The sequence below is a fragment of the Scyliorhinus canicula genome, chromosome 11 (assembly GCF_902713615.1).
Source record: "Scyliorhinus canicula chromosome 11, sScyCan1.1, whole genome shotgun sequence".
Taxonomy (NCBI): domain Eukaryota; kingdom Metazoa; phylum Chordata; class Chondrichthyes; order Carcharhiniformes; family Scyliorhinidae; genus Scyliorhinus; species Scyliorhinus canicula.
In genome coordinates this window covers 80589349-80711244 of record NC_052156.1, presented here as the reverse complement: position 1 = coordinate 80711244, position 121896 = coordinate 80589349, and the positions used below count along the sequence as shown (strand labels likewise).

At 49.2% G+C, this 121896-nt stretch overlaps 1 protein-coding gene across 1 annotated transcript; it reads right to left on the bottom strand.

Annotated features, from left to right (window-relative positions):
- Nucleotides 1-1588: 1588 nt before the first annotated feature.
- LOC119973153 (protein SSUH2 homolog) lies at nucleotides 1589-72998 on the bottom strand. Its single transcript, XM_038810769.1, has 13 exons — nucleotides 72795-72998; nucleotides 63728-63795; nucleotides 45639-45737; nucleotides 44542-44620; nucleotides 38712-38841; nucleotides 33673-33733; nucleotides 29662-29786; nucleotides 28291-28353; nucleotides 20471-20553; nucleotides 16754-16846; nucleotides 10131-10236; nucleotides 6541-6648; nucleotides 1589-3543 (listed from the first exon to the last, which is right to left on the bottom strand). The coding sequence occupies exons 1-13, from the start codon at nucleotides 72815-72817 to the stop codon at nucleotides 3400-3402; spliced, it is 1182 nt and encodes a 393-aa protein (XP_038666697.1). The 5' UTR covers nucleotides 72818-72998; the 3' UTR covers nucleotides 1589-3399.
- Nucleotides 72999-121896: the final 48898 nt, after the last annotated feature.

The window sequence follows — 121896 nt, the reverse complement described above, 5'->3', positions numbered from 1 at the left end:
GGGGATGCCCTACAGCTGTACGAGCTGGAGCTGGTCAAGGAGGACGAAGCTACAGCAGTGGAGTGTGCAGCAGTGGAGTGTGCCACAGAGGAACAAGTGGCAGCCACCCAGGATAGAGGGCCAGCTGCCCAAAAGGCCGAGGAGGAGGAGGTCCCAAGGAGGCCCGCATGAGGCCTCGTGTTTAACAGCAGCGCCTGTCATTCGTGGACCTGCCGGACCAGGAAAACTGTCAAAGATTCCAGCTGAGCAGAGCGACAGTGCCACATATCTTCCAGATAATGGCACATCTGGCACCGCAAGCGTATGGGGGAGGGTACCCGCTTCCGGTGGCCATCAAGGTGACGGTCGCCCTGAACCTTTACGCCACGGGTTCCTTCCAGATGCCAAATGGGGACCTGTCCAGGGTCTCTCGGAACTTGGTGCATAGGTGCATCCACGCCGTCAAGGAGGCCCTTTATGCCCAGGCGGCTCAATGCGTCCACTTCAATGTGGACCAAGCCCACCAGGATTCCCGGGCAGGGGGTTTCGCCACCATCGATGGCATGCCCCGGGTATGCCATCTCACCAAGCTAAGGCAGGATCCTGATTTCACCGACGGAAGTGGGCCAGTTAGATTGCCAACTGCTGTGCACCCGGCGTCTTTCTCAATTTTGGCCTCTCCTGCGATCTAATGCCCGCATCGCGCTCTTGCTCAAGTGCAACGTGGCCATTAAATCGCTATAGTATTTTATTGAAACTGGAGGTATGAAAAAAATGAATGAGGAGATAGAGCAGCAACAACATCTGAAACTGTTTTAATAAAGTGAAATTGATCCCTTTTCCCAAATATTTCAATATATAAAATTTGACAATCACACAATCAGGATTCATTGCAATTAAAATGTGACAGACATTAAATAAAGATTCATTCTCAGCACGGTATTTGAAGTATGTTTATAAAAAGCTCAGTGTACAGTTTAGAAAATGTGTAACCAATTCACCCCATTCACACTGCCTTTCCTCAGCTTTATAGTTACAGCAATTACAATTTGCAGTGTTAGTATTAGGCTTATTGTGGTATTGGTCTCAAATAGCTATTTGGAAAAGTGGGCTTTAGCTAATGCTTCCAAACACCTTCATGCCTAAAGTCACTGCAGTGCAGCACAACCCAGATCATTCTTTCCCGAGAACAACAGTTGTTTGGAAAGGCTCAACTCCAAATATATTGTGCTAAAAGCAGAAAATGCTGTAAATACTCAGCAGGTCTGTGGAGAGAGAAACTGAGTCAATGGGCGGGATTCTCCGATTGCCAACACCAAAATCGCGTTCGGTGATCGGCCGGAGAATCAAATTTTACGGTGAAATTGGGGGGCAGCGCCGTTTTTACGATGCTCCGCCCCCTCAAAACCGGCATACGCGAGGAGTACGCCACACGCCGTTAGGACGGCCTCAGGACGTCACCTGAGGCCCTCCCCCGATGTTCCGCCCCTGATGGGCCGACTTCCCGACGGCATCGGCCGTGTGTCCTCTCAACTTACGTAAATTTGGAGTGGCGGCTGTGGACGATGTCCAATGCTGCCACAGTCTGGTGAGGGGGGGGGGGGGGGGGGCTCCGCTGCAAGGTGGGGGTGCGGGGGGTTACAGGGGGCAGTGTTTAGCAAGCCGGGTCCGCACGTGGCCGGTGCCATGTTGCACCGAAAACGAAACCCAAAGAAAACAAAAAAACTAAATGGGGGTAAAGATTATTATCTGAAATTGTTGAACTCAGTGTTGAATCCAGAAGGCTGTAAAGTGTCTCAATGAAAGATGAGGTCCTGTTCCTCAAGCTTCTTTGGTACAGTGCAGGAGGCTGAGGATAGAGGTCAGAGTGGGAATGGAGTGGAGAATTGATCTGGCTGTCACTGTCTTCTTCCCATGGTGTATGTGTGTGTGTGTGTTCGTCTCTCGGCCTGAGAATATCTCTCTTTGTCTTGTGTGTCCGTCTTCCTCTTGGTATGTCTGTGTGTGTCTCTCTATCTTCCTCTTGGTGTCTCTGTGTGTGTCACTCTGTCTTTCCCTCGGTTTGTGTGTGTTTCTCTGTCTTGGTCTGTGTCTCTTTCTCCCTCTCTTGGTCTGTATGTCTCTCTCTACCCATCAGTCTGTGTGCCATCATCATGGAATAGGCAAATTGCAGCAACAAAAATGAGAAAAGTTGCACAAAAATATATTCATACTGTTATCATCTTCCTTTAATAACATTCCAATGCCCAATTTGTGGTGGGTTGCTAGCACAATCCCCCCCTCCCCCCCATATCACAGAATTAATGCCACAGAATTCCCTTTCATCTGATTTGTGATGTTCTGTGGCCTATTTCCTTTCCCTCATGATGTGAGCACAAATACATGGAGTCTCCATGCCACACATTCATGAGGCACCATCAACAATGCAGAGGCTTAATCACATCTCACTGCTCTGCTTGTAGGACCAGTCCATGGCAGTATTATCAGGCCTCATAATCATGATTCAGGGTGTAGAACCTCCTGTGAATCGGTTGTAATTCACGCCAGCGGGATTGGGCAAAAATGGGCGGCCGCTCGGCCCATCGGGGCCCGGAGAATCGCCAGGGGGGTCATTGACCGGTGTGGCAGGAATCCCACCCCCGCCCGAAAAAGGGCGCCGGAACATAGGGCAGCTGGCGTCCAGGTGGGATTCGCGCCTCCCCCTCGGGATTCTCTGACCTGGCGCAGTCGGAGAATCCCGGCCAAGGCTTCTGTTGCATAGTCTCAATAGTTTGGAATTAGTGTTTAAGCATGGCAGAGATTCCACATGAGAGTGGATTTGGAGCTTTATCCAAATAGTCTTCTTCTGTAAGTGAATAGTTATCAGAGCGATTCATCCAGAAACAGTGTCCGGGTTTTTCCAGTCCCTCAAGTCAATGGACTTTTGTCTGCTCCATCAAATTTTCCACCTGGAAAATCCCGGACAGTGATTCACAAAGGGGCACAGATCCATAGATGCTTCCAGTCTTTTACCATCTTAATTAAGTGGGATTGATGCAGCCAAGCCTGGCTCCACCTCACCAAACAGCCACACACTCCCAGCAGAAGTCACTGAACCATTGCAGGAGCCTGAACTAATTTTTTAATCGTCCTTCAGCAGCTGCATTGCCCATTCCATGACTGATTAAACCAGGAGTCATCCCAGACTACAACTCACCGGCCGGGGCATTCAACCACTCAAATACTGACAAGACGTAGAGATTGATCCACGGTCTTGATTGATTATTGATGGGAATAACCAACGTGCTTTTGGCAGAATTAACTCACCCACAAAATGCTGAGCTTGATCTGGGGTTTAGGCATGTAGGTAGGAAGATTATGCATTTTAGCTGTTGTGTGGACAGCACTTCAGGGAGGAGCAGCAATTTCTGATTGGTATGATTACAGGATGCTGCAGCAGCAGCACTTTGCAGGGTAATCTGGGGCATACACTCTATTCTCAGTACCACATGTAAAGTAAGTGTACTCCTTTTCCTTCCACTCATACTGCACTTGAGTGATGGGAATGAACTCGATCGTCTGACGCTGCCAAGAAGAAAGAAAGGTGCAATTTAGTCAAATTTCCTGAGTTTCCCGATTGCAGCCTGAGATTAGTTATTCCAGATATGACCAGAGGTTGAATTTCCTGCGTTACAATGATTTCAATATTTACATAGAAAATCAATGTGGGTGCAAGTTAACAGTTTACACTTATCCGTGCTTTTAGCAAAGTACAACATCCAAAGTGCTTCAGAGAGGTGTTATCAAACAAAATTTAACATATATGAGGAGATTTTAGGGCAAATGACCAAAAGCTCGGTCAAATAGTTTGGTTTAAAGGGACGTTTTATGAGGAGCGAAAAGAGGTAGAGAGGTTTAGGAAAGGAATGCTAGAGCTTCGGGCTTAGCCACTAATTGTGGAGTGCTTCAAATCAAGATGCTCAGAAATGTGATGAATACAGATATTTCAAAGGGGGGGGGGCATGTGCCTGGAGGAGACGATAGAGATAGGGAGGAGTGGTGCCATGGAGGGATTTGAAAACAAGGATGAGAATTTTAATATTAAGGCTCAGCTGGGGGCTGATGTGGGTCAGTGAGCACAGGGATGAGGCAGGGAGGGATAAGACTTAGAACATAGAACATAGAACAGTACAGCACAGAACAGGCCCTTCGGCCCTCGATGTTGTGCCGAGCAATGATCACCCTACTTAAACCTACGTAACCCGTATACCCGTAACCCAACAATCCCCCCATTAACCTTACACTACGGGCAATTTAGCATGGCCAATCCACCTAACCCGCACATCTTTGGACTGTGGGAGGAAACCGGAGCACCCGGAGGAAACCCACGCACACACGGGGAGGACGTGCAGACTCCACACAGTGACCCAGCCGGGAATCGAACCCGGGACCCTGGAGCTGTGAAGCATTGATGCTAACCACCATGCTACCGTGAGGCCCCTACTTGATGTGAGATTTGTGCAGCGGAGCTTTTTCAATAGGTTTAATTTTAGTGAGGATAGCATGTGAAGATGAGAGGCCATCCAGGTGTGCGTTGGAATAGTCAAGTCTAGAGGTGACAAAGGGTGGACGAGGGTTTCAGCCGCAGATGCAGGGCAAAGTCACGTAGCTGGCAGTAGCGATGGTGCAGAAAAGTGGTCAGAATCTCCCCTCGGGGTCAAACAGGACACCAAGGTTGTGAACAGTCTGGTTCAGTCTCAGTTACAAGGGAGACAGGAATGGAGCTGGTGTCCAGGTAACAGAGTGTGTGGTGGGGACTGAGTGGCTTTGGTCTTTCTAATATTTAGCTGCAGGCAATTTCTGCTCAACCAGTACTGGATGTCAGTCAAGCAGTCTGGCAGTTTAGGGACAGTGGAAGGGATTAGGGTAATAGTAATAGGGGAGAGCTAGGTGCAGTCAGCATACATAAGGAAACTAATGCTGTGTTTTCAGATGATGTTGTTGAGCGGCAGCCTGTATCGTGAGAAACAGGTTAGCACTGTTGCTTCATAGCGGCAGGGTCCGATTCCCGGCTTGGGTCACTGTTTGTGCGGAGTCTGCATGCTCTCCCCCCTGTCTGCGTGGGTTTCCTCCGGGTGCTCCGGTTTCCTCCCACAAGTTCTGAAAGACGTGCTGTTAGGTGAATTGGACATTCTGAATTCTCCCTCTGTGTGTACCCGAACAGGTGCTGGAATGTGGCGACTAGGGGCTTTTCACAGTAACTTCATTGCAGTCTTAATGTAAGCCTACTTGTGACAATAAAGATTATTATTATTATCAAGTGCCAAGGCCAGATTCTTGGGGAGCTCACGGGGCAGTGTTGCGGGAATGGGATGATTAGTTTCAGATCAGTCTATACAAATTGGGTGATACTATTTACTAGTCAACTCTTCCGGTGGTGTTAGAAACAGGACATAAAAGGAGCATGTGCAGCCTGTGGGTGAAGTGAGGTTAGAAGGCAGTTGATAATTGTACCAGTATGCACAGATGTTATCCATTCCATTTGCAAAGTCATATTATCTTTTTTTTTAGTCCAATAGTTTGATATTATTACTGCGGGAAAGGTGGGGAGCACAAAGCCGGGCAGGTTACAGCTTATATATTTCTATGTCGACAGACTGAGAATTTGGAAAGTGCAAAACTGTAGGCGCTAGAGTGCCACCATTGCCCAGTGGGTATAGTCACTTAGACAATTCCCATTATCCATGTGAGCATGAGGAGTTCCTGCACGGAAAAGGTTCACATGAAACCTGACAAAAATGGGAGGCTTTACCAACAGGAAATGAATCCTGACACAAAGGCCTCAATTTGCAATTACACGTGGGCCCATGCTCAGAAAATAACGCCATTGGATGACGTGCAAACCCTCCGGGGCCTTCGTGATGCGCTAGAATCAGGGGTGTGGGGGAGGGATGTGGGTAAGCCGGCAACCCACATGTCTCCTTCAACTCGCTGTTCGGCTCATTGAGGAGTTTGTTAACAGGCTGGGAAGGGTCAGAATCACATTGTCAAATAACGGCTTGAGCAGAGCGGCTTAAGTACCTGATTAACGAGCATTTGGGAACTTCAGTGGACTGGTAGACTGTTGGCCCTCAGCCGTCCTGCTTGCTCCATCTCCCCAGGCATCAGCACGCCCAGCAATGGCTGCACTTTGCCTTTTAGAATTTCCCTCCAGGACTACTTGCAACCTCCTCCATGCGGCTAGCATTCCTAATTGGGTGCCAACAATCACTTCCAGGACCTTTAAAGGCCTTCCCTTTAACAGTCATTGACGTGGTGCACACTCAGGACCCGAAAATGATCCGGCTGTCAGGTTCCCGACACCACGTTGATATACAGCCAAAGAGTTTTAGTCTAAAGTATCAAAATACAGTGATTTCTGCCGTCAGTTATTGAGCTACTATTTGGTCAGATTACACATGACCGCACACAAAATGCCTGAATATTGCGTGAGAATTCCACCAAACACAAACATCTTCATACCTGCAAGCGGAGGGATTCACAATGGATTACTGCAGGTTCTGTGCACAGTTTGTAACTCACCTGTTGGATTATGGGGGAGGTTCTAGCCAACTGGGTCGCATGCTCTTGGATGGCTGTCTGGGAGGCCTGATTGATCTGATTGTCTGGAAATGAAACTATCGGATTGACCTAGGGTGATAAACGCAAAGACCACTTTAATCCAGAGCGCCGGGCCAATTGTTCAAAACCAGAACGCACAATTCACTACCTGTATTAGTTAATTGATTTTCTTGTAAATCCTGACCCAATGCCTTAAAATAACTGATGTTAGCAGTTATTTGCGGGATGTTTGACAATGCTGTTTATTAAACCATATTTATTTGCCCAGCAGGGGATGTTGGTGAAAGGATGGTAAAGAACAAAGGCAGGAATAAACTTGCATTTGTATAGCACCTTTTTCTTCGTTAAGGACATTCCAAGCTTCACCCCACAATCAATGAAGTATCACCACTTTTGTAATTGAGGGAAATGCAACAGCCAATCTATGCACACATATCAAAGTCCCACAACCAGCAGTGAGGTAAATGACCAGATAATCTGTTGAGTGACATAAATGCTGGCCAGCAGGACACCAGGTGAGATACCCTTCTCTTCATGAAACTTCATGGAATAGTACAGAAGGAGCCTCTGTTTGAAGTCTCCCCTTCAGTGAGCGATTGTGGTATAGCGGTGAGCATAGCTGCCTTCCGAGCAGTTGACTCGATTTTGATTCCCGGCCATTGCAATAATTATTTGATTGGAAATTTGTGCGCCACTTTGTGAGTTTCAAACTGAGGAAGAGAAACAGCTTGCAACTCAGAATTTACGTGCAATTAGGGCGGGGAGTGCAATAAGTAACGTTCTCATCATTCTTTTGGGCAGCACGGTAGCACAGTGGTTAGCACAGTTGCTTCACAGCTCCAGAGTCCCAGGTTCGATTCCCGACTTGGGTCACTGTCTGTGTGCGGAGTCTGCACGTTCTCCCCGTGTGTGCGTGGGTTTCCTCCGGGTGTTCCGGTTTCCTCCCACAGTCCAAAGATGTGTAGGTTAGGTGGATTGGCCATGATAAATTGCCCTTAGTGTCCAAAACTGTTAAGTGGGGTTACTGGGTTACGGTAATAGGGTGGAGGCATGGGCTTAGGTAGGGTGCTCTTTCCAAGGGCCGGTGCAGACTCGATGGGCTGAATGGCCTCCTTCTGCTCTGTAAATTCTATGATCTATGATCGATGTACAGCAAATGCTGTTGGCATATCATTAGCGGGCCTGACCCGGTATTGTCTAGGGCCTCCGCCCCGGACAGGAAGGATTACCAATGGCGATGTTCATTTGTGGTTTCAAAAATCGGGAAACAGGTGCCGTGGCTGCTGAGGAGGAGAGAGGGGGCACGAAATGTGTACCAACATTGCCATGTGTGCTGACAGCTGTGCCGCTAGCCGGGGGGCTTCTGCCAGCTCCACGGGGAGCAGTGGGGGGCAGCCAGGAGGTGGCCATGGGGTTGGAGTTGACTGGCATGGTTCACCATTGCCTCAGCCTGCAAGGCAGCCATGCACCTGCACATGCCACTGACTGCCCACTGTGAATGCAGGACCACTGGTCGTATGGATGTCTCCAACCCCCCTCCCCCAAGGTACCCTCTGGCCCCAGCCGACCCATCATCAGGATGGGCCCGCTCCAGTGCAGCCAGTGTCACCTTGTTGGCGAGGATGAGTGTTTGTGTGGAGTGGAATGCTAATATGCAGCTGCAGCTTGCTAGCCCCTCGAATTACTCCAGGAGCGGCGGTAATCTCGCTGTCACAGAAGCCCACAGATTCTGTCCCGCCGTCGGCACTTAGTTTCTGAAACGGACAATCCCGCACCTTACCCCTCTTTGGCATGCACGCTACCCTTTCCTGACAGTCTTACAAAATTAAACTAAAATATTGGGGTTTCTTTTTTTTAATTTTAGAGTACCCAATTTATTTTTTCCAATTAAGGGGCAATTTAGCGTGGCCAATTAACCTCCCCTGCACATTTTTGGGTTCTGGGGGTGAAACCCACGCAGACACGGGGAGAATGTGCAAACTCCACACGGACAGTGACCCAGAGCCGGGATCGAACCTGGAACCTCGGCGCCGTGAGGCAGCAATGCTAACCACTGCGCCACCGTGCTGCCCCCAAATATTGGGGTTTCTGTCCCGTATCCTAGCTACTGTTGGGGTCTGGTCTGGGATCGCAATAGCTCTCAAGAGTAAAAGCCTCACCTGGGACACTATCAGTTGACCCATCCCTGAGGATCACGAGATGTCTCCAAGCCCTGCCTGTCCACGGCGCCCCAATCCCATCCATTGGTCCCTGGGACGAGAGGATTTCCCTATGATGAGGCCGACTAAATTGGGCCTACACTCTCTCGTGTTTAGAAGAGTTGTGATTCTAGTAATAGGGTGTGGTATATACAGGGTTAATGTGGGACTGAGTACAGTGCCACCCACACAGTGATGTAAGAAGGCACATGACCCAGAGCCAGCTTTAGTTTAGAGATGGACGAAATGTGTAAAAACCCAGGATGGAGTCATCTCCATCTTTGTACCCTCTACTGTAGGTATGTATAACGTTAGGAGCTGTTAATAAAGACTTATTGTTAATATATTCAAGACGATGATGCCTACTTCATGGCTTCTGTAGCAGGATTCTTCAGTGACCTCATTGTAGCACACAAGATTCAGAAGGAGTTTAGACATTAGACACGGAAAAGTTGTTTTCCTTAAACATTCACTCCCTCCACCACTGACACACAGTGGCAGCTGTGTGTGCTATATACAAGATGCACTGCAGCAACTCACCAATGCTCCTTCGATAGCACCTTTCAAACCCGCGACCCCTACTACCTGGAAAAATAAGGGTAGCCAACACATGGGGACAGCACCACTGGAGTTCTCTTCCACGCCACTCACCACCCTGATTTGGAAATATATCGCCGCCCCTTCACTGTCACTGGGACAAATCCTGGAACCCTTAACAGCGCAGTGGGTGTGCCTACACCACGTGGACTTCAGTGATTCAAGAAGGCAGCTGACCACCACCTTCTCAGGGGCGTTAAATGCACACATTGGGCTGGATTCTCCGCAGCCCCGCGCCGAAATCGCGTTTGGCGTGGGACCTGAGAATCAACTTTCCCGACGGAATCGGGCCTGGCGCCGCTCCGGCGATTCTTTTCGGGCCCCGAATATCCGAGCATCCGCAAATTATGCCGTGTGGCTGGGGGGCCATTGCCAGATTGCAATGCGACTGAGCCACAACATCAGGGGTGCCTCTAACCTCCCCATTCAGGCACAAAAATTGACGCATGTGAACCATCCCAAACATCAAAGCTCCTACATGGACTTTGTAGTTAACAAGGACCGGCAGCTCAGCGTTAGTCACCCAATTCCAGCATCAAGCACTCCCAGGTCAGGTTTAGCACAGTCGGATACAAGCTCAGAAGTACAGTTCCTACTCTAGCAGCGTCCCTTCTCCATCGCCCATACCAAACCATCTCTCTAAAGCTAATTTGGTAACTTCACTCAGCAACATTGGCCCAAAATCAGCAACCGGATTAAAATTGTGTGATGATCCTTTCATTATGTGGAGTTTTAAGACAAAATTCTATTTCATACCCTGGATTGTTGTTCAGTGAAGATGCTCTGGCCATTAATTTTGCCGTACAATTCCAAGGGAAGTCCACTTTGTCGATCAGCAATTCCTTCAAAAATGTTATTTTTCCTAATTGAGGAAGTAAAAATAAGTTAGATTTAGCTACCCCCCCTTGAAAAGGAGCTCACTTCACTCTGTTCTGTAACCCACCAGTAGAATATCCCTTCTTTAATTGAGCAATACTGTGAACATTGCTATTGCACACCATCGCCAACAGACACCGAGGTGTGCCAAGCTGTTTCTGGGCCTCCGTTAATGCAGCTTTGTCCTGATGTTTTACTCTTCCGTGTGTAACCAGATGGTATTCCATTGTGTATGGATACTGGTTTGGAACAAAATGAACACAAACTACTCCTTACACAAGATCACTCCATTTATCTTCATTCCTATTTAGTTCACTACCTTAACAACCATGGATTAAGTATTGATTTAATGAGGTCAAAGCATGACTGCTGTTGACCATTCGAAGCCAAAGGACTATCCATTTGCATTGAGCATATGGTATTAGGCGGTATTCTCAGCACTTCAAACTTATACGCATGGGCAACATTTTCCAGGGGAGGGGCTGGGCGGTGGACGGCTCGCCTCACACGCACCCCACCCCACACCACAGATCCAGAAGCAAAGCTTGCGTGGAACCGACTCACACTGCCCCAGTCCGTCCTGCACGCTGTGGGTGGGCTAAATAGGTTGCCAGTAAGACTCCACCCCTCACTGGGAGAAACTCCCGCCCTTGGGAGCTGCCAGCCAAACAGTGCATTAATGGCCACTGCGAATACTGCGAGCAGGCTCAAGGAGAAGACCCATAGACCCTGGGGCAGGGTAAGCGGGGTGTTGGGAGGGGAGGGGGTAGGGGTGGTGGGTTTTACAAAGCAAGCAGGTAGGAAAAAAGTGGAATAATATCTTATGGGGGAGGTGGTTGCATTCCCTGATCCGCACTCCTTGAAGATAGTACCCATCCTCCTCCTTCCTTCCTGACTTATTAAAATTATTATTATTTTTTTAAAACAGCCTGCCCACTCCTTCCCGACTCTCCATGCATACCACATTATGGCGCTGGGAAGCGCATTATTGGCTCAATTAGCTTGATCCTTGACTATTTATTTATATATGGTGGGCAGGTTGTTCATTTCAGCACCCACCCAACCTATGATGGGGTGGGCAAGAAGGTGGTGGTGATTATCCCTTTAAGGGCAGCACAGCAGAGTAAGGGTCACCTGCCTTGGGGTCCAATTCAGTCTCAGAGTGGGGGTGGAGCCCCCTCTTAGGCAGGAGACATGGAAGGAGTTAGGTGCAGCCATGAGGTTTCTATTTTCTTACTAATAAATCCTTTTGTGTTCACAAATGAAGTCTGCAAAGGTGCACCAATACATCTTGCGACAGGGATAAAATTATCATGACACAGCCTCTGGCCCAACACCTGTGAGTGTTCTGTTTTAATCAAAGTCTTAAAAAAAAGTACTCACCCGGATGCCTCTCTTTGGGCAAACTTGAGATATTGCCAGAGCCTGGGTAATGTAGAATTAGAAAAGATGGACAGCTTCCAGCTGCATGGGCAATGCAGAGGACACGGCAAGACCCCTGATCAGAATCCACAAGGAGGGTGAACGAAATGCTGCAACGTACCGCCATTTACATTGTAAACTAGGAGGTGGTCTAGGAGGTTCAGTGCAGTGGAGAGGCTGAGGGGCAGACGCAGAACAATCCTGAATTGACCGGCAGTGTCAAAAGTTTAGAAAGAAATATACAGAGAAAGAAACAAAAGAAATTAACCCTGCGAAGCAGGAGTTGTAGCTTTAAGTTTTTTTTAAAAGGAACTTGAAGCAAAAATAAGTTGCTGCAGAGCTTTTTTAATAAAGAGCGAACAAAAAGCAGTGCTTTAAGTAAAAAAAAAATGCCCCAAGTGAACTGCGAGGCATTATGTAGCGTGGAAAAGAAATCACAGAGCCGAACCTGACAAGCTGCAGGGACAGAGGGGAGCGAGCCTGAGGGGGGTCCTGAAAGCAACCGCTGCACTGATCACCTTCAATCAAGCAGAGAAGTTCTGAAGTAAAAAAAAAGTTAACGAGTTTTTAAGAATGGTGAGCCCTTGGACCCCGAGCTGCATGGGGTCTCCGAGTGAAATGGTCAAAAAACCGGCACTTCGAAAAGAAAATAACAAGAAGAAAGGAATGGACTCTCTGAACGGCCAGAAGAAAGTCCCATGAACAGTAAAAATCTCAAAGAAGAGGCAATGGAAGACCTTAGAGGAGGCAATGAAGAACTCGCGGAAGAGGCAATGGAAGACTTCAGAAAGGTGGCACTAGATTAGCCCAGAAAGAGGGCAATGAAAGATCCCAAAAGGAGTCCTATGAAAGGCCCCAGAAGGAGGGCAACCAAAGATCCCACAAGAAGGGCAACAAGAGAATTGCAGAATGGAAACAGGTTAACACTTCTTTGGAGGAAGACTTGACCAAAACTGAAGCCAGAGATGTTTGGCTGAAGTTAAGATAAGATGAAGGTTCGATTTATAAAGTGTATGTGTCCAGTAAGAATATGATGGATTCCTCTTAGAAGAAATGCAGAAATTAAAGACTTCAAAACAAACTAACTATTAAACATAAAGAGGAATCAGCAAAAAGAATTAAAGCTCCAGAGAAGACATTAAAATAACAAGGTGTAATTTATGAGACAATGTAGAATAAGCTGAACTCCATGAAAAAGCAACTAGAAAATAATAACAAGTCCAGGAAAGAATTGAATCAGGGAGAGTAAGAACTTGAAAAGGGAAACTCGGCAATGAGAAATTAACTTAAGTGGTAAAGACATTGAAATTGATACAGAATCAGCAACTCAGACAGAGAAAGAAACTGAGATTGCGCGCCAGAACAAGGGGCGAAATTCTCCCCTACCCGGCTGGGCGGGGGGTCCCGGCGTAGCGGAGTGGCGCCAACCACTCCGGCATCGGGCGTCCCCAAAGGTGCGGAATTCTCCACACCTTTAGGGGCTAGGCCCGTACCGGAGTGGCTCCCGCTGTGCCGACTGTCAGGGCGCGATTCCCGCCCCTGCCGATTCCCGGGTGGCGGAATTTACGCCGGCCCCGGGCAATTCCCCGACCCTGCGGGGGTTCGGAGAATTCCGCCCAAGTATGCTGAAATGGTCATTTGAATGAAAAAACACAAGAACCGATATGGCCGATGAAAAAGATGCTAAATTGAAATGCTGGAAAGAAAGGAAACTTTATCACACCACCAGAAACAGAGTACCATGGCCACTCCTTCACACCTGACAGACCGAGATTGTGAAAGAACTGTCAAAACGTCAGACTTTGTTGTATTGTGATGATGTGTCTTTATAACGTGTGACTGGCGATTGGCAACGCCCATAAAGTGATGCATGTAGTCACATGGTCAAAGAACAGTCTTGAACGAAACTCAGCAAGCTACAAGCTTGTATGGAATAGCTCCATGCAAGACCATATTTGGAACACACTGTTAAAGCCTACCAATAAAAGTGTTCATGATTAAACCCACAAGCTTCAAGAACTTATCAATGAGCCATCACTACTTCAAGAATAAAAAACTCATATTAGGTACATAATTTGGACCTTCAGTAGTGGATCAAGTTAGAGCCCCGGAATTATTGTCACTGAGACTGGGATCGTTTCATGTCAAGTGACATGGAGGGGCGGATTGTTTGTAAACACATGGACCACTTGAGGAGTAGAGAGATGCTTCAGGAGTCAGTGTTGCCATCAAGAAATGTTTTCGAGCTTATAAGCAGCGAATAACCTGTGGACCTGTCCTAGGCATAACAAGCAGCCCGGCTAACTCAGTCGGTAGGGTATAGGGACTGTTAATCCCAGCGTCATGGGTTTGAGTTCCACGTTGGCCGTTTTAGTTCCTATATTCTGTGAACATTGAGTTGAACTGTTTGGGCAGCGCGGTAGCACAGTGGTTAGCACAGTTGCTTCACAGCTCCAGGATCCCAGGTTCGATTCCCGGCTGTGACTGTGTCTTCACTTTCCTCCGGGTGCTCCGGCTTCCTCCCACAATCCAAAGATGTGCAGGTTAGGTGGATTGACCAGGCTAAATTGCCCCTAAATTAGGTGGGGTTACTGGTTTACGGGGAACAGGGTGGGGGTGTGGTCTTAAGTGGGGTGCTCTTTCAAAAAGCCAGTGCAGACTCGATAGCCGAATGGCCTCCTTCTGTACTGTAAAATTCTATGATCCTAGGAACTGATGTCTCCATGGAAGCAAGTAGCAATGTGCTAGTCCCTGTTAATTGCAGTCCCTGTTAATAGAACATAGAACATAGAACAGTACAGCACAGAACAGGCCCTTCGGCCCTCGATGTTGTGCCGAGCAATGATCACCCTACTCAAACTCACGTATCCACCCTATACCCGTAACCCAACAACTCCCCCCTTAACCTTACTTTTTTTTAGGACATTACGGGCAATTTATCATGACCAATCCACCTAACCCGCACATCTTTGGACTGTGGGAGGAAACCGGAGCATCCGGAGGAAACCCACGCACACACGGGGAGGACGTGCAGACTCCGCACAGACAGTGACCCAGCCGGGAATCGAACCTGGGACCCTGGAGCTGTGAAGCATTGATGCTAACCACTATGCTACCGTGCTGCCCCTAAATCTTGACCCCCCATTGGTATTCCAGCTCCGTCAACCTATTGAACAACTTCGTTGCTTCCACAGAGAGAGAACGCAGCTAATGTTTCGAGTCTGGATGACTCTTCGTCAGAACTGATAAAGAGTCATCCAGACTCAAAACATTAGCTCTGTTCTCTCCCGGCAGATGCTGTCAGACCTGCTGAGGTATTCCAGAATTTTCTGTTTTTGTTTCAAATTCCAGCATCCGCAGTAATTTGCTTTTATCCTTGCTTCTGCTTTCACTGGCCTTTACTCCCCATCTTTCATCAGAGCTTTGCACCAAGCAATTATTTCTGCAATGGCTTTCTACATGTTGCATACTTATGGTACAGGTCTGTCCACTGTTAAATTTGACTTGGCCGTCTCAAACAAAATCTCCTCTCCTGAAATGTTCTTTCCACTCCAGAAACTTTTTCTGTGAATGGGAAACTCACATGCCTTCTCCGTTAGAATATTCCCGTAACAGCCTCCCCGAACAGGCGCTGGAATGTGGCGACTTGGGGCTTTTCACAGTAACTTCATTTGAAGCCTACTTGCGACAATAAGCGATTTTCATTTTCATTTCATTTTCATATTCCTGCTGTAATGTTCCTCCTCCTGCCTTCCAATGATGAGTTCACGCAAGCTTATTGTTTTCTTAATCTCTGCTCAACTACCTTTTTACTATTACTAGCACCCTGTGTTTGGCATGGGGAATTGCCAGAAAAATAAAATAGCCTAAGTTCTGAGTATGGCAAAGCATTTCTGCACCAAATGGAGATTGGCTCCAATTTCAGGAGTGCTATGAGTGTAATTGTCTTATTTATTTCAACAGCCATCCTTGAGATTGATCAGAGTGAGATCTGCCAATTAAAGTTCAACGGTGTATATTATCATCGTAGAATTTACAGTGCAGAAGGAGGCCATTCGGCCCATCGAGTCTGCACCAGCTCTTGGAAAGAGCACCCTACCCAAGGTCAACACCTCCACCTTATCCCCATAACCCAGTAACCCCACCCAACACTAAGGGCAATTTTGGACACTGAGGGCAATTTATCATGGCCAATCCACCTAACCTGGATTATGGATACATTCTCATGGAAACTGCAATGAGGTTGCCATTTTACATAACGGGCAGAATAGACAGCATATTTCCAAAGTCTTGTGTCCTCCTTTTAACTGAATGGGATCTGAACAATGGGCAGGATTCTCCGCGAACCGGTGGGGTGGGCCACTCCGGTGCTGAGGAGTGGCGTGAACCACTCCGGCGTCGGGCCGCCCCAAGGATGCGGAATCCTCCGCACCTTCAGGGGTTAGGCCGGCACGTTTGGCACCATGCCAGATGACGCGGAAGGGGCTTGGCGCCACGCTAACAGGCGCCGAAGGGCCTCCGCTGGCCAGCGCGAGTTGGTGCATGCACGGGAGCGCCAGCGGGTGCTGGCGTCATCCCAGCGCATGAGCAGTGGGGGTTCTTCGTCGCACTGGCTATAGCGGAGTTTGACAGTGGCTGGTGCGGAGGGAAAGAGTGCCCCCACGGCACAGGCCCGCCCGTGGATCGGTGGGCCCCGATCACGGGCCAGGCCACCGTGTGGGCACCCCCGGGGACAGATTCCCCTGCGCCCTCCTGAGGACTCTGCAGGCCGTCTGTAGAGTCAGGTCCCACCGGTAACTACCTGGTCTAATTTACACCAGCGGGACCCGCCAAAAACGGGCGGGCGCTCGGCCCATCGCGGGCCAGAGAATCACTGGGGGGGCCGCTAGCAGCGGCCATCGTCTGCCGGGATTCACGCCCCCCCCGACGATTCTCCGACCCAACAGGGGGGACGGAGAATCCCGCCCCAGAACTCTGAGCGAATCCAGTGATCCAGGGCAGCATTCTTATATAAAATTCCCACACCCCTCAACATTGCTGTTTAATAGCACTCCAGCAGACTATAAATGCATTACACTTACCACTGGACTGTAAGCTGGATGAACAACATTAGTTGTCCGCTTCCTCTGCACGTTTGACAAGCTCTTGTGCCCTGGCCGGAACAGTTATCACAGCTGAGGACCAACAAGAAACCAAAGTCAGATATACATCATTATATTTTCTATCCAACCAACTCTACTCGTATGCTTGTTGCTCACCTCAGTATAGGTGCTGCATGTTGCACAATCTCAGTTTAAGATTCCAACCCATGGTAGCCTTGATTCTCTGAAGATAGTTAAAAAATTTAATCCAGGATATTTTGCATCCTAGATTTAGTGTTCTGTCAATCATATGACTGATTCCACTTTAGCACATTGCCCGAGTGACAAGACATACGACCATATGGTGCTGCTCCACAATACTCAGGAAACTCGTCCGTTCCAACCTGACACTCATTCTCTCTGGAGTAAGGTGCAAGCGGCCCACTGATATCGAATGCAGGTGGTTGTTATTGGCGTGTGAACCTAGACTGTTTGTGCAGGTAGTTTCCCTCATGGTGGTGGGCACCACGGTATAACTTCATTCTGTCCCTGTCCTGAATCAATAGGTCGTGCACTTTACAGCCAAATCACAGGATTATGATCTGGAGCTGGGGAATAGGCCAACATGCCCCTCCCCTGGCTGAATGCTGTCCATTGGAATCCCATCAGGCCTTTCCATCTTGCTTCCTGCCAGCGGGAATTTACGTCGGCGTCAAATCCGATTGCAAATAAGCGGCCTGCACAAGATGTCCTCAGTTAGTCAGAGACATTGGGGTGAGTGCAACAACTTTCTGCCATAGTTCTGTGCTGCTCTTGATGTGCTGTTCACTCCTCTGCCAGGGCAGATCGGTTCCTGCCCTTCATATCCATGCTGGGCTGGTCTTCACGGACAGCACGGTGCTGCTGGACCCATGGACTTTCCTGTGTCCCTGACTGGGATCAGTACCACTCCTGGCGTTAGGTAGTACAGGGTCTCCTTCCCCTTGGTGCCACTTGGCAGTGTCTGCCTGGGCAACACCATGCCCATGAAGCCACCAAAATCATACAGCACCCGCAACAAAGGCCCGAAGTCCGCCCGGGGGTGGAGTGCAAGGTGAGGCCGGGGGGTGGGGGAGGGGTGGGGGGGGGTTGAGGTGGGTGTGTCCCAATGAAGACCAGTGGGCAACGTGGAAGGAAGACTGTGTACGTTGGGGCGAAGAGTGAGGCCTCCCGATGGCAGGCAGAGAGGCAAGGAGGCGGCTAAAGAAGATGAACGATGGAAGGCGAAGGGAAGACAGAGGGGAGGGTAACTGGACTCTGACAAGGCTGAATGAAAAGCTCACAAAAAAGGGGATCAAAGGGATATCAGATTGTATACTGGAAGGGGATGCACAAACACTCCAGATGCGGTGAGTAGAGGTCCACTTGGGACATGGACGCCTCGCAGGTAATAGGCACAGGGAGGAAGGTGGTTGAAAGACGTCCCCTTGAGGATGTTAGCCTTTTCCCTCAGGGTTGCTGACATCCTGCACGGTCTGGTGAAGACAGGTGTGCTGAAGAGAAGATAAGAGTGTGCTGGACTGGTATTTAAATATGGCGGCGGGACCTTCAAACCTGTCAGCTGAGGCCAGGAGAGCCGGAGAGGAACTCCCTTGGGCACAATTAACGAGTTTCCAAGCGCCGAATCGGGCGTGGGATTTCATGAGGCAGGTGGCGTCGGAGCTACCCACCACTGCGCTTCGTCTCAAAATGGCAGAATTCCACCCGTGGTATTTAAAAGATCATCGCTGATGATCAAAAGTAGTTATGTTTGTTTCTTTTATGCTTTGGGAATTGGAAGAAAGGTCCAATTTGGCTTCTGAGGAGGTAAGCTGTGAGAGCTTGAAGCTGAATCAAAACCAGGAATCCCATTACAGTTTTATCAAAAACGTTGGGCTGGATTCTCCGCTGTCGGGATTCTCCATTGCACCGGCAGTGCACCCACGCCCGGGAATTTCCTGGCGGCCTGGGGCTGCCCACAATGGGAAACCCCATTGGCCAGCTGGCGTGATGGAGAATCCCGCCAGCGGCGGGGGCGCGCCACACCAGAAAACCGGGACGGACACTCCCTCCCATTATTTGTTTAGCTATAAAATCTTACCACTCAAGTGGAGGACAGTCTGCCCTCGAGTCCTGTGCTAGCCCTTTGAAAGAGCTTTAATTACTCTCGCTCCCCTGATCTTTCCCCGCTACCCTCACAAATTCCAATTTATCAATTATGAATTCAATTCTCCTTTGGGAGTTGCTGTTAAACCTCTTTCCATCACCCTTTGAGGCAGTACATTCCAGATCATAAATTTGATTTATTTTGCCGATTATCTTAAACCTGTGTCCACTGGTTACTGACACATCGACAGCTGGAAACAGTTTCTCCTTTTTAGGGTTTTGTAATGTATAAAATGGACTGTTTGTGTTAGGTCCACTGTTATTATAAATTAGAACATCCTGGGCTTGATTCCTGGCCTGTGTTCTGTTTGTTAACATCATCCAGGGAAACAGTTAGGATGCTACAACTGGCCTTGCCGCATTCATGAGATGCAAATGGCCTTTGGACCACCTATCAGATGGAAGAGCGGTGCGCCATTGACCCGCCATTGAGAGAATGATTTTAAACCAGCGGGTTTCCCACTACTTGATGCCTGCCAGATTCACCTTACCCACCACCAAACCCGCTGTGGGCTGTTTGGGAGAATCCAATCCTAAGACCTCAAATTAATTAGTGTACCGTACATCAGCCTCAATCTTCCACAAGCTGGCAGAATGAGATTTTGGGTAATTATAACCAAGCGAATACAGCCACTTTGATTAATTCTCAAATTCAGCCATTCATACTGGGCGGATTCTCCGAAATGGAGGCAGAGTGTTCGCGCCGTGGCGTTCACGACGGAGCGAAACGGGTGCGGGCACTACCGATTCTGGCCTCCTGTACGGCGCTGGAGCAGTTCACGCTGCTCCAGTCTCCCTACCCGGCGCCAACTGGGCGCCGCACTAACCCGCGCATGCGCAGTTGGGCCGTGCCAACCCACGAATGCGCGGGGGACTTCCTCAACGCACTGGTTCCGACGCAACATGGCGTGGGGGTTCAGGGGCCGGCCGCGTAATAAAATAGGGCCGGGGCTGGAGAGGCTGGCCTGCCAATCGGTGGGCCCCGATCGCGGGCCAGACCCCATCAGAGGCCCCCTCCCCGATGAAGGAGCGCTTTTCCCCGCCCCACAGGCCGCCACCCGACCCTATGCGCAGATTTCCCACCTGCTGAGAGCAGGTATGAGTTCACGCGTGGCTGCTCGGCCCATCAAGGCCGGAGAATCGGCGGCCCGGCCGCGGGCGTCGCGCCAAACGCGCCGGCACCGATTTTCCGCTCCTCGGCGAATCTCCTGCCGGTGTCGGACCGACGCCGCAGGAAAAAATGGCACGAGCGCCAATTCTCCCTTGTGGCGTGACATGGGAGAATCCCGCCCAATATTCCTTAAGCTCTTATTAGCAGCTTTCAGCATTTACCTGTTTATCACACTTCTTGCAGTAGAAGAAAGATACACCCCCATGACAGTGAACTCACTATTTGGTGTGCAATTGAATTAAAATAGGTCCTAGCATCCACGCACACAGCCCAGCTCCAAACACACATTCTACTCATACTGGGGTGCATGACCTTACTGGGGCTCATGGTTTTGACATAGTATCTTGAACACGTTTTCTTACCGCTGAAGCCCAGTGCCATTACAGTGGGTACATCTATCGTCGGAAAACTGGTATCCTCGACCTTTACACACCCAGCATTTCACCTGTGTTTACAAAACAGCAGTATTACTTTATATATAGCTATACATATACATCTCATGGGTGGCAATCCATTGGCTGGTGAAGGATAATCCAATGCTTGATATACAATGAATTGGAAGGCGCACAGAAGATATGTGATTCAGATCGTGAATCTTACAGGTAAAGAATAAGGGAACTTGCATTCATATTTAAGTAGCTTGAGGTCAAGCATTATGCTGCTGGTTAAAGGGTTTGCTCTATTTTAAATCCTCAAAATTGGGAACTCGGTTGACTTAATATGCCATATTCAGCAGTCAATCACACATTCTACAGCAGGCATTGTCAAACTCGGGGGCGCGACCTGCGGGTGGGCAGCGGGCGGGTGTTGGGTGGGTTGCGGTGCCATCCATCGCTGCGCTCCCAACTGAGCAAATCTGCGCACAACAGCCACAGCAGCCGGCTGTTAATAACACCGGCTGCAAGCGGCCTTCAAAATGGCCGCGAACTTGTAAAAAAAATGCGGCTGCACTGCGCATGCGTGCCAGATCATCGGTGCACATGCGCAAAACTGCGCATGCGTGCCGATGATCGGGCACGCATGCGCAGTGCGGCTTCTTTTTTTTTAAAAACGGTCACAGCTTTTTTTTTTACAAGTTCGAGGTTGTTTTATTCATTTTATTTTGTTCATTTACATTTTTTTTACAAGTTTGGGGGGGCTTTATTTGATAAAGTTTTACAGGAAAAAAATGCAGAACTTTGGACAGGTGGAGACTCCATACTTTCTGACATCGAAAGGCTTCACCTTCATCCAACAGGTTCCATTGGAGGAGCGTGTCCGAGGGCCAAAGGGACCCAAAACCATTTCCTCCATTTTTGTCAGCAGCAAACAAGGTAATAGAAAATGGTGGGTCACGAAGGTCAGCCGGCGTGGGTCGCGAAGGTCGGCCGGCGTTGGTCGCGAAGGTCGGCCGATTGGTAAAAATGGGTCCCCGGAAAATAGTTTGAAAAACACTGTTCTACAGCACTTTAAAAAAAAAATTAACCTAATCCAAGTGTATGGTCAATATTCCAGCTTGCTCCAAAGGGAACAATGCTGTTCAAACTGGCAAGTAGAGTGACCACTGTGAAGTAGTTACTGTCATGGATCTGCCTAGTAACAGCAGTAACAGATGTTTAACCAGACTTGATAGGATGCGATCTGCCCAGCAACACATACAAATCTGCCAAGAGTCTGCAGAAGCAGCATTCAAAAGACAGGATGAGATGCGACTTTCCCAGGAATGAGTTTAACAGACATCTAGATAGAATCAGATATAAATTGGCTATTAGTAGAATAGTTTATCTAGATGATGGAGAGATCAGTGGAGGTATACACATGCTAATTTCTAGAGTCAATGAATTGAGACAGTCAAAAGCACAGAATGCAGAAACAAAGGGTAGAAATTGAATAATTGCCAGCACCCTCAGAAGCAGATAGGTCTGTTTACATCTAACAGCCTGGACGGCAAGTTTAAATCTCACAACCTGTGAGGCAGTCCACAACTGTTGGAGCCAAGGCTATACAATAACCTTCGTAAAGGCAGTTTAAATATCTTTTGGTGGACCAGGAAACAATATTTCTCAGACTTTATTGTCAGCCCTGAATTGTGTGGTAACTACAAGCTGGATTTGATTTATAGATTGATTTACTTGGATATTGTTTGAGGAAAGGGGATTAAGGAATTCAGGAATTGCAGATATATTTTGGAACTAGGGGTATGTCCTATATAAACCAATGTGTGTTTAGTGATTCATATAGTTAATTGCCTTATCTCATGTATGTAGGAATTTTTAATGTAGATTGTATTATATATATATTTCTGTTGCAGTAATGTTATTAAAAGCCTGGGTTAAGGTATATATATATATTGCAGTAATATTATTTTAAAATCCTGGTTTAACATACTGGCAGGCAGTGTGTCTGCAACAGGTGCAATTATAATGCCATAAAAGTGAGATAATCATTCAGTCCAACCATGTTCTAATTTACAAAGAAATGCCCAATGGAACTTTGTTATGACTGTTGGAGATACCCTGGAGAGTAGATAATTTGAGACAATGTGTTTAGACTTAGGATTTGAGTGGGATAAATATGATGTCATTACTGGGAGGAGCCAGGTCTGTCTGTAGTTTTGCAGTTTCATATAGGATTGGCAGTCTGCTAGGAGTTAAGTTGAGCAGCAGTTTTGCAAAATACTGTCAGGCTAAACAGGAGTATGACAAAGACTGAAGGATATGCAGGCTGTCCCTGAAAGGCTCTCTCTCTCTCTTTATCCAAAATGTCTTGCCAATAAATCTCTATACAAGTGTGCAGCTGTGTTTTCTAACTTTATTTACTAGTGGCTTTTGGCCTGTAATGGGCTTTGCTTAATTGGAGATTGAGAAGGTATAAGGTAGTAGTTAACCTGTTTCCCTGTTTTTTTATGAACTGTTAAACTGTTAATTGTAGAGCTATGTTTCTGTGATATCAATGTGGTTAATCCTGTGTTAATAATAATGTTAACTTTCATATAAAAGATCCTTAATTGTCAGTGGAATCACTCCTGGGGTGAAGTATCATTTTCTAACAGTTTACAAGTAGAAAATTGTTGGGGGTTTCTCGTCTGGTTCCCTAATATAGATGGCCATCTGGCCCAGGTACCGGAACACCTAGGCTAGTGTAGTCCTGTTTGTGTGTACTTGCCTTTTCATTAATTTAATTAAATAGTCTTTAATAATTGTTACATGATGACTGGGCTGCTTATTCTCACTAGGATTCGAGGTGATTCCTTACACCATTGTAAAAACAAAACTACACCCGCTCCCCCATGAACCAGTGTCTCAAGTTGGGATACCCTCGCAAATACTATCTGCATGGTTCATGAGTCACCAAAATCCAATTTTCATGCATTATCCGGTTGAGGGATTGATAATTCATATCAGTTAGAGTCATCGTCTGCTCTATAAATGCGGAGTCATTAATTGATTGCCTCCACAGTCTTCAAACAAGAGTCAGAAAGGCGTGGAGCCGTCTCCAGAGAGTTACGCACAGAATCTCGGTTGGCACTCCAATGCAGTACTGAGAGGGTCAGAGGTACTGGGCGGGATTCTCAGTTTGCCAACACCAAAATCGTGAGACCCTATTGGGCAGAGAATAGGTTCCAACGCCGAAAACGCAGCGGTGCCGATTTGACGCCAAATGACGATTTTCGGTCACCTCGGCAGCAGTGCCAATGTGTACCGGAACGTACATATAGTAAACACTGTTTACATATCATTAGCAGGCCTGATCCGGTGCCTCCGCGATTCTCCTTCTCTGATGGGCTGAGTTCCCGACGGCGAGGTTCACTTGTGCTTTCAAAAATTGTGAAACCGGCGTGGTAGTTGCTGAGGGAATGAGAAAGGAGGTAGGTCATTGAGAGGAGCGACTACAGTTTGCCAGGCCGGACACTGGCCTGACTGGCTGGGGTGGAGGTGGGGCCCTGCCAGGGGCAAGGGAAGGGTGGGGAACAGGCTGAGTGCCGGGACGGCCAACCACGGGACTGGAGCGGTACCCAGGCACGGACCGCCATTACTGCGGCCATCTTGCTGCGCACCCACCTTGGCCCCTGTTTTGTACAGTGACACAACTCAACCCCCCTGCCAGACCCTCCCCACCTGGCCACCACCCAGGGTGACACTCACAGTAGCCCCTACAGGGACCACGGTGCTTACCCCTGGTGAGGGCAGTGCCAGCCAATGGTATTCGGGATGGACAGCAGGACCAGAGGCCCCCAATGGTGCTGGCCACTGATGGAGCCAGGAGTATGGAGATGGTGGGGGTGGGGGCAGAGTCTGGGGTGCCAACCGGGGCCACCATGTAGCACGTTGGACCTGATTGGGCACAGGGGTACGCACAATGCTAACATGTCGGCCTTTCACCCCCACAACCAGTAATGATGGCCTCTCTCTAGTCACCACAGCCCTGGAGATGCCCTGCGGCTGTACAGCTGGAGCTGCTCGAGGAGGAGGAAGAAGCAGCAGAGCAGCAGAGGGACAGGTGGCAGCCACCCAGGTTGGAGAACAGACTGGCTAACACACTGAGGAGGAGGTGCCACATGGGGCTTCGTGTGTACAGCCACCGCCTGTCATTCGAGGACCTGCCGGACTGGGCATACCATTGAAGACTCCAGCTGAGCAGAGAGACAGTGTAATGTATCTGCCAGACAATAGCACACCTGGCACCACAGGGTTATGGGGGAGGACACCTGCTTCCGGTGACTGTCAAGGTGATGGTCGCCCTGACCTTTTGCACCACGGGATTCTTCCTGGCGCCGAGTTGGGACCTGTCTGGGATCTCACAGACCTCGGTGCACAGGTGCATCCATGCAGTAACGGAGGCCCTTTATACCCAGGCAGCTCAATACATCCATTTCAATGTGGACCGAGCCCACCAGGCTGCCCAGACAGTGGGCCTCACCGCCATTGTCAGGATGCCCTGGGTGACTGATGGGATGCCTGTCCCCCTAAGAGCATCTGCAGATGACAGGCTGCTCAACGCCAACTGAAAGAGGTTCCACTCGATGAACGAGCAGCTAATACGTGACCATCAGCTGTGCATTATACATGTCTGCGCCCAATACCCGGGCAGTGTCCAAGACACCTTCTTCCTGGCACACGCGATGATTCCTGACATGTTAGAGACGTGCCCCCCCCCCCCCCCCCCCCCCCCCCCCCCCCCAGTCGGCTGGGGGTTGGTTCCTGGGCTATCCACTGCGGCCTTGGCTAATGTCACCTATCCTGAGGCCACGGACCGACGTGGAGACCCACTACAACGACGCCCATGCAGCGACCAGGAGCGTGATCGAGTGGTGCTTCGACCACCTGAAGTTGCATTTCAGGTGCCTGGACCGCTCCAGTATGAAGCTGAGAGGGTCGCCGCATCGTGGTGGCCTGCTGCGTCCTCAACAACATCGCACAGTAGAGAGACGATGTGCTGGAGGAGGAGGAGGAACGCCAGGCCTAGCCTGACGAGGAGGATGCGGAAGTGGGCGACGATAGGTAGGACATGGGGTCCAGGCAGGCACGGGAGGCTGAACGAAGCATTTCCACGCAGCATGAGTGGAAATAGTTTCCTGTATAGTGGGCGGAATTCTGATCAGTTGCTGAAGATAGAAAAAGTGAAACAGCATTTCTCAGTAATTCAGAGGAGTTTGAAGGCCTATCAGCAGAAAGTCTGCTTTCGGTCATGGGGGTTATAGTTATTCATCTTGAGGGTGGCAGACAGGGGGAAGTGGTGTGCAGAGGGAGGAATGGGTTCTCACTTGAAGATGTACCCATGAAGGGAGTGGTCACTGTACAATACCACCTCCTGCAAACTGACCGGCAGTCGTACAGCAGGGTGAGGCTGCTGCTGCCAGTAGCTGTGGATGTCGTTGTGACCCTCAACATCTACGTTAGCAGGTCCTAACATCCGAACATATGGCATATTTAACATCCACCTCCCAGAGTTTCATCCACCAGCCACTGGCACTCCTCTCTAGCCTTCCTATCAGCTTGCAACTCATATGCAATTATCACTCCTCGCATCACCACCTTCAACGCCTCCCATAGTACCGAGAGTGAGACATCCCCATTTTTGTTAAATCCTACATACTCATCAATTGCCCCCGCTATCCTCACACAAAGTCCCACATCTTCTAACAGCCCTACACCCTAAACTCCAGGCTGGCCGCTGGGTCTGCCCTCTATCCAACACCACTTCTACCAGATACGGGAATGATCTGAAATAACAATAGCAGAATATTCCGCTGGACCTCTCCAAAATAAAGAAATGAATGCGTGAATAAGCCTAATGCACCGGCGAGAAAAAGGAGAACTCCTTGCCCCACTGCGTGCAGAAACCACCATGGATTCTCCACCAGCCCACTCTATCTCTCTCATAAATGCCGCTGACACCTTCACCCTTCCCAAAGGGGACAAAGACTTTGGTTTGGAGCAGTCCACCTTCAGATCCAAAACTGCATTCCAATTACTCCTCCCAAGATCAATTCACGCGTATCCAAATCCGAGATAGTCGACACCACCCTCTTCAGAAACTCTACATCATCCCAATTTTGAGCATATACATTAACCAAAACTACCAATCTGCCCTCCATCACCCCTGATACCATCACACATCTGCCCCCCGATCCGCCAATACTGTACACAGTACTCCAGATATGGTCTCACTAATGCCCTGTACAACTGAAGTATAACCTCTGTAATTTTGTATTGAATCCCTCACAATAAATTATAACATTCTATTAGCTTTCCGAAATACTTGCTGCGCCCGTACGCTAGCCTTTTGTGATTCATGCACTAAAACACCCAGATCTCTCTGCACCTCAAGAGCTCTGCAATCTCTCAACATGTAGCTAATAAGCTTCTTTTTTATTCTTCCTGCCAAAATGGACAATTTCACATTTGCTCACATTATACTCCATATGCCAGATCTTTGCCCACTCATTTTACCTATCTATGGCCTCTTCACAATTTACTTTCCTACCTATCTTTAGGTCGTCAGCAAATTTAGCAACCATACCTTCAATCTCCTCATCAAAGTTATTTGTATAAATTGTAACAAGTTGAAGCCCCAGCACTGATCCCTGTGGAACACCACTTCACATCCTGCCAACCTATAACAGAAAACTCTCTGTTTCCTGTTAGCTAGCCATTCTTCAATCCATGCCAATATGTCACCCTCTACGCCAGGAGCTATTATTTACTGCAGTTTAATGTGGCACCTTATGAAATGTTTCCCAGAAATCTAAATACAGTACATCCACTGGTCCCCCTTTATTCACAGTACATATGACTCCTTCAAAGAACACCAATAAGTTAGTTGTACATGATATCCCTTTCACAAAATGTGGAGAGGGTGGAGAAGCTGGAGCTGTTCTTTTTAGAACTAAGCTGGCTAAGAGAAGAATTGGTTGGTGTGTTCAAAATTATGAAGAGTTTTATTGAAGGAAATACGGAGAAACTGTTTCCAGTGGTGGAAGATAGGGAACCAGAGGCAGAGATTTAACATGATTAGCAAAAGAACCAGAGGCAATATGAGAAAGCAATTTTTAAAAAGAAATTATAAATTTAGAGTACCCAGTTCATTTTTTCCAATTAAGGGTCAATTTAGTGTGGCCAATCCACCTACCCTGCACATCTTTGGGATGTGGGGGTGAAACCCACGCAAACACGGGGAGAATGTGCAAACTCCACATGGACAGTGACCAGAAAGCATTTTTAAAGAAACACAGCAAGTTAATATGATCTGGAATGTACAGCCTGAAAGGTTGGTGGAAGCAGATTCTGTAATTACCTTGAAAAGAGAATTAGATAAATACTTGTCGTGAAAACATTTGCATGGCTTTGGAGAAAGAGCAGGTGAATGAGATTAATTGAATAGTTTTATCAAAGAGCTGATCAAGCACAGTGGGTCTAATATGGTGCCATTTTAAAGGGCCCTATGATGTGAAAAACCCAGATGAAAGAGAGATGCATTTGTGCAAATTCAGCGAGGCTGTGATCCCAGCACAGAACATCGTTCAACGGGAGTTTGCGTCGCAGATAGGCTTTTAATACCTCGGGTCAATCTGCATTTCTACTGAATGAGGCTCCACACTTGGGAGAATAACCTTGCCAAATATATCCTTTGGTCTTCAGAAGTAACCTCCAGATAAAACTACTGCAAAACCAAATACGAAGCGGCCAATCCCACTACTTACCATTCCAGTTGCAGTGCATTTGTTACATGCTATTTTGCCCAATGACATGCATGAGTGACAACCCTGAGAGAGAAAAACAGAATTACACGAGAGTAAGATCTAGACAGAGCGATCAAAGGAAGCAATGCTGAAAGTTAACAATGGTTTTAATCATATTATAAACTACAATATAAATCTACAATACACATCTCCACTCCCGAAGGGTCATCCACCCCGACCCAAATCCGGCTTTATGCCCGGTGGACTTCCTTTGACAAGGGAAAATCCCGGCCCCTTAAAGGGGAAGTTCGTATTCTTCCAAGGTCAAGGGGAACCTGACAGTCCACAGCCCGTGATTCTTGTAAGGGTTACAAAACAAGGTTAACTTTGACCAGGAGAAGTGAATTCATTCAGAGAGCTGCACAGAAAACCTACAGGGCTGGATGCCAACTTCATGTTGCAATGCTTCTCAATCTAACTCAATAAACTCTTGTGGGGACACCCAGTGTGAAATTGTCATTATGCATGGTATAATTGTGAGAAAAACATCTCTCTGGCTAGGTAAAAATGAGCTGCAGAAAGCACTCTGTCGCACAGACAACGTTCTTTAAAGATACATAACAATACAAGGTTGGCAGTAAAGTAAATGCTGACCTCTTTCTTGTTCTGCATCCCAAAATTTGGGCAAGGTTTTTTTTTAAAACCAATAGGAAGACTGACCTTTAAAGAGGCTGTGTACTTTGAGCAGAATTTGGCAGATTTTAAAAATTGTAACCGTATGCAATTCCGTTCAAAGATCATGAACCTTCCAAAGTCAGGATGTAATCGTGATTTTGATTAACATGTTCAATGTAGACTGACAAAGAATCATCAGCCAAGTTTATTGTGGAGATGGTTTTATTCCTGCATCTTCAGAAACACTCATGCTGGAACATTTTAAAATACATTTGACACAAGCAGAGGCAAGTTCAGATAATTGTTCCAATTTCCCTTGATGAAAGCCATCAACAATTTACACAAAAGGAGAATGGGGCGTAATTATCATGTGGAGTTCAGTGTGTATATATATATAATATATATATAAAAAACATATATACACACACACACAGAGACACACATATATTCTGACAATCTCTACTTGGTGAAAATGATGGACAACTTCAATGACCATCGCTGTGGTAGGCTGGACCTTCTGGACACTATGAGGAATTTAATCCCATAAATTAAATTTTTAACTTTACTATTTGCCATTTACACATTTGATACTGCTTCCAAAATTATCTATATTTTGTCAGCAAGTGCAGCAACATCCGTAATGTATTCTTTACCAAGAGAGCATGTAGTTTCCCCACAAATGGCACAGAACATATGTTCCATCAGGTGAAGACTAACCTTTGTGGATGAGGTGTGTGGCACTGGGACTTTGCTGACATTGTCCTGAAACATTGGAGGCATCGGCACTATTATATTCCAGGGGAGGGGAGCCATTCCGTATGCACTGCTATCAACAAATTGACCTAAAAGAGCAAGAGACCATTACAAACTTCAGAAACCATTGACAGGAACTAAAATCAGAAAAAACAAAACCTTTCTCAGACAGGCAAAAAATGCTGGATACGACTGAGTTCTGGGGACAATATCACATTTGGTGCTATTATTATTGCTGTAATACTTGTCACTAAACTCAGATAAATGCATCATTAGATCTCCCAACCAAACTCAAACCAGCCGTGAGGGGCAAGAATGCCAAAGATGGATGTGAGTTAATCACAGAGAAGGGCTTCCGGTGGTGGCCATGGAGTGATCGACTGCACGGTGGTTCCTGCCTAAAGGCATTGGTTTTGGAACTTTTTATCCAATTTTTGGGGACTTTGGTGGAAATTAGTGAGGAGAGTGGAACGTGATCAGTTCTCTCCCAGACTGGGATGTCGATGGGATTTCAGACCCGGTTAAAGACGACGAGAGCTCTGTCCAAGTGTTGGAGGGGACATGTGGCGCAGCACAAGCCGAGAAGATGGCGAAGGGGGAAGGGTCGTTGTCGATGGCGTAACTGCCAATGGATCAGTTGACGAGTTTGATCAAGGGGGAGTTTCAGCAGCAAAGGAAGGAGATGAATGGGGACAGGATGAAGGTGATTGAGGGGGCAGTTCCACCCTTGGAGGCACAAGGGGCGACAATCCAAGAGGTGGAGAAGGTAGTGTCTGACCAGAGCGACTGAAATGTATCGCTGGAAGCTGAGATGGTGAACAGGAAAGGAATGAAGAGTTATGGTGAGCAGGCGGGTAAGTGAAGCTGAGTCCACCAAAAGATCAGCCATGATCTTATTGAATGGCGGAGCAAGCTAGAGGGACCAGATGGCCTACTCCTACTTCTTATGTGATCCTGGGGGACGTTTGAAGGCGTTGCGAGCAAGAGGGGAGCAGCAGAATCGAACCCGCCAGCACAACTTGCGAATTGTGGGCTTACGGGAGGGAGTTGACGGAATGTGCACCACGAGTTATGTCGCGAAGATGTTTGAAGTTGATGGAGAAGTAGGTTCCCGACAAGGCCCAGGGAGGAGGACTGGGCTCATAGGTCATTGAGGCAGAAGCTGAGAGCGGGGGAGCTGCCACAGGTGGTGATTGTGCGAATGCACAAGTTCCTGGAGAAAGATTCTGAGGTGGGGCGGGAGCCGGAAATGATCGTATCAATGGACGCGGAGAAGGCCTTTGACCGAGTAGAGTCGCAATACCTGTTCGAAATCCTTGAGAGAGGTTTAGTTTGGGCTGAAATTCTTGACATGGGTGCGGCTATTGCACACGTCCCCCATGGCTAGCATGAGGACAAATGAGATGAATTTGGGATATTTTGGGTTACATAGGGGGACGAGTCAGGGGTGCCCGCTTTTGTCAGTGCTGTTTGCGCTGCCGACTGAGCCACTGGCAATAGCTTTGCCTCCACTGAGTGGCAGGGCATTATGTGCGACGATAGGTAGCACAGGATATCATTGTATGTCGATGACTTATTGTTGTTGTGGCGAACCCATTGGAGAGTATGGAGAGGATCATGGGCCTGTTAGGGAAATTTGGGGCCTTTTACATAGAATTTACAGTGCAGAAGGAGGCCATTCGGCCCATCGAGTCTGCACCGGCTCCTGGAAAGAGCACCCTACCCAAGCCCACACCCCCACCCTATCCCCATAACCCAGTAGCCACACCCAACACTAAGGGCAATTTTGGACACTAAGGGCAATTTATCATGGCCAATCCACCTAACCTGCACATCTTTGGACTGTGGGAGGAAACCGGAGCACCCGGAGGAAACCCACGCACACACGGGGAGGATGTGCAGACTCCGCACAGACAATGACCCAAGCCGGAATCGAACCTGGGACCCTGGAGCTGTGAAGCGATTGTGCTATCCACAATGCTACCGTGCTGCCCCCTTTCAGGGTACAATTTGAACGTTGGTAAAAGTGAAGTCTATCCGATAAATGCTTTGTTGGCGAGGAGGGCGAACTTGGGGGCCTTGTCGTTTAAGGTGGTGGGGGTCAGATTCCAGTATTTGGGAATTCAGGTGGCGCATGACTGGGCCACAATGCACAAATGGAACCTGACAGGCTTGGTAGAGGAGGTTGGAAGGGACTTTAAAAGGTGGGATACGCTGCACTTAACACTCTGGCAGGGAAGGTGCAGGTGCTAAAACTGAATGTACTGCCAAGATTTTTGTTTATTTTCCAGTTCCTCTCAATATTTCTCCCGAAGGCCTTTATTCAGAGAGTGGACAAGTTGATATTGGAGATCGTTTGGCTGGGCAGGATGCCGAGGATTATTAGGACCCTGTTGCAAAGGCGATGACGGGATGGGGAGCTGGCGCTCCCGAATCAGTTGCATTATTATTGGGTGGCAAAGGGGGGTGGGAGGGGGGGGGGGGGGGTGGGGGGGGGGGGGGGTCAGACTGGGTCTGGTTTGAGGAGGACTCGTGCAAGGGGATGAGTCTGAGGGCCCTGGTCATAGCCCTGTTGCCATTCTTCCCGGTAGCCCAGTGGTGGCGACATCAATTTAGAATTTGGAACCAGCTGAGGAGGTACTTAAATGAGGGCACACGTCGGTGTTGGCCCCGTTCTGTGGGAATCATAGCTTTGTGCCGGGGGGCTGGATTGAAGTATAGAAAGTGGCAGGAGGAAGGGATAGTGTGGGTTAGGGAGAGATTTGTCGAGGGCAAGTTTACGATTTGGAGGAGTTGCGGGAGAGGTTTGAGCTACAAACGCGGAGTGAGTTTAGGTATTGGCAGGTGCGGGACTTTGCACGGAAGGAACTGCCCTAATTTCCCAGGCGCCGGAGTACATGCTGTTAAAGAAGTATTGCTCCCAGATGTGTGGGGAGGATGGAAGGATTGGGGATATATATGGGTGGTTGGGGGAGAAGGGAGTGACATTAATTAAAGGGATTAAGTGGAAGTGGGAGGAGGAGTTGGGGATGGAGATGGGGTGGGGGGTTTGGAGTGACACAACTTCCTCCTGTGCAAGGTAAGCCTTATACAGTTCATGGTGGTGCATAGGGCCCATATGACTCAGCCCCGAATGAGTGGCTTCTTCCCGGGAGTGCAAGAGGTGTGGGAGGGGGGTTGGCGAACCATTCCCACATGTTTTGGGCGTGTACAAAATTGGACAGCTTTTGGGAGGCGGTGTTGAAGAGTCTGTTGGGGATTGTGGGGGTGAAGCTGATGACGGACCCGATGGTGGCGGATTTTGGGTTGTGGGGGGGGGGGGGGGGGGGGAATTAAACAAACTGTATGTACTATGTTTGGTTCGTGCGATGTGGATTTTCTTTAAGGATGTTTGGAATAAATATATATTATTGAAAATCAGAGTTCATTTTAAGAGAGTTATGGATGGTGCTAGACAGTAAGGAAGCAGCAGATTTTCCAAGTGCTTCCCCTCTTCCACACCAGGAGCTGGATCTACTGGTTGCATTGTGCCCAAAAAGCAGCACGGCATGGCACAACCTGATCGGTAGATGCTGTGCGATCCCACCCGGGATCTACCTGGCTAGCCAATCCTCGGGAGATCTAATGTGATCTCGCGAGATGTCGCGATGTGAATCCCGCCCATTATGGGCAGGATCACTTTCTGGCAAATCTTCATACTAGAGTGAGATAGCTAGTCTCGCCCTAATATGCGTTCCCAAGATCTAACCACAGCTTGGGATCTAACTTCCTGGTCTCCACAAATGGGACCAGAAGGAACGGCATTCATGGGGGTTTCCTAGGGGATTGGATGCAAAGATACTACTGTGGGGACACCAAGGGTTAAATGGTAAAAATATCGGCAATAGTGTGCCTTCAAAGTGTATCTGTTACCCAATGCCTGTGATCCCTGTGAAGTACTTCAGATTTAGGTTGTTCTGCGTGTTTCATGCTCACCTTTAAAAGGTATCATCTTCCACTCGGTTGATCTGGATTCAGTGAAGCTTTCTAGGCGATACTGAAGTGAAATGAATCTTGTTTAGCAATGCTGCAGGATCCATAAATGCATTACATTCACAACATTTTATTAGAAGTTACATTTCCAGCATAAGACTCCGCAATATAGGGCAGAGTTCATGCCCCCACTCATCGGAAACTAGCTGGGTGGCAGCGGGGCCATTTAATTGAGAGGGAACGTATTGGTTGGATAACCTTCCCAACTTGTCCCCGATTAAGTCAGAGGCAGGGAAGGTTCAGGTTACACTCCTTTCTCCTGGGTCAATTGAAGCACTTAAATGGCCCTGGAGCGTCTCAACCTAATACTGCTGATAATCTATCAGCGGCAGAGAGGCGCATGCCATGCCAACAGGCCACTGAGTAAAAGTTGGTGGCTCAGTTACGGGTTGCATGGGGGGGGGGGGGGGGGGGGGGGGGTGCCTGCCAATAGCAACAGCCATCCCTGGAAGAATACCTAAGCCCCCACCCCTCCGCTTTGCACAAGGAACCCTCTTTCCCTCCCTCTCTCCCCATAACCTGCCTAGCTTCGACCCAGCGAAGCTGCCCCATTTAGCTCTCCTCCACGGCTTGGATTGTTTCTCCTGCCTCCAGGTCTACAGCAATCCCAACAATGCCCATCACCCCTGGTTGGCGTTGCTGGGTCTAAAGAACCCTGATGGCAGGCAGGCAAGTGCATGATTGGGATTTAATCCCATTGGAGCTCCCAACAATAGCCAGAGTGGGTGGTGGTGGCCATTTGCACAGCCATTAAATCTAGCCCGTAGAACTTAGTTTGGTTTCACCAGCACCGGGTTATTGGCTCAATGGAGGCACAGATCTGATTTGGTGCCCCATCCACACCAACCCCCAGTCTATTCATTTTGAGCTGCTGCTTTTGAAACTCTTGCAAGATCTCACTCCAGTCTATCTGGTTCCCCTTTCTACCATACATTGCACTGAAGCTGACTTACCGTACCTGCTTCACTCCCTCCACCACGCAGACAAGTGCGCAGTTACTGTATTTGCTATTTATAGCGAAAGTATTCACTTTGCTACCCTTTCTGTCTCCCCTCCCTCAAAGCACTCTTTAAAAAAAAAGCTGCATTGTAAACTTTATTCTAAAACCTCCCTCTGCTCCACTTCAGAAGGGTCCTGTGTTCAAGTAGCAATGCAACACACCGCAGTCAATTGAGTGACCCGAGGATTTCTTTGATTTGGGAACCATTCTTTGATGCCACATTCAAAAGCGAAGCATCAAAAACAGTGATGCTCTTCTGCCTTGACTGTACCACAGAAAGTGGTGATGGTAATATAAAATCCAGCATTAAAATCCCATTTCTCAATTGAAAAGGAGTTGCATTTGGCAGAGGATACTTGCCTTTATGAAAATTGGACTCAAGTTCGCACATTGTTATATTTATATATTTGACAGAAGACCGATATGTAGTACTGTATAAGGGTCTGACACACATAGGGCTAATGTGGGACTGATTGCCGCCCACACACTGATGTGGAGAATTCATCACCATACCGAGGGGTCAGTGTAATGCTGGACAGGTCCATGTGCACAAGCCAGCATGGAGACAGCTCCTAGCTTGAACCCTTGACTGTATATATGCACAAGGAGACAGCTCACCACCAATCTCTGAAGAGCAATTGGAAATTGGCAAGAAATGCTGGTCCAGCCAGTGATGCCCCTATCCCTTGAATGAATTTTTTAAAATTGCAGTTAGTAAATGCATCCATTTAATCTACTTAAGACTGCAAAGATTTAATTCTGACCTACCAGAGGATATTCAACATCCTACATTATGCAACGTAAATCCCATAGAGAACATCCCAACCAGTCAATTATGGCCAAAGTTCAAATTGGGACTATTGAATGCAACGGTTTAAATCCAACCACATCCCTACAAGAAAGTGGAGTATTCTTTGCACAACAGGCAGATGGTCCTCTTTAAATCGATTCCCACAATCATTTCATAGAATCCCTACAGTGCAGAAGGAGACCATTTGGCTCATCGAATCTGAACTGACCCTTTGACAATCACCCTACCTAGGCCCAAACCCCCACCCTTTTCCTGCAACCCCACGCTATGGGGCAATTTAGCATGGCCAAATTACCTAACCTGAACATCTTTGGACTGTGGGAGGAAACCGGAGCACCCGGAGGAAACCAACTCAGACATAGGGAGAATGTGCAAACTCCAGTCACCCGAGGTCGGAATTGAACCTGGGTCCCTGGTGCCGTGAGCCAACAGTGCTAACCACTGTGCCACCGTGCCATCCCATTTGTAAACTTTTTTAAGATTGATAAACACTCGCGGAGAGATTTTGTAGCCCCTCCTGCTGGCGGAATCTTCCAGACCCGCCAAAGTGAGTGGACCTTTGAATGTGAAGTAAACGGCATAGGGGAAGTTCAAAGAGTTCATAAGAAAGACGTTTATTCGGCATAACAGCAGTATTTACACAGGACCCAGTTACACATCTCAGGGTCCTCACTCCTTTCTGTCAGCTGTTATACTAGTGCTGGTTAACTCAGCCCAATCATCCCCAGGGAACAAAGATCCCCATCTGGATGAGTCCAAGGCAGGGTAATAATAGAATGGTTCACTACATTTTCCAGTCCCACCCCCGCCACAACGGGGCCGGAAAACTCCACCTTTGGTCAGTGGAATTGAAGTTAGAGAGCAAGGCCTTGGTTGTCCAGTCATGATGCAGGCGTGGATTCTCCATCAGCCGACGTGGGTTTCGGGATTCCTGGTCTGGAATGGAGTGTCGATGGAAAAATAGGTTTGGGGCCGCGTTGCTCCGTGCCTCGCCAGTGGCCTCAGCACACTATCCATGCCATGCCAGTTGAAGGATTCAAATTGGTGATATACATCCATTTCCATTTTATTCACGGGTTGGAAGCCTGATTCAAGGGGCACCCCACCCCCCCAACCCCACCTTGTCATTCTGCACTGACCCCCATAACAGGAAATCCACCAGGTGGGCTTTGGTGCAGGTTTTCCCAAGCGTTGCCCTGACATGCCGGATCCCGGGGTGCCTCAGAATGCCCCCCCCCCCAGAATGCAAATCCTGTCTCCCCCCCCCCCCCCCCCCCCCCACCCCCACACCCTCATTGACCAGTAGGGGCATCCTCTCCTCTCACCACAGGAATAACCAGTCCCACTTCACAGCATGCACGTATGAGGGTGACCCGACTCCCCACCGACCTCCCCCATCAGAAACCCCTACCTTAAAGCTGAAGAGTAGTCCAGGCAATACAGTGAAAAATCACTGCATTTTCACTTACTCCTCCCCAACATCTGCTGCCTCAGCCAGAAGTGTTTAAAGCAGCAGCTGTAACAAGTGGCAGTTCACTTCCTCTTTTTCACAGCAGGACGTACTTAGCTACTTTTGATGTGATGGGGAGCTATCAATAATAGCAAGAGTGGGGCAGCACGGTGGCCTAGTGGTTAGCACAGCTGCCTCACGGCGCTGAGGTCCCAGGTTCGATCCCGGCTCTGGTTCACTGTCCATGTGGAGTTTGCACATTCTCTCCGTGCCTGCGTGGGTTTCGCCCCCACAACCCAAAAATGTGCAGGGTAGGTGGATTTGTCATGCTAAATTGCCCCTTAATTGGAAGAAATAATTGGGTAATCTAAATTTAAAAAATAAAAGAGTGTTTATAAACATAGTGGTTAGCATCAAAGTTGGGTAATTGAGATATATTCAAGCGTGAAGGGAAAGATAGATAAACAATCCACCATGTACCTGTCATTGGAATAATAAAATTGTCAATCACTGGCTAATGCAATGTATTGCAGTGTGAAATTGATTGGAATGTTTGCTTTCCAAAAGCTATCAAGAAATTTGAAGTCCTTTGAATTGTTCTTAGCTTTTGAGGAAGCCTGCGACACTTGTACCAGCGGCTGCTTTGAACACTTTTGGCTGAGGCAGCATATGTTAGACAAGGGTAATTGAAAATGCAGTGATTTTTCACTCTGCTGCCTGGACTGCTCTTCTGTTTTCAGGCAGGAGTGAGCAATGGGGCTCTCTGTTGGGGGTTCTGATGGGATCTCTGATGAAGGCTCTGATGGGGGGGGAGGGGAGTTAGTGGAAGAGGTGGGTCGTGTCACTCTCATGTGTACATGCTGTGGAGGCTGACCTGCTATTCCTGTGGTGGGGTAAGGATGCCCCTACTTGTTAACGTGGGGTCGGGGCAGGATTTGCGATGTGGGGGAAGAGGGACTCGCTGCCAGGCCTCCCTATCGGGCTGCCATTCCGATGGAATCAGACGAGCTATCCCCATGCATAAATTAGCATGGTCTAGGAGAGTGGGCCCCACTCCCAGCACCAGTAGGGACTAGTAGCTTGGTCTCCCTTGGTGCGAGCAATTTAGGCACCAGAACAGAGAAGCCAGGCCAGATTTGAATGCATTTATTTTAATTGAGTTGATTACAATCAGCAAAGCAAAGGCCTATGTCATAAGCGATGAATTATGCACCATTTTTCAACAGCACAAAGAACAAGGTGAGATTGAATGAAAAATGTGTATTTATATTCATAGCACCTTTCCCAATTCCAATTGGATGAGAGTCATATGATCCATCAAAACATTGCCCCTTAAAGGGGCCAGCCACTATATCCACCATGCCAAAGTATCCCTTAAATCTTAAATTCCCCCCCCCCCCCCCCCTCCACCACCATCCCTTGAGAGTTGCTCATCCTGAATAGGGCTTCATTTTTAACATCTCATGCAAAAACTGGCACCTTTGACAGTGCAGCATTCCTTCAGTACTGTATTGGAGTAGGAGCTTTGATTCTAGCACTCAAGTCCTGGAGAGGAACTTGAACCTAGAGACACAAAAAGGTAAGAATGGTACCAGCTGAACCACAGCCGATGCAGAACGGCTACAGGAAAACTTCAAAAATGATTTGTGGCACTGAGATGTTTCTTGTGATGTGACAAGATGAGAAAGTTTTTCCTTTCTTTTAAAAAGGGTGCTACTTACTCTATAGGTGTTAAACGCTCGTAAATCACGAAAGACCATCTCTTTAGCAGGCCTACTGCTGTAGCAACATTTGCTGGATGCAAACTGAATGAATGCTTCTCTAGCCATATCTTCAGTGATGGTCGGAATACTGGGAGGAGGGAACAAGAAAGGGGAGGCAAGAAAAGCACAAAGATGTTACCATTGTTCCACAAGTTTCATAAAATATATTCTCAGCATTTCTTTCATTAACTTTCTTCACCTTATTAGTTTTGTCAGTCTTTACATACATTTCAAGAGCAACGGGGCCTAGTTCAAGTCACTCCAATGTGCACACACTGATCCAAGCATGGTGATATCAGTGTAATGGTGATGGCACTCGACTAACTCAAAGGTTAAGAGTTCAAATCCCACCATGGAACCTTTGTGAAATAGAATTCGATCAGCTTTTTAATTTGTGTGTTTGCACAGGAAGTTCTGTCAGATTGATATTCAAACCCAACGGCCTCACCAAATGCCCTTAACACAAAGGAACTTACCACGACAACACACGACTGTAGAACATACGAGATGGCTGACTCTTAATGCCAACAGATGTGATTCTGCAAGCCACTCAGTTATAAGATAAAATGGTTGTTAATGTTCACCAACTTCAGGCAATAAATACAGCTTTGGTCACATCCTAAATGCAGACTAAAAGATAAGGGTTGAAATTTTCCGGTTCCGCCCTGGGGGACACGGCGGGCTCGCCATTTGATTTTGGAGGGAATTTTCCAGCCGTTCATGCCAGTGGGATCGTCCAGTCCTGGTCATGGCAAACCTTCACCGTGGGTTTCCCGGTGCGGGGGGTTCCATACAACGGGAAAACCTGTTGACAACGGCAGGGTCAGATGATCCCGCCAATGGTGGGCTGTCACTGCAAAACACGCTCTGGGGAGCATGGAAAGGACCGCCCTTTGGATGGGTACGGAAAATCCCAGCCAGGTTTTTCTTTCAATGTGCCCCAATCTGTTGTTCTCAGTTCTCTGCTGAAACCATTGAGGTACTTTTAAAAATATATATATCTTATGGGATGTGGCCATCAGTGGCACTTGTTGTCCATTTCTAATTACCCTTGAACCAGATGGCTTAATAGGCCATTTCAGAGAGCAGTTAGGAGTCAACCACAATGCTTTGAGTCACATGTAGGCCAGACTGGGTTACGATGGCAAGTTTCCTTCCCTAAAGGCAGGAAAAAGATGACTTTTTGCAACAATTGATGATCGTTGTTTTGGTCGCCATTAGTGGGACTAACTTTCAATTCCAGATTTGTTAATTGAATTCAAATTCCACCAGCTGCTGTGGTGAAATTTGAACCCATGTCCCCAGAGAATCAGTCAAGGCTTCTGGATTACTATTCCAGTGACTTTACCCCCATACCATCCTTGTGCAGGACTAAACCCATATTTGGAAAGAGAAAATACATGGAACCGATGACTCGTTTCTTAAGGAACCCAGACTAAAATTCCCCTGTGGAAAGGTTACCTCACAGCTCTACAACTGCCCAAGTAGCTGTTCCATCTGTGCAAGATTAGACACTGAATGCAATCTGATGTGCATCTTAGCTCTGCCCAATCCTGTCAGAGGCACACAGACACATGATTAGAAGTGGAAATCTGAGGGGCGGCACGGTGGCACACTAGTTAGCACTGCTGCCTCACGGCACCGAAGTCCCAGGTTCGATCCCGGCCCCGAATCACTGTCCGTGTGGAGTTTGCACATTCTCCCAGTGTTTGCGTGTGTCTTACCCCCACAGCCCAAAGATGTGCAGAGTAGGTGGATTGGCCACGCCAAATTAATTGGAAAAATTGGGAAAAAAAATTGGGCACATTAAATTTACAAAAAAAAAAGAAGTGGAAATCATGGCCTAGCTCCTGTGCAGAGGTCAAGTATTGCCTCCCAGCTACTGCTAACTTAGCCGGGGGTAACTAACTCAAAACAGACTGGACTCCTGCTTTGGATGTGTTGTCCTTAACAATACAGACAATGGTGCCTTCATATGTTGCAAGTCACACCATTAACTATGCGAGTAGGTCGATCAAATCCAAGTACGTGCAGAACGTACAAAAAGATAATGAGAAAACCCTATCACTCCAGGACTCAATTTTGTCCATTATTGTATCTAAAAACAGAGTTGACAATGTAGATAAGGTAAAACATTTTCCATCTTGCCTGGGAACTGAGCACCAATTTGGTACAGCAAAATTTAAAGCGAACCCATTCAAAGGCGATGTCAGAAAGTACTTCTACATCAAAAAAAGCTCATGGAAATTTGCACTTCTTCCCAGCCCAAAAAAGCTGCTGAGGCTGTAGGGAGATGGGCCAAGTGAAAATCTCAAACAAAAAACAGAGATTGATAGATTTTTGGTCGAAGAAAATATGAAGCAGATCAGCCATGATCTAATTGAATGACAGATTGGGTTTGAGGGGCTGAATGGCCTCCTCCTGTTTCTAATGCTGCCATTACCTCCTTGGTTGGTTATTTCAGACATTTCTTATTCCTTCAATAAAGAACTCCACCCTATCCCCATAACCCAGTAACCCCACCGAACACTAAGGGCAATTTTGGACACTAAGGGCAATTTATCATGGCCAATCCACCTAACCTGCACATCTTTGGACTGTGGGAGGAAACCGGAGCACCCGGAGGAAACCCACGCACACACGGGGAGAATGTGCAGACTCCACACAGACAGTGACCCAAGCCGGAATCGAACCTGGGACCCTGGAGCTGTGAAGCAAATGTGCTATCCACAATGCTACCGTGCAGCCCTAAGGAATATTAACTTGTGCAGTCTAAAAACTTTAAGAAACACAGTGACTTTAAGAGTCACTGCGGCAGTGCTGAATGATATTGCAATGCTGAAACATCTGCACAAACCTACTGCCCAAAAAGCACTGATTGGTAGGAAAGTCCCCACTTGCTCCCCAATGTACGACATAACCTCTCAGCAGACAAACCAGAAGAGTTGGTCTGGTCACAGTTCTCTTTATTTTGAAATGCTGAATTGTCACTTTGTACTCTTCCCACTCCTTCCCATCAGAACCTACAGCTCATTGTAGAGTTGGCGCTGAGCCCAGTCACGGCATTTTGGACCAAGCCCAAAAGCCAATGTTGCATCAAAAAGATTGAGGTGAATTACTGGGAAAGGAAAGCATGTCGCCAATTTCAAAGTCAGCAAGTTTGATCATGTGCCTCAGTATTTCTGCTTTGGAATGAGGGTGTTGTGGATTCAAACTCTGTTCCAGAAGCATGTAATCTAGGTTGGCAGTCTAGAGCAGTACTTGAGGGAGTGCTGCATTGTCCGAGGTTTTGTATTTCAAATGCTTGTTAAACCAAGGTCTGTCTGTCCTCTGAAGTGCAAATGGAAGATCCCACATTGCTGCTCTCCCGGGTGTTCTGACTCTCAATCAACACCAAAAATCAGGTGATCTGGTCACTTCTTTCCTTACTGATGGGGGACCTTGATGTGCACAGATTGGATGTTGCGTTTCTCTATATTACAACTGTGCTTATATTTCAAAGTTGCTTCCACTGACTATAAAGTTTTTGGAGCATCCTGAATTCATCAAAGGTGCTATATAAATATAGGGGGCTGGATTCTCCGTAGCCCTGCCCCAAAATCGTATTTGGTGCGGGGGTAGAGAATCAAAGTTCCCGACCGAATCGGGCCCTGCACCGCTCCGGATATTATCCGGAGACACCGCTCCGGAGATTCTCCCGGCCCCGAAGAATCGTGCGTCCGCGAATTATGCCACGTGGCTGGGAGGCCATTGCCAGAGGCCCACCCAGCGATACTTCACTCCCGACTGGCCGAGTTCCCGACGGCGTGGAACTAATGTGGTATGGCCGGCCGGGACTCTTGCATGGTGGCTGTGGACTCAGTCCATGGCCGCCCTAGCGGGGGGGCGGGGGAAATCGAGCACCGGGGTGGGTGGGGGGGGTTATATGGGCGGCCGGGGCAGTGATCGGGCCGGTCCAATGCAGTGGCGTGCGGCCTATCAGTGGCCTAGATTGTGAGTGTTGGTTCGCGGTCAGAGTCCGCCATGGCGCTCGGCGCAATCACTGGAGGCCGTCGCCGTGGGCATGTGCGGACTCGGAACCGGAAGTGCGGGGGCCCGTATCCGCAGCCATAGCCCGTATCCGCAGCCATAGCCCGTATCCGCAGCCATAGCCCGTATCCGCAGCCATAGCTGCGTGAAGCTCCTCGGGTCCCTGCTAGTCCCAGAACGTAAGGGAATCGCCTTTTGTTTCTTGCAGGAAACTGGGGAGTGCAACGCCATTGTTTTTACGCCAGAATGGGGACATAGCCCCATTTTGGGATAATCCAGTCCAGGTTCTTCCTTTCCAATTCAGAGGCGTGCTGGGTTCAGTTCTTTAATGCTCCTGAAAGCGCATGCTTAAGAGCTCAATCCTGAGTATTCTTGAAATATGGAAACTCCGAGCTCAGTGAAGGCCAATTGCTATAGCTCATGGAGGTTCGTCTGTCTCTGGTTCTTCCAGGAGGAAAGACCAGTAAGGAAACGTAACTGTTTTTCCCTTTCCTCTGCTTATTCGGGTGGTTTAATTGCAATTCGTTTCTGTTTTATGACTGGGACATTTGTGCCAATCGGATGCAAGTGTGACACACACTTGTACATTTGGTCCTTCCAAGGGCGATTGACGTGTTCAACATATATTCTATATTTGAATGGAGACAGCTTGCAAAATATAAATAATCATGATACAAACATAGCCATATAAAAATTCCAAATCTTCTGGGCCTGCCAATGGTTAGCCCCCCCCCCCCCACACACACAAGTGGTTTCTCCCTGATGGTGTGACCGGCAAACAATTCAAATTGCCATTGACATTGGCGGGACTGGAACATCCTGCTGCAAGCCAGCGGCAGGCTGCCTCCATCACCGCAAAACACGCCTCGGGGTGGGGGGGGGGGAGCAGAAAATCCCAGCCAAATATTAAAAACAGTGTTTGAGGGATAATTTAACTGAAAATGTTTTAATTGCAGGTCTCTCAAAACTGCTTGTGACTCTGGTGTCAGTGGTAGCACTGTTGCCTCAAATCAGAAGATGGAAGTCCCACCCCAGGGACTGGGCCAAAGAATCTAGGCTCACGCTCCAGTGTCGTATTGAAGGAATACTACTCTGCCGAAGATGCCACCTTTCAGAAAAGATCTTAAATCGAGGCCCCAACTGCATTATCAGGTGGAAGTGAAAGAAAAATCCTCATCAGCTATTTGAAGAAGAGCAGATCCCACTGATCTGGTCGACATCTATCCTTCAGCCAATGTGACTACGAACCGAGTATCAGGTCAATTCCTCTTTGTGGGGGTTTGCTGTGCAAAAACTGATGGCTGTGGTTGCTGACATAATACCAGTGACTACACTTCAAAGGTAATTCAGCAGCCGTACCCAAGGACGTGAATGTTGCTGCTGGTGAAGACAGTTTTCATGCAGCAATGCAGGGCACCTCCTGATATCAGAAGGTAACTAAAGCAATTCAAAACATGCCTACAAGCTCGCCATTGAAAGCCCAGAGAGTATGGAGAACCATGGACTGTTCCCCGTGCCGTCATTCGCTAACTCATCCACTTGGTGAACCAGACAGCGGTTTGAGTCCCTTTGACTTCCCGATAAATGCCCAGAGAGTTCTCCGGTTATTCACTGAACTTTGCAGCTGTTTTGTTTCATTTGTTACCCCAGGAGCTGCCCTTCAGGCTTCAGGGAACCTGCAAGGCCTCAAGGTGCAGGACCCAAAATGGGATTCAAGTACAGCAGGGTTAACTGCAACTTGCCAGATTTAGGATCTCACCTCCACTCTCTCTGCGGACGAGGCTCATCCCTCCGTGTTGTTTCTGTTATTGAGATAGGTGGGAGAACAAAGCCTCCCTCTGTGAATAAATGCAGGCTATTAGTCTGTCAGTTATAGAACCCAGACATTCATCTCAACGCCTCCCCACCAAACCATTGCTGTCAACCACACCCCAATTACCGCTAGTTTAACCAACTGAAATAGTGAATGCTGAGCCACGCACATTGGGAAAATCCCATGTCGGAATGCTACTCTACGATCATCTCAGTTGGGGCATTACAATTTGATTCAGATGGATGTAACAAGTTAAAGTGAATGGCACATTGCTGCCCCAATTTCACTGTATATATGTAGCCAGACTATCAGCTTGGCTCATCCAATAGTCTGAGTCAAACGCTGCACTCTGAAAGTGGCCACACAACCGCATTCCAGTACAGTGCTAAGGGAGTGCTGCATTGCCAGAGATGCCGTTCAACAGATACAACAGAAAGGGGAGGTTCTACCTGTTTATTCCATTGCCTCAGGTGGCGGTAGAATAATCTCAATGCACTACTCAGAGAGGAGCAGTGAGTTCTTGTAGTGTCCTGGTCAACAAACACCTTTCAGCCTAACAGCAGCACATACAAGTTTTTCATTCCTCCCATTGCTGGGTGTAGTGTCTTGAGGAGTGCAAAATAACTTGTACTTCATGGAAAAGAAAAGGGAAAAAAAAAGGGTCACGGTGGCACAATGGCACTAATCGGAAAGTTGCTATGCAACTAGGGGGCGGGATTTACTGACCAACCCACCGCCTGTTTTTCGGCAGCAGAGGCGGAGATTTACCGAACCCGCCGTTGTCAACGGGATTTCCCAGTGACTGCACCCCTCGTCGCTGCGAAACCCGTGCATCGACGTGGGACCAAATATGCACCGGCGTGAAAAGCCGGTAGATCACACCCAGGGATTACAGCATCCGCAGTAATTTGCCTTTACCCAGGGAGCTGGGGTTCTACCCTGCCACTGGAGTGAAGCCTGTTTGATTAGCGAGGATGATATTTGCAATGGCACCTAAGCTGCTGTGTTTAGCGAACAAACCCTCTGAACCCCATGCCTCTTACCGCCACCTGCTATGGTTCCTTCATATCCAGCCACGTCATCCAGCATCTCAGCCGGTGGTGCTGATGCCCATTCCTCATTCTGTGGGACTTCAGGGAAAGCTGCAAAGAAGAAGGTGGCATTCCCTTTCATTAATCATTTGACTGAACCGCTCACACTGTGGCAACATTTTTTCTGGAAAACATTTTATTGGAGCCATTTTCAAATATATCCACAAAAGAGAAGAAAAGAAAAACACAAAAAAAAACAACCGTGGCAATAGCAAACAGCCAAAACATCCTTACCCACCCCCCACCACCGCAACTCTACCCACTCCCACCCCGACACATACCCCTCCTACCACCTTTTTAAACTTTTAACCCAGCCCGAACAGAAAAAGAATACCGCCTACTGATGACTAAATACCCCCACCAGTACAATGACACCTATCTCCGGGCTACCAGGGAGGCAAAGGCTAATCATAGGATTTACAGTGCCGAAGGAGGCCATTTGGCCCATCGAGTCTGCCCCGGCCCTTGGAAAGAGCATCCACTTAAGCCCACACCTTCACCCTGTCCCCTCACTGAACATTTTTGGACACTAAGGGCAATTTATCATGACCAATCCACCTCACCTGCATATCTCTGGACTGTGGGAGGAAACCGGAGCACCTGGTGGAAACCCACGCGCACACAGGGAGAATGTGCAGACTCCGCAGAGACAGTAACCCAAGCCGGGAATCGAACCTGGGAGCCAGGAGCTGTGAAGCAACTGTGCTAATACATCGGCCTCTTCCCACCAGCAGTCCCGGATCCTCCAACACTCCAAATATTGCCACCTCCCGACTCAAGAGCTACCATTACCCCCAAAATCTTCAACATTATATGTGCAAATCCCATCCAAAACACCTCAACCTGAGACATGCCCAAAACATATGGACATGGTTCACTGGCCTCCCCACACACCGCGCACACCTATCCTCCACCGCTGGAAAGAATCGGCTCATTCTAGACACCATCATGTAAGCCCTTTGTATAACTTTAAGCTGGGTGAGACGTCTTGCACATGATGAGTACACATTAACCCTCCGCAAAGCCTCGCTCCATACGCCAGATCCCAGCTCCTCCTCCCACTTTGCCAAATCTCCTCCACAGGGCACGCTCTCTCTTCAACAGCTCCCCATCTATCTCTACGACCCTGCCCCCTCCTACTTCCTCCTTGGACAGGAGTTTGTTCTGTAGCACAGGGGGTGGTAGCATCAGAAACGAAGGTACCTCCTTCCTCACAAAGTCCCTAACCTGCAGATACCTGAACCCATTCCCCTTCGGCAACTGATATGTTCCCTTCTGCTCCTCCAGGTCTGCGAACTTCCCTACAAGAAATTAATCGTAAAGTATGTCTGCGTGGGTTTCCTCCGGGTGCTCCGGTTTCCTCCCACAGTCCAAAGACATGCAGGTTAGGTGGATTGGCCATGATAAATTGTCCTTCGTGCCCAAAATTGTTCAGAGGGGGTTACAGGCGCTCTGCACTGTATTCTCTATGTTCTATTCTACCCCCATGTGCCACTACCCCTGGAACCTCGCATCCAACCCCGCTGGGGCAACCCGATGATTGTCCAAATTGACACCCACAGGGACACACCTTCCATTCTAAAATGCTGCTGGCACTGAACAGAGAACATGCACTGCAGAAGGAGGCCATTCGGCCCATTGAGTCTGCACTGACCCATTTAAGCCCTCACTTCCACCCTATCCTCGTAACCCAATAACCCCTCCTAATCTTTTTGGTCACTAAGGGCAATTTATCATGGCCAATCCGCCTAATCTGCACGTTTTGGACTGTGGGAGGAAACCGGAGCACCCGGAGGAAACCCATACAGACACGGGGAGAACGTGCAGACTCCACACAGACAGTGACCCAGCAGGGAATCGAGCCTGGGACCCTGGCGCTGTGAAGTCACAGTGCTATCCACTTGTGCTACAGTGCTGCCCACTGGTTCCTCACCCTCAATGCTGATACCACCACCGGCCTCGTGGAGTACCTGATTGGCGAGAAGAGAAGGGGCACCAGCAATCGGGAGCAGGGGATCACAACTGGGTCTGAAATATACAGTAGGAGATCATCCGCATACAGTGAAACTCGCCATTCCTCAACCCCCCCCCCCCCACTCAATACCCCACCAGCCCCTCGCCACTCAAACTGGTTCCTTTATACGAGGCCGTCCCCATCCGCCCCACACCAACCGCTCCTCCACCGCCCATTTCCTAATCATTGCCATGTTTGCTGCCCAATAATAGTTTTGCAAGTTTGGCAACACTAAACCCTCCTGGTGATCCCTCTCCAGGAACACCCTCCTAGCCCATGGAGCCTTACCCACCCACACAAACATTAAAACCATAAAACCATCCCATTAACCTTTCTAAAAAAGGAATTGGGCACAAAGATCGGGAGGTTCTGAAACACAAACAAAACTTCGGCAACACCTTCATCTTTACCGTCTGGACACGCCCAGCAAATGATAATGGCAGCACATCCCACCTCTTAAAGTCGGACTTCATTCCCTCCACCAACCATGCCAAATTCAACTGATGCAACTTGGCTCAACCTCGCACCACCTGTAGCCCAAGGTAATGAAAACTCGCCCCTACCAACTGAAGCAGCAGCCTGCCCAAAACTCCTTCCCTGCCCCCGGGAATTAATTGAGAATATCTCACTTTTCCCCAAGTTGAGCTTCTACCCCAAAAAGAGGCCAAACTCCCCCAAAATCCCCATGATCCTGTTGAAACTCCCGACCGGGACCGTAAATACAACAGGAGATCATCCACATACAAAGAAACTCAGCGCTACACTGCTGCGAACCCCCCCCCCCCCCCACCTTCCCCCACTCAACACCCCTCCACCCCCCGAGCCCCTATGTGCTATTGCCAAGGGCTCAATCGCATGGGCAAAGAGCTCCGGGGAGAGCGGATAGCTTTGCCTTGTCCCCCGGAGCAACCCAAAGTACTCCGAGCTGACCTTGTTAGTCTGAACACGCGCCTTAGGTGTCTTATACAACAGCCGAACCCATTCCATGAATCCCTGCCCAAATCGCCCTAAAAGCTCAAATAAGTCGCCCACTCCACCCTATCAAACGATTTCTCTGCATCCATCGCCAGAACCACTTCTACTTCTCGCTTCTCCAAGGGCAACATATTGACATTCAGTAACCTCCAGACATTCGTCAACAGCTGCCGCCCCTTCACAAATCCTGTCTGGCCCTCACCTATCATCCCTGGCACACAATCTTCTATCTGCATTGCCAGTTCCTTTTCCAACAGCTTTGCATCTACATTCAATAGTGAAATTGGGCGATACGACCCACATTGCTCCAGGTCCTTGTCTTTCTTTAAAATGAGCGATAACGAAGCCTGAGACAATGTGGAGGGGTGGCGGGGGGGAGCTCTCCTCTCACCATCGGCTCATTATACATCTCAACTAACAGGGGCCCAAGCACCGACCCAAACTTCTTGTAAAACTCGGCTGGGAATCCATCTGGCCCAGGGGCCCTCGGAACTCCAGCCCATCCGAAAACCACCTTATATCCTCATCCCCCACTGGAGGCTCCAAGCCAGTAAAATGCCTCAAATGCCCCATTCACCTCCTCTGGCTCCATTACTACCCTTCCCCCACCATTTCTCATCCTCCCAATTTCCTTTGCCACCACCTGCCTCCTCAAATGACGCACAAGCATCCTGCTGACTTTCTCCTCATATTCATATACTACCCCCCTGGCCATGTGCAATTGCCCCACTGCCTATCCCATGGACACAAGCCTAAACTCCATCTGGAGCTTCTGTCTCTCCCTCAACAGCGCCTCCTCAGGCACCGCCGAGTACCTCCGGTCAACCCTCAGAATGGCAACCAATCTCAACCTCTGAGCCTGTCCACCCTCTCCTTGTGTGCCCGATATCAGGATAAACTCTCCCCCTAACACCTCCTTAGGTGCCTCCCACAACTTGCCGGAGGCAGAAACCTCCCCCATCTTATCCTGCGTTCACATAGTTCTGGATAGCCACCCCTATCTTTTCCCAAACCTCCCTATCTGCCAATAACCCCGCATCCAACCTCCTCTCTGGCCATTGGGGATTTGACACCCGCAAATCCACCCAGTGCAGCATGTGGTCAGATACCACGATCGCCAAATACTCCAATCCACCCACCCCAGGACAAAGAAGTCAACCCAGGAGTACACCCGGTGGACATGTGAGCAGTATGCAAATTCCTTCGCCCTCTCAAGCAGACATGGTCTCTCTTCCCATGCTTTCCATAAACTTCAACAGCTTCTTTGTCATGGTCAACACTTTCAGGGACTTGGGGCATGGCTATCCAACATCGGATTAAAATCCCCCCCAATAATCAGGCGCCCCCCCCCACCCATCTTCATATCTAACCTCGAATGGAAGACGTGCCCCACCCAACCTTTCCTCACCCTCGTCTGGTCCTCCACCTTCAAATGCGACTCCTGAAGAAACACTACATCCGCCTTCAAACTTCTTAAATTCGCTAGACCTTTTGATCGGCATATTCAACCCTCGAACTTTCCATGTAATCAACCGGGACCGCCCCCCCCCCCCCCCCCAACGACTTTAATCAGCACCCCCCAGATCCACACCTCGCTCATCTTCTGGGCCTCCCCAAGATATCTGCCGCCATCTTCCCTTAACCAACTGCACCGCACCAACTCCGCCCACGTCAGCGAATCTCCAGATCCACCATCTTCTCCCTCAGCCACTTCTGGCCCTCCGTTCCAGCACTATATCTGCCTTCAACGGGGCCACCCAGTCGTCATGATCGACTGCCGACTCCTCAGCCTTCTGGAGTGCCTAACTCTGCAACTCCAGCCTTTGCTCCACTCTTTCAATAACCATCCTGATTGACTCCACCACCTTAGTCAGGTCATCCAAGGCCTCTTGCCTCTGTTGCTGGAACTTGGTTTTCAAAATATCCACCCTTTGCTCGGTAGACCACTGGGCAGTCAATGATGCCCCAGAGCCCTCTGCCATCTTTCCCTCTGTCGCACTTTGAAAGACCTCCTGGCTAGACTGCTGCCCCTTGCTTGTTACACTCCTCGTTCGATAAGCCATAAACCGGCCCCACCGGAGGAGAATTCCCATCTCTCACTGTTCATGTGCTTTGCACTAGCAAACACCCCCTATATCAGGTGAAATGGACCAAACAATTCCACCTCGTACGGGAACCACCAAATGTGCGATCGTCAACTCCATGGCCGTCACCGGAAGTCCAGCAACTGCCTTCGTGAAGCAAACTTGACCAGTCATTGAAGAGAACCGCAAACCCTTAGAAATTCACTCTCATCTTCTATCATCACTGTACGTCTCATATAATTCCCAGAAGTAGGTCTTTGGTCCCAACTTGCCCCTATTAGTTTTTATACTCCACATGCACCTCTTCTCCACCCGCTTCAACTAATCCTAGCAGCATATCCCTATCTCCCTTGTGCTTCCTTTGGTTAATCAGATAAACTAAACCAGAAACTGGAGGCTAAATTAAAATGCAGCTCCTCAATGTGATACTTCATCAAGGAAAAAACAGAATGTCGAAGGGGTCGATAACACATCTCAGTCCCCGCGGTGCCCACCAGGCATGTTTCACCTTGGGCTGGATTCCCCGCTCCCCAACGTCGAAATAGTGTTCAGCGATGGGGCGGAGAATCCGTTTTGGTGGCAAAATTGGGAGCGGAGCCGTTTTTTTAATTCTCCCCCCCCCCCCCCCCCCCCCCCCCCCGAAAATCACACTGAGTATCCACCGCCTCAGGCCATTGCCTGAGGCCCGCCCCGCACATACTCCGTTGCTGACCGGTCGAATTCCCGACGGCGTGGCTTACCTGTGCTCACACCGTCCGGGATCTTCGCGTGGCGGCTGCGGACTCAGTCCGGGGCTGCCACAGTCAGGGGGGGGGGGGGGGGGGGGGGTCGATCGCCGGACAGATGGGGTCTTCTTTCGGGGCTGGGAACAATGTGGGCATGTGATCTGGGGTGCGTGAGCGGCCGATGCGGGGCACTACATTGTCGGTCCAGGTCCGCGGGCCGAGTCCGCCGCTGCAGGCCGCTGACATGCACACACGTGGCCTCTGACCCGGAAGTGCTGGGGGCCGTATCGACACCTAGAGGTGTGAGCTCTACGACGGCTCCCTGCTATTCCATAGCAAAACAGGGAGTCTGTGGCCTTTGAGCCAGTTTTCCTGGCGTAAAAGACCACAGTTTTCACAACGGCGTGGGGACTTGGTCCCAAAAACGGAGAATCCAGCCCTTTGTGTATGATCCACTTGTAGAGTTATTGGCAGACCTTGTGACATCAATGCTGTGCTTCTAAGCTGCTTAAAAATAACCAAGAGGCTTTTATTGTTTCAACTTTCCCTGCATTTGCTGGATGGGTGGGTGCAGTGGTGCATGGAAATTCAGAACAACACATGGTTGCAATGCTAACCTTTTTTGATATATTTAATCCTTCATCACCTTAAAGTTTTAAGGAGTTGGGCAAGGAAAGGATATGGGAATTTTAATTTGGTCACATCGTGTTCTGTGTAAACGGAAATATTGCCTCTATCCTATTGAAACCTAAGAGAGAATGACAGCAATGGCGAGGGAGCTGAAGCAAGGCAGACTTGCAAATTTGTCTCATTATCATGTCCTAGTCCTTCACAGTAAAGCTAATGACAGTAATGTGTTCCCTCCCTGCTATTTTCCCACAGCAAAGTTCCCAGCAGCAATGAGGGCACTTGCTTTAATATCATGGAAATGTATCTTAAAATGCTGAGGAAATTGCAATGGGATGTTTCCTCACCACATAAGCGCTCAGCAGCTGTCTGCATCACACAAAGGGAAGCTCTTCTTCCTGCTCATTCTCTCGACGCCCAGAGAGAGTTGTTCCGCCTAGATCTTTGTTCTCCTTTAACCTTTGTTTACAGGCTGGGCTTAAGCCACCAATGTACTGGAAGTCCCAGAATGTAACTGGGATTAGGTTTCCACAACTACTTCACTTGCTGATCTGAGCATTTGTCTTGATAAGTAGCAACACAGTAGCACAGTAGTTTCACAGCTCCAGGGTCTCAGGTTCGATTCCCGGGTTGGGTCGCTGTCTGTGCGGAGTCTGCACGTTCTCCCCGTGTGCGCGTGGGTTTCCTCCGGGTGCTCCGGTTTCCTCCCACAGTCCAAAGATGTGCAGGTCAGGTGGATTGGCCATGATAAATTGCCCTTAGTGTCCAAAAAGATTAGGTGGGGTTATTGAGTTACAGGGATAGGGTGGAGGCATGGGCTTAAGTAAGGAGCTCTTTCCGAGGGCTGCTGCAGACTCGATGGGCCGAATGGCCGACTTCTGCACTGTAAATTCTATGATTCTATGATAAATATTCAGCCTTCTCATTCCTGCCTTTAACAACAAAAAGAACTCACTCCACGTTTTAGCAATTGCTCTCTGTTTTTGTAAACTCCAGCCAAAAAAGTACCTGACAAAGCAAGCGGTCAGACAAAGCATGTAACATGAAGGCAACATTGCAGGTTGTTTTGAAGCAAGGTGCTGTGGTTTAACCACAGGTTTTGAATATGCTGCTGTAGTTTTATTCTGTGCAAAATATGTGTACCACAGGCCACTGCCAATTCCTGTCATTAGCTTTACTGTGAAGGACTCAGGCGAGTAATGAGACAAATCTACTTCAGCTCCGTTCCCATTGCCGTCATTCTCATTTAGGTTTCAATGGGATGGAGACGATGTTTAGGTTTACAGAGGACACAATGTGACCAAACTAGAATTCACATTCTCTTCCCCCAGCCAACTCCTTAAAAGGTAAGGTGATGAAAGATCAAATATAACAAAAAAGGTTGCCAGGTTGCACCTTTTTCCTCGTGCAGAAGAATGAGGGGTGAACTCATAGAAGTGTTTAAATTATGAAAGGTTCTGACAGCGTGGATATGGAGAGATTTGACAGAATCGTGGATATGGAGAGATTGGACGGAATCGTGGATATGGAGAGATTGGACAGAATCGTGGATATGGAGAGATTGGAGGGAATCGTGGATATGGAGATTGGACGGATTCGTGGATATGGAGAGATTGGAGGGAATCATGGATATGGAGAGATTGGAGGGAATCGTGGATATGGAGAGATTGGACAGAGTCGTGGATATGGAGAGATTGGAGGGAATCGTGGATATGGAGAGATTGGACGGAGTCGTGGATATGGAGAGATTGGAGGGAAGCGTGGATATGGAGAGATTGGACAGAATCGTGGATATGGAGAGATTGGAGGGAATCGTGGATATGGAGAGATTGGAGGGAATCGTGGATATGGAGAGATTGGAGGGAATCGTGGATATGGAGAGATTGGAGGGAATCGTGGATATAGAGAGATTGGACAGAATCGTGGATCTGGAGAGATTGGACGGAATCGTGGATATGGAGAGATTGGACGGAATCGTGGATATGGAGAGACTGGACGGAGTCGTGGATATGGAGAGATTGGAGGGAATCGTGGATATGGAGAGATTGGACAGAATCGTGGATATGGAGAGGTTGGAGGGAATCGTGGATATGGAGAGATTGGACGGAATCGTGGATATGGAGAGATTGGAGGGAATTGTGGATATGGAGAGATTGGACGGAATCGTGGATATGGAGAGATTGGACAGAATCGTGGATATGGAGAGATTGGAGGGAATCGTGGATATGGAGAGATTGGACAGAATCGTGGATATGGAGAGATTGAACAGAATCGTGGATATGGAGAGATTGGAGGGAATCGTGGATATGGAGAGATTGGACGGAATCGTGGATATGGAGAGGTTGGACAGAATCGTGGATATGGAGAGATTGGACGGAATCGTGGATATGGAGAGATTGAACGGAGTCGTGGATATGGAGAGATTGGACAGAATCGTGGATATGGAGAGATTGGAGGGAATCGTGGATATGGAGAGATTGGAGGGAATCGTGGATATGGAGAGATTGGAGGGAATCGAGGATATGGAGAGATTGGACTGAGTCGTGGATATGGAGAGATTGGACAGAATCGTGGATATGGAGAGATTGGAGGGAATCGTGGATATGGAGAGATTGGAGGGAATCGTGGATATGGAGAGATTGGACGGAATCGTGGATATGGAGAGATTGGACAGAATCGTGGATATGGAGAGATTGGAGGGAATCGTGGATATGGAGAGATTGGACAGAATCGTGGATATGGAGAGATTGGACAGAATCGTGGATATGGAGAGATTGGACAGATTCGTGGATATGGAGAGATTGGAGGGAATCGTGGATATGGAGAGATTGGACAGAATCGTGGATTATGGAGAGATTGGACAGAATCGTGGATATGGAGAGATTGGACAGAATCGTGGATATGGAGAGATTGGACAGAATCGTGGATATGGAGAGATTGGAGGGAATCGTGGATATGGAGAGATTGGACAGAATCGTGGATATGGAGAGATTGGAGCGAATCGTGGATATGGAGAGATTGGACGGAATCGTGGATATGGAGAGATTGGACGGAATCGTGGATATGGAGAGATTGGACAGAATCGTGGATATGGAGATTGGACAGAATCGTGGATATGGAGAGATTGGACAGAATCGTGGATATGGAGAGATTGGACGGAATCGTGGATATGGAGAGATTGGACAGAATCGTGGATATGGAGATTGGACAGAATCGTGGATATGGAGAGATTGGACAGAATCGTGGATATGGAGAGATTGGACGGAATCGTGGATATGGAGATTGGAGGGAATCGTGGATATGGAGAGATTGGAGGGAATCGTGGATATGGAGAGATTGGACGGAATCGTGGATATGGAGATTGGACAGAATCGTGGATATGGAGAGATTGGACAGAATCGTTGATATGGAGAGATTGGACGGAATCGTGGATATGGAGAGATTGGACAGAATCGTGGATATGGAGAGATTGGACAGAATCGTGGATATGGAGATTGGACAGAATCGTGGATATGGAGAGATTGGACGGAATCGTGGATATGGAGATTGGACAGAATCGTGGATATGGAGAGATTGGACAGAATCGTGGATATGGAGAGATTGGACGGAATCGTGGATATGGAGAGATTGGAGGGAATCGTGGATATGGAGATTGGACAGAATCGTGGATATGGAGAGATTGGACGGAATCGTGGATATGGAGATTGGACAGAATCGTGGATGTGGAGAGATTGGACAGAATCGTGGATATGGAGATTGGACAGAATCGTGGATAGGGAGAGATTGGACAGAATCGTGGATATGGAGAGATTGGACAGAATCGTGGATATGGAGAGATTGGACGGAATCGTGGATATGGAGAGATTGGACGGAATCGTGGATATGGAGAGATTGGACGGAATCGTGGATATGGAGAGATTGGACAGAATCGTGGATATGGAGAATGGACAGAATCGTGGATATGGAGAGATTGGACAGAATCGTGGATATGGAGAGATTGGACAGAATCGTAGATATGGAGAGATTGGACAGAATCGTGGATATGGAGATTGGACAGAATCGTGGATATGGAGAGATTGGACGGAATCGTGGATATGGAGATTGGACGGAATCGTGGATATGGAGAGATTGGAGGGAATCGTGGATATGGAGATTGGACAGATTCGTGGATATGGAGAGATTGGACGGAATCGTGGATATGGAGAGATTGGAGGGAATCGTGGATATGGAGAGATTGGACAGAATCGTGGATATGGAGAGATTGGACGGAGTCGTGGATATGGAGAGGTTGGACAGAATCGTGGATATGGAGAGATTGGACGGAATCGTGGATATGGAGAGATAGGAGGGAATCGTGGATATGGAGAGGTTGGAGGGAATCGTGGATATGGAGAGGTTGGAGGGAATCGTGGATATGGAGAGATTGGACAGAATCGTGGATATGGAGAGATAGGAGGGAATCGTGGATATGGAGAGATTGGACAGAATCGTGGATATGGAGAGATTGGAGGGAATCGTGGATATGGAGATTGGACAGAATCGTGGATATGGAGAAATTGGACAGAATCGTGGATATGGAGAGATTGGACGGAGTCATGGATATGGAGAGATTGAACGGAGTCGTGGATATGGAGAGATTGGACAGAATCGTGGATATGGAGAGATTGGAGGGAATCGTGGATATGGAGAGATTGGAGGGAATCGTGGATATGGAGAGATTGGAGGGAATCGAGGATATGGAGAGATTGGACTGAGTCGTGGATATGGAGATTGGACAGAATCGTGGATATGGAGAGAATGGAGGGAATCGTGGATATGGAGAGATTGGACAGAATCGTGGATATGGAGAGATTGGACAGAATCGTGGATATGGAGATTGGACAGAATCGTGGATATGGAGAGATTGGACGGAATCGTGGATATGGAGAGATTGGAGGGAATCGTGGATATGGAGAGATTGGACAGAATCGTGGATATGGAGAGATTGGACAGAATCGTGGATATGGAGATTGGACAGAATCGTGGATATGGAGAGATTGGACAGAATCGTGGATATGGAGAGATTGGACAGAATCGTGGATATGGAGAGATTGGACAGAATCGTGGATATGGAGATTGGACCGAATCGTGGATATGGAGAGATTGGAGGGAATCGTGGATATGGAGAGATTGGACAGAATCGTGGATATGGAGAGATTGGAGAGAATCGTGGATATGGAGAGATTGGACAGAATCGTGGATATGGAGAGATTGGACAGAATCGTGGATATGGAGAGATTGGAGGGAATCGTGGATATGGAGAGATTGGACAGAATCGTGGATATGGAGAGATTGGACGGAGTCGTGGATATAGAGAGATTGGACAGAATCGTGGATATGGAGAGATTGGACGGAATTGTGGATATGGAGAGATTGGAGGGAATCGTGGATATGGAGAGACTGGAGGGAATCGTGGATATGGAGATTGGACAGAATCGTGGATATGGAGAGATTGGACAGAATCGTGGATATGGAGAGATTGGACGGAGTCATGGATATGGAGAGATTGAACGGAGTCGTGGATATGGAGAGATTGGACAGAATCGTGGATATGGAGAGATTGGAGGGAATCGTGGATATGGAGAGATTGGAGGGAATCGTGGATATGGAGAGATTGGAGGGAATCGAGGATATGGAGAGATTGGACTGAGTCGTGGATATGGAGATTGGACAGAATCGTGGATATGGAGAGAATGGAGGGAATCGTGGATATGGAGAGATTGGACAGAATCGTGGATATGGAGAGATTGGACAGAATCGTGGATATGGAGATTGGACAGAATCGTGGATATGGAGAGATTGGACGGAATCGTGGATATGGAGAGATTGGAGGGAATCGTGGATATGGAGAGATTGGACAGAATCGTGGATATGGAGAGATTGGACAGAATCGTGGATATGGAGATTGGACAGAATCGTGGATATGGAGAGATTGGACAGAATCGTGGATATGGAGAGATTGGACAGAATCGTGGATATGGAGAGATTGGACAGAATCGTGGATATGGAGATTGGACCGAATCGTGGATATGGAGAGATTGGAGGGAATCGTGGATATGGAGAGATTGGACAGAATCGTGGATATGGAGAGATTGGAGGGAATCGTGGATATGGAGAGATTGGACAGAATCGTGGATATGGAGAGATTGGACAGAATCGTGGATATGGAGAGATTGGAGGGAATCGTGGATATGGAGAGATTGGACAGAATCGTGGATATGGAGAGATTGGACGGAGTCGTGGATATAGAGAGATTGGACAGAATCGTGGATATGGAGAGATTGGAGGGAATCGTGGATATGGAGAGATTGGAGGGAATCGTGGATATGGAGAGATTGGAGGGAATCGTGGATATAGAGAGATTGGACAGAATCGTGGATATGGAGAGATTGGACAGAATCGTGGATATGGAGAGATTGGACGGAATCGTGGATATGGAGATTGGACAGAATCGTGGATATGGAGAGATTGGACGGAATCGTGGATATGGAGAGATTGGAGGAATCGTGGATATGGAGAGATTGGACAGAATCGTGGATATGGAGAGATTGGACAGAATCGTGGATATGGAGATTGGACAGAATCGTGGATATGGAGAGATTGGACAGAATCGTGGATATGGAGAGATTGGACAGAATCGTGGATATGGAGAGATTGGACAGAATCGTGGATATGGAGATTGGACCGAATCGTGGATATGGAGAGATTGGAGGGAATCGTGGATATGGAGAGATTGGACAGAATCGTGGATATGGAGAGATTGGAGGGAATCGTGGATATGGAGAGATTGGACAGAATCGTGGATATGGAGAGATTGGACGGAGTCATGGATATGGAGAGATTGAACGGAGTCGTGGATATGGAGAGATTGGACAGAATCGTGGATATGGAGAGATTGGAGGGAATCGTGGATATGGAGAGATTGGAGGGAATCGTGGATATGGAGAGATTGGAGGGAATCGAGGATATGGAGAGATTGGACTGAGTCGTGGATATGGAGATTGGACAGAATCGTGGATATGGAGAGAATGGAGGGAATCGTGGATATGGAGAGATTGGACAGAATCGTGGATATGGAGAGATTGGACAGAATCGTGGATATGGAGATTGGACAGAATCGTGGATATGGAGAGATTGGACGGAATCGTGGATATGGAGAGATTGGAGGGAATCGTGGATATGGAGAGATTGGACAGAATCGTGGATATGGAGAGATTGGACAGAATCGTGGATATGGAGATTGGACAGAATCGTGGATATGGAGAGATTGGACAGAATCGTGGATATGGAGAGATTGGACAGAATCGTGGATATGGAGAGATTGGACAGAATCGTGGATATGGAGATTGGACCGAATCGTGGATATGGAGAGATTGGAGGGAATCGTGGATATGGAGAGATTGGACAGAATCGTGGATATGGAGAGATTGGAGGGAATCGTGGATATGGAGAGATTGGACAGAATCGTGGATATGGAGAGATTGGACAGAATCGTGGATATGGAGAGATTGGAGGGAATCGTGGATATGGAGAGATTGGACAGAATCGTGGATATGGAGAGATTGGACGGAGTCGTGGATATAGAGAGATTGGACAGAATCGTGGATATGGAGAGATTGGACGGAATCGTGGATATGGAGAGATTGGAGGGAATCGTGGATATGGAGAGATTGGAGGGAATCGTGGATATAGAGAGATTGGACAGAATCGTGGATATGGAGAGATTGGAGGGAATCGTGGATATGGAGAGATTGGAGGGAATCGTGGATATGGAGAGATTGGAGGGAATCGTGGATATGGAGAGATTGGACAGAATCGTGGATATGGAGAGATTGGACAGAATCGTGGATATGGAGAGATTGGACAGAATCGTGGATATGGAGAGATTGGACAGAATCGTGGATATGGAGATTGGACAGAACCGTGGATATGGAGAGATTGGACGGAATCGTGGATATGGAGATTGGACGGAATCGTGGATATGGAGAGATTGGAGGGAATCGTGGATATGGAGATTGGACAGAATCGTGGATATGGAGATTGGACAGAATCGTGGATATGGAGAGATTGGAGGGAATCGTGGATATGGAGAGATTGGACAGAATCGTGGATATGGAGATTGGACGGAATCGTGGATATGGAGAGATTGGACGGAATCGTGGATATGGAGAGATTGGAGGGAATCGTGGATATAGAGAGATTGGACAGAATCGTGGATATGGAGAGATTGGAGGGAATCGTGGATATGGAGAGATTGGACAGAATCGTGGATATGGAGAGATTGGACGGAGTCGTGGATATAGAGAGATTGGACAGAATCGTGGATATGGAGAGATTGGACGGAATCGTGGATATGGAGAGATTGGAGGGAATCGTGGATATGGAGAGATTGGAGGGAATCGTGGATATAGAGAGATTGGACAGAATCGTGGATATGGAGAGATTGGAGGGAATCGTGGATATGGAGAGATTGGAGGGAATCGTGGATATGGAGAGATTGGAGGGAATCGTGGATATGGAGAGATTGGACAGAATCGTGGATATGGAGAGATTGGACAGAATCGTGGATATGGAGACATTGGAGGGAATCGTGGATATGGAGAGATTGGACGGTGTCGTGGATATGGAGAGATTGGAGGGAATCGTGGATATGGAGAGATTGGACAGAATCGTGGATATGGAGAGATTGGACGGTGTCGTGGATATGGAGAGATTGGAGGGAATCGTGGATATGGAGATTGGACAGAATCGTGGATATGGAGAGATTGGACAGAATCGTGGATATGGAGAGATTGGACGGAATCGTGGATATGGAGAGATTGGAGGGAATCGTGGATATGGAGAGATTGGACAGAATCGTGGATATGGAGAGATGGGATGGAATCGTGGATATGGAGAGATTGGACAGAATCGTGGATATGGAGAGATTGGACAGAATCGTGGATATGGAGAGATTGGACATAATCGTGGATATGGAGAGATTGGACGGAATGGTGGATATGGAGAGATTGGACGGAATCGTGGATATGGAGAGGTTGGATGGAATTGCGGCCCTGTAGCAATGAGACCGGGCTGTTAACTCAAAAGTCCAATGATTTTGGCAGGACCGGAAAATTCCGGACAATGTTTTCTCTTGTGGAGAAGAGCATAGCCAGAGACCATCTAAATGAAAGATGTGCAGGTTAGGTGGACTGGCCCTGCTAAATTGCCCCTTAGTTTTTAAAGATGTGCAGGTTCATTGAATCATGGAATCCCTACCGTGCAGAAGGTGGTTATTCGGCCCATCCAGTTTGCACCGACCCTCTGAAAGAGCACCCAAACCAAGGCTCTCTCCCACTCACCCAGCCCTATCCCCCATAACCTAAACTGCACATCCCTGGACACATACGGTCAATTTAGCGTGGCCAATCCACCTAACCTGCATCTTTGGACTGTGGGAGGAAATCAGAGCATCCGGAAGAAACCCACGCAGACATGGGGAGAGCGTGCAGACTCCGCACAGACAGTCACCCAAGGCCCAAATTGAATCCAGATCCCTGGTTCTGTGAGGCAGCGGTGCTAACCACTGTGCCACTCTGCTGCCCCACACAGGTTAGGTTAACCAAGGTAAATACAATCAGGACCAAGGAAGAGAAAGATCTATTAATGGGGCTGGGTGAAGAACAGTGGGAGGAGGTTTAGCTCGAGCATAAACACTAACATGGACCAGTGGAGCCAAATGACCTGTTTCTGTGTTGTAAATACTTTGTAGTCCATGTGGTGTAGGAACACCCTCAGTGCTGTTAGGAAGGGAGTGCCAGGATTTTGATCTCGTGACAGTGAAGGAATGATGAAAAAGTCACCAAGTAATCCAATAGGGAATTCAGAAGGAATTTTTTCACCCAGAGAGCGATAAGAATCTGAAACTTGCTGCCACAGGGGGTGGTTGAACCATTAGATGCATTTAAGGGATGCTAGACATATGAGTGAGAAGGGAATGGAGGATCACGATGGACTTAGATGAGGAAAGATGGGAGGAGGCTTTGTGTAGAGCATAAACACCGACATGAAATGGTTGGACCCAACAACCTATTTCTGTGCCGTCTTTCCTAAGAACGTGTTTTGCTGCATTTTTAGCTAAATGTTGGTGAACTGATGAAGGCCGGCTGCTTGTAGGGTACCACTTCCATAACTCAGAACTGTTTATTTGTGTATTTCTGAACTTGAAGAGACAGCCAGGTTAATCACACTCCTGTCTCTGAGTCGGGAGCTCACTTGCAATCCTCCCCTCTCTCCCTGACAGGGTTTAACCACACCAGTGACTCAGCAGTAGATCTCCTAGGCAACCGTTAATTTGCACATTGGACAGACGGTCAGCGGCCAGGCAACCACGAAGGAGGGATAAGGTCTGATGGTCCCACAGTTGAGCTTGATCCAGGCATCATCCAGCATACACTGGGGGCATTGGTTGGCCATCAGGAGAGCAAGGCCTGCCAGATGCCCCCAATGCCCTCCCACATCTGCCAATCTTTCTTCCATTTACGTACAGAGGGTGGCTCTTCTCTCACACCAACTGAAGTAACTCTCACCAAATATTACGTGCCACCTCTTGCACATCCTCTATTTCCTTACCAAAAACCACCCCCATGCCCCCACTGTTGGTGGTTGTACCTTCAGGGGTCTATGCTCTGGAATTCCCTCACTAAAACTTGTCGTCTCTCTAACTCTCTCTCCTTCTTAAACATATCTCTTTGGCCAAATGTTTTGTCATCTGTTATAATATCTCGTTATGTGTCAAATTGTGTTTCAATACGCTCCTGTGAAGTGCCTTGGGAGGTTGAACAACATTAGGGCAGCAGGGTAGCATGGTGGTTAGCATAAATGCTTCACAGCTCCAGGGTCCCAGGTTCGATTCCCGGCTGGGTCACTGTCTGTGTGGAGTCTGCACGTCCTCCCCCTGTGTGCGTAGGTTTCCTCCGGGTGCTCCGGTTTCCTCCCACAGTCCAAAGATGTACGGGTTAGGTGGATTGGTCCATGCTAAATTGCCCGTAGTGTAGGGGGGGGGTTGTTGGGTTGCGGGTGTGGGGTGGATACGTGGGTTTGAGTGGGGTGATCATGGCTCGGCACAACATTGAGGGCCGAAGGGCCTGTTCTGTGCTGTACTGTTCTATGTTCTATTAAAGTAGCTATACAAATCCAAGTTGTTGTTGGGCTAGGTTAGGCACTAGGTAAAGCTCCCTCTGCATTGCCCCAGTATATCTTAATTCCCTCAAGCAGACAGCATTTTTATTTGTTACAGTGCTGTGACCGTCCCTTGAAGAAGATGATGCTCCTTCAGAATGGGTTTACAATTGTTCAGGTTCCACAATAAAATGGTTAAAAATAATGTGGAAATACTTCACTGAAACTTTCCAATGGATTTACTTGTAGTCCGTCCCAAAGAGCATTTTGAAAGGGTAACAGTGGGATTCTCAGCAGAGAGTGGCAATCACAGAACATTACCCCGCTACATGCCCACAATCACCTCAGACATGCTTCGCACCACCTGTTAGGGGTCGCAACCTTTAATACCTTTATTTAATTTAGACTAGGCTTTACCTGCAACTGAGGATGCTGGGAGAGGTGCAGGGTTGATAGAGTCATCGTAATCTTGGGGTCCAGTGGCACTGAATCAAAAATACAAGAATCGATTAGTGTGAATTGAAGATTACTGCACTGTCAACGTCACATGTATAATCAGCTCCATTTGGACATACTGAGGACAGCCAATTCAAACCATTTTATGCCAGGTATCACCTACCATCTATCAAAACTGAATTCTCACGGGGATCTTAAAGGAGCGAAAAGGTAATTTAATTTATGTAGTGCCTTTCATGAGCACAGGATATCCCAAAAGCACTTTACTGTTGTACCGTAGGAAAGGCAGCAGCAAATCTTTACACAGCGAGATCCCATAGAGATGAACTCGCTGATCAGATAATATGTTTATGGAAACAAATTACTGTGGATGCTGGAATATTGAACAAAAACGTACTGGACGATCTCAGCAGGTCTGACAGCATCTGTGGAGAGAAAAGGGAGCTGAAGTTTTGAGTCTGGATGACTATTTGCCAAAACTGAAAATAGGGTCAGATTTATATTGTGGTGGGGGCGGGGGGAGGGGGGGGGGGGGAGCGGTGGGGCAGGATAGGGGCCAGTGATAGGTGGAGACAAAGAAGTAGAGGACAGAAAGACAAAAGGAATGTAAATGGAGGTGATTAAGTCTAAGAAGGGTGCTGATAGTGGCACATAAAGGGATTAGAATGTGTTAATGGCAGAACAAAGGTAAGAAGCGTATCAAAGGGTAACTCAGAATAGGGAACAGATGGCCCAAGTGGGGGAGGCTACGTGGGGAGGGGGGGCGGAAATGGTGAGGGAAAGACAGATCGATGGGAGAAATGAAAATACATTGATAGAAATAAAAATGGGGTGATGGCGATGGAGAGAATTCACAATCTGAAGTTATTAAATTCAATGTTAAATCCAGAAGGCTGTAACATGCCAAATTGGAAGATGAGGTGCTGTTCCTCCAGTTTGTGCTGGGCTTCACTGGAACATTGCAGCAGGTCAAGGATGGACATGAGAGCAGGACGGTGAGTTGAAATAGCAAGCGGGCTTCCGGTTGCGGCTATGACTAGCTGAGCCGCACATTTGGAAGCTCCTGCGACAAAGGTGTTTTCGGGCCAATTGGAGGGCCCCAACGGTGCTGAAAAGACGAATCCCGGTGGGGGAAGGTCCCCTGAGGAGAACTAGACCGATTTTATGGTCGGTACTCGGAGTGGAGCGGCAAGAAAAGTGGCAGCAGCTCCCCAAAAAAAGCGGGGGAAGAAAATCAAAATGGCGGCCGGCGGCGCTCCGGAGGGATGGAGGAAATGGGCGGAGGAGCAGCAGGCCGCTCTCCTCCGTTTTTTCACGGAGCTGAAAGTGGAGCTCTTAGAGTCCATGAACGCGACGACCACCAGGTTGGTGGGAGCCCAGGCGACCCAAGAGGCGTCGATCAGAGAGCTGCAGCAGGAGATGACCGCGAGGGAGGTGGAGGCCACGGTCCTCGGGGCAAAGGTGGAGGTGCACGAGGCACTCCACCTGAAGTGGCAGAGCCGTTTCGAGGAGCTGGACACTCGGATGAGGAGGAAAAATTTGAGGATCCTGGGCCTAGAAGAAGGCCTGGAGGGGTCGGATCTCCCGAGATATGTTGCGGAGATGCTGAGCTCCCTGATGGGGGAAGGGGCCGGTCCTGCGCCCCTGGAGCTGGAAGAGGCATACCGGGTCATGGCCAGGAGGCCTAGGGCAAACGAGCCCCCGAGGGCGGTGCTGGTGCGGTTCCAGCGGCTATGTGATCGGGAGAAAGTCCTGAGGTGGGCAAAAAGGGAGAAAAGCAGTAAGTGGCAGAACTCGACGGTAAGGGTGTACCAGGACTGGAGTGCGGAGGTGGCAAAGCGGCGGGCCCGGTTCAACCGGACGAAGGCGGTGCTACACGCGAAGAGGATCAAATTTGGAATGCTGCAGCTGGCGCGCTTGTGGGTCACCTACAAGGACCAACATCATTATTTTGAGTCCCCGGAGGAGGCCTGGACCTTTGTACAAGAAGAAAAGCTGGACATGAACTAAAACCTGGGAGCCACCGGCGGTCGTAGCTGCCTGGGTACTCTTGATTGAGCAAGTGGCCCTTATCTTTTCAGGCCAGGTCGGAGCTGGGTAACAGTTTCTTGGATTGCTTGGCTTTTCTTGAACGTTTGACTATTTGAATATCTTGAAGGTTTCGAGTTGTTTGGTGTTTCTGTATATTTGAACTGTTGAAATTTCTATTGCGGGTCGTTTTCTTCTTATGGTGTGTTTCTTCCCGTTTCCAACTTCCCTTAGTCATTTACCCTTTTTACCCCTTTTTCTTCGGGTGTTTGGTCCCCTTTTTTTTTTGTTTTTTCTTCCCTCTCTGGTTATGGTTATCTGTGGTTATTTATACTGTCTGATGGAGGGTGATGGTTAAGCACATTGTTAGTTGATAGCTATTTAAGTATTTTGTTATTTAAGTATGTAGTTAAGTATTTATGTATTTAGTTGCCATTGGGTATTTATATTGTTAAGTTGGGAAGACGGGACGGGGGGGAGTGGGTTGATCATGCGGGTTTATCTCTGGGGTTTTAAGGGGATCCTTCACGGGCGTGGATGGGGATGGGGGGGAGGGGAAGATGGCGGGGCGGGGTGTGGCCGGGCGAAAGCGCGGGCTTTCCTCTGTTTTTCCCGCGCGCGGGATGGAGGAGAGAGGAGGGGAGAAGAGTGGGGCGTGGCCAGTAATGGCGGCCTTTCCCGCGCTGGAGCGGGGTCAGAGTGGAATGGCGGGGGGGGAGGTCCCTCCCCCCCCTTGAACCGGGAGGAGTCGGAGTGTGGCAGGAGCAGCCGGGTCAGCGGAGATCAGCTGACTCTCGGGAGTACGATGTTGGGCACATCGCGGCTAGGAGGGGTCCTAGCCAGGGGGGGGGGGGGGGGGGGGGGGGGGAGAGGGGGGGGGGGGAGGGAGTGTTAGGGGGAGATACCGGGTTGCTGCTGGAAAGACCAGGGACGAGAAGGGGAGAGCTGGGGGGGGGGGGCATCGCTATGGGAAACGGGTCAGAAAGGGAGGGATGACCCGGGGCGAGCAAGGGACAGAACATGGCTAATCGACAGGGAGCAGGGACGGGTCGCCCAGCGATCCGATTGATTACGTGGAATGTAAGGGGGCTGAATGGGCCGGTTAAAAGATCAAGGGTCTTCTCGCACCTGAAGGGACTGAAGGCTGATGTAGCGATGTTGCAGGAGACTCACTTGAGGGTAGCAGATCAGGTCCGCCTGAGAAGGGGGTGGGTGGGACAGGTGTTCCACTCAGGCTTGGATGTCAAGAACCGGGGGGGTGGCGATTCTGGTGGGAAAGAGGGTGTCGTTCGTGGCGGCAGAAGTGGTGGCAGACAAGGAGGGCAGGTATGTGATGGTGAGGGGTAGGTTGCAGGGAGAGAATGTGGTGCTGGTGAATGTGTATGCCCCGAATTGGGACGACGCGGGCTTTATGAGGCGCCTGCTGGGCCTCATCCCGGGACTGGAGGCAGGGGGCCTGATCATGGGAGGGGACTTTAATACGGTGTTGGACCCTGGGCTGGATAGATCGAGTTCCAGGACGAATAGGAGGCCGGCAGCGGCAGAGGTGTTAAGGGGGTTTATGGAGCAGATGGGAGGGGTAGACCCATGGAGATTTGGTAGGCCTAGGGCGAGGGAGTATTCTTTTTTCTCCCACGTCCACAGGGTGTACTCCAGGATAGACTTTTTCGTATTGAACAGGGGGCTGATACCGAGAGTGCAGGACACGGAGTACTCGGCCATTGCGATATCGGACCATGCACCGCATTGGGTGGACGTGGAATTGGGGGAGGCGCGGGATCAGCGCCCGTTGTGGCGCCTGGATGTGGGGCTGTTGGCGGACGAAGAGGTGTGCAGAAGGGTTAGAACGGGCATTGAGAACTATCTGGGTACGAACGACACGGGTGAGGTGCAGGTGGGGACGGTCTGGGAGGCCCTGAAAGCAGTGATTAGAGGAGAGCTGATCTCCATAAGGGCACACAGAGAGAGGAAGGAGAGGCAGGAAAGGGAGAGGCTGGTGGGGGAACTCCTAGAAGTAGATAGGAAATATGCGGCGGCACCAGAGGAGGGGCTATTAAGGGAGCGGCGTAGCTTGCAGGCCAGGTTCGACCTACTGACCACTAGGAAGGCGGAAATGCAGTGGAGAAGGGCGCAGGGTGCGGCGTATGAGTACGGGGAAAAGGCGAGCAGGATGCTGGCACACCAGCTTCGTAAGCGAGATGCAGCCAGAGAGATTGGGGGAGTGAGAGAGAGGGGTGAGGACGTAGTGCAGAAGGGGCAAGAGGTGAATAGGGTCTTCAGGGACTTCTACAGGGAATTGTATAGGTCTGAACCGCCGAAGAGGAGAGGGGGAATGGAGAACTTTCTCGACAAATTGAGGTTCCCAAAGGTACAGGGGGAGCTGGTAGAAGGGTTGGGGGCGCCGATAGAGCTGCAGGAGCTAATTAAAGGGATAGGCCAGATGCAGGCGGGGAAGGCGCCGGGGCCGGATGGGTTCCCGGTGGAGTTTTACAGGAAATTTGTGGACTTGGTGGGCCCAGTGCTGGTGAGAGCCTTTAATGAGGCGCGCGAGGGGGGGGTTTTGCCCCCAACAATGTCGCAGGCCCTGATCTCCTTGATTTTGAAGCGGGACAAGGACCCGGTCCAGTGCGGGTCCTACAGGCCTATCTCCCTCTTAAATGTAGATGCCAAGCTGTTAGCAAAGGTCCTGGCAACCAGGATAGAGGATTGTGTGCCAGGGGTAATACATGAAGACCAGACGGGGTTCGTGAAGGGACGCCAACTTAACACAAATGTCCGGAGATTGTTAAACGTGATCATGATGCCGGCAGTGGAGGGGGAGGCGGAGATAGTGGTAGCGCTAGACGCGGAGAAGGCATTCGATAGGGTGGAGTGGGAATACTTGTGGGAGACGTTGGAAAGGTTTGGGTTTGGGGAGGGATTTATCAAGTGGGTAAAGCTGCTCTATTCGGCCCCGATGGCGAGTGTGGTAACAAACGGGAGGAGGTCAGAATATTTTGGGCTCCATCGAGGTACTAGGCAGGGATGTCCCCTATCCCCCTTACTCTTTGCATTAGCGATTGAACCGCTAGCGATGGCACTGAGGGGTTCAGGGGGGTGGAGGGGACTGACAAGGGGAGGGGAGGAGCATCGGGTCTCGCTCTATGCGGATGACCTGTTGCTGTATGTGGCAGACCCGGAGGGGGGAATGCCGGAGGTTATGGAAATACTAGCGGAGTTCGGGGACTTTTCGGGATATAAATTAAATCTGGGGAAAAGTGAGGTCTTTGTAATACACTCGGGAGACCAGGGGGAGGGAATTGGGAGGCTCCCCTTCAAAAGAGCAGTAAAAAGTTTCAGGTACTTGGGGGTGCAGGTGGCAAAGAACTGGGGGACCCTCCACAAGCTGAACTTCTCTAGGCTGGTGGAACAGATGGAGGAGGAGTTTAAGAGGTGGGACATGGTGCCGCTGTCGCTGGCAGGGAGGGTGCAGTCAGTTAAAATGACGGTCCTCCCGAGGTTTTTGTTCCAGTGTCTGCCCATCTTCCTCCCTAGGGCCTTTTTCAAGAAGGTAACGAGTAGTATCATGGGGTACGTGTGGGCACATGGCACCCCTAGAGTTAGAAGGGTCTTTTTGGAGCGGAGTAGGGATAGTGGAGGGCTGGCGTTACCCAATCTTTCAGGATATTACTGGGCGGCAAATGCATCGATGGTACGAAAGTGGATGATGGAAGGGGAGGGGGCAGCCTGGAAGCGTATGGAGAGGGCGTCCTGTGGCAACATAAGCTTAGGGGCACTGGTAACGGCACCATGGCCGCTCCCTCCCACGAGGTATACCACGAGCCCGGTGGTGGCGGCCACCCTCAAGATCTGAGGGCAGTGGAGGCGACACAGGGGGGAAGTGGGGGGTTTGATAAGGGCACCACTAAGAGGGAACCACAGATTTGCACCGGGAAATACAGGAGGGGGATTTCTGAGCTGGCAGAGGGTGGGCATTAGGCAACTGAAGGACTTGTTTATAGAGGGGAGGTTTGCGAGCTTGGGAGAGCTGGAGGAGAAATTCGGGCTCCCCCCGGGGAACACGTTCAGGTACCTCCAAGTGAAGGCATTTGCCAGACGACAGGTAGAGGGGTTTCCCGTGCTTCCCGACAGGGGGGGCGAGTGATAGGGTGCTATCAGGGGTCTGGGTCGGGGAGGGGAAGATCTCGGACATTTATAAGATTATGCAGGAGGTGGAGGAGGTACCAGTAGTGGAGTTGAAAGACAAGTGGGAGGTAGAGCTGGGGGAACAGATAGAGGATGGGACATGGGCAGACGCCCTAGAGAGAGTCAACTCGTCGTCGTCATGTGCGAGACTGAGTCTCATTCAATTTAAGGTACATAGAGCCCACATGACGGGGACAAGGATGAGTCGGTTTTTCGGGGGTGAGGACAGGTGTGTCAGATGTTCGGGAAGCCCTGCGAATCATGCACACATGTTTTGGGCATGTCCGGCACTGGAGGAGTTCTGGAAGGGGGTGGCAGGGACGGTGTCGAGAGTGGTGGGGTCCAGGGTCAAGCCAGGATGGGGACTTGCGATTTTCGGGGTTGGGGTGGAGCCGGGGGTACAGGAGGCGAGGGAGGCTGGAATAGTAGCTTTTGCGTCCTTGGTGGCTCGGAGGAGGATCTTGATTCAGTGGAGGGACGCAAGGCCTCCAAGTGTTAACACCTGGTTAAACGACATGGCAAACTTCATCCAATTGGAAAGAATCAAATTCGCCCTGAGAGGGTCGGTGCAGGGGTTTTTCAGGCGATGGCAACCCTTCCTGGACCTCTTAGATCAGAGATAGAAACTGAGGTCGTGACAGCGGCAACCCGGGAGGGGAGGGGAGGGCGGGAGGGAGGGGGGGGGGGGGGGGGGGGGGGGGGGGGGGGGGGGGGGGGGGGATAGCAACGAAGGAAACATGGTATCGGTGGTGTCACGGGCAAGGCCTGCCCGAGGACACTGCCAGAAATGACAAGATGGTCGGGCGGCCGGTTCGTCGGCGGGGGGGGGGAGGCGGGGGGGGCGCGCGGGTAGGGGGTGGGGGGGATTCTTGTTAAGTAGGGGGGATTGACTTTGTTTTGATATAATTCAAATGTAGGGGGGGTTAAAATGTTTGTACTCTGAAAAATTTCTTCAATAAAAAGTATTTAAAAAAAAAAAAGAAATAGAAAGCGACAGGCAGATGGTCAGGTCCTGCTTGCAGACGGACCGAAGGTGTTCTGCAAAGGGGTCACCCAGTCTGCGTTTAGTCTGTCCAATATACAGTAGATCTCATTGAGAGCAACAAATGCAGTAAACCAAATTGATGGAGGTGCCTCACTTGAAACGGTTGTTCAGACCTTTGGATGGTGAGTAGGGCGGAGCTGTTACACCGTCTGCGATTGCATGGGAAGGTGGCGTGGGAAGAGGGGGAGTGTTGGGGGTGATAGAGGAGTGCACCAGGGTACCCCGGAGGGATACGGAATGCTGACAGGGGGATGTGATTGTGGTGGCATCATGTTGGAGTTGTCAGAATGGGCAAAGGATGATTCTTTGAATGCGGAGGCTGGTGAGGTGAAAAATGAGGACAGGTTCTGGGAGGGAGGGGATGGGGTGAGTGCAGAGGTGTGGGAGACGGGTGATGATTATCCAGTATTTTCTGTTTTTGTTTCAGATTCCAGCATCCACAGTAATTTGTGTTTATCTTCGAGAGAACTCAAAAATCTTTTTATGGACAAAAAAAATAAATCCTTCTTCATAGAATTTACAGTGCAGAAGGAGGCCATTCGGCCCATCGAGTCTGCACCAGCTCTTGGAAAGAGCACCCGACCCAAGGTCAACATCTCCACCCTATCCCCATAACCCAGTAACCCCACCCAACACTAAGGGCAATTTTGGACACTAAGGGCAATTTATCATGGCCAATCCACCTAACCTGCACATCTTTGGACTGTGGGAGGAAACCGGAGCACCCGGAGGAAACCCACGCACACACGGGGAGAATGTGCAGACTCTGCACAGACAGTGACCCAACCCGGAATCGAACCTGGGACCCTGGAGCTGTGAAGCAATTGTGCTATCCACAATGCTACCGTGCTGCCCTCTGTGGGGACTGAGGGCATGACTGCAGTACCAAATAGGTGCTTTGCATTCTGGAGTAAGCAGCTGGAGTAAGCAGAGTAGGAAATTCCAGATGTTCTGGTTTTTCGGGACTGTTTCGGCAGTGGCGTGGCCATCGGTCACAGCCCTTGTTACAGGGAGAGGGCGGTGGAAGCTGTGTGGATCGGGGGGCAGAATTATAGGAGGCTATATGTATTCATGTGTGGAGCGATCTGCCAGGGCTGTAAGCAGAATACCCTGCACTGTACCTCGGTACACATGACAATAAATAAATCAAATCAATCCTGGTTGGAGGTATTCCCAGTGGATTTGATACAGGCACCATCCATCTTCAGGAGTGCCCCGCCGTCCCATAAGCAGAGAGACTCTACTTTCCAATTTGATAATCATTGACTGTTAAGCAAACAACCAATCTCTCTCCCCCCCCCCCCCCCCCCCCCATTGTGTGCAATAGCCAATAAACATGGGGGTTAAAGAAAACCGAGAGAAAGCGGACCACCACCATGTTTTCATGCCCCTCTGAATTTCCCCACTGATTGGCTTTGAGTTGCTGCAGATTCCCCCAGTGGCTCAGCTCGGGATACACCAGGGTTTCACACACTGTAACAAAGTGAAGCCTGGAAGACGGTCACTGCACCGAGGTTACCTGCGGCTCTGTGCAGGGCCCATTGAAGGCAATTAAATAAAGAACTGCGGTGGAAGAACCGCCCCACAGTCCCAGTAAACCTGGGAGCCCGGCAATCGCAACCTGGCAATCGCCGTTTAACAGCACTGGCGACAGAAACATGTGCAAGAATTTACTGTAAAATTGTAGTCGCTGTTCTAGTCAACACCGGGGGGGGGGGGGGGGGTTGCTGAAGCTGCACCCAGAAAGTTGCTGACGATTGAAGTTCTTACCTGAGCAGTGCTTGTTTTTCCATAGTTTTGGGGGGGTGACAGGTCAGTGTCTGTATCCAGCGATGTCCCAAATCTCCCGGCTGGATCACTTTCACTCTCTGTGGTCACTCAGGATGAGTCAGTTTCGTTTCCTGCTTTTATCGACACTTTTTCCGCCTTTGTTTTGATCCCTCCTTCCTTTCTGTGAGGCAGCCTCTCAGAATGGGAGTTGCACATTCAGGGGGAGGAGGAGGCTCACACACTCAGTGCAGTGCCTGGTCAGAGCCCTACCAGAACAGGGGCCGTGACTATTTATCAGTAAACCCACATGACCGACTCTGATATTCAAATCTTTAGTTTCTTAAATGTTGAACAGTTCAAGGCCAGCCTTCCCACCGTGTTACCCCCCACTGTGGCCCACCTGGGCAGTTTGGCTGAGGTAGTTGTGGCATTGCACCTACAGCCTGACCAAACCCTTGGCAGATAACTGCACGCGGGCAGAGATTTTGATAGGAATGGGAGGTAGAAGAGTGGTTAGCACTGCTGCCTCACGGCGCCAGGGACCCGGGTTCAATTTCGGCCTCGAGTGACAGCTGTGTGGGGTTTTTATGTTCTCCCCGTGTCTGCGTGGGTTTCCTCTGGGTGCACTGGTGACCTCCCACAGTCCCAGAGGTGCAGGTTAGGTGGGGTTACGGGGTTGGAGGGAGGGAGGGTGCTGTTGGTGGGGTCGGTGCAGACTCGATGGGACGAATGGGCTCCTGCGCTAGGGATTCGATGGATTCTGAGAAACCTCTTGCTCCAGGAGCCTGTTCCATCATTCAGTGAGATATTGACGAACCTGAGGAGGACCCCACCCCCCAACCCCCACCCTCTCACTTGGCCCGGTGTACTGAAAATGGTGAGTAATGACTTCCCAGCCAGTTCCTGGGGTTTCCATGCCAGTGCTACTCATCCACCGGGCACACAGAATGCCTGCCTGAGTCAGGAGAGAGACCCCTTTCAAAAGTCAGCTGGAGTTTTATGTCTTATGTTTACCATTTTAAGACACCAGTGAGCACAGCCTTGGTTATGCACATTCCTTCCATTATAAGCTGAAGCTGGTTTCGCACAGTGGGATAAATAGCTGGCTTGTAATGAAAAACAAGGCCAGCAGCACGGGTTCAATTCCCGTACCGGCCTCCCCGAATAGGCGCCGGAATGTGGCGACTATGGGCTTTTCACAGTAACTTCATTGAAGCCTACTTGTGACTAAGCTATTATTATATTATAAGAGGAGCTATCAGGTAAGTAAGCCTGTCTCTTCCCCCCCCCCCCCCCCCCCCTTCTCGGAACTAGCCTGGGCTCTTGACAATAAAGGTCCCCCACACCTTGAGATCTAACCCCTCACCCCCAACCAACAGACCTCCCTTGTTGTAGCCTGGGGGTGGCGGTGCAATATCAGGACAATATTGAGGCTGGCAGTCTGAAGGCCAGTGGACTGTCCTGGGTTGCTCGCCTTCCTGACAGCAGACCAGATACTAATGAAACCCAGCCGCATGGGTTTCCTCTGGGTGCTCCAGTTTCATCCCACAATCCAAAGATGTGGATTGGCCATGCTTAATTACCCCTAAGTGTCCAAAGGTTAGGTGGGGATGAGTCTATGTAGGGTGGTTTTTCAAATGGTGTGTGCAGACTCAATGGGTTGAATAGCCTCTGCACTGTAGGGATTCTATGAAGCTCAGTGGGCTGAAACTTCCTTGGCAGAGAAAATCATTGGTGGGAGTGTGGGGTGAGATGGGGCGGGGTTGGGGGAGGCGGGGGGGGGGCCTGGGGAGAGCGTTCAAGGTGACTTTTGTAGTAGGGAGAAATTTGCATCTCACATGAAGCAGGAGTCAAAAAATGGCAATCAGAAGCGAGAATTAGTAAGACTGCCTTTTTTCACCTCCAGAACATTGCTTGACTTCACCCCTGTCTCAGTTATTCCATAACTGAAACCCTCATCCAGGCCTTTGCTACCTCTGGACTTGACTATCCTAACACACTGCTGGCTGCTCTTCCACATTCCACGCTCTGAACCTAAGGCCATCCAAAACTCTCCTATCCTTGATTTAACTCGCAACAAATTCTCCCGTTTCATCCCTGTGCCCGCTGGCTGATCTCAATTTTAACATTCTAACCCTTGTTTTTAAATCCCTCCATAGCTTTGCCCCTTCCTAATTTGATAATCTCCTCCAGCCCAGATAATCACACTCCTTTCATTCTGGCCGCTTGCGCATTCCTTGTTATAACTTCTCCACCATTCAATTGTCTGGACCTCAGAGCTCTGGAAATTCCATCCTACTCCTCTCTGCCTTACTTTCCTCTTTTTACAACAGTTCTGAAAGTAAACCTCTGACCAAGATTTTGATCATCTGACTTTACATCTCCCAATTTGGCTTGGTGTCATACTTTGTTTTGTGATGCTCCTGTGAAGCATCCTGGGACATTACATTGTGTGAAAGACACTGGGGGCTGGATTCTCAGCCCCGACCCACCGATTCTCCGTTTCGCCGGTTGGTCAATGGGATTTCCTATTGTGGGGCAGCCTCACGCCGTCGGGAAACCCCCGGGCGCTGGCAAAACGGTGAATCCCGCCGGCGGAGAATCCCGCCCTGGGTGTTGAGTGAGGCGAGAAACCCGGCTTGCTGCTCACTGACTGCACAGTCAGATTTTCTTACCAGATAATCCAGCACTCTGTGCAGACAAAATCTGCAGACGTGGTCCACGCCATCACATTGCCAGGGCAGGGCCAGCAAAACGTGGCAGCCAGCAGACGGGAACCCCGAGACAGTAGCAAAGACATGAATCTGTCCTCCCACCATGCACAACGTGACTGCCCCCCCCCCCTCTATGGATGGGGGGCCCCACCCAAGGACATGGGGAACCCCTGTAGCCACCTGGGTTGGCCACTTTCTCACACAAAATGGAAGAACGCAAAGATTTCAGGGTAAAATGGACATTGGCAAAGAAACCAGCAGTCTGCAGAATCCCCTGTATTCTAGCTGCCACAGAAACCCGACAGAATTGTAACTAACAAGCTGCGCATATTAATGAAGTGATTTACAGTGATTCCCGGGCACAATGGACACAACAGTTAAACATTCTATGGAAGGCCAGACATTCCGGCGCCAGGAGCGTCTAAGACAAAGGACACCAATAAGGTGTAAGGAACCGCCCGGTGATCGAGGGACAGCCCCCATTATTGGGGAAATTCAAATCAATCGATTGGGAAGAGACCCAATCGATTGCAGGTTTATAGAGGGTCCGTCCTGAAGGATACGAAGCCCCTGGGACCTATAAAAGTCAGGTCCCAGAACTGATTCGCTCTCTTAGCCGGCCCTCCCAGCAGAACATCTTAGCAGCTCTCGAAGAACCTTGAGAAGGAGAGGCCTGGTCAGCAGCCGCCATCAAGTAAGTGTCATACAACGCACGCTACGAGAGTAGACACTCCTGACCCCTTTAGTCCACCCCGACTGGAAGCATGCGGATCCAGGACAAAGCAAGAGGCCATTGTTCCCTGATCCGGCAGTTCCCTTATTCCAGATAAGTATTGGCTTGTTAGTGGTAGGATTAGCCTAGTCTTGTAGTTTTATATGCATAATTAGTAGATAACTATTATAATAAACGTGCCTTGTTTGAACTTATTAACTGGTGTATTGAGTTATTGGTCTGAACTTGAACTTGAAACTTGTGGCTGTATCTTAACGATACCCGGCGACTCTAGAGCTAAGGAATAAAACAGAGCCAAATTGAGTGTAAAGCACACTCACCCAGAACGAGCAACATTTAGTGGCGGACTCTGCCGGGACTCGACTAGAAGTGGCCCCCCCCCACTCCGAGAGAACCCAGAAATTTGAATCTGAAATCCAATTGGGAAAAGGAAAAACCACAAGTGTTCAAGTAGTTCAAATCAATCCTCATAATTTGGAAGTGTGTTCGGAAGGTATGCGTAACTAACAGGGTTGGAAGGTAAAACCGAGAGATTTTTGTTGCGACAAACTGTCGGGAGTTTATAATTTGGAAAATAGTGAAAGCTGTACCCGTATTTTATAGCACTGCCTTATTATCCCTCTTTCCAAATTTTAAAAAGAGCATAAGATAGAAGTAATGGCCATGCAGGCAATGGAATGCATTATGAACCCAGTGCAGTTTGTGGTCGCAGCGACCAGCAGCAGCAGAGTAGGTCAGTGTCCCGTTTGGGAGCTGGAACTCAGGAAGTACCTCAAAGGGAAAGGATGGCCCCTTTGGAGTGAGTTTTGTTTGAACGAGGAGGCAGGTCCCGGGAGTATAGGGCATACTTGGTGGGAGAACCTGTCTGAAATTCATAAGAAAAGTTTAAGTAAAGCACGTAAGCCGATGGCAATTGTGTCCTGCTTGGCACAATTGCGAGGCACAGAGGAGGTCGTCAGGACGCTCCGAGCAGAGTTAGAGGAGAGAAATCGAATGAGCAAAGTGGATGTCAGGGACATCGAGAGAGAGAATTCAGAATTAAGGCAAAAGTTGGCAGATAAGGATAGAGAGGTGGATGATGCCAAGAGGGCACACCAGTCTTGTCTAGCCCATCTGAGCAGCTCCCAGGTACAGTACGAAAAAGCCTATCAGGATGTGCAGCGTACAGTCTTGATAAGAGAAGAATCAGAGAAACAGGTAGAAACACTGAAAAAGCAGTGTAGCGACCTGAAGGCAGCTTTAAGGGCACTCCATGCTGCCACCACTGAGCACAGTGGACCGTGCAAAATGTAGGAAGCAGATTGCGGAGCTGCAATCTCTGCTTTCTGTGCAGAATGGCTTTCAAGAAACATTTGGAATGCAATTAGAGGAAGAGAATGCCCGAGATTGGCAGGAGTTAAGCGAGACAGCGCAGCGATATGTTCAGGGAACATGTGCGCTAGCAGCGCAGCAGAAAAGGAAAGCACCCCAACCCCCCACTGATCAGATAGCACCCACACCAATGAACCCAGTCACCACCCAACGAAAAGCAACCGCAGAAGGCGCACCCAAGATCACTTACACCACCCCCTTAACCGTGACTCAACTAAGGGACGCATGTGAGAAAATCACCCCGTTTCTCCCCACTTCAGACCCCCATCAATTCTTTGCAAAAGTTAAGCAACAGGCGACCAAGTACGGCCTTGACGCACGAGAGCAGATTAAGCTCACAGTTTTGAGTTTAGACTCATCAGTTGTAGCAGCCCTCCCCGACCCACAGAACGTTGGAGGAGGCACCCTCGAAGAAATGCATACAGCTATTTTGGATGCGTAGGGTACAACAGAGGAGGCTCAGTCGAAGGCCTAGACAAGTGTAGGCAGAAAAAGACCGAGCACCCCACAGCATTTGCTGGAAGGCTGTGGCTTCACTTTACTGCAGTTTTCGGTGAATTAGACCACGCACATTTGACCCAAGATAACATGGTTAAATGGACCCGCACCCTTATCTCCCACGCCACAGAGGCAGGACAGAGCACCTGTGCTAACTACAACCCCTCAGAGGAAACTCATAATGAGAAATGGGTTTTGAAAAGATTGTCCCGCGCTTGGGAGCAATCAGTACAAGGCAAAACCGAATTTATAAAACCCGAGGAAGGACAGGCAGATGCAGACATGCATCCAGTTAAAACACATCAAAACCCCGCATGTGTAAATGAGGGAAGGAACAGCCCACAGCAGACCAAGTCACAGGAATGTTTTAACTGCGGACAGTTAAGAAATTACGCTCGAGAATGTCAAGCCCCCCCGAAACAGCAACAGAATCAGCCCACCAATGCCCCCCGAAGCAGCAACGAAACCAGCAGCCCCGACCCCCCACTCAGGGAACAATACACAAGGGAACAATGCACCAGAGTGCCTGCTCCGCCTTATGTGCCTCAGGGGTCATGTTACAACTGTAGGCAGCCAGGACACTTCACCCGAGATTGCAGGAGACCCCAACCTCCAGCTAGACCCGCCCCCAGATATGAAAGAGAACACCACCCACAGCAGCTACAAGGTCCCAGCTGCCCCATGCAAACTATGAGCGCTTACCCACCACTTCTCATGGCAGGGATACCTCAGCAATGCCAATTCATTTTTGTTTCTCTCCTTCCTCTCTTCTTCGGTCACACTGCACTGACTCCATATGCTAGTTACACCCCCAGCCAAATGTGATTTACGGTATCCTTCTTTCTGATGGAACCTGTACGATATCCGTTGCATGTTTGTTTGTATGTGTTTGTTAAATGTTCAGTGTTTAAATTTAAACAGCTTTTCACAGCCCCACGCCACCACTCCTGGAACCTGCAGTATGTTTGTTTCATGTTTGTTTGTTTTCTGTTTGTTTTTGGATCAGTTCAGACTAGGAGGATTGGCCACAAGACTTTCAGCTGAAAAGTTTGTGACCATCTCACATTTCGTCACTGTTCTTCTGTAGTGAAGATGTTTTGTTCCCGAGACCATTTCATTACTGCCCTTCTGATTCGACGGAAGTTTTGTCCGCCGATACCTTTCAGAACTTGTAAGACGCCAGATCAGCTGGAATGTCTGAAGCCCAGCTAAAGGCTTCTCCCTTGAATCCACTGGGAGCTCCCTAGCTCCAGTTTCATAACTGCTCTTCTGTTTGGAGGACAGAAGAGGCAGCCCCCATGATGACTACATTCTTGCCCGTTCGTTTCAGGTTGTTCAGGCAGTGGAGAAACGGCATTGAGGACCTGCCCTGTCTGAGGACCACCCCTCTGGTCAACTAAGCTTGGGTACAGCACAGCACGCCCTGCCCGGGGATTCCACCCAAATCCTACCCGTCGCGGCTCATACGTAACTAATTCGAAAGTCTTAATTCTAAAAAGTTTGTTTTTGTTTCCTTTGTTTAGGTAGCCCTTTGGTTGCCTTTCCAAATGCTATTTACATCCAGAAACAGTGGGATGGTAAATTGCAAAGCCTGCGAGACGGCTCGCAGTGATACAGTATTGGAGTATATGCCTGGTCCTAAATTTCGTTTTGAAAAAATAAAAATGAGGGGAGTCACAGGGAGTGACTTGACCAATCATTAAGGGATAATTGGCACAAGAGGACAGATGTACGATCATTTGAGATATTAAGCAGAACACTAACAGATACTAAGCTTGATCCCCTAGCTTTCGGACGTTCGAAGGAGGGACCGAAGCAGGATCAGAGCAAGATCAACAAGAAAGAAAACAGAAGGAAGAGAAGAGAGAAGGAAGATGACAGCCGCCATTGTATTTTTCTTCATCGCTTTTGTACATTTGCGCGCGACCGCAACTCCCCTTACCCCCACCCCGGCCGTTAATGTTTCCCAGACACAGACCACTCCAAGCCCAGTAGACGGCAACAGTACCCCGACCTGGTGTACCAGATTCATGACTTGGTACTCCTTGTCTTATGTGATAGAATCGCTTTTGGCACTAGCGATTGTCTGCATCATAGTGCAGACCCTTCGGATGAGGAAATGGCGAAAGAGAGCCTACCGCTCTCGTACCTCGACGGTATATAGGATGAGAATCCCCTATCTTCAGTTTCCATCAGTCCCCTGAACCCCTTGAAATGTGAATACTGGATTTTCTTTTCGTTGTTGCCATGCCATGTTAATAAAAGAACTTTTAAATGTTTTGTACTTCTGAGCTCGACTGCCGAGTCAGAGAAATGTGCCATGAATGCTGCTGTAAGTTTGTATTGATAGGAAGTTTAGAATGATTGCATGTAAGTGAGTGTAGTTTATTTAAGGATAGTTAGAGGTTCCCGTTGTGATTTTGGTAATGCATGTCCCCTATGACATAGCGCCAAATAGAGATTGTGGTTACAATGTTTCTGCATAGTTGAGGAAAGTGCAGAGGCCATGGAACTCGCTGAGATCAGGGAACAGAGACACCGTACTTAGGTGATCCTTCACGCTTTCGCGTTAGGATCACAAGGAGGGAGTGTAGCCACCTGGGTTGGCCACTTTCTCACACAAAATGGAAGAACGCAAAGATTGCAGTGTAAAATGGACATTGGCAAAGAAACTAGCAGTCTGCAGAATCCCCTGTATTCTAGCTGCCACAGAAACCCGACAGAATTGTAACTAACAAGCTGCGCATATTAATGAAGTGATTTACGGTGATTCCCAGGCACAATGGACACAACAGTTAAACATTCTATGGAAGGCCAGACATTCCGGCGCCAGGAGCGTCTAAGACAAAGGACACCAATAAGGTGTAAGGAACCGCCCGGTGATCGAGGGACAGCCCCGTTATTGGGGAAATTCAAATCAATCGATTGGGAAGAGACCCAATCGATTGCAGGTTTATAGAGGGTCCGCCCCGAAGGATACGAAGCCCCTGGGACCTATAAAAGTCAGGTCCCAGAACTGATTCGCTCTCTTAGCCGGCCCTCCCAGCAGAACATCTTAGCAGCTCTCGAAGAACCTTGAGAAGGAGAGGCCTGGTCAGCAGCCGCCATCAAGTAAGTGTCATACAACGCACGCTACGAGGGTAGACACTCCTGACCCCTTTAGTCCACCCCGACTGGAAGCCTGCGGATCCAAGACAAAGCAAGAGGCCATTGTTCCCTGATCCGGCAGTTCCCTTATTCCAGATAAGTATTGGCCTGTTAGTGGTAGGATTAGCCTAGTCTTGTAGTTTTATATGCATAATTAGTAGATAACTATTATAATAAACGTGTCTTGTTTGAACTTACTAACTGGTGTATTGAGTTATTGGTCTGAACTTGAACTTGAATCTTGTGGCGGTATCTTACCGATACCTGGCGACTCTAGAGCTAAGCAATAAAACAGAGCCAAATTGAGTGTAAAGCACACTCACCCAGAATGAGCAACACCCCGCACTCACCCTGCCCCCACACAGACACAAGGGAACCCCCCCCTCAAGTGATAATGAAGCTCGGCCATGACTCCACACCCCGGTCCCCCGGGGAGTGGTGGGGGTGGGTGGGAGTTTATACCTACCAGTGAGCTCGAGCCATCTGGTTCCTGTTTTTAAAAACTTTTTGGATTTGGAGCTCTTGGTTGAAAGAAAAAACTTGGCCTTATTTAGCACCTTGCGCAATCACAGGAAATTCAAAAGCTTTCGAAGGAAGTAATAGTGCTGTCAGGGCGGTATGGTGGCACAGTGACATTGCTACCTCACGGAGTCGGGTTCACCTCCGGCCTCAGGTGACTGTAGAATCTGCACTTTCTCCCCCTGTTTGCGTGGGTTTCCTCCGGGTGCTACCCGGAGGGGGGAGTGACCCTAGGTTAAGATGGTCTTTCAAAGGATTGGTGAGACTCAATGGGCCGAATGGCCTCCTTCTGCACTGTAGGGATTTATTGATTCTGTTCTGATGTAGAAATGTGTCAGATATGTTCCACACTGCAAACTGCTACAGACAGCAATAAGGTAAATGACCAGTTAAGCTGTTCCTTTTAGGTGTTGATTGAAGGATAAATATTGACAAAGACACCAGGGAGAATTCCCTTGCTCTTCTTCAAAATGGTGTTGTGGGATCTTTGGCAATCACCTGAGAGAGCACTTAGGGTCCCAGTCTAACATCTAAGTTTAAGGCGCCGTTACTTGCTGGATAAATTGACAGAGCTGCTGAGGTGACTCATTCATTTCTTCATTACACGGGATGTCTGTTCAACAGGAAAGAGAAGCATGCGTGACAATCAATGATGCAGTGGGGAGGCACGAGAAAAAGTGCTGACTGTTTTTTTTTACAAACCACTGTTTGCCAGCAACAAATCTACTTCTTTCATAAGAAGTCAAAAAAAAACCGCCCGCAGAACCAAAGAAGGTTTTTGCCATTTTGGGGGTTAAATTGCGACCCCCATCAGTTTTATGTTGAAATGCAGAATCTTCAGGGTTACAAGAGCAGAGAGTCGAGATGAATGGTTGATATTCAGTCTGGAGGTGGACAGTGATATCCCCCAGGGATTGGTGTTGTGTCCACTCTCTGTTTGAAATATAGGATCGGCCTGGATTACAGGCATAACTCCAAGGTTTGCTAATGATGCCAAGCTGGCAACTGTAAGGAAGAGTGAGGATAGTAACGGCATGAAATGGAATCAGAAATGTCGTTTAATGCAGAGAATTCTCTTGCATTTTGGGGGAAAAAAGTCAAGATATACCACATAACTTTAAGAAGTCTTGCAACACCAGGTTAAAGTCCAACAGGTTTGTTTCAAACACTAGCTTTCGGAGCACTGCTCCTTCCTCAGGTGAATGAAGAGGTATACACTAGTGCTCCGAAAGCTAGTGTTTGAAACAAACCTGTTGGGCTTTAACCTGGTGTTGTAAGACTTCTTACTGTGCTCACCCCAGTCCAACGCTGGAATCTCCACAACATAACTTTAAATGAGACAATTTAAATGGTAAACAGAACCAGAGAGCTGGAAGGGGGAGGGGGTTCACTTACATAGACCTTTGAAGTTGGCAGAGCAAGTTGGAAAAGCATATGGGATACTTTTTAAATCGAAGCTTAGAATCAAAGGCAACAAAGGTATTGACCATCATTTATGAAACAATGGTTGAAATGAAATGAAAATCGCTTATTGTCACGAGTAGGCTTCAATGAAGTTACTGTGAAAAGTCCCTAGTCGCCACATTCCGGCGCCTGTTCGGGGAGGCTGGTATGGGAATCGAACCGTGCTGCTGGCCTGCCTTGGTCTGCTTTAAAAGCCAGCGATTTAGCCCAGTGAGCTAAACCAGCCCCTTAGGCCTCAGTTTGAGTGTTATGTTTAATTTATTCATGGAATGGTCAATAAAAGTTGCCCGTTGCCCATCCCTAATTTCCCTTGAGAAGGTGATGGTGAGCTGCCAGCTTGAACCGCTGCAATCCCTATGGTGCCGGTACATCCACAGTGCTGTTAAGGGAGGGAGTTCCAGGATTTTGACCCAGCAACAGTGAAGGAACGGTGAAGACTGGTACCAGGGATGAGAAACTTCAGGTATGTGCAGAGACTGGAGGAGCTGAAATGGCTTTCCTTAGAACTGAGAAGGGTATGAGGAGATTGATCGAGGTGTTTGAGAGTAGGGTGGACTGACAGAATAGACAAGGAGAAACTTTACACGGGAATAAATATTGATAACCAGCGGAGCACACTTAAAAAAATTTTTTTTTCAATTAAGGGGTAATTTAGTGTGGCCAATCCACCTACCCTGCACATCTTTGGGTTATGGGGATGAAACCCACGCAAACACGAGGGAGAATATGCAAACACCACACGGACAGTGATCCAGAGCCGGGATCGAACCTGGGACCTCAGCGCCATGAGGCAACAAGGCTATCCACTGCGCCACGTGACACACACTTAATGCAACTGGCAAAAATTCTAGGCACAAATTTGACTTTCTTAATATAGTGAGTTATGGAGCGTGCTGCCTGAAAGGACATTGGAACAGATTGAATAGGATTGTTCAAAAGAGAATTAGATAAATACTTGTGGAGGAGAATTTTGCACGGCAATGAGCAGGTGAGCGGGAGTAATTAGATAGCTCTTTCAAACATGGGTGATATGGACAGAAAGGACTCCACCTGGGCTGTCTGGTTTAAAATTGTTTAAATTGTGCATTTTCTGATTAGTTAAATTAGTCAAATGATCTGGTCCTATTGATCCTCCTCATAACAGTGAGGATGTCAGCTTGTGACAGTCCACTTGTTTACATCTGTTACTAGTTGCTCCATTGGAAGTGGGGTTCGAGCTGAAGGTGGTAACACCCGGGGATGACTCTCACAGGTTTATGTCATATCAGTTGGGTGGCTTGAGGGTTACAAGGTAGCAAGGAATGAGCTAAAAAAAAGGGCTCAGGAGAGCTAGGAGGGGCATGAAAAGTCCTTGGCGGGTCGAATCAAGGAAAACCCAAAGGCTTTTTACTCTTATGTGAGAAATAAAAGAATGACCAGGGTGAGGGTAGGGCCGGTCAAGGACAGTAGTGGGCGCTAGTGCATGGAGTCAGAAGAAATAGGAGAGGTGTTGAATGAATAGTTTTCTTCGGTGTTCACAAAGGAGAGGGGCCATGTTTTTGAGGATGGGAGTTTGATACAGGTTGGTTGGAGGAGGTAGATGTTCTGAGGAAGGATGTATTAGCAATTTTGAAAAAACCTGAGGGTTGACAAGTCCCCTGGGCCAGATGGGATATATCCAAGGATTCTCTGGGAGGCAAGGGATGAGATTGCAGAGCCTTTGGCTTTGATCTTTGGGTCCTCACTGTCCACAGGGATAGTGCCAGAGGACTGGAGAGTGGCAAATGTTGTTCCTCTGTTCAAGAAAGGGAATAAGAATGACCCTGGTAATTATATGCCAGTTAGTCTTACTTCGGTGGTCGGTAAGTTAATGGAAAAGGTTGTGAAGGATAGGATTTATGACCATTTGGAAAGATGCAGCTTAATCCGGGATAGTCAACATGGATTCGTGAAGTCTTGCCTCACAAATTATTAAAAAATAAATAAATTTAGCGTATCCAATTACTTTTTTCCAATTAAGGGGCAATTCAGCGTGGCCAATCCACCTAACCTGCACCTCTTTGGGTTGTGGGGGTGAAACCCACGCAGGCATGGGGAGAACGTGCAAACTCCACGCGGACAGTGACCCAGGGCCGGGATTCGAACCCGGGTCCTCAGCGCCATAGGCAGCAATGCTAACCACTGTGCCACCGTGCTGCCCTCTGCCTCACAAATTTGATTGAATTCTTTGAGGATGTAACTAAGTGTGTAGATGAAGGGAGAGACGTTGATGTTGTATACATGGATTTTAGTAAGGCGTTTGATAAGGTTCCCCATGGTCGGCTCATGAAGAAAGTAAGGAGGTGTGGGATAGAAGGAAATTTGGCCAATTGGATAAGTAACTGGCTATCACATAGAAGACAGAAGGTGGTGGTGGATGGAAAATGTTCAGACTGGAGTCCAGTTACCAGCGGTGTACCACAGGGATCAGTACTGGGTCCACTGCTGTTTGTGTTTTTTATCAATGACTTGGAGGAGGGGGCTGAAGGGTGGGTCAGTAAATTTGCTGATGACACCAAGATTGGTGGAGTAGTGGATGAGGTGGTGGGCTGTGTAGGCTGCAAAGAGACATTGATAGGATGCAGAGCTGGGTGAAAAATGGCAGATGGAGTTTAACCCTGATAAGTGCGAGGTGATTCATTTTGGTAGAAAAAATTTGAATGCGGATTACAGGGTCAACGGCAGGGTTCTGAGGAATGTGGAGGAACAGAGAGATCTTGGGGTTCATGTCCACAGATCTCTGAAGGTTGCCACTCAAGTGGATAGAGCCTTGAAGAAGGCTTATAGTGTGTTAGCGTTTATTAACAGGGGACTTGAGTTTAAGAGCCGTGGGGTTATGCTGCAACTGTACGTGACCCTGGTGATACCACATTTGGAGTATTGTGTGCAGTTCTGGTCACCTCACTATAGGAAGGATGTGGAAGCATTGGAAAGGGTGCAAAGGAGATTTACCAGGATGCTGCCTGGTTTGCAGGATAGGTCTTGTGTGGAAAGGTTGAGGGAGCATGGGCTTTTCTCTTTGGAGTGGAGGAGGATGCGAGGCAACTTAATAGAGGTTTATAAGATGATGAGGGGGATAGATAGAGTGGACACTCAGAGACTATTTCCTTGGGTGGATGTAGCTGTTACAAGGGGGCATAACTATAAGATTCAAGGTGGGAGATATAGGAGGGATGTCCGAGGTAGGTTCTTTACTCAGAGAGTGGTTAGGGTGTGGAATGGCTGCCTGCTGTGATAGTGGAGGCGGACACTTTAGAAACTTTCAAGTGGTTATTGGATAGGCACATGGAGCACACATGTCAACCTATATCAACCATCCTACCAGGCTGTCCATTTGTCCCCTGTTTTTGTTACTCATACCTTTGTGAAACAATTTGGGACATTTTTCTACATTAAAGGTGCTAATATTAACGCAGGTCGTTCAGGGACTCATTGGTTTATACATAAAATAATGGATACCTGGTTTGATAACCCTCACAAAGACAAAGGGGGATTGCTGATTGATCTCCCCATGGGCTTAATTGAATACGCATTCCCATGATGAGCGGGCGGAGGTCTGTCCAGCTGGCGATCATTAGCAGGACCTTTAAATGTTGCTCCCAGACTCGGACCGGGAGTTCCCAATATTCCTGGGCTGGGACGTTTGTTCTGTGTGCCATGATAGCGGATTTATTTTCAGTTTACAATAAACCAGTTTGGCCTTTCATAATAATCTTTATTATTATAGATTATCATAGAATTTACAGTGCAGAAGGAGGCCATTCAGCCCATTGAGTCTTCATCGGCTCTTGGAAAGAGCACCCTACCCAAGGTCAACACCTCCACCCTATCCCCATAACCCAGTAACCCCACCCAACACTAAGGACAATTTTGGACACTAAGGGCAATCTATCATGGCCAATCCACCTAACCTGCATATCTTTGGACTGTGGGAGGAAACCGGAGCACCCGGAGGAAACCCACACACACACGGGGAGAATGTGCAGACTCCGCACAGACAGTGACTCAAGCCGGAATCGAACCTGGGACCCTGGAGCTGTGAAACAATTGTGCTATCCACAATGCTACCGTGCTGCCCACAAGTAGGCTTACAAGTAGGCTTACATTAACATTGCAATGAAGTTATTGTGAAAATCCCCTAGTCGCCACACTCCGGCGCCTGTTCGGGTACACAAAGGGAGAATTCAGAATGTCCAATTCACCTAGCAAGCACGTCTTTCAGGACTTGTGGGAGGAAACCGGAGCACCTGGAGGAAACCCACGCAGTCAAAGGGAGAACGTGCAGACTCCGCACAGACAGTGGCCAAGAATCGAACCCAAGTCCCTGGTGCTGTGAAGTCACAGTGCTAACTGTGCATCCTGTGTCTCCTGGAATGATTAAGTTGGCAATGAGGATCAAGCCTAGGATTCTGAGCAGTCTGTTTGAAACTCCCCAACGACTACTCTGGTAAGAAAAAAAGCAAAAAGAAAAACCCGGAAGTGCTGTTGTTTGGGAAACTTGAGTCTCATGACGTGGCAGACTGGGTCCAGGATGCCGAACAAATTCACTACGTCTCCCACACCAATAACTTCGAAGGGAATGAAAGACATAAAGTAATCCTCAGACAGCATGAAGGTTCCCGATGTTCAGCATTATTAAGGGTTTAAATTATCCTGCAGCCCCTGACACTAAAACATTCAACGAGCTTGTGGATCTAATAAAAAACCATTATGACCCAAAGCCATCTGTAATCTTCCGGCATTAACTATTCAACATGGCTGAGAGGACTCCTGGGAAACCCGTGACAGAATTCCTGGCTAAGGTAAGGAAGCTGGCCTAACACTCCAAGCTTGGTCCATCGCTGACTGAGATGCTACCCAAGCGGCATCCATAATGTCACGATAGGAAAAACACCTTTGGCAGAGCCCACCCTCGACCTCCAAAGGGTTATAGAATTATCTCAATCCTTGGAGAACCCCGGGAAAGGGGCTCAAGAACTCCAAGGCTTGATGGACTGGGAGAGGGGAGAACCCTCATACAGAAAAGCCAGCATTCCCAGAGAAAGCTCCCACATGCCTCACCCACCACCAATTCAACATTCAGCCAGGGTATTCTGGCATCTCAAAAGGCAGCGGATAATCCTAGAAGTACTAGGGAAGCCTCCCGGAGGACTGCAAGTGTCAGGCGCACTGCTTTTGTAAGTGTGGCCAAAAGACACGACCCTGGCAAGGCTGCCAGAATTAGCAGTACACGTGCTGCCCAGCCCGGAAGCCAAAGCCACTTCAGGCCTGGGTGTTGCAAGTCTATCTGCCTGTAGGGGACAAAACTGCATTATCACCCCCAAGGTTGCCCTGTTAAGGATAACACTCTTGGTCAATGGCCATTCCCTAGAAATGGAGGTGGATATGGGAGCTGCCATCTCCATCGCCAGGGAACAGGTTATCAGGCGTCTCCAGATGGTTATCTTGCCCTTTGGCCTGCAAGACACCAAAGCCAGGTTGGTCAGATAGACAGGGAGACCGTTGAAGATTTTGGGGACTGCTATGACCCTGGTTATCTATGGGCAGCAGATGGCCTGGCACCTCATAGCTGTATGAGGATCAGGACCCAGCCTCTTGATTAAAAACTGGGCAGCGGTGGACTGTACAAGGTCATTGGCAAATACTGTGAGGTATTCCAGGGAAGCCTGGGTAGAATAACGGGAGCAAAAACAAAGATTCATGTATCCCCTGACGCCCTACCCAAATATTTTGGGGCACGGCCAATCCCATACGCTTCACTTACCAAAATAGAGACTGAACTCTAGTGGCCAGAGAGCTTCGGGACAATATGACTTGTACAGTTTGCAGAGTGGACTGCACCAGTAGTCCCTGTCTTCAAGCCTGACAAGTCAGTCTGCCTTTGCGGGACTATAACCTAACGGTTAGTAAAACCTCACCTTTAGATTGGTACTCTGTGCCACGCATAGAAGATTTAAATCTCAAATCTGACCACTCCATTGTTACCCCGGCACACTGTGAAAAAAACACCAGAAGTGTTTGTGGCAGGTACCACAGGATGAAGCCTTTGTGAGGGTGAAGCAGCAGATGCTATCATCAAACATCATTGCGACCCCGAGAGAGAACTGGTATTATCTTGTGATGCCTATAACGTATGTATCCAGGACTTTGGCACACACGGAAAGACACTATTCTCAGATTGAAAAGGAAGGATTGGTTATTATTTTTGGGGTGAATAAATTCTGCCCAGATGTCAGCAGCCGACATTTCATAATTGTAACAGACCATAAACCCCTGCTGGGCCTTTTCAAAGAGGATTAAGCGATTGCCCCCATCACGGACTACAAATGCTCCCTCAAGCACTGCCAAGGAACACGCATTGCCAACATTGATGCCCAGAGCCCTTCCTGCTGCCCACAAGCTTGGCCCCCTTTGCGGGCATTGGAAGAAGTCATCATGATCCAAAACGTTCTGGATACTTGCCAGCATCCGCGAAGCAGATTCAAGCATGGGCCTAGAGGGACCCCACATTGGTAAAATTGCACCAAATGATCATCTGTGGACACCCCACAGATGACGTGTAGTCCTTTCTCACTAAATGCCCAGGGCTGGGTGTTGAAAATGACATCATCCTGTGGGGAGCCTGAGTAGTCGTCGCCCCCCAGGTCAGCGCCCAACCCTGACAGAATTACACAGTGGGAGCCCCGGGGAATCCAAGATCAAAATGTTTTCAAGGAGCTCCGTCTGGTGGCCTGGCTTGATATAGACATTGAAAATCTGATGAAGCAGTGCCACTTGTCCCAGGAGAACCGGAAACTCCCACCTTCGACCTCCTTGCACCCATAGGAATGGCCAGGAAGACCATGGGTAAGGGTGCACGTGAACTTTGCTGGCACGTTCCTGGGATCAATGTTCCTTATTATAGTCGGCACCATCTGGAATGGTTAAAAGTACATTGTATGTCCTCCACGATTTCTCATGCAACAATAGATAAACTGCGGAAAAGCTTCTGCACCCACGGCACAACAAAGGTCCTCGTGTCCAATAATGGCACCCCCTTTACCAGTGGAGACTTTCAGGTATTCACAAAGTCAAACGGCATTAAACACATCTGAACGGTGTTGTACCATCCATTGTCTAATGGCCTGGCCGAACGGGTGGTTCAAACATTCAAAACCGGAACAAGAAGCAGCCTGCTGGCTCCCTGGATATGAAATTGGCCCAGCTCCTCGTTGAGTATAGAATCATGCTGCACACGACGACATGAGTCGCACCAGTGGAATTGTCAATGAGATGATGACTGCGCACCAGACTCAGCCTACTGTTTACCAACTTGGAAAAGTAGGAGCCCACACAAGGAACTAGGACACCAGAAGACCTGAAAGGACCTTCAGAAAAGGAGATGCTGCCTATATGTGGAACTTTGGAGATGGCTCCAATGGATCCCAGGCCTTGTGCTGGATAAGACTCGTCTGGTTTCTTACAAAGACAAAGTTCAAGAGAAGGCGATGAAAGAACACCTGGACCACCTGAGAAGCAGGGAACCCACTCCAGCGGAGACACTTACAGTAGAGATGACGTCCTTGAGGCTGATTGGGTGACCGGCAAAGGGACTCGGCCTATGGAGGACCTGAGAGTCATTCTTCCCGATGATGAAGATTCAGAGTCTTAATTGGAGACTGGGGAGATTGATCCTCCACCGGAGGTCAGCACTAAAGATGACCTCTGTCTGTGGTCCTTTGGCACTCAACAAAGAAGAAATGATTCTCAATCTGCTTCACGTCCCCGATTCAGCTTCACGTGCAACCGACTCGAGGCCTTGTGCCAGGTGGCGAAAGAATCCTCATCGCTGCAGGAGTGAGGGGGATGATTTGGATTTGAGGGGGGAGGAATATGATAACCCTCAAGAGGACCATGGAGGATCGCTGATTGATCTCTGATTGGCTTTGTGGAATACAAGTTCCCATGCTGAGTGAGAGGAGGCCCCTCCCTAGCTAGGGCTCGTTAGCGGGACCTTTGAATATAGCTCCCAGACCTGGACCGGGAGTTCCCAATAGTCTTGGGCAGGGAAACAAGTTTTGTGTGTCACTCCGTCCCTCCTGGAATTACTACACCTGGGAATGAAGTAGAGGATTTGGATGGTATACATGCACAATAATGGACCTCCATGTGTGAGCTGACAGGTTGGAATCTAAAGTAAAGTTTGTTACAACAAACAACTCAGCTCTTGGGAAGTGAAAAGATAAAGTGACACTACTGTTCCTGGCCAACATGGACATGATTCCATAACGTCTCCATCAATAATGCCTGGGGACCACACTGTTGTGAGAGACTGGGATTAATTATAACACGGAATTTGTATTGTTTAACTACTCTCAACCCACTGCATTTTGCTGGGTACGACAGTCTCCTCACTGTTAATTTGGTCATGAGTTCTGTTTCCTCTAGAAGGTACAACACCAGGTTAAAGTCCAACAGGTTTGTTTCAAACACGAGCTTTCGGAGCACTGCTCCTTCCTCAGGTGAATGGAGACATACGTCTCCATTCACCTGAGGAAGGAGCAGTGCTCCGAAAGCTCGTGTTTGAAACAAACCTGTTGGACTGTAACCTGGTGTTGTAAGACTTCTTACTGTGCTCACCCCAGTCCAACGTCGGCATCTCCACATCATCTCTAGAAGGTATTTTGACAACCCAACTCCAATTCATCGGATGACGCACTCTATTGCTGGTGGGTATAGATTTTCACATTTCGACTTATCAGTACGCACAGCAAGAGGGTGTGACTCTTACTCATGTTTACCGTGCAATAAAGAGGATGTGGCGCACATATTTCCAGCCGATTGGCACGGACAGGGGAGCTGTACACCAATCCCCACACACCCGATCAGGGTTGTGAAGTGAGACTGGCTTCACCACTTCCCTCTCACCATCAGTAACATCAGCTCATCCACCTCAATGGTTGCTCCCGCCTGTTGAATTAGACCACAAGCCAATATGGCTGTGGTCTACACGTAAAATCCTCACGATCCTGTGGTAAAAAAAGGAGATGGTGGTTGCCCCCTAGTGGACAGCTAACATCATTTGGCTGTCATCACCAAACAAGCATCAAGATAAAGCTTGGCTGGTGGTGAGAGGGGCCCTCCAGCCCCGTCAGACCCTTCATATACATCCAATGACTGCGCCACTGCATGCTGTCCTTTGGGTGTCTGTAGTGCGGGGGGTTGGGGGGAGACTGTCATCTATCTCCTTCTGGAATGTGTGCTTGCAAAGCAGGTCTAAAAAACATTACAGTGGTTTTTGTCAAAGTGCATTGTGGGCAATCCTGTAACCCAGGACTCTATACTCTAAACTCTGTCACATTCCAAAATCCAGGATTGTGTACTAAAGGCTGCACTGAAACTTCGGGCAACTCTGAAAAAGCCCTGGTGGGAGAGGCCGCGGTCTATTACCCTGCCACTATAGTACAGGCTGGATCCTGTGTGAAACCCCTTGGACTGTATGTGTCAGGAAATGTTTGATGCAATGTGAATATAAAGGTAGTCTGCAGTGTAAGTGGAACAAGGCACCCCGGAGGCCATATGCTGCAATGAACTAAATTGATCAGTGTTGCACCATGAGAACAGCCACATTTCAACTGGTTTTAATATTTCTTTTCAGATTTTGTCAATAAAGTACACTTTCTGAATAAAAAAACATTGGTGGGGGATTTGTGTGTGTACTTCTGAACACTCCCAGGGCAGGTACAGCATGGGGTTAGATACAGATTAAAACTCTCTCTGCACTGTCCCCTTCCATCACTCCCAGCATAGATATGGCATGGGGCTATATACAGAGTAAAGCTCCCTCTACACTGTCCCCATCAAACATTCCCAGGACAGGTTTAGCATGGGGCTATATACAGAGTAAAGCTCCCTCTACACTGTCCCCATCAAACATTCCCAGGGCAGGTTTAGCATGGGGCTATATACAGAGTAAAGCTCCCTCTACACTGTCCCCATCAAACATTCCCAGGGCAGGTACAGAATGGGGCTAGATACAGAGTAAAGCTGTCTCTATGTTGTCCCCATCAAACATTCCCAGGACAGGTACAGCATGGGGCTAGATACAGAGTAAAGCTGTCTCTACGTTGTCCCCATCAAACATTCCCAGGACAGGTACAGCATGGGGCTAGATACAGAGTAAAGCTGTCTCTACATTGTCCCCATCAAACATTCCCAGGACAGGTACAGCATGGGGCTAGATACAGAGTAAAGCTGTCTCTACATTGTCCCCATCAAACATTCCCAGGACAGGTACAGCATGGGGCTAGATACTGAGTAAAGCTGTCTCTACATTGTCCCCATCAAACATTCCCAGGACAGGTACAGCATGGGGTTAGATACAGAGTAAAGCTCCCTCTACACTGTCCCCATCAAACACTCCCAGGACAGGTACAGCATGGGGTTAGATACAGAGTAAAGCTCCCTCTACATTGTCCCCACCAAACACTCCCAGGACAGGTACAGCACAGGGTTAGATACAGATTAAAACTCTCTCTACACTTTCCCCATCAAACACCCCCAGGACAGGTACAGTATGGGGTTTAGATACAGAGTAAAACTGTCTCTACACTGTCCCCATCAAACACTCCCAGGACAGGTACGGTATGGGGTTAGATACAGAGTAAAACTCCCTCTACATTGTCATCACCGTGAGGCAGCAATGCTAAACACTGCGCAACGGTGCTGCCCTGTTGTGGGTTTATTATAATCCCGAGATGAAGTTGCAACTTGTACGTGATGCTTCACGCAATGGGGTTGGTGCGGTTGTCTCACACATTATGCCTTTAGTAGAGGAACGAATGATAACATTTGTTTCACATTTGCTGGTTTAGCACACTGGGCTAGATAGCTGGCTTTTAAAGCAGACAAAGGCAGGCCAGCAGCATGGTTCAATTCCCGTACCAGCCTCCCCGAACAGGCGCCGGAATGTGGTGTCTAGGGGCTTTTCACAGTAACTTCATTTGAAGCCTACTTGTGACAATAGGTGATTTTCATTTCATTTTCATTTCACAAATTCTCACTGGCACAGAAACGAATTAGGCTCAGCTGTAAAAAGAAGCTTGGAGAATTAGATTTGGAGGAAGAAGGTTTCATCATTATCTTTATGGATATCATATTAGTTGCTTGACGGATCACCGAACCTTGATGACAATCTTTGGGCCGGATAAAGGTATTCATCTTCGGCAGCTGGTAGGTTACAGAGATGGTGTCTCATATTATCATCTCACACCTATAATATTCATTCTCGCAAATCGAAGCAACGTGTGAATGCTGATGCTTTGTTAAGGTTGCTGTTATAAATCAAGCAGCATTCGGAAGAATATTTTGTGAACATCCTCAGCGAGAACTTCGTTCCTGAGACTAAGTGTTGATGCCGGCGCATAATTCGTGGACTGCCACGACAGCAAAACTGACTCCAAACTTGGACTGATTCAGCGACTGTGGAGGGGCTAGCACTGGTCCCGTGTGGAACACAATCGGTTCCAATGTGAAACATTGCGAGATTCGCCGGGTCTGTGATTGACACTCGGGAGGCTGACAAGCTGCAGCCTCATATACACTGTAGCCATCTGGAATGGCCACTTACAGCAAGCAACATGGACGTTCGCAAAGCCTGAAGGGAAATGTGGACAATGTAAGCTTCAGGCAGGCTGAGAGCCTGAATGTATATTTGTGAGCAAAGAATCCAGACAGCATCAAAACCCCCAACCGATTAGCATTTTGATGGCCCATCTCCATAAGACAAAGGACTGATACTCGAGTAACCGATACAATCCCAGACATTGCGGCGCCACTCCCTGTACTCAAGAAGCCTAAATAACAGGGTCAATGACCGCGTTAAAAAAAATTTAAATTCAAATTTTCACATTTTCAGAAAAAAGGAAACAATAACAGAAAATTCTAAGAACAAAAAGAACAGAACCCCCTCCCCCCCGTATATACAAAAGAGAAACAATAAATTAACACCCGTCGTTGGCAAAAAACAGATATTCAACCCAAAACAAAAACAAAGAGACAACCCCCCCCCCCCCCCCCCCCCCCCCCCCCGGGTTGCTGCTGCTGCTGACCTTTTGTTTTTACCATTCTGCCAGGAGATCTAGGAATGGTTGCCATCTCCTGAGAAACCCCTGCACTGACCCCCTTAGGGCAAATTTCACCCGTTCCAATTTAATAAACCCTGCCATATCGTTGACCCAGGTCTCCACGCTTGGGGGCCTCGCAACCTTCCACTGAAGAAGAATCCTCCGCCGGGCTACTAGGGACGCAAAGGCCAGAACACCGGCCTCTTTCGCCTCCTGCACTCCCGGCTCCACCGCAACCCCAAATATTGCAAGTCCCCAGCCTGGCTTGACCCTAGATCCTACCACCCTTGACACCGTCCTTGCTACCCCCTTCCAAAATTCCCCCAGTGCTGGGCATGCCCAGAACATGTGGACATGGTTTGCTGGGCTCCCTGAGCACCTAATACACCTGTCCTTGGTCCCAAAAAACCGGCTCATCCTTGTCCCGGTCATATGAGCCCTATGCAGTACCTTACACTGTATGAGGCTAAGCCTCGCACACGAAGAGGAGGAGTTTACCCTTTCAAGGGCATCCGCCCCCGTCCCCTCCTCAATCTTCTCACCCAGCTCCTCCTCCCATTTATCTTTCAGCTCCTCTACCGAGGCCTCGTCTACCTCCTGCATCACCTGGTACACTTCCGAGATCCTCCCCTCTCCAACCCACACCCCCGAGAGCACCCTGTCCTGGACCCCACGTGGCGGCAGCAGGGGGAACCCCGCCACCTGCCGCCTGACAAACGCCCTTACTTGCATGTACCTAAAGGTGTTCCCCGGGGGAAGCCCAAACCTCCCCTCCAGCTCACCCAGGCTCGCAAACTTCCCGTCTATGAACAGGTCCCCCAGCCTCCTGACACCTGCCCTGTGCCAACTCAGGAACCCGCCATCAATTCTCCCCGGAACAAACCGGTGGTTCCTCTGCATCAGGGACCCCATCGAGGCCCCCAGCTCCCCCCTGTGCCGCCTCTATTGCCCCCAAATCTTGAGGGTAGCTGCCACCACCGGGCTTGTGGTATACCTCATCGGAGGGAGCAGCAGCGGCGCCGTCACCAGCGCCTCCAGGCTCGTGCCCACACAGGATGCCATCTCCTTCCTCTTCCATGCTGCCCCCTCCCCGTTCATTACCCACTTACGCACCATCGCTGCGTTGGCAGCCCAATAATACCCACAGAGGCTGGGCAACGCCAGCCCCCCCATCCCTGCCCCACTCCAAGAACACCCGTCTCACCCTGGGGGTCCCATGTGCCCACACAAACCCCGTAATGCTCCTGTTAACCCGCCTGAAAAAGTCCTTCGGGATAAGGATGGGGAGGCACTGGAACAGAAACAGAAACCTCGGGAGCACCGTCATCTTGACTGACTGCACCCTACCCGCCAGAGACAGCGGCAACATGTCCCACCTCTTAAACTCCTCCTCCATTTGCTCCATCAGCCTTGTGAGGTTAAGCTTATGCAAGGCCCCCCAGCTCCTGGCCACCTGAACCCCCAAGTACCTGAAGCTCCTCTCCGTCCTTTTCAGTGGGAGCCTCCCTATCCCCCCCTCCTGGTCCCCCGGGTGTACCACAAACAGCTCGCTTTTCCCAAAGTTAAGCTTATACCCTGAGAAATCCCCAAATTCCCAGAGAATCCCCATCACCACCAGCATCCCCCCCACCGGGTCCACCACATACAACAATAGGTCGTCCACATAGAGCGACACTCGGTGCTGGGTCAATGGCCGCTTAGGACACACCCAGCCATCAAGGCACCTGATGTGTTGGATAGTGTAGGCTTGAGAGATGAACAGACACTTCCAACACTGATGAAGGTTCAACTCAATTTTATTAACTACTTCTAACTAACTAACACACGATGACTGTGGGTCTAAATGATGCTAACTTAAACTAGAGACCTAAGCCTTGTCCGAACCAGTTGATTCTCTCAGCACGTGGTGTGAGTCTGTGCTGGGCTGGATGAGTTCTTGTTACACTGAGAGGCAGCACCCAGAATGAACGAGAACCGTGGTGCCCGCTGCCTTTATAGTGTGTGTATTCTAACTGGTGATTAGCAGCGGTGTTTGTACATGTTGATTGGTCCCTGTGTGTGTCCATCAGTGTGTGTCTGCACCATGATATACTGGTGTATATTATTACATCCCCCCTTTTATAAAAAAGTGTTGATCTAGGCATGTGCTAATAAATAGTGTGGGTGTGTGGAGAATGTACCTAGCTACGTGTGAGGTGCGAAGACATATGTACAAAGCTATATACAGGGAACAAGACTATTTACAGAGGAAGGTGCCTGGTGCAGATGACTACCATGAACTGGAACAACCAACGAATCTATTTACAAATCACTGGATAACGAATGCAACAATAAAGGATATAGGAAAAAGAACATTTCCAGACAGTCCACATGTGTACATGTTGCGGTGCCGAATGGACCCATCCGGTAAGCGGACCAGGAAGGAGCGGGGGGCCACCTGCTTTAGAACGACAGCAGGCGCAGACCAGCCCCACTATCCGGGAGGTGGATACGAACCTTGTCACGTGGATGGATGTCGGGAAGGTCAGCAGCCCGTGAGTAGTAGGAGCTTTTCTGCTGCAGTTGAGACATTTGCATGCGCTGGAGCACGGGGACATAATCGAGGTTGGGAGCAAGAATTGATGGCACTGTCATTCTGAAGGTGCGGTTCATTAGCAGCTGAGCAGGCGACAGGCCGGTGGAGAGCGGGGCAGAGCGATAGGCCAGGAGGGCAAGATGGAAATCTGAGCTGGCGTCGGCGGCCTTGCTGAGGAGCCGCTTTACTATGTGGACCCCCTTTTCCGTCTTCCCATTGGATTGGGGGTATAGGGGACTGGATGTCACGTGCTGGAAATTGTAGTGTCGGGCGAAGCCGGCCCATTCCTGGCTCACGAAACAGGGGTTATTGTCTGACATGACCGTCAGTGGAATGCCATGTCGGGTGAATGTCTCCTTACACGCCCAGTTCACAGCCGAGGATGTGAGATCGTGCAGCCTGATGACCTCCGGGTAGCTGGAGAAGTAGACGATGATGATGGCGTAGTCGCTGCCCAATGCATGGAACAAGTCGATGCCCACTTTGGCCCACGGCGATGTGACAAGCTCATGGGGCATCAGGGTCTCCCGTGGTAGGGCGGGCTGTAAACGCTGGCAGGTGGAGCAGTTGAGCACCACATTGGCGATGTCATCATTGATTCCCGGCCAGTAGACGACCTCTCTGGCCCTGCGGCGGCACTCCTCGATCTCTCATGGAGTTGCTCCAACACTAGCTGGCGCATGCTTTGTGGGACGACGATGCGATCCAATTTCCGGAGCACCCCGTCGACAACCGCCAGGTCATCGCAGACGTTGTAAAATTGCGGGCATTGGCCCTTGAGCCACCCGTCCGACATTAGGCTCATCACCCGCTGCTGAAGTGGATCAGCCGCTGTCTCACGGTGAATTTGCATCAGTCATGCATCCGTAGCTGGCAAATGTGAGGCTGCAAACTGGACGTGAGCGTCTATTTGGCAAATGAAGCCGTCATGATCACATGGAGTTGTGACCGACCTTGAGAAAGCATCGGCAACGGCGAGGTCCTTGCCAGGGGTGTAGATCAGCTGAAAGTCGTACCTGTGCAGCTTGAGTAAGATACGCTGGAGGCGAGGCGTCATGTCATTCAAGTCCTTTTTGAAAATATTTACAAGGGGGTGGTGGTCGGTTTCAACTGTGAACTGCGGAAGTCCATAGACGTAGTCGTTGAACTTCCTGACTCCAGTGAGAAGGCCGAGACACTCTTTCTCGATCTGCGCATAGCGCTGCTCAGTGGGAGTCATCACCCGTGACGCATACGCAACGGGGGCCCATGACGAGGCCTCGTCTCGTTGCAGGAGCACGGCACCAATCCCCGACTGACTGGCGTCAGTAGAGATTTTGGTCTCTTTGGTCGGGTCAAAAAAAAGCTAACACTGGGGCCGCGGAAAGCTTGGCCTTGAACTCCTGCCATTCACACCCGGGAGCAGGGAGCCATCAGAAATCTGTGGTTTTGCGAATCAAGTCTCTGAGGGCCGTGGTGTGTGATGTGAGATTCGGGATGAACTTCCCAAGGAAATTCACCAGACCCAGGAACCGGAGGACCGCTTTCTTGTCCTCGGGCGTCTTCGTGGACGTGATTTCTGCAATCTTGTCCTTGTCCGGACGCACCCCCTGGTGGGAGATGTGATCCCCCAGAAACTTGATGCTTGACTGGCCGAAGGAGCACTTGGCCCTATTGAGGCAGAGGCCGTGTTCGTGGATGCGCCTGAAAACACGCTGAAGGCGGGCAATGTGTTCCTGCGGGGTGGTTGACCAGACGATAATATCGTCGACATATACCCGGACGCCATCGGTCCCCTCCATCATCTGCTCCATGATCCGGTGGAAAACTTCGGAAGCAGAGATGATGCCGAACAGCATCCGGTTTTAGCAGAACCTGCCAAAGGGTGTGTTGAACGTACACAGCTTCCTGCTTGACTCATCTAGTTGGATCTGCCAGAAACCCTTCGAGGAATCCAGTTTTGAGAATAGCTTGGAGTGGGCCATCTCGGACGTGAGCTCCTCCCGTTTCGGAATCGGGTAGTGCTCCCGCATGATATTCTGATTCAGATCTTTAGGATCAATACAGATCTGCAGCTTGCCGGACGGCTTCTTGACACAGACCATGGAGCTTACCCAGTCTGTGGGTTCCGTGACCCTAGAGATGACTCCTTGGTCCTGGAGGTCCTGGAGCTGTTGCTTGAGGCAGTCCCTGAGGGGCGCTGGGACTCTGCGAGGTGGGTGAACGACAGGCGTGGCGTTGGGCTTGAGTAAGATTTTGTACGTGTAAGGGAGCATGCCCATGCCTTCGGAAACATCATGGTATTGCTGGATGATGGAGTCGAGCTGCGCCCTGAAGTCTGTGTCAGAGGATGCAGGTGTGTCGCTTGAAGAGAGAGAGTGTACACTCTGCACTAAGTGGAGCAGCTTGCATGCCTGCGCACCAAGCAAGGAGGCTTTTCAGGCAGCAACAATCTCGAACGGGAAGATGACTGTGTGAGCACGATTTGTCACCTCAAGGCAGCAGGAGCCACTGGCGGCGATGGCATTGCCATTGTAGTCCAGGAAATTACACCAGATGGCAGGACAGCAGGCTGTACGCAGAGCTTGCAGAAATCAGATTACGCAATGAGATTGGCAGAAGCGCCAGTGCCCAGGCGGAACCTGACAGGGGACCGGTTAACTGTAAGGGTGGCACACCACTCATCATCCTGGCTGACGCTGTGGACGTGGACAGATTCAGTGCCACGGTTGGGGGGCATCCTGTTGGTAGTAATGACGCCGATTTGGAACGGGACCAATGGGTCATTGCAGGCACAGTCGGAATCAAGGTCTGGAGTAGGTTCATTGATGGCAGGTTGGATAGCCCTGACGTCTCTGTGGGGCTGGGTGGACCTCCTAAAAGCAGCAGGCAGGGAATATCTGCACATTGCAGCGTAGTGGCCTCGTTTGCCACACTGCAGGCAGCGTCGGGACTTCGCGGGACATTGCCCCTTTAAGTGGGCGGAGCTGCAGTTGCCACACGCCAGAGCGTCTGGTCACGGAGCATGGAGTCAGAGGTGGACCCGTAGTTGCAGGACTGCGCAAGGACACGGAGTTGGGTAATAAAGGACTGGAAAGGACTTCCGGTGGCGGCGATGACCGAGTGAGCCGCACATTCGGCGGGCTCTCACTCCGGCGGGGCTGAGCAGCTGATTCCCCGCGATAGCGGGACCACGGGGGCGGCAAAAAGGCTGCCGTGAAAGAAGAGGAGAGCGGGCTGCAGCAGATGGAAGCGTGGGAGGCCAGCAGGTAGAGGAAGAAAGAGAGAGAGAGAGACGGAGGCAAGGAGGAAACTGACCTGAAGGGTAAGATGGCGGACCCACGGACCTTCCTTCCTCCAGGACAAGGGAAAAAAAGTTTGGAGTTGCTGAAGAGGGTCAGCTTGGACCCACTTCAGATGCCCAGAAGGTAAGATTTAAGGAGCTGGGAGAAGGAAGGCGGCAGCGAAAGTGCTGAGGAGTGGGCTGCGGCACATGGAACAGCGGGATTCCAGAAGGCAGAAGAAGAAGGAGAAAAAGGGACAGAGACAAGGACCTGAAGAAAATTACCTGGGACCTAAGATGGCGGACACACGGACCCCGGACTCAGCAATCCAGTTGGCGCTGGATAACATGCTCCAGGTAATGAAGTCCAGTTTTGAAGCGCTGAAGCGGGACAGCTTGGACCCAATCCAGAAAGCGGCGGATCAGCTGAACCAGAGGCTGGACGCCCAGGATGTTAAAGTTAAGGACCTGGGAGAAGCAGTGGAGGAGCAGCGGATGCGCAAACGGTTGCAGCGCTAGAAGTGGACGGCCTGAAAGAGCGGCAGAGAAGACTGCTGGACAGAGTGGAGGAGCTGGAGAATAGAGTCCGCAGGAACAATCTGAGGATGGTCGGCCTCCCGGAGGGGGCTGAGGGAGCTGATGCTGCAGCGTTTGTAGCAGACCTGCTGAAGCAGCTGATGGGGGCCGAAGTCTTTCCGCGACCGCTGGAGCTGGAGGGGGCACACAGAGTGCAGGCAAGGCAGGGGCGGCCGGGTGGACCCCCCCCGCCCGATGGTGGTTAGGTTCCACAGGTTCGTGGACAAGGAGCGGGTGCTGCAGTGGGCAAAGAGCGCCAGGAGCAGCACGTGGAACAACAGTGTTCTCTGCATTTATCAGGACCTAAGCCAGGAGGTGGCTCGGCGGCGAGCAGCCTTTAAGAATGTCAAGGAGGTGCTGTTCAAGAAGCACGTGAAGTTTGGTCTGCTGTTCCCAGCTCGGCTATGGGTCACGCACCAGGGTCAACACCACTATTTCTCCGAGCCCGAAGAAGCGATGGATTTTGTGAGGGACCTGGGGCTGGTCCTGAAAGGAGGCCCCAAGGACGCGAATTAGGGCCCAAGGATTACTGTGGGAAGGAACGCCGAATGTGCCTGGACCGCTGCTCAACGGTTTGCTGGGCCAAAGGGGCCAAGCGGAACATTTGAGACTCTTTCCTTTGTTCATGGACATTGGTTTGGGGGGTTAACCCCCCCTTTCCCCTCCCTTTTTTTTGTTGCTTTTTTTTGTGGTCTCTCTTGTTTCTTATGGGGGGGGGGGGGGGTTGGGTATATATTTATGTGCTTTTTCTCTTTTTTCTGTGGGTTTTTTTTTCCTGTTTGGGCTGGTTTGTGCTTTTTGTGCAGCTCGCGGAAGACACTGGAGCCGGCTTGCCCCAGTGGGTGGGAGAGGGGGATGGGGCGCCGGGGAGTGGGGAGGAGGACGGGGAAACAATGGGAATGAGACAGGAAGGCGCCGGAGTGTTGAGTCACCTGGCTAGCAGATTGGCTAGTCAAGGGAGTCAGATGGGGGGGGAAGTGACAGCCAGTAGATGGCAGGGGTGGGGGTATCGGGGACAGGGTTAGGGGAGGGGGGGGGTTGTTCTGCTGACGGGAGAGGGACTTGAAATAGGCACTGGAAAGGAGGTCGAGGGTGGAGGCAGCCAAAGGGCGGGCCAGGAATGGCGCGACGCACGGGCCGGGGGCCGGCCCGAGAAAGGCTATAGCTGACCGGCGGGGTGGGGGGGGGGGGGTGGGATGTGCCCCCCCGACCAGGCTGATCACCTGGAACGTCAAGGGACTGAATGGGCCGGTTAAGAGGGCGCGGGTGTTTGCGCACTTGCGGGCCCTGAGGGCGGACGTAATTATGTTGCAGGAGACACATCTGAAAGTGTCTGACCAGACCAGGCTAAGGAAGGGCTGGATTAGCCAGGTCTTCCACTCGGACTTGGACTCGAAGTCCAGAGGGGTGGCAATCATGATCAACAAGCGCGTGCAATCTGAGGCAGAGGGCATATCCGCAGACAGGGGGGGCAGATACCTGATGGTACGGGGCAGGCTGGAGGGGAGAAGAGTGGTGCTGGTGAATATATATGCCCCGAACTGGGATGACGTGGACTTCATTAAAAGAGTGCTGGGGAAGATCCCGGACCTGGATTCTCGCAGGCTAATAATGGGAGGGGACTTTAACATGGTCCTTGAGCCGACTTTGGATCGGTCGTGTCCCAGAACGGGTAGACTCTCAGCAATGGCAAGGGAGCTGAAAGGGTTTATGGAGCAAATGGGGGCAGTGGACCCCTGGAGAGATAGACAGCCAACAGGAAGGGGCTACTCGTTTTACTCGCACGTCCATAAAGTATATTCCAGGATAGATTTCGTTGTACTAAGCAGGGACTGTATGGGGGAGGTAAAGAACACGGAATATTCGGCAATTTCTATCTCAGACCATGCCCCGCATTGGGTGGACCTGCAGTTCGGGGGAGCGAGTTATCAACGCCCGCAATGGAGGCTAGATGTGGGACTGCTGTCGGAGGAGGGGATCTGCGAGAGGCTTCGGAGATGTATGCAAAATTACTTGCAGGTGAATGACACTGGGGAGGTCTCAGCGGCGACCGTGTGGGAGGCGCTAAAGGCAGTAGTGTGGGGGGAGCTGATTTCAATTGGGGCCCATAGAGCCAAGGCAGACCGGGCAGAGATGGATAGATTGGTCAGGGAAATGGGTCGGATAGATGAAGAGCACGCGGAGTCCCCGGGGGAGGTTTGACTCAGGGAGAGGCAGAGACTACAGGCGGAACTGGGGGCACTATCCATGAGCAGGGCCGTGGAACAGCTTAGGAAGGCGAGGGGAGTGGTGTACGAGCATGGGGAAAAGGCTAGCAGACTGTTAGCGCAGCAACTCAGGAGGAGGGAGGCGGCCAGGGAAATAGGTAGAGTGAGGGACGAGGGGGGGCGCAAAGTGGAGGATCCGGCAGAATTGAATAGGGTATTCCGGGACTTCTATCGTAGGCTGTATACTTCGGAGCCGCCGGAAGAACCGGAGGGGATGAAAAGGTTTCTGGACGGGTTAACATTCCCAACAGTTGGTGTGGGGCGAGTGGAAGAGCTGGGGGCCCCGATTAGAGTAGAGGAGGTATTGGGGGGCCTTAAGGCTATGCAGTCGGGGAAGTCCCCGGGGCCGGATGGATACCCAGTAGAGTTTTATAGGAAGTTCTCTGAGCTGATGGGCCCGGTCTTGGCGAGGGTTTTTAATGAGGCAAGGGACAGAGGGAGCCTGCCGCCGACAATGTCGCAAGCCACTATATCACTGATATTGAAGCGGGGTAAAGACCCGGAGGCGTGCGGGTCCTACAGGCCAATCTCCCTGATTAATGTAGACGCCAAGCTCCTGGCAAAGGTACTGGCGGGTAGAATGGAGGACTGTGTACCGGAGGTGATTGGGGAGGATCAAATGGGGTTCGTGAAAGGTAGGCAGCTGGCGGCCAATTTGAGATTACTCAATGTGATAATGATGCCCCCGGCGGGTAGAGAGGTGGAGGTATTGGTGGCAATGGACGCCGAGAAGGCCTTTGACCGGGTGGAGTGGGACTATGGGAGGTGCTCGGACGGTTTGGGTTCGGGGAGGGATTGGTGGATTGGATCAAATTATTATATCAGGCCCCGAGGGCCAGCGTCAGGACCAACAGAGAAGTGTCGGAGTATTTTAGGTTGTACCGAGGGACCAGACAGGGCTGCCCGCTCTCCCCGCTGCTGTTTGCGCTGGCCATAGAGCCGCTGGCGATTGCGCTGAGAGCCGCAGAGGGATGGAAGGGGATGGTGAGGGGCGGGGTTGAACACAGGGTTTCTCTTTATGCAGACGACCTGCTCCTGTACGTGTCGGACCCAGTGGCCGGGATGGGAACTATACTGGGAATGCTGAGGAAGTTCGGCCAGTTCTCAGGATACAAATTAAATACGGTCAAGAGTGAAATGTTTGTGGTCCAGGCAAGGGGCCAGGAGAACAGATTGAGAGGGCTACCGTTTAGGCTAGTTGAGGAAAATTTCCGGTATTTGGGAATCCAGGTGGCACGAGACTGGGGCGGGCTGCATAAGTTAAATTTGGCCAGGGTGGTGGAGCAAATGAAGGGAGAGTTTCGGAGATGGGATGCACTCCCGCTGTCGCTGGCAGGGAGGGTGCAGACTGTAAAGATGACAATCCTCCCTCGATTTTTGTTTATTTTTCAGTGCCTCCCGATCTTTATCCCACAGTCCTTCTTCAAAAGAGTTAATAGGATGATCATGAGCTTTGTCTGGGCGGGAAAATCCCCGCGGGTGAAGAAGGCGATGCTGGAGAGGAACCGCAGCGAGGGAGGGCTGGCTTTGCCGAGTCTGATTAATTATTACTGGGCGGCCAACATCGCTATGATAAGGAAGTGTATGGTGGGTACGGGGTCTATTTGGGAGCGGGTGGAGGCGGCTTCGTGCAGGGGCTCCAGCTTGGAAGCCCTGGTCACGGCTCCTCTACCGCTGCCGCTAGCCCGGTAGTGGTGGCGACCCTGCGGATATGGGGCCAGTGGAGGAGGCATGTGGGGGAGATGGGGGCGTCTGTCTGGACGCCAATCTGCGACAACCATCGGTTTGCCCCCGGCAGTATGGATGGGGGGTCCCGAGTATGGCGACGAGCAGGGGCGGGAAGGGTGGGTGATATGTTCCTGGAAGGGAGCTTTGCGAGTTTGAGGAGCTTGGAGGAGAAATTTGGGTTGGTAAGGGGAAATGATTTTAGATACCTACAGCTGCGGGACTTTGTTCGTAGACAGGTCCCATCTTTCCCACGCCTCCCGCCAATGGGGATCCTAGACAGAATAGTCTCTGGGAGGGAAGAAGGGGAGGGCAGAGTCTCGGGTATATATAAGGTGCTTATGAGGGAGGAAGGGTCCCAGACAGAGGAACTGAAACTTAAATGGGAGGAGGAGCTAGGTGGGGAAATGGAGGATGGGCTGTGGGCAGAGGCCCTGAGTAGGGTAAATTCGACCGCGACATGTGCTAGGCTCGGGCTGATCCAATTTAAGGTCGTTCACCGGGCCCATAAGACGGTGGCTTGGATGAGCAAATTTTTCGGGATAGAGGACAAATGCGCTAGGTGCGCGGGAGGACCAGCGAACCACGTTCACATGTTTTGGGCATGCCCTGAGCTGAGGGGGTACTGGGAGGGATTTGCGGGGGTCATGTCCCAGGTGCTAAAAACAAGGGTGGTGATGAGTCCAGGGGTGGCAATTTTTGGGGTTTCGGAGGACCCGGGGGTCCAGGGGGAGAAAGAGGCCGATGTTTTGGCCTTTGCTTCCCTGATAGCCCGGCGACGAATATTATTGGCGTGGAGGGACTCAAAGCCCCCGAAGACTGAGTTGTGGCTTGCGGACATGTCGAGTTTCCTGGGGATGGAAAAAATTAAGTTCGCCTTGAGGGGATCTGTGCAGGGGTTCGCCCGGAGGTGGCAACCATTTATTGACTTCTTTGCGGGAGAGTGAGCGTCAGCAGGGGGGTGGGGGGGAGGGGGGGTGGGGTAGAGTAGAGTAGGAGGGAAAATATGGCGGGTAGTACCGGTGGGAGGGGAGCGGGCTTGTGCAATATGTTACGATGGAAGTATTGAAAGTACGTGAATGTTTGCACATTTTTGCCTTTTTTGCTTTCTTTCTGATGATGTCTGTAACTGTTTATAAAGCCAAAAACTACCTCAATAAAATTGTTTATTAAAAAAAAAATAAAGGACTGGAAAGGCTCGTCCTTACCTTGAGTTCGCTGCTGACACATGTATCTCACGAAGCTCTCGTTAACCTCGATCTCACAGTGGCTGTCGAACTTCAGAATTATGGTCTTGAACTTCGATTTGTCCTCCCCCTCATCGAAGGTGAGCGAGTTGTAAATGTGCAGAGCGTGGTCACCAGCTGTGAGGAGGAAGAGAGCAATCTTCCGTGCGTCCGAGGCAGTTTCCAGGTCCCTGGCTTCGAGGTACAGCTGGAAGCGCTATTTGAAAAGTTTCCAGTTGGAGCCCAGATTCCCGGCAATGCAGAGAGGCGGCGGCGGGCGAACGGAGTCCATTTTGTAGGATGGTGCGAGACTGGTGGAAGGCAGATCACTGAAAGGTCGGTCTCAGAAGTGCGAGCATCCCTCAACTTCTGGTATCATGATGTGTTGGCTTGTGTAGGCTTGAGAGATGAACAGACATTTCCAACACTGATGAAGGTTCAACTCAATTTTATTAACTAACTTCTAACTAACTAACACGATGACTGTGGGTCTAAATAATGCTAACTTAAACTAGAGACCTAAGCCTTGTCCGAACCAGTTGATTCTCTCGGCACGTGTTGTAAGTCTGTGCTGGGCTGGATGAGTTCCTGTTACACTCAGAGGCAGCACCCAGAATGAGCGGGGACCGTGGTGCCCTCTGCCTTTATAGTGTGTGTATTCTAACTGATGATTGGCTGCGGCGTTTGTACATGTTGATTGGTCCCTGTGTGTGTCCATCAGTGTGTGTCTGCACCATGATATACTGGTGTATATTATGACAGCACCCACCCCTTTATTGGCTCAAATCAAATCCAGTGATCAAGAATTACCCAATTAATGAGGTCCAAACCTAAGGACCGCCCAACTGAGCATGAAACTCCCCAAAGGTAAAGAGAGAGACCGCCATGCGTTCGACCTCTCTTGAACCTGGCGCTCCGGCAACGTCCACCTCCAATTGCAGCAACACCAGAAGCAAGTTCAAGTTCAACGCTCGCTACCAGACGGATGAGCCTAGCTGAGCAGCAGTTACTTCCCCAGACTCGATAGATCCAGAATCGAACAAAGGCCACTGTTCCTCTGACCTAAGCCGGGTGCCTGAAGTTAAGTACAGGTTGTCATAGTTGTTAGGTGTAGTTTAACGAGTAGTGTTTATGTTGCATTTTAATTGTGTGTGTAAATAAAGCACCATTGATCTTGAACTAACTAACTGGTGTTTGGCTCTTTGATTGATGTCCGGTTGAACCTTGTGATGGTATTATTTGATACCTGGTGACTCTGAACAATATAATATCAAGATCTAAAGAAAGAAGGGCAACCTTATTGATTTCCATATTTGTAGCAGATAAAAAAGGCAACAGTTATTGGCGACTCTGGTGGGACTCGACCCAGAAGTGATTCTGTCACTCCGAGAGAACCCACAAAACGTTTGAATTAGAACCCACAAAACGCTTGAATTACGAGCACTCAAGATGAAGACGGACCTAATGAAATGAAAATGGCTTATTGTCACGAGTAGGCTTCAATGAAGTTACTGTGAAAAGCCCCTAGTCGCCACATTCCGGCGCCCCTGCATCATGATCGTCGTTGGATCAATACAGTTGCGCGCGAAATCAGACCCTCCACCCCTCACCATACAGGCCCTAAACATGACCACCCAACACAACACCCCCAGCCTGGACACTACAGCACACATAGACACAGCTACTGATACGCCCACATGGTGTGATAATATTATAAAGTGGCATTCCCTTTCTTACACAGTAGAAGCCCTATTGGTTATAGCGATACTTTGCAGTGTCATCCAGAAGATCAGACTTCGGAAATGGTGAAGGAAGGAGAGCCTTCCGCCCTCCAGTGTTCACACTCAGAGCCCCCTGTCTCCGACTTCAGCAAACGGCACTCTTTTGAATCCTTTTGTCCCTCATAAATTCCGCGGTTGTTTTTTTTAAATAAAATTACTTTCTCTGTAAATTGACATAAGTGTTAAGTAGGAATGTGATGCCGCTATTGTTTATTTTGTACTGTAATATAAGTTCTTTGGCTATTAGATAGCAGCATGAGTGTAGTTTAGTTAAGGGCAGTTAGAGGTTCCCCTTTTTGAAATGAAATGAAAATCACTTATTGTCACAAGTAGGCTTCAATGAAGTTACTGTGAAAAGCCCCTAGTCGCCACATTCCGGCGCCTGTTCGGGGCGGCTGGTACGGGAATAAAGAATTTTGTATAAAGAAATTGAAATGTATGATTGAATGTTATAGTGCCCCCTTAGAATTTTTAGAGATATGTGTTGTATTAGGGAAAACTTAGGTGAATGTTTCGACCCATAGGACAGAGTAGGATATAACCTGTCCTTGATTGAGGGTACCCAGCATACCAGAGAACAGGAGAAGATTCAGTAGTGTGATCCTTCACGCTTCGCGTTTAGGATCAAGAGGACCGACTGTAGCCATCTGGGATGGCCACTTTCAACAAGAAACATGGACGTTCGCAAAGCCTAAAGGGAAATGTGGACAATGTAAGGTTCAGGCAGGCTCAGAGCCTGAATGTATATTTGTGAGCAATGAATCCAGACAGCATCGAAACCCCCAACCGATTAGCATTTTGATGGCCCATCTCCGTGAGTCAAAGGACTGATACTCGAGTAACCGATACAATCCCAGACATTGCGGCGCCGCTCCCTTTACTCAGGAAGCATCAACAACAGGATCAATGACCCCTTCGGACACGCTGGGCCATCAAAGCACCCGCCCCTTTATTGGCTCAGATCGAACTACCCAATTAATGGGGTCCAAACCTAAGGACTGCCCAAAAGAGCAAAACTCCTCAAGGATAAAGAGAGAGACCGCCATGCGTTCGATCTCTCTTGGACCTGGCGCTCCGGCAACGTCCACCTCCAATTGCAGCATCACCAGAAGCAAGTCCAAGTTCAACGCCTGCTACCAGACGGATGAGCCCAGCTGAGCAGCAGTTACTTCTACAGACCCGATAGATCCAAATCCAAACAACGGCCACTGTTCCTCTGACCTAAGCCGGGTGCCTGAAGTTAAGTACAGGTTGTCGTAGTTGTTAGGTGTAGTTTAACTAGTAGTGTTTATGTTGCATGTTAATCGTGTGTGTAAATAAAGTACCCTTGATCTTGAACTAACTAACTGGTGTTTGGCTCTTTGATCAATACCCGGTTGAAGCTTGTGGTTGTATCATTTGATACTTGGCGACTCTGAGCAATATAATATCGAGATCTAAAGAAAGAAGGGAACCTTATTGATTGCCATATTTATAGCAGGTAAAAAAGGCAACAACACATTACAATCTCACACACACTCTTCCCAGCACTGGTTGCGCTGGAGTGTGCCCATACAGCTGATGGGTCAGCTGGGACCAGAGGGCACCTGGGGGGAGGGTGCCCTGGGGAGACATCTATATGATATGTGTCCTTACATTGACATCGGGCAGTCAGCAGGGTTTGCAGCTGCATGGCTGCCTTGCAGGCCGTGGCAATTGTGTTGCGTGCCCGTGCACCCTGGCCCCACAGCCCAGCTTTGTCACCACCCCCCGATACTCCCTCTCGGCCCTGGCAGAAGCCCCCCTGGCCAACGGCACAACTGTCAGCAAACTATAGTGATGTTGTACACTTTCCGTACCCCCTCTCTCTGTCCCTCAGGAGCCATAGCGCCTGTTTCATGATCTTTAAAAGCACAAGTGGACTTCGCCGTCGGGAATTTGCCCCAGTGAGGTGGAGAGTCGCAGAGGCCCCGGAGAATATGGGGTCAGGCCCGCTAATGATATGCCATGGTGTTGACTGTACACACATTCTGGAACGTATTGATGTTGCTGTCAAGGCACAGGAGAATATGGGGTCAGGCCCGCTAATGATATGCAATGGTGTTTACTGTACACACATTCTGGAACGTATTGATGTCGCTGTCAAGGCACAGGAGAATTGCCTTTTGGCAGGAAACCGGCATCTACCACAATTTCGGTGTCAAAACTGATTCTCCGCCCAATCGCGTTTCCCGATTCGGGCGTCAGATGACGGAGAATCCCGCCTCCTATATTTCTCACACGCCGATAATGTATCTGTGAGTTCTCTCAAGTATAGATATAAAATAAACAATCCCGGGATGGAGAAGGCTATGGGCGTGATCCAAAAAGGAACAATGACTTATCTACATCGTAAAAATCCAGACCTACGTCACAAGAAGGCTTGAGTTGAGAATCCAGGGCGGCACGGCAGCACAGTGGTTAGCACTGCTGTTTCACAGTTCCAGGGTGCCAGGTTCGATTCCCGGCTTGGGTTCGGAGCCTGCACGTTCTCCCCATGTCTGCGTAGTTTCCTCCGGTTTCCTCCCACAATTCCGGAAAGACGTGCTTGTTAGGTGAATTGGACATTCTGAATTCTCCCTCTGTGTACCCGAAGAGGCGCCGGAATGTGACGACCAGGGGATTTTCACAGTAACTTGATTGCAGTGTAAGCCGACTTATGACAATAATAAAAGATTATTATTGAATGGCGTTTTATTGTGGGGATTCCAAGTGATTATTCCTCCGTGCTTGCGTAATAAAATCCTTGATAAACTGCACGGGGACATCCTGGTGTGGTGAGGATGAAGGATTTCGAACACAGTTACTTTTGGTGGTCGGGATTAGATTCTCAAATTGCAGAGAAAGTGGGTCAATGTCAGTCCTGTGCAAGACTAAGAGACCATTCCACAACCGTGGGAATGGCCAGCATAGCCATGTGTTACCCCTGGTCAGATCCCAATAATGGCGAAGATATTGGACTAGAACGGCAATGTGTCTTTAATTTTTAAGGGTGGAAGGAAACAAACAGATTTCTTCTATATTAGAGTAATTTTATGTTAGTAGAATGACTAATTTTGATGCAAGTGCGTTTTTGAAGTGGCCTGGGCTAATTATAGTTGTTTCGTGCCACTGGTGAGTGTGGAGGAACATTTACAGATAGAAACAAAAATAGAAAAGTGCAGGAAATTCGCAGCATCTGTGGAGGGAGCAAAACAGAGTTAACGTTTCGAGTTGAACATGGCGTTTCCTCAGGACAGGCTTTGAGAGAGTGTTATGATTTTGATTTCCAGCATCCGCAGAACTTTGCTTCTGTTCTCGTGTAAATCCTGGGATGTTTGATATTTACTCCCAAACACGAAGCGAGGCAAGGATTGAGATTTGTGGAGTGGAGTAGCATGAAGAGGATTGCCTAGATTGGCAGTATGTTGATGTGGAGCAAATATTTAAAAATGAAAGATGGCAAGTTTTCACCCTTTCTGCCCTGTCCAGATTGCTCGTGCCTTTGAGCGCCTCCTCGAATCTCCTTTGAATCTTCTCTTCTCCAAGGACAACGGTTTCTCCAATCTTACCAGTTTCTGGGATCTTGCTGTGCAGCCATTACCTGCTATAGTTCCTAGATTACAACAGTGATGACACTCCAAAAGTATTTAATCAGCTTTGGAAGGTCATGCTAAATAAATACAAGTTCAGTTTCGTTTTTTTTCATACTCAGCCTGTTAATGCTTTGTATACCAGCAGGTGGCGCCATTAGACTGTTCCTGATTTCAAGGGGGACTTAGACAGCAAGTTTAAAATTGTACCCATTTCTCAATCTGTGCTCCCCAGACTTCTAGTCCAGGCCGAGGATATGCCCCATACATTTTTTGAACCTCATATTTAAAAGGCTGTGTTCTGGATAACAGTCTGAGACCTTTTTTATTTAAAAAATTGTATTATTTTGTGGGATGTGGGTGTTGCTGCCTTGTCCTGCATTTATTGCCCATCCATAGTTGTCCTGTGGTGGTGAGCTGCCTTGTTGAACTTTGTGGTGTAGGTATAGCTAAAGTGCTGTTAGGAAGGCAGTTCCAGGCTTTTGACCCAGCAACAGAGAAGGAACAATTATATAGTTCAAAGTCAGGATTGTGTGTGGCTTGGAGGTAACTTAGAACCATAAAATTCCTACAGTGCAGAAAGAGGCCATTAGGCCCATTGAGTCTGCCCTGACCCTTTGAAAACGCACCCTACCTGGGCCCACTCTCCCGCAACTTCATAACTGTGGGAGGAAACCAGAGCACCCGGAGAAACCCACGCAGACGCTGGGAGAACGTGCAAACTCCACACGGACACCAAGGCCAGAATTGAACCCGGGTCTCTGGTGCTGTGAGGCACCTGTGCTAACCTCTGTGTCACTGTGTCACCCTTGATGGTGTGCCCTGTGCATTTTCTGTCCTTTTCCTTCTAGGTGGTAGAGGTTGTGGGTTTGGAAGCTGCTGTCAAGGGGGCCTTGGAAAGATGCTGCAGTGAATCCTGTGTACGGTATACACTGCTGCCATTATACATTGGTGGTGTCGGGAGTGAATGCTGAAGGTGGTGGATGGGGTGCCAATCAAGCGTGCTGCTTTGTCTGGGCTGGCGTTGAGCTTCTTGAGTGTTGGAGCTGCACTCATCCAGGCAAGTCGAATGTATTCCTTCACTGTGGTGAATGTATTCACCATAGTATAAGCTGTCTGTGTAGCACTGTGGCCCAATGGTAATGTGATCTCCTTTACAGGTATTGTACTGGAAACTGGTGGTCTCTGCCTCTGGCTCCGCCCCCCCCCCCCCGGACGGTATATAGACCGGCCGCCTGGGTGCGGCGCTCATTTGTACAGCAGACACAGGCAGGCAAGTTCTTGGTTAATGATGTGTTGGGTACTCTGGATCTGTGGAGGCTGCGTTTACCTTAGCAGTAACATAGACAGGCTACCAACACTTGTAATAGTACAACTCTATTTTATTTACCTAGGAGTCTGCACGTCCTCCCCCTGTGTGCGTGGGTTTCCTCCGGGTGCTCCGGTTTCCTCCCACAGTCCAAAGATGTGCGGGTTAGGTGGATTGGCCATGCTAAATTGCCCGTAGTGTCCTAATAAAAGTAAAGTTAAGGGGGGGTTGTTGGGTTACGGGTATAGGGTGGATACGTGGGTTTGAGTAGGGTGATCATGGCTCGGCACAACATTGAGGGCCGAAGGGCCTGTTCTGTGCTGTACTGTTCTATGTTCTATGTTCTATGTTAAGAGCTGTTGAACATACTTGCACTGTGGGTCGACACTGTGTTAGATTGATTGAAGACCTATGCCTAACCTGACCAGACTATACTGCTAGCACATGGTGGATGTTTGTGCTACTGACTGTGGGCTCTGTCTGTCTCAGAGGCTGCATCCCGAATGAGCGGGAAAACTAGTGCCCTCTGGTTCTATAGTGACCGTGCCCTAACTGGTGATTGGCTGCTGTGCTGTGTGTGTTGATTGGCCTTGCAGTGTGTCAGTCAGTGTGTGTCCCTGCACCATCATATACTGATGTGTATATTATGACAGTATATAGACCGGCCGCCTGAGGGCGGCGCTCATTTGTACAGCAGACACAGGCTGGCAAGTTCTTGGTTAATAAAGCCTATGTTCACTCACTCTCATTGTCTCGCAGTGGATTATTGGTACAACATTCACACTCCTGAATTGTGCCTTTGGAATGGTGGACAGGCTTTGGGGAGTCAGGAGGTTAGCTACCCACTGCAGAATTCCCAGCCCCTGACCTGCTCTGGCAGCCACAGCATTAATATGGCTAGTCCAGTTCAGTTTCTGACCAATGGTAACCCCCAGGATGTTGACAATGGGTAATTCAGCGATGGTAATGACATTGAATGTCAAGGGGTGAAGATTAGAATCCTTCTTATTCGAGATGGTCATTCCTGCATTTGTGTGGCACAAATGTTATTTGCCACTTGTCAGTCCAAGCCTGGATATTTTCCAGGTCTTGCTGCATTTAGATATGGAATTTCTACAGTGCAGAAGGTGGTCCTTTGGCCCATCGAGTCTGCACCGACCCTCAGAAAGAACACGCTACCGAGGCCCACTCCCCTGCCCTATCGCCATAACACCATCTAACCTGCACATCTTTGGACACGAAGGGGCAATTTAGCATGGTCAATCCAAGTAACCTGTACATCCTTGGAATGTGGGAGGGAACTGGAGCACCCGGAGGAAACCCACCCAGACACGGGGAGAACTCCCCACAAACAGTCACCTGAGACCGGAATCAAACCCAGGTCCCTGGCGCTGTGAGGCAGCAGTGCTAATCACTGTGCCACCGCCCCATGGACTGCTTCAGTATCTGAGAATTCACAGATGGTGCTGACCATTGTGCAGAGCGAATGCTCTGGCCTTCCCCTGGCTGATCGCCCAATGGCAAGTTCTGCTTGAGTGGAGTACTCCAGTTCCGCTCAGTGCTTCGTCATGGTAGAGTGACCTTGTGACGTTCTTGCACTTAGAAAAGGTCAAGTATAGCATGAGGGGTTTGGCAGAAGGGTTGTGTTCGAGGTGGCAGCCTTTCATTTCCTATTGCAGAAAGCTGGTCACTGTCAGATGATGGGGGAGGGGGGTGTGCGCGATTGGTTTTGGGCTGTTGTCTTGGTTGTTTTTCTTTGTGGGGGGGGTTGAAGGGAGGGTTGGTTGAGCCCAGAGTTGGAAACGTACTTGTGAAATATGTTTTTTTACGGCGTTAGATGGAAAACATTTTCTTAATTTTGTTAAATAAATATTTTTATTAGCTTTTTCAAATTGTTTTACATCATTTACTTTGTACATGTTTAACAATCCCTCCCTCAATCTGAAAACAATTAATCAACTAACTAACCCTCTTTTAGCAACTGACTGAGGCTAATTCCTTAAAGTGAGATATGAACGGACACCATCTCTTGTGAAACCTTCCTCAATCCCTCTTAAGCTAAATCTAACCTTCTCTGGGCTCAAAAACTCCATTAGGTCTCCAAGCCATATTGAAGCACAGGGTGGAACCACTGACCTCCAACCCAATAGAAACCGCCTCCTTGCCACCAGCGAGGCAAAGGCTAAGACATTTACCCCCGCCCCTGTCTGGAGCTCCGGCAAGTCGGACAGCCCAAATATGGCCCCCAGGGGACTGGCTCCAACTGTTACATTGTCACGGTGGTGCGAAAGAACGTGTGCCAGAACCTCCTCAGTTTTAGGCACGACCAAAACATGTGCACATGATTGGCCGGCCCCCTCCCACATCTTTCACAAATGTCCTCAACCCCTTCGAACAGGTGCCTCATTCTCGACCTTGTCAAAGGTGTTCTGTGAACTGCCTTCAATTGCATTAGGCGTCACACACAAGGTCGATGCATTTAACTCCTGTAAAATTTCGCACTGCAGCTCTTCCTCCAACATCTCCCCCAATTCTTCCTCACATTTGGTCTCCACCCCATCCAAGAATTCCTATCCTGCTTCCATAATGTTTCCATAAATGGCCAAGATAACTCCCCCATCTAATCCCAACACTATCAACACCTCTTCCAGCAAAGGAGAAGGGGGTAACAATGGGACCGTAGGGAAGATCTTCTTTGCGAAAGCCTGTCCCTGCATGTGTCTAAAGGCCTCCCTCCTCAGGAGCTCGTGTTTCTCCCTCAATTCTTCAAATGTTGCAAAATGTCCTTCCAGGAACAAGTCTTTCAACGTGATCACACCTTTTTCCTCCGAGTCTTGTAACCCAGTCTCTATTTTTGCCGGTTCCAACAGATGGTTTTCTCGGACTGGCATCAGTTTTGAGCTTGTCCCTAGTTTAAAATGTTTCCATATCTTCAGTGTTGCCACCACAACCAGGCTCTTCAAGTATTTCCTCGGCACTAACTGGAATGGCGCTATAGCCAACGTTCAGAGCCCCGACCCCTTACTTGCCCTTTCCTCCAGCCGCACCCACACCGTATCCAGTTCCCTATCCCAGCACCAAACCTTCTTGGCATTCACCGCCCAGTAGTAGTGGAAAAGATTCGGCAGGGCTCGAGCGCTCGATTGTCACCCCCTTTGAAGCAACGGTTCCCAGCTTTCCCAGCCCATATAGACAAAGAGCTCAATCGTTCCATCGTGTCAAAAACTCTTTTGATAAAAAGACCAAGAGACACTGAAATAAAAACAAAAAACCATGGGAGGATGTTCATTTTTACCACTTGCACTCGGCCCGCAAGCGATAGGGGCAGACAATCCCATCTTTGTAAAGCTTCCTTAACCCGGGCTGTCAGGCTTGGAAAATTTAATTTATGTATCTGAGCCCAGTCTTGAGCCACCTGCAGCCCAAGGATTTAAAGTGGTTGGTTGCCGCCAGAAACGGCATCTCTCCCATGTTTGTTCTTCCCTCGCTGTTGAGATTGACAGTTTCTCAAAATTTAACTATAGCCTGAGAAGGCTCCGAACCTTTTTAGTAACCCCTTACTGTCTCCAATCATAGGTGTCGGGTCAGATATATATATATATATAAGTAAATCATTGGCCTATAATGACTCCCTGTGTTCCATCCTCCTCATTGCTCCCTTCCAATTATTCGAGCTCCTCAAGGACCAAGGGCTCTATTGCTAAAGTAAACAGTAGAGGGGACATGGGGCACCCTTGTCTCGTTCTCCTCTGCAGCAGAAAGTACTACGAGCTCACTTCCTTCATCTGCACACTCACCCTCAGATCTGCGTACAATAATTTGATCCATGCTACAAATTTAGGTCCAATTACAAACTGTTCCAACACCGCAAACAAATACTTCCATTCGACCCTATAGAACACCTTCTCTGCATCTAATGCCAGTATTACCTCCTGCTCCTTCCCCTTAAAACCTTGTTTAACAGGCATTGTACACTCAAAGCTAAGCGTCTCCCCTTTGCAAATCTTGTCTGATCTTCCCGCATTATCCGCGGCAGGCACTTCTCTAATCTAAGATCCAATACTTTTGTCAATATTTTAACGTCTACACTTAATAATGATATTGGCAGATATGGAAGGAATGGTGGCACAGTGGTTAGCACTGCTCCAGGGTCCCAGGTTCAATTCTGGCCTTGGGTGACTGTCTGTGTGGAACATAGAACATAGAACATACAGTGCAGAAGGAGACCATTCGGCCCATTGAGTCTGCACCGACCCACTTAAGCCCTCACTTCCACCCTATCCCTGTAACCCAATAAGCCCTCCTAACCGTTTTGGACACTAAGGGCAATTTATCACGGCCAATCCACCTAACCTGCCTGTCTTTGGACTGTGGGAGGAAACCGGAGCACCCGAAGGAAACCCACGCAGACACGGGGAGAACGTGCAGACTCCGCACAGACAGTGACCCAGCAGGGAATCGAACCTGGGACCCTGGCGCTGTGAAGCCACAGTGCTATCCACCTGTGCTACCGTGCTGCACTTTCTCCCTGTGTCTGTGTGGGTTTCCTCCAGGTGTTTCGGTGTGGGATTAAGTAGGGTGCTCTTTCCAAGGGTCGATGTAGACGTGGTAGGCCGAATGGCCTTCTTCTGCACTGTAAATTCTATGATTCTATGATCCACACTTCATTGGATCTTTATCTTTCTTCAACAACAGCGAAACTGAAGCTTCCCCATAGTCTCTGGGAGCTCCCCACTTTTCACTGCATCTTCAAACATCATTACCGGCAGTGGAGCCAACTTATCCATAAATTTATTGTAGAACTCCACCAGGAGTCCATCCAGCCCTGCTGCCTTCCCTGTCTGCAGTCTGTAATTCCTCCACCTCAATGAGCCCCTCCAGTCAGACCTTATCTTTTTCATCTAGCATTGGAAATTGAAATTCCTTGAAGAACTTTTGCATGTTCCACTCATCGCCCGGAGGCTCTAATCTGTGCAAATTCCTTAAAACTCCTTGAACACCTTATTCACCTGTTTCGGTGATCATAGATCATAGAAGGTCAGAGATCATAGAAGGTCATAGAGGTTACAATGGAGAAGGAGGCCATTCAGCCCATCGAGTCTGGACCAGCTCTTGGAAAGAGCGCCCTACCCAAGCCCACACCTCCACCCTATCCCCATAACCCAGCAATCCCACCCAACACTAAGGGCAATTTTGGACACTAAGGGCAATTTAGCATGGCCAATCCACCTAACCTGTACTTCTTTGGTCTGTGGGAGGAAACCGGAGCACCCCGGAAACCCACACAGACAAGGGGAAAACATGCAGACCCTGCAGACAGTGACCCAAGCCGGGAATCGAACCTGGGACCCTGGAGCTGTGAAGCAATCATGCTAACCACTATGCTACCGTGCTGCCCACAACGGTGTTACCTATGACAGTGATGAACATCCCAGACCTGTATAATCTCCCTCGAGGCCGCCTGATGCCTAAGTTGGCTCACCAAAATCTGACGAGCCTGATCACCATATTCATACACCACCCCTCTAGCCTGTCCTAACTGACCTATTGCTTTCCTAGTTGATAGTGAATCAAACTTCATTTGAAGCTCCTTCCTGCTGATCAATAGCTCTAGTGTGGGTTTCTCTGCATACTTCCCATCCACCTCCACAATTCCGTTCACTATCCATTGGTGTTCCTCCCTCACTTCTCTATCCATCTGTGCCTTGTATGCGATCATCCCCCCCCCCCCCCCCCCCCCCCCCCCCCCCCCCGCACTACTGCCTTTAGGGTCTCCCAAACCATTGAGGAGGACGGGATCTCCCCTTTATTATTATTTATTCATCAATAACTTCACTTATCCTTCCGCAAAAGCTCAAATCCGCCAAATGTCCCCACCCCCACTCCGGTCTTTGAATCGACTCCTTCACCAACACTACTTGGTCTGAAACATAGAAACTAGGTGCAGGAGTAGGCCTTTCGGCCCTCCGAGCCTGCACCACCATTCAATATGATCATGGCTGATCATGCAAATTCAGTATCCTGCTCCTGCTTTCTTTCCATACCCCTTGATCCCTTTAGCTGTAAGGACCATGTCCAATTCCCTCTTGAATATATACAATGAACCGACCCCAACAACTTTCTGTGGTGGAGAATTCCACAAGCTTACAACTCTCTGAGAGAAGAGGTTATTCCTCATCACAGTCCTGAATGGCTGACCCCTTATTCTTAGGCTATGACCCCTATCTTTTGTTACCTTGGTAGCACTACCGTATGTAACATGCGTTACTCAATCCAGTTGAGGCAGAGGCTTTCTGCACCTTGATGACGAAGACTCGAAGTTGTCCAGAGGTATTGAAAGGTTTATTGAGTAACAGAATTTACCAACTGCGTGAGTTCTTACTTTAAGATCAATACCAGTAGAGTGGTTACAACGTTTATATACAGTAGCTATATTTGACCATACTCGTAGCCCTGAGCTGGATCTATGCTCCTGCTCTCGTCACAGTTTAATCACCAAGAGAGGCAGAGAGCCGCTTGTGTCTGGCTTTTATACCCGCCAGTGCTGCCCCCTAGTGATCTTTTAATTTCCCATTAACCCCTTATGTACATACCCATGTAAAGATCACTACACCCTATTTCTAGACGTCCCCAACACGGGAATATTCGTCCTGTATCTAACCTGTCCAGTCCCATCAGGATTTTATATGTTTCTATAAGATCCCCTCTCATTCTTCTAAACTCCAGTGAGTACAAGCCCAGTCAATCCAGTCTTTCTCCATATGTCAGTCCCGCCATCCCGGGAATTAGTCTGGCAAACCTTCTCTGGACACCCTCAGTAACAAGAATGTCCTGCCTCAAACTAGGAGACAAAACTGCACACAATACTCAACCTGTTCCTCACCAAGGCCCTGTATAACTGCAGCAAGACATCCCTCCTCCTATATTCAAATCCTCTCTCTGTGAAGGCCAGTATGCCATTAGCTTTCCTCAACGCCTGCTGTACCTGCATGCCAACCTTCAACAACTGTTCCACCATGATACCAGGTCTCACTGTAATTCCCCTTTTGCTAAACTGCCACCATTCATATAATAATCTGCCTTCCTGTTTCTGCCACCAAAGTGGATAACCTCACATTTAGCCACATTGCATTGCATTTGCCAAGTATTTGCCCACTCAGCCAGCCTGTCCAACTCACCCTGCAGCCTCTTTGCCTCTTCCTCACAGCACACACTGCCATCCAGCTTAGTGTCGTCTCCAAATCTGGAGATATTGCAATTCCTTCGTCTAAATCATTGATGCATATTGTGAACAGCTGGGGTCCCAGCACAGAACCTTGCGGTACCCCACTAGTCACTGCCTGCCACTCAGAAAAGGATCCATTTATTCCTACCCTCTGCTTCCCCTCTGCCAACCAGTTCTCTATCCACGTCACACATTACCCCCAATACCATGAGCTTTAATTTGCTCACTAATCTCTTGAGTGGGACCTTGTCAAAAGCCTTTTGAAAATCCAGAGACACAACATCCACTGGTTCACCCTTGTCCACTGTACTGGCCACATCCTCAAAATGTTCCAGAAGATTTGTCAAGCATGATCGATCCCGTCCCCACTTTCCAAATACTCAGTTATTTCATCCTTAATAATTGACTCCAGCATTTCCCCCACTACCGGTGCCAGGCTAACTGGTTTATAATTCCCCATTTTCTCTCTCCCTCCTTTTCATCCATGTGTTCTTTAAAGGTCTGCCGTTGCCTATCCACCGTCAACCCCTTAAGTATCCTTTGCCAGCTTATCCTAACCAATGCATAACCAACTCATACCATTAAAGTTAACTTTCTTTAAGTTCAGGGCCTTAGTCTCAGACTTAACTGTGTCATTCTCCATCTTAATGAAGAATTCTACCATATTATGGTCACTCTTCCCTAAAGGAGCTCACACCACAGCTAATTCATTATCTCTCATTGCACAATACCCAGTCTAGGATGCCCTGCTCTCTACTTGGTTCCTCGAAATATTGGTTGAGAAAACCATCCCTTATGCATTCCAGGAAATCCTCCTCAATGGCATTGCTACCAGTTTGATTACCCAACCAATATGCAGATTGAAGTCACCCATAATAACTACTGTATCTTTAATTTCTCTAATTTCCTGTTTGATGCCATATCCAACCTCACAACTACTGTTTGGTGGTCTGTACACAACTCCAACTAATGGTTTTTGTCCTTTAGTGTTCCGCAGC

Excerpts from the sequence above, each read along its gene's own strand:
- LOC119973153 (XM_038810769.1), bottom strand. The coding sequence starts at position 72,817 with ATGGAAAAACAAGCACTGCTCAG. Across the intron at positions 45,738-63,727 it reads CCCAGCATCCTCAGTTGCAG|CTTTCCCTGAAGTCCCACAG; the intron begins GTAAAGCCTAGT and ends TCTTCTTTGCAG. Across the intron at positions 28,354-29,661 it reads CACACACCTCATCCACAAAG|GGTTGTCACTCATGCATGTC; the intron begins GTTAGTCTTCAC and ends TTTCTCTCTCAG.